The sequence below is a fragment of the Scleropages formosus genome, chromosome 9 (assembly GCF_900964775.1).
Source record: "Scleropages formosus chromosome 9, fSclFor1.1, whole genome shotgun sequence".
NCBI lineage: Eukaryota > Metazoa > Chordata > Actinopteri > Osteoglossiformes > Osteoglossidae > Scleropages > Scleropages formosus.
Window position 1 is genome coordinate 3917010 of NC_041814.1, and position 120752 is coordinate 4037761.

Here is a 120752-nt window from a genome sequence, read left to right on the forward strand (position 1 = left end):
AAATAAATTTAGATATTGTTCTGTTATATTTTAAACAACACAAAACAAAAACAGAAGTTAGAGTTTTTAGCTTGTGTGCAAAATTACACCGAAAGCAAAATAAAATGATAGGAACTTATGTTTTTATGATATTTGGATGAAGGCTTTCTCATCATCAGCTAAGAAACTCACTCTCCTTCCTCGAAATGCACAAAACATCAACTTGCTGTTGAATTCCTTAGACAAGTCAGTGGAGCAGGTTGGCGACCTGTTTTGGGAGGATCTGAGGGTGTCAAGTGAATGATTACAGGTATGAGTACAGTGGTTATGCTTGAAAGATGGAGTGATTTGGTTTTTTCTCTACAAGCTTTTTGAAAAGAAACACATGGCCTACATCTTTTCTAAAGAGAACAATTTATTTTTTCCAATTTCAGGAACACTCTGCTGTAATCACCTGACCCTCCACCTCCATCCCCATGGCGATGTCTGATTTCCACAACAACCCACCCAGTCGAACAAAGACACATAGCACTGGTAATTGTCATCTGTCACAAAGCAGACAGCAAACCTTTGTTTGTGTGTTTTTAATGGTATTCTTTCTAAAACTGGAAAAACAAGGCAACTCAAGCTTAGTACTTGAGCAGCTAGAAATGAAAAATAAAAGAAACCTCTTTTGGATGCATACACTAGCCTACCTCAACTTTGTAACCTGGTCCATCCAGAAAGACTCAGTCTGGACCTAAAAACTTGTAGCTGTGAATGAAAAGTTAAATAAATGACTGATGAGTAATTTTAATATACGAGTATCACTAACACAACAGTAGACAGAAGGTCCAGAGTACATAAAGTTAAGGTGAGAGGCTTATTTCTCATACTCATTTTACATCGAGATGGCGATTTCGTGAGACCACAGTATTCTAAGGGTAATACAGCAACTCAAGATAGATGTACTGCTCAATGACAATGTCCTCAATTAACCAGGCAGACATGTACTGATGGCTGCATAGCAAAATGCACAAAAGTGTAGGGAAGGATGTGTCTGAACGAGAAGGAATATTCTTTTCGTTATAACTTCAGCATTTCAGTATGATGAAATACATTGCTCCCATTTCACGAATGCGATGTCTGAATGTAGTCTTTTCTCAGACACAGGACAAAATAAACTCATCAAGTATAAACTGGCACAAGTGTTTCCTGGAAAAAATATGTGTCCAAGTCTAAATGGATGTAAACCACACCGCACGCAGCAGGGCCATGAAGGACTGTTTTGAAACTTTCACAAAAAGAGGGTGACCTAAGAATAACCTTTAAAAATGATGCAACGCTTTCTTCGAGTTTATCTCGTGATGTAGCTGAGCTCATATTCATAGCATTGTCGTAAATGAAACCTTGTGGGATGCATGGTTTCGGTGTATGGCTTTAATAAGTGCAGCGGAACATGGCCAGCGTTGTTCGGCGCAGTAAATTAAAGCTGTTATAGCAACGCTGACTCCTCCAGCTGAGCAAGAACACGTACACTGTCATTTCTGCTTCAGTTCTACATAAACAAGTAACATCCCATAATGCTCGGTTCAAAGACGAAATCAATAAACTTGTAAAGGGTATTGTTTAATCCATCAAACTGTTGTGACACTAAGAGGAGCCCCGTTTCTGGAAACAGATTTACTTCAAAGCCATCTTAGATAAAACCTGGTCTTTTGGTGCAACCTGGGTTGTTTTCTGCCTTTATTTAGACAAGGTTTAAGTAAGAAAATATTTTATTATAGCTGAGATCACTGCTCCTTTTTGTACCAGTTTTACAATTTTTTTCTTATTTTGAATTGCAGATCTAGGTATTAGATGTACTTTTCTTTAGTGCTCTAGGATGAGCACTGCTGATTAAAAAGATGCGTGATATTTGACATTTTAAAGTAAGGGATACCTTCATGCGACGACAGTGCTCTGCTTTCTGTCTATTTTGTATCTATCAGCATGGGGTGGCACAGTGAGTAGTGCTGCTGTCTCATAGCACCTCGGTGGTGTGAGAGGCCACGGGTTTGATTCCTGCTCAGTCTGTGTGGAGTTTCCATGTTCTCCCTGTGTCTGTGTGGGTTTCCTCCCACAGTCCAAAGACATGCTGTTCACATTCAGCTGTAGTGTGCGAGTGACACAGAGAGAGTGTTTTTCACTGATGTAGGGATGAGTGACCCATTGTAAGTAGTGTATCTAGCAGTGAATAAGGTGTGTGTGTGCTCGTAACACTACATAGAGTTCATTGTAAGTTGCTATGGAGCAAAGTGTCTGCTAAGTGAATAAATGCAAAGCATAAGAGCAGTGTTGAGTGAGCAGCTGTTCTACCCCTTCCATTCAAGATTTAGACTAACTTCACAGAGTAATGTCTGTATGATCCTGATACTAGTCTTCGTATTCCCATACACACACAATCTGTGACTGACAGTTTTAGTTAGTGCTGTGCTCTGTGTTGTCGTGATCAGTTATGATGGTCTACTGATATGAAACAGTGTTTGTGAAACAAGCTCATTGACATTGACTACAAATAATAATGAATTATTATTATTTCTATATTGGCAATTAACATTTCTCTCTCAGAACAAATGCATCACTGAACAAGTTGTTTTAATAGAAGAAAACAAATTGACTGAAACATTTACAGAATAAAAAAAGCTGTTCAGTCACAATAGTCTTCCATTGCTCTGTGATCTCTTCCTTGGCATCATTGGTCATCTGGGGGACATTTTATTCTTTTCTCCCCTGGATAAATAATACCAAAGTTTTGTAGAGAAGATGTGTGCATGAATATGCAGCTTTGATAACTTGATAATTTGTCTGCTCTGCGTCGAATGTCCAAACTGTGTTTCTTGATGCAAATACAAACTTCTCTTGGAAGAAAGCAAAACATCTGCTGCTGACTGAAATTTACACACACATTTTTGCCTGTGTGAATCTGCTCTTATTTCATCCTGGGATGTACTATACGTACAGTGGTGCTTGAAAGCATGTGAACTCCACAGGGATAGCCATCATTCTTGTAAATTAAAATAAACCTTTAAAATCTAAATCTGAACATTTAAAATAAACACAAATTCTGTGATTGCAGGATTATGATTGAGGCATGATTTTACTTACCTACTTGGTTTAACCAATGCAACTTGGAGTTCACTTATTTTTCCACCTGCAATGCTTCCGTTTTCCTACTACATGCATTATTTCCTCTAAACCAACATATGGAACTGCTAATAACACACTTATTATGTCAGATGAAAAAGACTGGTTGTCATTAAATAACCACTTTATAGTTAAACTAAGGGACATACATATTTTTTTTTTTTCAAAAGCGACTTGCAACGTTAAGCTACCTACAGTTATTCATCATGTAAACAACTGGGTAATTTTAGAGAAGCAATTTAGGGTAAGTACTTTGCTCAAGGGTACTACAGCAGTAGGTAAGATTTCAACCAGCAACCTGGACACAATACTGAAATATAAGGAAAATCAATATAAATGTAAATGCTTCTTCAGGTTAAGATCTCACATTCCTTTTGGCATTTGCTTGATATGTAGACAAAAGAGTTTCTGCTTTTTTACAGTCTTCTATTCTACTTGGTGTTGATGTCATTAAAGGTGAAATTTCTTCTTTTTTTTTATTTACCTGACACCTTTATCTAAGGAAAATTAGAATTTTAAACCCATTTATACAGCAGAGTATTCTTACTGGAGCAATTTAGGTATCTTGCTGAGGGTTACTGCAGCAAGAGAGGGACTTAACCTGAGGAGCTTCAGTTTTTTTGCTTTCTTTGTTTCCTTTGGCATAGGGGGTGCAGTGGCACAGCGGGCTTGGTCGGGTCCTGCGTTCTGGTGGGTGTGGGGTTCGAGTCCTGCTTGGGGTGCCTTGTGATAAATTGGCATCTTGCCCTGGATGTGTTCCCTCCTCCTCCAGCTTTGCGCACTGTGTTGCTGTGTTAGGCTCCGGTTTGCTGTGACCCTGCTCAGGACAAACAGTTTCAGACTCTCTGTGTGTGTTTGTTTCTCCACAAAATCCTAGAGAGCATAGAAGTGCAATCCCTTTAAATGGTCTGCTGATCTTGAGGAACCTCTCGAAAATATGACTTCTTGAACTTTAAAAGATTTGTTGATGGTATGTGACTAAACAGGAAACCTGAGAATGGGATGGGGATCAATGTGTCTGAGTATTCATGTTGGAAGCAGTAAAGAAAATTCCATATTCACACAAGAGCAGCTCAGTAAATTGCATGCAGGGTGTAGTAATATAGTGCTGTGTCAATTATATCATTTAGCTATACTGCTTAAACAATGATCAATAATTTCTTCAATTTTCTGAATAACTCACACACACACACACACTGACCGAAGTTGCTTGTCCCAAGTGAGGTCGCGGCGAACCGGAGCCTAACCCGGCAACACAGGGCACAGGGCCGGAGGGGGAGGGGACATACCCAGGAGAGGATGCCAGTCCGCCACAAGGCACCCCAAGCAGGATTCAAACCCCATACCCACCAGAGAGTAGGGCCTGGCCAAGCCCGCCGCACCACCGTGCCCCCCTTCTAAATAACTGTATATTGTATATTCGGTTTTTGTGAAAAGTCCTGATACTGAACATTTCCATGCATTCTGTTTGTATTAGGACCTGCTCCAATGTATCTGGGAAGTGAAGAAGATGAAAACATTTGTTTTTTGCCTTTTCCTTATGCAAATTAATCCCAGTGTTGTAATCTACTGCCTGGCAAAAGAATTCATTTGGCAGTGTTGAAAAAAATGTTCAGTTCATCTTTAACTGAAGACATTAACAGGCTGTTTTGTTTGTTCTCATCTGTTAGTGTCTGTATTTTCTGCATGGATTCGTTCTTTTTTAATCATCAGCCCAGGACCATGTGTAATATTATACAAACATTATCATAGACTGGGTGCCTAGGTTTCGACAATGTTTCCCAAGTCAAGTGCCTTTCAGATCAGAACATAGTGACACAAATTGCCTAGACAGGGCTTTTTCCTGGTCATTATTTTCACTCGGTTGCTGTGATAGTTTCTGTAACCTTCCAAAGTGAATCATTAAATGTATACACCAATTAGCTATAACATTAAAACCACTGACAGGTGAAGTGAATAACATTGATTATCTCGTTACGGCACCTGTCAATGAGTGGGATAAATTAGGCAGCAAGTGAACAGTCAGTTCTTGAATTTGATATGTTGGAAACAGGGAAAATGGGTAAGCGCAAGAATTTGAGCAACACTGACAAGGGCCAAATTATGATGGCTAGAAGACCGGGTTAAGACATTTCCAAAACGAGAGGTCTTGTGGGGTGTTTCCAGTATGCAGCAGTTAGTACCTACCAAAACTGGTCCAAGGAAGGACAACTGGTAAACTGGCGTTAGGGTCATGGGCGCCCAAAGCTCATTGATGCACATGGGGAGCGAAGGATAGCCCCTCTGCTCCAATCCCACTGAAGAGCTACTGTAGCACAAAATGCTGAAAACCTTAATGCTGGCCATGATAGAAAGGTGTCGAAATACACAGTGCATCGGAGCTTGTTGTGTAGCTGCAGACTGGTCAGAATGCCCATGCTGACCCCTGTCCACCCCCAAAAGCACTTACAATGGGCACGTGACCATCATAACTGGACCATGTAGCAGTGGAAGAAGGTGGCCTGGTCTGATGAATCAAGTTTTGTTTTAGATCATGTTGACGGCAGGATGGGTGTGCGTCATTTACCTGGGGAAGAGATGGCAGCAGGATACACTATGGGAAGAAGGCAAGGCAACAGAGGCAGTGTAATTCTCTGGGCAAAATTCTGCTGGGAAACCTTGGGGCCTGGCATTCATGTGGATGTTACTTTCACATGTACTATCTACCTAAAGATTGTTGCAGACCATGTACACGCCTTCATGGCAACCGTATTCCCTGATAGCAGTGGCCCTACCACACTGCAAAAGTGTTTGGGAATAGTTTGAAGAAGATGACAAAGAGTTCAAGATGTTGACTTGGCCTCCAAATTCCTGATCCAGCATTTGTAGGACATATTCTCTTTCTGCTCAATGGTAGGAATAAGATCCAAGCCATCAACATGTATGCCCTACCAGTCACCAGATACTCAGCTGGAATAATAAGTTGGCCACAGGAGTAGATCAATGCCACAAATGCCAAGACATGAAAACTCCTCACAATGCATGGAGGGTTCCACCTGAAGTCCAGCACCCTGAGACTGTATGATAAGCAAAAAGAGGGAGGTCGAGGGTTAGTGAGTGTCAGAGCCACTATCCAGGATGAAACAAGGAGCATCCAAGAGTACATCAGGAAGACGGCCCCCCAGAACAAACCACTAAGTGAGTACCTCAGGCAGCAGAAGTCGAAGGGTTATAAAGAAGAAGAGGAGACATCGTGAAAGACCAAGCCCCTCCGCAGGCTCTACCATTGACAGATAGAGGGAGTGGCTGACATCAAGAAATCCTACCAGTGGGTGGATGGGAGCATAAGAACAAGCTCTTTGCACCAGGTCCATAGAGGCGGGGATATACCACTGCTGAACAGGACCCAAGGGGCAGGGTGTGCAAAGATGCAAGGAGTCCAGCACATAGTAGCAGAGTGTAAGATGCAAGCTGGGACAGTGCACAATGAGAGGCATAAACAAGTGGCTGGGATAGTGTACAGGAACATCTATGTAGAATACGGACAAGAAGTCCCCAAGCTGACTAGACAAAGCGTTCCCATGTATCTCCTCTACTCATTTCTCTGCACTGGCTTCTCATAGCTGCCCGGATCAAATTCAAGACCCTGGTTATTGCCTATAAATGCATCAATAGAACCACTCCCAGCTATTTACAAGACTTGATCAACTGCTACACCCCAACCAGACTGCTTCGCTCATCTACTTCTTCTCGTTTGGTGGTCCGGCTCACGAAAATTAAAGCACAGTGGTTCTCGGTTCTGGTTTCGTTGTGGTGGAAGGACCTCCCCAACTCACTCAGAACTACAGGAACTCTGTCTACATTCAAGAAGGGTCTGAAAACTCACCTTTTCCAGACTCACTTTGCCCAAGATCTCTCAAGCTCATGCATGGTGTAAATGTTCATGCACTGTAACTTTATGATCATCCACAAATAAGCCTTTACACAGCCGCTACTCCTGTATTGTACTTAAATGTTTGTTTGTATACCTTAAAAAAAATTGTAGGAAGGTAATCAAGATTAGTCTGTCCTGAGTTTTGTGCACCTGCTCAGGTGATGAACATCGGTGCATAAATTGGAAAGAAACAAACTAGGTTTACTTAATCACATGTCTGTAAATATGTCTCTTTCTCCTAATGTAATGCACAAATTGTATTTTCTCTGAGATGTACGTCACTTTAGAGAAAGCGTCTGCAAAATGCATAAATGTAAATGTAAGTCCAAATGGGAGACACCACCAAAGGTCGCTGAAAACAGCAGAGCTAAGGTCCTGTGGGACTTCAAGTTCCAGACTGACAAGCAGTTGCTGGCCAACCAACCAGACATGGTGGTGGTTGACAAGGAGGAGAAGAGGACAATTTTGAGAGATGTGTCAATCCCAACTGACAGCAATATCAGAAAGAACGAGCATTAGAAGATGGAGAAGTACCAAGGGCTGAAGGAAGAATTGGAACGGATGTGGAAGGTGAAGTCCAGAGTGGTCCCATTGGTAATAGGAGCACTCGGGGCTGTGACCCCCAAACTGGGAAAGAGGCTCCAGCAGATTCCAGGAACAACATCTGAAGTCTTTGTTCAGATGAGTGCAGTCTTAGGAACAACTAAGATACTGCACAGAACCCTCAAACTCCAAGGACCCAAGCTTGAGGAAGACACACACACCACCCCATCTGGGGGAGAGAGGGAGATTTTTTAGATAGATAGATAGATAGATAGAGTGGGGGGTGTGGCGGTGCAGTGGGTTGGACTGGGTCCTACTCTCCGGTGGTTCTGGGGTTTGAATCCCGCTTGGGGTGCCTTGTGACGGACTGGTGTCCCGTTCTGGGTGTGTCCCCTCCCCCTCCAGCCTTACGCCCTGTGTTGCTGGTTAGGCTCCGGTTCCCCGCGACCCTGTATGGGACAAGCGGTTCAGACAGTGTGTGTAGGTAGGTAGGTAGGTAGGTAGGTAGATAGATGTTATACTTCAAGTCAGAGGTGAATGTAAAGGAGAAAATTGTTCAAGTGGAATACATGACATAATAATACTTAACGTCTGTGCTATTAGTTTGTGCTTATGCACACACATCATAAGAGGTTTATAGAGACTGAGAAGGTTGGCCACGAAGACATATGTTCGGCAGTAAGGGCAGCTGTGCTTGCTGATAGGATCCGCTGCTCTTTCTTGCAGCCAAAACATTTGAAGGCCGATCAGTTTTTAATGAAACAGTTACTTAATGTTCTACAGTACCTTCTTGGTCTGAAAAACAGAGCTTTATGCAATATGATCTGAATGAAGATAGGGGACAGGGGACAAAGAGGTGGAAAAGGGACAGTGTACGGTACAAATCAAGAGAAGCTAACAAAAAAGCGTGGTTCTGTGGTAAAAGTACAACCTGTTAGCGACGCAGTGTAACCCCACTGACCATGTTCAGAAGGCAGACTTCATTACACTCCACAAAAGGCACAATGAGGAGCGAACGGCCGTATCATGCATATAATAGCGGCACATAATGGCTTTGTAATAAGCCCCAAAATCAGTAGAGTATATAATAGTGAGTCATGTCACTAAGTCGTATTAGATATGAGCCTCTGATGAGAACATTTATAGGAAACAACATGCTGCAACGTAAGCTTAATTAAAGTGAGACAAAGGTCGCATTTGTCACATGGTAGAATCGAGCTGAAGGGTTCACACCTTCATAAAGGTGCACTAGAAGTACCTTAACTCCTGTAGCATGAATTTTTCAATTGCAATACATATCCAATGCTTTTATTCAAAGTGACATTAATATACATCAGTTGTGTGTTGCTGGGCAAATTTAGGAGAGGCCTCATTCTGATGAGTACAACCACAGGACCACCCCGATCTTAAACGGGCAAATTTCAGGTTACAAGTCTGTTTCTTTATTCACCATGCTACATATTAGCCTGAGATTAGTTCTGGAAATACAGTAAATTCGTCACCGTGTCCTTTTCTACCAGGAAATTGTGTTTCTATTTTTTGCACAGAATTCGAGAGAGCAAAAGAAAATGGTGCAAAATTTCTCATGAAGCATGTGTCAGCAGGGATGCTGTTACAGAAAGCCCTGAAAAGGCTGTGTTGCCCCCACATGGTCATTGTTCACAAGTGAGTTGCTGTTTGGTCTCAAAGATAATTTAGTCTCTCAAAACGAGGCAAGAATCATACAGTGTAATTGTACCGTTCCTCCAAACAGTTCCTGATTTTATGTCTCCTTAATTGCCCAGAGTGTCCTCATTCAGAAATTTTAACTTCTACCAACAGAAACAAGAAGCGCAATATTGAAACTGCTCATTTTTAGTCTCCTCTCAGTTCTAATGCAATTGTGGAGTAAGCTATGGAGAAAAGCATCTTCCAAATGCATAGATTTAATTTTAGAAAATAAAATGAAATTGCAGGAGTTACAGTACATTAGAATGAGAGAAAATTCTACTTATGCTGCAAAATTCTGCTGATAACTTCACCTTCATCCCGAGTGACCCCAACCTCAAGTACCCAGCACCACTCCTTTGTAGGGGTCTTCATCTCATTCACACAGCATTTGAAACCTTTGTCTCAAAAGAGAATTAAAGGAAATAAAAAAAATTATTGCTGCATTGTTATAAATTAGGATCTACTGTACTTCACTCTGTTTCCAGTGGTATTCCACTTGAATGCATTCAGAGTGAAAACATATGACTCATTCTTACAGCCTGACAGCTTAGTGAATTAGTTCAGCTGAAGGTCCACCCTCACTGGTAAAATCGGAAGGATTTTGTCACCCCCACACCCTCGTGCCAATCGACCACACCTTCCCTGTGTCACTCCTCAAACCATTCAGGACCTTCCTGTTCCAGGCTCCTTGTGACGCTGCACTTACCCGTGGTGCAGGTGGATGGGACCCAGGCGTACTCGGTCCAGGCGCCTGGACTCTTGGCGGCGGCGTGGGGGCATGCAGTACCTGGTGGATGGGGAGAGGTATGGCCCGGAGGAGAGATGCAGGGTGCCCTCGCAGGATGTTCTGGACCCGACCCTGATTTTGGACTTCCACAAGGACCATCCAGACCGGCTGGCACCCAGGAGCACTCTTTCAGAGTCTGTAGAATGGCGGGGACCGCCCATACCGGGGGGGGGGGTACTGTCACACCCACACCCTCGTGCCAATCGACCTGCCCCGCACCTGCCCTGAATTAGAGCCGCAGGGTATAAAAGAAGCTGTGCCAGCTCACCTGGTTGCAGAACCTTGTTGATTAAACCCTGAGAATAACATCTGCACCTTGAACGAGCCACGCCTGTCCCTGACTACGATCCTTGCTTACTCCTTGTTTTGTTCCAACAAGAAACAAACTTGCAATTGGGTCCATGCCAATTCCTCAGTCTCCCGCCCTCATCCATGACAGATTTGAGGATTTGAACCAACAACCATTTGGTCACAAAGCTTTCCCCTCACTTAGGTTACCACTAGAGCAATGCAGTGCAATGTTTTTAACTCATTTGTTCTATAGGTTTGGGGGGGTGAGATCAGCCACCAGCAAGCTTGCAGCAGACGTGGGCAGCCCCTTTCGTAAATCTTCGTTCACAAAGCCAAGCCATGTTCTACAGGTTAAGTATGTTATTCTAAGGCAAGTTGCTATACTGGGTGATATAGGCTCCTAACGTCACAAGGATGCAGTGCAATGGTAACTTTTTTCTTTGATGATATAATACCTACATTCAACGATATCTGTTGCATTCTACTCGCGAGTATAGGTGCTCATAAAGAATTTAGTCTCTTAAAATGAAAATTATACATAGTATGTGCTATACAGTATATGTACATATATGGTGTGTATGTATATATTGCACTTAGACACACTGATCAGCCAAACCATTAAAACCACCTGCCTAATACTGAGTAGATTCCTGTGTAGGTGGTACATGTCAAAGTAATATCCACATGAATGCCAGGACCCAAGGTTTCCCAGCAGAACATTGCCCGGTGCATCACACTACCTCCGCTGCCTTAGCTTCTTCCTATAGTGCATCCTGCCATCATCTCTTCCTCACGTAAACGACACACACACACACCAGGCTGTCCAAATGATCTTAAAAAAGAAAACGTGATTCATTAGACCAGGCCACTTTCTTCCATTGCTCCATGGTCCAGTTCTGATGCTCACGTGCCCATTGTAGGTGCTTTCGGCGGTGGGCAGGGGTCAGCATGGGCACTCTGACCGGTCAGTGGCTACGCAGCCCTATACACAGCAAGCTGCAATGCACCGTGTGTTCTGACACCTTCCTATCATGGCCAGTATGAAGATTTTCAGCAATTTGTGTTAGAGTAGTTCTTCTGTGCGATCAAACCAGAGGGGCTAGCCTTCGCTCCCCATGTGCATCAGTGAGCCTTTGGTGCCCATGACTCTGTCGCCAGTTCACCTTCCTTGGACCACTTTTGGTAGATACTAACTATTGCATACACCCCACAAGATCTGCCGCTTTCGAGATGCTCTGACCCAGTCGTCTAACCAATCAACGTCAACAACTGCTTGTCCCAAGCGGGGTGGCGGCGAGCCGGAGCCTAACCCGGCAACACAGGTAACAAAGGCAAAGTGGGAGGGGACACACCCAGCACGGGATACCAGTCCATCACACAGCAGGCACCGACCAAACCCGCTGTACCACCACACCCTCATTTAACCATCACAATTTGGCCTTTGTCAGAGTCACTCACATTTTTCCTGCTTCAAATACATCAAATTCAAGAACTGACGGTTCACTTGCTGCCTAATATATCCCAGCTCTTGATAGGTAACATTGTAATGGGTGGCATGGTGGCACAGCAAGTAGCGAAGCTATCTTACCGTGCCTGGGTGATGTGAGAGGATGTGGGTTTGATCCTTGCTCAGTCTGTGTGGAGTTTGCATGTTCTCCTTGTGTCTGGATTTCCTCTGGGTGCTCTGGTTTCCTCCCACAGTCCAAAGACAAGCTATTCAGGTTCCCCATAGTGTGTGAGTGACAGAGAGAGAGAGAGAGAGAGAGAGAGAGTGTGTGTGTGTGTGTGTGTGTGTGTGTGTGTGTGTGTGTGTGTGTGTGTGTGTGTGTGTGTGTTTCACTGATGTATGGATGAGTGACCCATTGTAAGTAGTGCATCTAGCAGTGTAAGTCACCACAGTGAATAAGGTGTGTGGGCTGATAACACTACATAGTATCCATTGTAAGTTGCTTTGGAGAAAAGTGTCTACTAAATAAATAAATGAAAATGTAATGAAATAAACACACACATTAACTGAAACTGCTTGTCCCAAGTGGGGTTGCAGTGAGCTGGAGCCTAACCTGGCAACACAGGGCACAAGGCCAGAGGGGGAGGGGATGCACCCAGGATAGGATGCCAGTCCATTGCAAGGCACCCCAAGCAAAACTTGAACTGCAGTGTAATGAGATAATCAGTGTTATTAATGTCACCTCTCAGTGGTTTTAATGTTATGGCTGATCAGTGTATATACTGTAGCACATACAATTATTGAGCTTTTCCTCCATACAGTACATGTTGATATACAGACCTTAGTTTTTGGCTGCATTTTTTGCTTTGATTGCCTGGGGAGCAGATCCTGCGGCCCCTTCTCCTAATTGTTCGGCTGAAGTCTAATTACACCAGGCCTCAGAATTACATTAAGGCTGAAAACATGGAGGACGACACAAAACCCTGAGGATAGCAGGGGTTCCATGTGCTGCCCCAGCAATGTGTGATCCCACAGTGCCCCCTATTGGCCATATGTTGTAATTGAGAAGACCTTTACGCTGTACTGCACTACTCTACTGCACTTAATCTGTCACATACAGTAAGTGCTCAGCTGGTCAGTGATTAAAGTGAATAAGACAGCAGAGCAGAACAAGCACGCAGACACGTGAGCAGTAAAGTCAATGTCTGATGATTTATTAGAATAAGAAAGGTGACAGAGAGCGAGGTCTCCATGCTGAGTGACAGACTGGCACGGGGCACAGGACGAGAAAAAACCACATCCACTGCATCACTGCGCTCCCTTCCCCTTCTGCTTGTGCGGCGGCGCAGCGTGTTGAACTTTTGTGTTGAACTTGTGTGTTGGAGTGTTTTGTGTGTTGACGGGCTTACAGCAGGCACACGAGCACACACTAGGCATGTACAATGTACAATGTCACACACTGTTTCTGTACACAGGCGAGCTGGGCCATGCTGCCTCGCCGCTCCGCTCCGCTCACACACACCGAAGCGCTGGGGTTATGTACACCGGCTGGGCCTGGGCCTGGGCCTGGGAGGGCGGAGGGAAGGCACGGCACTATCGCTCAATGTCGGTGGTCTTCGCCGGCCCACAGAGCCGCTCCTGGGCGACGTGGAAGCGGGTGTCTGTCACGGCAGCAGGAGACGAGCTCTTTGGAAAATATTTTCTCTTATCAAGAGGCAAGTCCACAGTTGTGTGCCTCCTCCCGTTTAAACAAAGAAAAGGTTCCACTCCCGGCAGTCATCCAAAAGGGCAGGAAATACTGGGATCCTGTTCACAGTCTCATTAACAAAACACACACACGCGCGCACACACACGCAGAGAGACGCACGCACTCCGAAGAGTAAATGAAAACCAATACGATAAACCCAAACCCAAACAAATATATTACCATTGAAACAAACAAACAAATAAAAACCAACAGGAATAAACAATGCTGGCTAGTAAATTTTCTCTACAACTTTACAAAATGCAAAAAACTCTTGTGCTTATTTTACGTTTTATACAGTGGTGAACAAAATGTATCTCTATGTATGCGGTACTTTAATCTGTATATAGCTACTTTTTTTGGTTTGTTTATGTTTTGTTTCTCCGATGTTTTACGTTGGCAGTTTCTGGCTGTGGGAGGTTGGCATGGGGGGGGGGTGGCGTAAAAATCTCTATGCTACAGGAAAAGAAATTGAACCGAAGGGCTTCCTCTCGGGCGCACTGTACACGGCTCATGTTGGGGTGGGGGTGGGGGGGGGGGTGCTGCGGCGCACAGCAAGCGTGCCATTTCCTTAACAGTGGAACAAACAAAAAATAAGATTAAAAGCTCCAAAACAATTCCCTGCATCAGAGGATTACGGCGTGTGATATGCAGCGAAACACAATTTCACAGAAAGGATGCTGATTTTATAGCACTTCACACCAATTTAGCTGAGGGATTCCCACTGGCCGCCCCTCCCTGATTTTTGGGACAGCCGGGTCAGTTTGGCACAGACGTGTGATGCAGAGAAGGTGCTGTGTGAGAAAGTGACTGTGAACCTGAACTGCAGTGAGTGAAGCTCCAGGGAGCACAGAAAATCATACCCGCCCCCCCGCCACCCTCCTTCGAACCCACCGGTCCAGGTGTAACGGGCTGCGGTTGGGAGGGTTCTCTCTTCTTTCTGGCGTGACCTTCCAGTGATCCTCCACTGGGCCCCCGCGTGCCACCATACATGCACCGCTGTCGCCCAGAAGGGAGCACGGTTCACCAAGTAGTCAAAGGAGTACCAGCTAACCCTACGCTTGCGGGATCAGTGGCAAGAACTGCTGGGGGCTGCAAAACCCGTGGACTCCAATGCTGCTCCAGGGGCATTAACTGCAATGGGGGGGGGCTGGGGTATCTGCCTGCAGTGCGGAATGTACAAATCATGCACCGTGTTAATGGTGCGGGTCGGAATACGCCTGACATCCCCACAGTCAACACAAACACACGCGCACACAAGCATGCACACATGTAGATGGACGGATGGACACACTAAGATGAGCACGAAGACGCGCGCCGACACACACACTTTCGGTTACTTGCATGTCGTGCTGGAGCCAGCCGTGAGTTCATACTTACTTTCTTAAGACTCTCTCTTTTACACTTCATTACTCTCTTTTACCTCTCAGCCACGGTGGTTCAGCCCATCCCGTGAAGACAAACAAAAGCCTGACCAAACACTCCTCCTGCGGTGCTCTGCTGGTGATACTTAACCACCCCCCCGACCCCCATCAATTAAAGCACAGCTTTCCCCAAAGGCCATAACCTTAATGGCTGCGTTACTGCTGCTGGACACACTGCTTCTGAGACGCTCTGCTGTGAGAAAATCCCGCCAGTTCCTGTCCACCCCATCCCAGCAGCTACATGGCGACATTTCCATCTATAGACCGCTGTCCCAGCAAAGCAGGAACCATTGGCCTTACACCACGGTACCTTAGAACAGAAGGTACTTGACACTGATCTGCTCGGGGGGGGGAGAGTAATTGAGGAGGGGTGAACCATGCAGCTCATATGACAGTGTCTTCAAACCAAACTGAGCAGTGTCTGGCAACCCCACAAGTAGTAATACAAAAAAAAAAAAAGAGCAACTGGCCGGACTACAGAAAGCAAAAATACAGATATCAGAAGGAAAAAGAAAACAGCAGACAAAACATAAACAAGCCCAGTCAACGAGTTCTGGATTTCTGAACGCTGCCGGGGCTCCCGACTCACGGCACCTCCTCTGTCCCCTCGGTGCTGGCCCAGAACTCCTTGTTTCGAAGAGCAGTCTGGCGGAGGGCAGTCGGTGCCCCGGTGCAGAACCCTAGAGGCAAGATGGCCACACATCCTGCTATCAACGATCAGCACGAGCGGGCAGAGTGAGCAGTGTGGTGAGGAGGTGGCCGACCTCCTGCGAGCGAGCAGCTCCCCGGTCGATGTCCTTCTCGTTCAGTGTGACCTCAGCCCTGCCCTGGCTGGAAATAGTCTGCTGTATTCACCAGTGTTCGGAGTCCAGCTTCAGACACACACACACACACACACACACAAAGCACAGACCTGTTTTCTGTCTCAGCGTGACAAGACTGTAGCCGACCCCCCACCCCCATCCCACTGTCCCCCACATTCCACCTTCCACTGTGATCCACCTGCCACATCCTCGGTCGCTGGTGGAGCCCTCCGGCAGCTGGCGGCAAAGGCCCTCTGGAGCCCCCGCCGACCTGCTGGAAGTCACTAATAACTTCAAAAAGGTACACAGAGCTTATAAGACACAGAACCAAACATCAAGAGTCTGTTTTTTAGATTGCCTTCAATCAGCATATTGTGCCGACACAATATTGCCACTTTTCTATAAGAAATTCCAGTGTTTTGTGAATTGTACTCTCAAGTTCACATTAAGACAGGGCGTTAGATTTATTACACCCTCTCTCGTCCTGACGTCCGTGGGAAGAAGACACATCGTTTGATGTCCACAAAAAACAAGTGATGGCATCTGCTTGTAGACCAGGCGGTTGAGTGCTGACCGCGAGCTGACCGTGGGTACAGAAGCACAGCGAGAACAAGCGCCACGTCCAGAGAGATGGATGGCTGAGCGCGAAACAGCGGTGGAGGCTTTGCGACTTGAGCTGGACACTGAAATGTTTGCTGAAGACTTCTCACATTTCTTGCAGACTGAGCCTCCCTTCCTTCTTTTCGTGACCTTGTCCCGCCGGGAGTTGCTCAGACTTCGGCCCTGCAGCCAGGAGGTAGCGGGAGGATCGGCGCGCTACGACAGAGGGAACGGCACGGTCTGCTCCCCCATGTAGGGTGGCAGGTGTCAGAAGTCACAGTCACGGGTATGAGCCGCCGGGATGTGAGCACATTGGATGACAGTGAGAGAGAATGGAGTAGGGCGGTGCCAGGTGCAAGAATGTCTCTGAGCAGTTTTTCCAGTTGATAGTGAGATGGGACTTAGAGGGGCTTTCGTTGCGATCTGGGAAAGGGCCGCTTCTTCACTGGCCGGTGGACGTCCGCTCCCTCACGCTCTTGCCAAGCAGGTGGCTGAAGTCGGCCAAGTCACTGAGGCCACGGGGCGCGGGGAGGCCGCCGCGCATCAGGCCCGAGGATGGGGCACGTGAGCTGGGGTAGTGGCGCCCAGACGGGGCTGCGTTGTTGCTGTTGAAATTAAGGCCCTCTGGGGACCAGCGCAGGGACTCCCCGAAGTCCAGCTGGGTGTTGGGGGCCGATACCACCCTCCTGCGGTCGGGCGAGTCCTGTGGCGTGGCTGGGTAGTTGTACTCTCCTGCCGAGTTGCGCAGAACCACGCCGGGGCGGCCTCCTTGCTCCCGGTGAGCAGCTAGGGACAGGTAGTGCTGGCGCTCAACAGACTGGGGGGGGTCACCCGGGTCCTCGTGCCGGCCCCCGCCACCCTGCAGCAGCTTGGAGCTCAGGTAGATGACGGAGCTGTTGGTGGGGCACGGGGTACCAGCCGTGTTCAGGAAGGCTTGGCTCTGGTCCCAGCCCGAGTCGGATAGGCGCAGACCCGGCGCCGGACGCTTCTGCTGCAGAGGCGTCTGCTCCGGAGTAGGCAGCAAGCCCGGATCCATGTCCCCTGCTTTGTTCCAACCATTGGGCATCACAAACAGAGTCTCGCCCTGCGACCGGGGCCTTTCACTCCCGCTCGGCCGAGTCACACTCATCACGGAGCCACTGCCCCCTTGTCCCAGCATGCTCTGCTCCTTATCTCCTTTGCGGCGGCTGCCGGCGTTGGCAGCGCTACCGCGAGCACGGTGCCTGTGCTTTCGACCCATTACCCAGCACACTATGAGGCCCGAGAGCACCGCCCCGGTGGCGAACGCAGAAACTGCAGAGGCAACCAGCAGATTGACGGAAACCAGGCCTTCCGGCTCTTCCACAAAACTCTCCTGCAGCAGACCTGGAGGGGGAGGGGCGAGACAGCAGGGCATCAGCTCATCGAGCACAATTTACACGCCATCCCGCTAAGTCACTTTTGGGAAGTGAGGGAATGAGGGTCAGGGGAGATAGGTTCCTCCAGTGATGCAATATCCAATTACATTCATTAATTAAAGTGGATGGTGATTTCCTGTTAAATCCTAACGACTCTAATAAATGTCTCCCTCACTGAGAATATACCTCCTAAACACAGGGCACAGCGCTCTTCGGAAAATGAACTTTTCAGCCCAAAATAGCTGGAATCTGTGTTAATGTATAAATAAATGTATTTGAATTCTTAACAGTGAAACGGAGACTACATGAATTATTAAATACGAGCAAACAAGAGGGCCCAACACTGGCACAACGGATCAATTAAGAAAATGTCAGGAGAAAAGTGTCTCTTTGTAGAGCACACGTTAGAGACGGGTATGAAGAGAAAGGAGGACTGTACAGCCAGCCAGGAGCACACATCTACAAGGGTATAAAGGAGGGTCGCTGGAGAATTCCTGCAATGGGGGTTAAGGCAAACACAGTCAGCGTTTGGTAAACCAACGACGAACTAAAAGTGCAAATCCGAGGGGCGATGAAATAATAAATCTGACTTCGTGGGAAACGGATGCGTGGCGTTAATGGACATTTTTTGCATTCACGAAGGCGTACAGCCATAATATGCCTTGATGTGCAGAACGCAAGTTTCAAAACACAAGCGTTTATTGTTTGACAGAGTCATTTTAATGGAGACAAATGGAAACAATTAAGTGCAGGTATGGGGTGCAGGGAAAAAAAAAAATGCACTTAAGTGTTTCTGGCCTTGAAGCTTCAAACTACAACTTTCTTCATAATAATAAAAGGATTGTGGGACATGCAGAGCGCTGCGAAATAAAACGGTGCTTTTGAAAAGTAGAAGGTGTGTGAAAAAGAAGGTGTCTGAGAGTGTGTTACATTGTGCTGTGTGTGTGTGTGTGTGTGTGTGTGTGTGTGTGTGTGTGTACCTGCAATGAGTTCAATGTGGTGTCAGATCATCTATGGTGTTAACTGTTCACGCATCGTAACTCTAGAAGCATCCCCAGATACAACCTTTATTCAGCCATTACTCTGGTACTGTACTGCTCATTTGTGTATCTTTTAATATTTAATTAAAAAAAAAATTTTTTTAAAAATTGGTGTGGGTGTCGGGATTTGCCTGCGTCTTATGCATCTACTTGAATGATGAACCTCGGTGTAGCAAGTGGTAGGTAACGAACTAGGTTTGCTTGAGACTTTCATGTCTGCAGTTGTGTCTCCTTCTCTCAATATAATGCATAAATTGTACTTTTGCTGACATGTATGTCGCTTTGGACAAAAGCGTCTGCTAAATGAATAAATGTAAATGTCTGGAAGTCACCTTGGATAAAGGTGTCAGATAAAAGCTAGTTTATTCGAGAAGAGCTCCATCTGACTGAATAAATGTAAATGTACAGAGACGATGCAGATTATGAACATGATATTGAATATAAATGAAGGGCGTAGGATATGAGCATTTCAGACCCTTGTACCTGGAACATAATTACTGACATCAAGTCAACAAAATCCTGTAACAAGGAATGTTTCTGAGACAGTGTGGAACACCTGCAGAGTCATGCTGGACTGAGATGTGAAATAATTTTGCCGAAAATACGTTTCCATGCACACCGCACCACCACCCACCTTCAGAAACAGAATTTGCCTCAGTTTGTATCCTTGGTTTCAGTCGAGCTCAAAGATATTTGTTGTAGTGTATAAGAGAGGCCAATCTGAACCAATCTTTCTCTCTCTCGCTCTCTGCGTCTCTGTCTCCCTCGCCCCCCCAAGCCACTAGAGACACTATGACTCAAAAGAGACTGCCTTACCCAGATTTCATCAGAGCCACATTATGGCTCTATCAGGTTAGCAGCAGGATTTGTTGCCAAGAATATCTCATACAGATTCCTGTCACTTCCGTCAGAGTCCCAAGACTCCTAAAGGTCAGACGTCTGCACCCTTTTCATCATGCCCAGGGAGAGACTGTGTCATGCTGTGTCACCATAGAAACGGGAACCAGAATCCTTATGGTTTTAATAAAAGGATGCTCACATGTATGCATGGGACAGAAGACTCTGCCTGCCATGATCAAGAGTAACTCAGGTCAAAATCCAAAAAAAAAAAAAAAAAACTAAGTGATGAAACCTTGAAGCAAAAATTAGCAGAGCGTGCACATCAGTTCTGTGTTTTTCAAATGTGTTCACAGCTTTTTAATGAAATTAAATAGCATTCCATTTACATTTGTTTAGCTTTAATCAATTGCTTGCAGCAGTGACTTCCATGCTGTGGAGGTAAAAGAAAAACACAGTTGCCATTATCACACCGCATGGGTACATAAATAATGCTTCTAAATGCACTATTTCCCAACTCAGTGTTTACTGAAATATCCATTTGTTGGCATCTTTTGCTGAAATGAGCTCATTATTTTTGCCATGTTCTTGTCCTTGTTACTAATCAGGGACAAGAATCTACTACGTTTTTCATTTGTCGCTCTCAATATTTCATTTCTTCTACGAAAGTTTAAAGGCAAAATGAATTATATCGTGAACTATTTAATGGTATGATGTTTCTGTACTGATAATTTAGCTGCCTAAAAATGTGTGTGCTTTAATTTCCATTTGTACTGTTCGAGCGCTGCCATGTCATTTTTTAAAGGTTTTTGCTGAAACACTTCATCCGGTTTTTAAATTTAGAGCTTTCGAACAAATCCAATTAAAGGCATTAACTTCCCGTCTTTCTCTGGCAAATGAAATGGATTTTGATGAGCAGTTGTAATATCATAGTGCCACAGCTGGCAGTGTCCAAGCTGGCGAGGCAGCCCACTTAATGAGAGCGAACACTGCGCTCGTCGGCCGACTCTACCCCCATGCTGCCGGGGGGGTGCGGTGTAGGTCTGGGGTGGCTCGAAGGGACAAAACAGAGGGTGAGCTGATCTCCGCCTTGTGCTCCTAATGGAACGGCTGAGCCGCCACTCGGTGAAAGCCTAATGGGAGACGCTCTCCCCAGCTGTCTGGTCGCCGGCCGGACCTCGCAGCTCCAATTACAGCAGAACAATACGAGAGCGCGCTGTAGTCAGCGTAGGCCCTGGCAGAGAAGGCGCAGCGCGATGCGTAACCGTGAACCTCGTACTGAGATGGGGCAGTGTAAAGGTCATCTAACAGTGTAGTCAGTGTTGCGGGTGGAGAAGAATGTGAGGAGTAACAGTCATCTAATGGGGTAGTTAGTACAGCTAGAGGAAGGGACCGTACAAAGGACGAGGTTCTCTAACAGTGCTGGACACGGTTCGGTAGGGGCTATGCAAGGATACGGTCAGGAGGGAAGGACCACGGTGGGATGTGATTAGGACTCTTTCTCTCCCCAGGCCACAGATGTCCCAGACTTCCTCTTTCTCTTTGCAAAGTTAATCCCCATCTTCTACCCTCCTACCCCTTCTCCCTCAGTCCTTTTATTTGCCCTATTCTCCCCCTGCTAATCTCCTCCTCTCCATCACTTGCTGCACATCTCTCGGGATGTCCTTCTGCCTCCTTGGCTAGCTTATCACTGTCTGTCTTGCCTGTGTCCAGCCCACCCTTCAGGCCCAGACAGGGTCCCAGCGGGCTCGCTAATGAAAAGTTATTGTGCTGCGGCTCTTACTTAAGATTCTCTTCATTATAGTGCAGACGCTGTATGGATTTCCTCTTCCCAGGTGCACAAATCTGACAGACTGGTCAGCACCGATAGATTTTTAAACTAGGTATAATATGAGCAGAATGGTATGTGTTCAAGATACATCTTTGCTCGTTGCTGACATTTAGCTGACAGCAAAATATTAAATATGCACATATGGTATAAAGAACACAATAGTGGTGTAGCGCACGTTTGTATTCCTTTGTTCTTCTCTTACTTCTCACTCTTTCAAAGTGCTTTCACGTGAAGGTTAGGATTTGTGTGCAGCAGTACATGCATATAGAGTCATACATTGGTATCCCTACACGCATGTGTGTTAGAGTGCATTCAAAGATGTGTACGATCAAAGCTTCTGCGGTGTGTGTAAGTGAAGGTACTGTGTGCGTGCGTGTGTGTGTGTGTGTGTGTGTTTGAGGGAGTTCATGGCTCAGCGCTTGCGCTCATTATAGCACCACCCCCGATGTAGGAGTAACTGCAGGCTCTCTGCCTGTGATCAGAGCCCCTGCCGGTGCAGGTCGGGCCCCTGGAGATGGCGTATGTGCAGTGAGCTGCATGGAGGGGTGTGGGTCTAGGTCTGCATGGACCAGTTGTAGTCAAATTCATACTCCAAAGCACCAGTGGGCTGTGCAATGCTGGGCAATGTACTGGCTGGGGCTTTTCCACTTCATTTCATAGCACTGCCACATGACCAGGGCTTGAGAAACTGCATGAATGAACTACAAGCAATATTAAGCACAAACTCACCAATCGTTCCTTAGATTCCAAACACTAGAAACTGATATAAAAAAAAATGTAGACACGGAAAAGCTTTACATAATACAAGTCTCTAGCGAACGCTGCATTGCAAGTTGTTCTAGTTATTTTTGAGAAATTGAAAGGTCAGTTATTTCCAGAGCTAAATGTATACCAGGGATTTTTTTATTCTTGTTTGCCTGAGATAAATTTGAACGTGCGTAAAGTGCAGGTTTCACAGACGCAAACATGTATGTACAGCATGCTGTGGTTTGCGTTGTGGGAAGGAAACAATATGCGGCGTTATTTAGTTTATAGCTCCCAGAATGTTACACAGCAAATACAGTTAGGTTGCTTGAAAGGGCAGCTTTTCCGAACTCGGGAACTTCTGCCAGATGCCTCAACATGGTTCCAACACATCCAGTTAATGGCACAGCTGGGCTGTCGACACTTGGAAACTGCATGTGGAATAAATTGCTTTCACAATGTGCATTTCAAAGGAAACAAACAGTTTCTCACTGCACCCTCTGGTCATTATGGTAGCTCGAACTGAGCCGTAATTGATACCCTCAATATAGGCAAGAAAATGAAACATTTCACAAAAAAAGATTATAAATATTCAAGAGATATGTCACAGGGGCCATTCGTTACAAAAATTCACCTATGCTATTAAACAACCCACTTGGGGTTATGTCTGTTCTTCTCACAATCATGCACCCTACAATTTAAATGTAATAATTCTCACATGCTAGGGACATAAATTCCACATGTCAGTGGTGCACATGCAATGTTATTTTTCCACCAGCTAAAGCACGATTGTTTTTTGTGCTCTGTTAACCACTACATTAACGCTCCAGAGTTTCGTCCCCCTTCTACAGCTTTCTAGAGGCTTACGGAAATGATCAAGCCACAGAGGCCTGGTTAGGAAAACACAGTCCATCTGGTTAGACGTGCAGACAGGTGACTGAATATGTTCCCTGTCTGCGCTCTGATTTACAAGATGGATTAAATATAAGTTCCTGCTACACGTGACTATTAAGTAACTGCAGCCAAAATGGTCCACAGTGAATATCCCATACAGCGGACGTGTTTCTCACAGCTCGGTGGATGTCTGGTGGTGTGGATGCAGACCTCACAGGCAGGCTAAGGCTCTAAACCTTGATTTGCTGTTCTTGCAAGCGGACATCAGTTGGCTCAGTGTACATGTTCACATGGCAACAACCCGCCTGCCACTGCAATGTCCAACACTTGGCAAATCAGCACATACAATTTGATTTCCAGCCCGTGCCCTTGAGTTGATTTTCTGTCAACGAGTGCCAAAGGGACAGTTCGTTGCATACTTACAAATTACGAGGTACTCCTTGACCCCTGGGGCCCTTTCATAAATCTCCTGACTTTTCGTGACCGACGAAAGTGGCCACATCATCGGTTTTCACCCTCATCTCCATGAGATGTTTGACGCGCACCCAGCACCCCCCAATCGCCCACCGAGCCATCCGGGAGGCCGGCCCACGTGGATCTATGTGAAAGGCAAGAAGTACATTAGGAATGCCTCTGGTGTCTCCAGCAATCCTCAGAATGTTAGAATGTGCTGCCCAGACACTTTCCTTGTGAGCACAATACGTCACCCTCCTTGTAGAGGGCCTCATACACAAGAGGCATGTCTCAAGGACAGACCAAGAGTTCAAGGCCTTCCCACATGCCTCCTGAATTCCTCTGCTGCCTCTGTGGGTTGAATGTGCCAACAGGAAACTTCTTGTGGGGTTTCAGGGTGCAGAGTGGGGAAGGTGCCAGCGGTGATCCACCCCTTTTCTGGGGAGTCTGTGTGGTACCACTAAGAATGGCTTTGACCTCAAGGCTTGTGATTGTCCTGTAATGCCTAGAAAGACAGACGGGCCTCCTGCGATGAGGCCACTGTCTGTATTTAATGTCACAAAGCACACGTTATTTCCAGACAGGTGCAGCAGTGCTTTTCTCAAAATACATCTCATAGTGTTAATAACGGACTTCTTCATTGAGTGTCATTTCTGTCTTTCAGTGGAAGTGCTTGGAATCTTATAATATTGAAACTGTCCACTGTAGCCAATTTTCCAACTGTCTTCTCTCCATTTCTTTGTATTGGGGTACTTGTACTGCAGCTGTCACACACAAACTTGTCAAGTGGAGTGAAACCTCACGCATCACAATTTCCTTGATGTGATGTGGACCTCAATTATACTGAGATTGCAACCTGCTGTTCTCCCAGTCAAAACAGTGCATTACTTCTGGAAATATTTTCACAGGCCCATAATTGCTTCCATCTGCAGCAAATCTGTAGTAAGGTTTGTCATTATACTGGAGTGCTTTCACAGCAGTGCTCACAGAATGGGCTTAAAACCCAAAGTTACCCAAGGCTTCTGTCTTGGTTCAGGCAGTCACAAAGTTCTTTGGATTCCAGGCACATCCATCTCAGCGATTCCGATCTGTGGTCTATTCACTTAGAACAACGGCCATTCATGAAGCTACGTGATGCCAGCAGTTGAAGCCCCAGTTTACTCTAGCATAATACCTTTCATGCTAAGCTGATGCGGTCTTTGTACAAACAAACTCCTGGTGTTTTCACAATCCTCTTGGCCTTTTGTTTTAAGGGTTTCACCACAGTTTTTCAAGATACACTACATGAGAGCAGGTGCTCTCAGTAGTTTCCAATGTCTGGGAAAAAAATGTTCATCTCCATAAATATTTTTTGAGAAATTAAATGGATATTATAATTTCCACAACCCTGCAAGTTGCAGAGGGCTTGACAAAAAAGGCAAGTGCTTCTCATTACAGCGAGTCGAAAACTTAGAATGCCTTGAGTTAAGACAAGAAGTGCCTTAGCATGTAAAAATAGACCTCTCCATTTCATCTAAAGAAGACTCGCTCGGGTGTCAAGCCAGTGTGACTGGCTGTAACAAAAGCAGTTGTTAAGGCATTTGAGGTGCACAGGAAACCCACATCACCATTTTGTGCTGTTCTCTTAATAACTTCTGTTCATCACCAAAATGGTTTTGTTCTTAGTTTTTTCCATGTAAATGTAACATTAGATTTTGGCTAACAAGATGTTGCGTAAAGGGTGACGACAATGTTCTTGCTACATTCAGAGCTGTTTAGCAAGATGGTCCAATAGAGAGGAGAGGAGTTAGCTATTTGAAGGCAAATATATATGTGCAGCTGTTCAATAATACACAGGAAGACGTCTAGCTGCTACGCTCTCTTTTCCACACCTCCAAATCACACATCAATAAATGACAAAAGTTATCCTGAGCAGAAATTAAGAAAAATTCAAGTTCATTGAGCTTTGTGTTTCTGTAATGACTCCTGTAATGATTTGTGAAGTTCATAAAAGCCTTTCTCCCTGGGGCCTTTCAAAGTTATCGCTCAATTGTAATTATGCCCATGAAAAAGGTTATTTTTGTGTCACGATAATTGCAATTTAAAATATAAATACAAATAGTCTTTAACAGTAACCTTTAACTGATCTAGAGGGGATGTATTGGTGTTCACTTTTTAATGTTCATTTTCCGACTTGCAGAGCGGCTATAAATCCTGTACGTCAAGAATGTGGATGTACTAAAATTTTTTATTGAGTGTACTGCTCTTTCGGAATAATTTCTTAAAAAGACCTTACCAGTTTCAGACATCCATCTGTTCCTTATCAGTAGCTGCCTGTACCAACAGTTTACAGAAAGGACTTGTCCCAGAATGCAATGGGTAACAGTAATGAGAAGAGAACACGGCACCCCGACGATTTCAAACTTTTAATCCTGAAAACAGTACAAAGCTGAAACATGCCCTGCATTCCCCGTTTCTGCACGAGCCAGTCATGGAACATTTAAACATCTTTGTCACATTATTGGGATTTTGCAGATGCCGCCGGTCTTACTGCAACCACAACACAGGTGGTAAAGACAGAGGAAGGTGACGCTTTAGAACATAGGCCGGCTCTGGTCACACATCACCAGAGGTCACACCGCTCAGCTTTCATGTCTACTTTGGACTGGATTCAAAAGGGACACATTTTCAGAAAGCCTTACTTTGTAACAATGGCCCTCATCCGTAACTGAGACATGTCTGCTCATCCATAAAAAAGGCAGAAAGCACATAGGAGGAAACCTGCCCATAAGACATCGGGTGTGTGTGTATGTGTGTCTGTGAGTGATCTCTGTACCGGGGTAGAAACAGAGTGGACAGCCATGGTGCAGTAGGTCATGGACACGGTGGCTCCACAGGCAGCAATGTAGCACGCTCCGAGGGACACCCGCGGGACACGTCCGCAATCGGTCACACCCTCGTGTGAGACCCTGGGGCCCAGCTCCTTGCCATGCTACCACTGCAAAGGATTTATTCCCAATATTTATTTGACTGGGAGTGAGCCGGGATGAGATGAAAATCGATTTTCCCCTGGCGTCCGCCAGCAACTTTTCTCCTGTTAAAGAGAGGCAGTTATTTTGGCTGCCCATCCATCTTCCTCTCAGATGACAAAAGTTTGTCTCCAAGGAAAAGCGGGTCTCGACTAGCTGAGTCCCAGCACTGATGCGCCCTGCTTGCAGGGTAAAGAGGGCAGAGGAGAGGCCAGCTGCCTCCCACTCCCTGTGCGTGGGACAAACGCTGCTGTCCCCATAGAGAAGAGAAAGGACAGAACAGGTGTCCCTCCCACTGCGTGGAGCACGACAGACTCCGATTCTCCTAAAGGTGAGAGCAACGCAACGGATGTGCGAGGACATTTCTCTGCTGATTCTCAAATGCAAAAACGATAATTTCATTTAACACTTCATTAATTATCCCCAAGCCACGCATTGGTCTTGTGCCGTACGGAGGACAACGTTAACGGTGCAGTACTGCTAACCGAAAGGTTCAACTTATAGTTTTATACATAATGCATACATGTCACAAGCAGGTGATGTATTCATCTAATATCTAACTCAAAAACAGCATTTTGAGCTTGTATAATATGTATGCCTAATTAATGGATGGAAGAAGACCAAAACAAACAACCGAACGAAACGGACAGTTGGATTATTGACGTAATACAATGTATTCACAACTGGAGCAATAATAGCGATTTGATTCCGCCATGCAATGGATAAAGTTATTGTGCATGTTAAAATCTGACACAATATCAATACAGAAATGCCAAAAACAAGATGCTATTCTCTCCGAAGTGTCTGTAATTCAGTCTTCAGTGATTATACAATTAGGCACAGAAACAGTGTCTTTGCAAACAAAGCAAGTAAAGCAGTACACAAAATTCATCAGTGTAACTTAATATAACTGTCCTGCCCTAGATAGAATATAACTCACAAAAAGCCGAAAAGCAAATTTTTTTCACCCTCAGTGGAAGATACACATACTCGTTCCTAGGGGTTCATTCGTTCAGACTAGTTGATCCCTTACCGTGAGAGATTCTGTCTGAATCCTGTTAGAATAATGCAAGGAACCCATTATAAAAATGGAACGAAGGCCAAATATACCTAACAACATGCAGCTGGTGGGATCAGAACAAAACAAACCCGGAATCTAAAAATGACAGAAGCTGAGCTAATTCCTTGCTTAGAATTTTTACAGTGCTTTACATAGTGTACACAGTGCAAGCTTTGTTATAACTTTCTAAGGCATTTAGTCAGACTGTTGAGCTGAACGTGAATGTATCAACAATTGGGCTGGATTGCCTCATTTGCAACTGGTAAGGAGACTCAAGGACACAGAAAAGATATAGCCAGACATGTGCGTTCAGTTTGAACATGACTCCTTCTGAGAGGTGAATGTTAATGGCCAGAGGAAGGTGTATGAATTCCATCTGAACGTCACTGAAGACAAAAATTAATATAAGATACAGCACAAGGGTAAAACACCGACATAAAAAAAAAACATTACTGGCACATTTCTGTGCTATGTTACTGCTATGGCAGTAGTGTACACTGTCAACGTTGAATAAATGCGTATGATAAATGTTTGTATGGGGGAATGGGGGACAATAAAGACAGAGTTAAATTTCTGGAGTATTTGATTATTTTGCCGGTCAGAAATGGCTCTTACCATCACAGTCCCCGAGGTGGGAGGTGTTCCCATGTTCCACGTCCTGCTCGAACGGCAGTCTGCAACACAAGAATAATGAGAGATTAATAAGTAAAAAGCAGAATTTAGGAGACGCTGCTCTGCCATGAGGGAAACCGAGCATTCGCCGTTGCTGTGTCACAGAGGGAGGGGAAGATGGGGCTCTTTGAATAGTGGGACTTAGGGGAATGTGTGCCTCCTGCTTGCGAGGGTGGAACCAATTTAAGCTACCGTGGTAACGACAAGCTTAGCACTGGGGGATTCATTCAGTTCCCAGGAACACTAAGCAGCGAACAGTTATAAATAACAGCTTACATAAAATCGACATGTTTAGGGTGGTTACGCTTTTTAAAAGATCGCTGATTAGAAGGCACAGACGCATTTTTAAAATCTGTCTTTTCGCCCAGTTAGATATCTGAGACACGTCAGGGACTGCAGGCTGCGCAGGGGAGCACATTAAGCTTGCTCTGGCCTACTAAGCAGCAGGGACGCTACGGGTGGCAAAGAGCAAGTTTGCTTACGCACACTGTACAACCTGCTGTGTTAAAAGTTGCATAAAAGTCTCCCAAAGGTCCTTAAGGGCATTGTTTAGCATTAGCAGCAAAAGAACCACAGCGAAGCCCTTGTCCTGGCTTGCAAAAAGCCTAGCAGGGATATATTTGTCTCTCTGGAGGGCAAATTTCCATGTGAAAGACTGTTATAGTGATTCCGCTTGTAGACTGGCCACGTGTGAAGATATCTGAGCAAAAAACACACCACCTACAAATTAGAGAATATTTGCTGACAAATATTGTATTGCTCTCCGAGATGTACGCCGCTTTGGAGAAAAGCGCCTGCAAAACGAGTAACTGTAAATGTAAATGTAAAGAGAGCAGTGATTGTTTGTCCGATACTGTCTGTTCAGCTTAACACATTTATGCCATATTACTCTGACTTGAGAGCTTTTTTAGAGTCACAAATAGAATCAGTTCTCAAACGGTTATCTCGGTATCACTCGATACTAAATCAATCCAGAGGTTGACCACGTTTAAATGGAATTATAAGCAACACTGCAGCTGTAATTACATAAGTGGGAAGACGCCAGGCGGTTTTCTAGGGCGGCTGTGTTGTCTAGTCAGCTGGCACAGTTTCTGTGCTTACATGTATAATTAAATCTAGGGCTCCTCCACAGAGATGGCAGCTTTCATTAGCGGGAGCAGGGTCCGAGCAGGGCTGCAGACTGCCAGAGAATGCTGGCACACACATGCGCATTCACACACATGCACATACACAAATAAGCACGTGCCAACTGCATGCATTCACACACAACACTCTAGTCAGCAATGTATTCAGCAGCCTGTCACACTTCAGTTGTCCTGGTACGGTCCCAGTCCCAGTCCATTTATTCTGACTAAGGGAATATTCATAGTTCCCGGTATTGGATTAGAAGCATTTTTGAAAAGTAATATGACATGAAACATTTCCAGGTATGATGAAGAAACTGCCCAGTTCTGTAATTAATACCACACACATGCACACAGGCTGAAACTGCTTGTCCCACGCGGGGTCGCAGCAAACTGCAGCCTAACCTGGCAACACAGGGCACAAGGCTGTTGGGGGAGGGGACACACTCAGGATGGGATGCCAGTCCACCACAAGGCACCCCAAGCAGGATTTGAACCCTAGACACGCCGGAGAGCGGGACCCAGACAAACCCGCTGCGCCGCTGCGCCACCCAATTAATACACCTATTACAAAAATAATTTTATGTAGCTACTTTGCAGAGACTTCTATTTCACACAACAGCATTCATCTCTGGAGAAAATCTACACTGCTCTCTGATACATTTACTTAGCTGATGCTTTTCTTCAAAGCAACTTACAATTGTTTACCTATTTACAGAACTGGGTAATTTTTACTGGAGCAGTTTTTTTTTTTAATTTTTTTTTTAAATTATAAGTACCCTGCCCAAGGGCACTACAGCCAGAGGTGGGGATCAAACCCATGACCTTGGGATACAAAGGCAGTGTCTCTAACCACTACCCTACCAGCTGCCCCAACACACTTCATTTTAGTTAAATAACTGTGGTCAAGTATCTTTCTGAAGGATACATAGACCTTTCTTAGGGTTACTATAGCAGGGCATCCCTAATTTCCTCCTTAGTCTAGTTCTTTCAGCACTGCTGCCCTCCACGTATAAAGGGCCACATGTACATCCCGCCGGAATAAAGTCTTTCATCTGTGCAGCAGCAGGTGTTCCTAGCAGCCTCACCTGGTGCCAGGCCGGAGGAAAGAGCAGGTGCTGCCGCGAGTCCAGCCGCAGTATGGGTCTCGAGAGGCGATGCAGTTCCTGAAAGCACACACAACACCACAGGTAAAAAGACAGCTTTATTCACGAATATACATTCCCATATATACTCCGTGAGTCCAGTGCACCCGGAGGTGACATGAGGTAATGTTTACTGCTCTCACATAGTGTTGCAGTGGTTTATTGATGACTGGTGGGTAAAAGCATGGAGCAGGAGAGGAGGGGTCCAGGGCAAATACTGGGGGATGGTGGTGGGGGCGCTTACTTCATGCAGCGGGAGTAGAGCTGGCAGCGGGCCACGGGCACTCGCACCACACAGGATGGGAAGGCCAGCAGCAGGGAGTGACTGGGCCGATCCAACTCCAGAGAGAGTAGTTGCCGCGCCTGAGAGGAGCCCTCGCCACACCTGTAACCAGCAGAGAGTATGACTGGAGCCATTACTCCACACCTTGTACCACAGCTGCACTGGTAAAGTACCGAATCCAAGCTGGCACCTAAAACTTCACCTGCCCAACATCCACTTCATAGCTCACACATTTCTGAACCGCTTGTCCCATACAGAGTTGCGGGGAACCGGAGCCTAACCTGGCAACTCAGGGCGTAAGGCTGGAGTAGGAGGGGACACACCCAGGACAGGACGCCAGTCCATTGCAAAGCACCCCAAGTGGGACTCGAAACCCAGACCCACTGGAGAGCAGGACCCAGTCCAACCCACTGCACCCCCCTACTTCATAGCTCACTCAAGCCCTTATCAATGTTTTTAATTTTCAGTGACCAGACACTAACATTAATGGTGCGTGAGTCTTCAATGCAAAACCTGAAAGCCTACATGAGAAAGGAAGAAAAGTACCATAATAACCTGAATGACATAATGAATTCATTCAGGTGCACAATGTTATGTTTCCTGAGGACGTCCAATCAGCGCCAATGAACACAGCAATCCCACAGTACATTACCTTTAATTACTACTTAGGGAAAACTTCTCATTCACAAGCTGACCCTTGTGCATTGAGTTAATGTAAAAGGCAAGTACTGCATGCAGAAATGCAGAGCACTTATAATAAAAAAACAGCTGAGAGTTAGAGGTCCGTTCATGGGAAAACACTAGTCCCTCTACGGCTGAACAGTGAGTCACTGTGAAGAACAACCCGGAGCTGCAGTGTGTGTTTCAGCTGGAGGAGTGGAGGAGAGGACAGACATTGTAAAGCTGCATCAGTGCAGCTCAGGCTCTACACCATCTCTCTGTTGTACACCCACCTTTCTGATTGGAATCTGTGCAGCCCTGAATGTTATACATATTATATACATATGTATGTGTGCCACATTGCTCTGCTCCGCTCTATGGATGGGTGAATTATTTCAAGGAGTTCAGTGCAGTGCATCCAGCATTGTCATATCAGCTAAATACAACTTAATAATCATTGTATGTGAGAGGAAAGTGCCCCTTAGAGGCAAAAGGCTGCATGTATTTACCAGACACTTTTCTCCAAAGTGACTTCCAATGAACTCTATGTAGTGTTATCAGCCCACACACCTTATTCACCAAGGTGACTTACACTGCTAGGTACACTACTTACCTATACATAAGTGGAACACACACTCTCTCTCTCATTCACACACAATGGGTGAACCTGAACAGCCCATATTTTGACTGTGGGAAGAAACCAGAGCACCCTGACAAAACCCATAGAGGCTCCACACATACTGAACAGGAATTGAACCCCTGTCCTTTTGCACCAGCAAAGCACCATGAAACAGAAGCACTACTCACTGTGCCACAGTGCCACCCAGGGCAAACCTGTGCAGGAAACACAGACTGAGTGGCCCCGGCAAGGTGGGTGGCAGCCACTCTCAGAGAACCCCTTGCTGGGAAGAGTGCACACTAAATTGCCCTCGACTTCTGTATCGCTCCCTTCTGACCTGACCACTTTGATCTCTGTCAGTGCAGTCATTTCTGTGCCTGCTTGAGAACATGTGTGGTTTGAACATGAACCCCCTTCACATAGCCACTTAGAGACAAAAAGCGGAAGTCGTCACATCTCCACCTTTAAAAGTACTGGATACATCAGAAAATGATATCACAAAAAATGGCAGCGGTTAGCAGACTCTTAGAAACGTAATGGATTAAAATAACTGCCTTCTCTGAAAGTTAACGAGCTAAACCAGTTTCAGGGTGCAGCGAATGTACCGCACGGGTAACGGTGCACATCTTCGTGAACGGCAGGATGAGGAGCGTGAAACTCACTTCTCGGGGTTGTACCCTTCCAGTTCTTCCAGAAAGATGTTGCTGGTGAGCGCAGAGTTTTCCCGGCCAGGGACGATGAGGAATTTGAGGATGGTTCCTTTGCTGGAGCCCAGAAACAGAACGGTGCGGTTCCTGTATGGTCCTGCCTCGGTATCTACCACAATCTTGTTGAGCTGATACCTGACAAAGAGCAACAGCTTACAGATGTCTGCCATTAATATAGACCCTCTGTACCACTCACAATTAGCCTCTAAGGGGTAAAACATTATCTCAGTTACAAAAAAAATAATAATTTGTGTTTATGCAAATTACTCCTCCTAGATTCTTTCACCTTTTACAAAAGGCTAGGTATTTTCCACTATGAATTACAAGTACAGAATTCAATGAACAGTCAACAGTTTGTACTGTGAAATAAGTTTAAACTGATCTTACTACTGAATTAACATTTAACTGACACTTTCCTCCAAAATGACTTACAATGCAAAGTTACTTAGACTGTTTCACCCGTCTAAAAAGCAGGGTAATTTTAAGGTCACTACATTGCTCAACAGTACTACAGCTGGAGGTGGGATTTGAACCCAGATCTGTTGAGTCCAAATGCAGCAGCTCCAACCACTTTACTGCCTGCTGCCCTATATTTAGAAGCACTTAAATCACCAAGTACATTGATTTATTTATCTGATACTTTGCTCCAAAGTCACTTACAATGTTAAATTACAGCTATTTATGCAGCTGGACAATTTTACTGGAGCAATTCAGGGTAAGTACCTTGGTCAAGGGTACTACACCAGGAGAGGATTTGAACCCAAGTCCTTCATGTAAAAGGTAGAGGCTCTAACCACTAGGTTACCCGCCCCCTACGCACAAGAGGTGGATCTCTGGTAGCAAACAGCACTCAGTTTAGTGAATCTGTGAACTCAGCTGAGGTCTGCTGAGATGTAGGCCTCACCTGACCATTGTCCTCACAATCCAGGGTTTATGTCCCAGTGAGGGCACAGCTTCATCCATTAGGGGGTGTGTTTTCACAAAATTCAGCATCTCATCAGGGAATGCGTTGGAGGAGTTGAATCTCGAACCCTGCACCGCACAGCCCCCTGGCCTGAAGACAAGATGAATGAGGTGCTGCCCAAGTAACATGACTTACCCTCTCAATAGTTACAGTGAGCATTTGCTTTCCAGCAACCCTTCCCTGAGGGACTATTAGGGTAGATGTGAGTACCTGGGTTTTGGGATGAGCTCGTCTGGAACAGGGGTCCAGATGGATTCGGGGGATTTCTGTTCCTTGAACCTACCCTCGAAGACTCTGGCCACCTGCTGCATGTCAAAGGCGCAGACTGCCGAACCAGGAATACTGCAAAGGACAGTGTGACTCAGGCAGCAGCAACTCGTCCGCTGACAGCTATTTAATGTAATGCATAAATATCACTGCAGCCTCTGTTCTGAGACAGTTTGCAAAATTATGCCATAAATATGTAGAAAATGCTATGTTTTACAACTCCATGGAACAATAAAGAGGACTTTTTAGCAGGTATTACAGTAATCTATTATCTGAAATGCCTGTTCAGTTGAAGTTTGGGGTATTAAGGTCATTAACGTTAAATTCACAACAAGGATTAAGGAATAAACTATAGAATACAGAGAACTTTATGTAAAACATCAGAAGACCTATGACCGAACCATTGAAATAAATGAAATGGAACAATAAAAACTAAGCCAAACAAATTGTTATATTAGGATCCATAGATAATCAGCTGAAAGACCATAATCACATGTTTTTCCCTTGAAGGCATCTATAAAGCTTGGACATTTTAATCCTCTGCTGCTCACCCACATCCTGCACTGAGTCATTGCTTGATGCTAATTTCTTTGAGGAAGAGATATAGCACTTAGAGAGACATCAAAAGTCAAGCAAGAGTCTGGCTTTACCTTTCTATCCCTGACAACTCCCCATTCTCTGCTGCTTTTTAGCGTCGTCTTCGTGACACAGGTTTCCCCTCAACAGCATCGCAGAGAAAACAACAACGGATCTCAGAGGAATGAATCACAGCTCCCGGACTCCCACGACTCCCACGCTGAGTGCCACGTGACACTCCGCAGCACATTCAGAAACTGAGGCCATATCACAGAGCGGAAATTGGACGGCAAATGGCAAGTGTTGGCCAATGCTCCCTATGGACAGCAGACAGCCACTAGGAACGTAGTTCAGGCTGCCAGGTTGGACAAAGGGGTTCATGGGGTTTGTCCACATGCCCATTTTCCCTGGGTGCTGCACGTTTTCACCACACAAGAAGATTTCCTCCCAGGCTAAGGCTTTTGGATCGAAGTAACCAACCTATGTGATGTGTTCTACCTTGAAGAAGTCAGGCTCTGCATCTAGACATGCTGACTCATCTAAGGACACTAGCACTGAGATCAGGTTCCACCTTCAGCTAGGAGGTTACAATACATCCTCGGTTACAGCACGCACAGACGTATCCAGTATATTCTGGCCAGAAGGTATGATGAGCTATGGCTATTCGTGGCTCAAACTCCTCGGTGACAAAAAGGAAGTGACACTGTTCCTTGTGGTCCTCTTCTGTTTCTTCCCTTCTCTTATTTTCTGCTCCCCCTCCATCCATCAGCAGGCATATTACATTACATCTGCTCTCACCTCGCCCACCTGGAGGGTCTGGCCTGCTGAGGCAACTGCTGATCCTGGCTGATGCTGGAAGTCACAAATAACCTGAAGAGACCTCACTCCTCCTACTCCAGCCACTGCTCTTCCATGTGGTTTGTCTGCTCCTTTTCTGTGCATCGCTGGCCTCTTTCACCTGCAGCCACTCATACTTGCACCAATTAGGTGATTCCAAGTATCTTTGAGATCCTTCGGCTTCCTAAGCGCTGGTCCTTACACCGTTAAAAGAAACCACAGAGGCTAAATCAAAGGTGCTTTTGTTTCTTCGAATGAAAAGCACCTGAGGCAACGGTCGTCGGAACAGTGAAAAATATGGACAAAACAGAGTCTTGGCAGGCCCAGCTTACAATGGCTGGAACACAAGGCACCTCTTCCTCTGAAGTAGGGCTTTATAGCGCTGTCAAGTGGTCGGGTGGCCATGTTTGACAGGGCCAAGGGGAGCACAAAACTACAATGGCAAAGCAAAAACTGCACAGGGTGGCCGACCCCAGGGACCCGGTCAATTCACCACCGAGTGAGATCAAGCATGAAATGTCAAAATGGCCCCTCTGCTCGCAACGCCAACAGTGTTGTGCCTTCCACAAGCTCCACCAAGGGCAATTTGCTTGTTGAGTACTTGCAGCCAAAAGTGGCAGGCCCACACCGCAATCTTGTGTTTAGGGCCAGCGTCAGTCTCAAACCGCCTATTAAAGCCCGGTGGTGTGCAGATGGCTTTGGTTGTTCAGCTGGGTCACATTTTGATACTCTGGTCACACTACTATCAGGGAGCCATTTCATGCCTTTGTAAAACATCCATCTCAGTGCAGAGTCACCGGCTGAGAGCCCTTGAGCCCCAGTTGCACTGATAAGGATGCGGATGATGAAATTCCCTTTTAACTCTTGCAGCAACTGGATGGATGCAACGGTAGTGGCGGGGTAACCAGCCGCCCTCCCCGCACAAGACATGCCACGCACCAGAGACACCATTACAGAGGCATTTACAAAGATCTGCCCTGGCCAGGCATAAATCCCAGTGTCTCACCCATTAGGCTTTGTTCTACATTCAGTACACATCCTCCTGTACCGCTGTCTCATTCCTCCACAGGCCTGCTGCTGAACAGACAACTGCTTCTGGCTTCTCTCTTCCTCTTCCCTTTCTCTCTCACCCTTAGCTGTCAAACGTGCTATTTGGCTCCCTTTCTCTTGTCTCGCTGTTTCCACATCCCCCTCTTTAACTATGATCTACTTCATGGTATCATCAGCTCTTACCTATTCCTCTCTATCCTCTCTCCGCCCCTTCCCTATAACCCTTCTGGACCGTCCTTAGACAATTTCTTGCCCTACTGATTTCATCCTGGCCATATTTTACCTCTGAGTGTATCTTTCTCACCCCTGGGCCCTTCATCGAGCATTTGGTCCTTTCTCATGCGTTCCTCCCTATGTATCTCTCCCACTGATACCTGTTTGCTGGAGTGGAGAACACCCCCAGGATGATGTCCCTTCCCTGCAGCCGAAGCACAGGGCTGGTGGAATGCAGGAGGTTAAAATAGAAGTGGGCATCGCCTGGGACTGAGCAGTTGAGCCGCGCCTTCAGGAAGGATGTCCACTGCTTCTCCAGGACTCGTTGGGACCCGCCCAAGTCCCCTTTACATACCCGGGCCACCCGCGACACCACCACCTGAGAAACAACAGATACGTGCAGGCACACACACGGAACACTATAAGCCATGTGTGTGCATTGGTTGTATTTTGGAGCAACTGGAACTTGAGCGAAAGGGTTGCAAGGAGCCCACACCACTGTAATAATTAAAGCATCCACTCACATCTACTTAAGCCAAAAAAGGGTAAACTCTTCTTCATAGATTACGAAAAGCCATACAACTTTCCCTGAGGATGTCAAGGACACAAGTGCTACTAGAGAGTCCCGTTTTATAACAAGCCATTATTTGGAACAGTAAACTATTGTTATTATTAATTAGTGAAAATGTCAGCTCATTTCAAATTGGTTCTGTGAACAATCTAACCTTCGCCATCATGGTGCCAGAGAAACTTTACTTTTTTTGTATCACACAAACACACATTTCCTCCATTCACAAGAGCATATTCCAAAAATATTAACTGCAAACTGAGTAGATGAAAAGGGATTCTGTTGTTCTGTCATGTACTTGTTTTCCCTGATGCTTTCTGTTCTCACATGACTGGTCTCACTTGAGCAGCTTTAAGAACCTTTCCGATGTCTAATTCAACGAGTTCTTTTTCTTGGTAATTAAATACAAACCCACATGCACTCACATGCCGCGCAACTACAAGCATAAGTGTGACAAGAACGACCATGAATGTGGCATGAGATGAAATTTACATAGGTGTTCCTTAGTGTTACCACCTCATATCTGAAGAGACAATAGATGTCTCCTAACCGCTCTCCTTCCAAAAAAATCAAGGTCTCAGGAAAGAATATATGTATATTTTACCATAAATGAGGAAATAGAACATGCTAGTGGAGTAATTACCAGAGATTCCATAAAATGAGAATTTTTTTATTGTACTTTTTAAACTTCTATCCTGTCTCACTAAAACTGGATTTCAGCACCTTAACAGCTAGATTTAAGTGTGAGTTTAAGCAACTCACTGAAATAATCACTTTGTGAAACAAGCTATCATCAGGTTTTAATTATTTATTATATATAATGATTGTATTAAATATAATTAGTTAATTGTTTATTATATAAATATAATCTTTAATTATTGCATTGACATGCTGTCCATTATTTAAGCAAAAACATTTCACTGGTATTATTACGTTGTCTGATTTTGCACAGTGCTAACAGTCTCCCTCACCTTCTCCAGGTAGTTAAACTCCATGGCCATCTCTCTGAAGAAGAAGTAGACGTGAGGGCCCCACTCCACCGCACTGACAAAGTAGGGCTCTGGAAAATGAGGAAAGCCCATCACATGACGCTATAGACCAGGACATACAGTACACACAGACCATACACACACAACAAGCACTGATGGCACACAGAGCTACGGTAGCGACAAATCCGACAGATGCTACACAAGCATCCTCGGTGAGGTACATGGATGGTGAGGTAAGGTACACTCATGTGTAACTTTTGCTTGAAATCTCCTCAGTCTGTGCACGTACCTCGGAACCACTTTGAGTCGTGTTTGACCGTGCGCAGCGCTGGGCTGTCCCCAAGGCTACGATAAATGACAGCGTCGATGGCCAGGAAGTCAGTTACCGTGGCTGTGAAGAGGTTCCCATCTAGAAGAGAGACACAGAAGCACACCTTGTTGAGTACGGGCACTACAGGGAACTGTACGCCAGGACAGGCAGTTGACAGCATTTCTTATTTGAATTACTAAAATTATTATGGCACTTATATATGTGGGAATGCAAGGCACTTAATATCATAACAATAGCTTGTTTATTTCCAACAAAGCTGCAGACGTCATATTGTGAGTATGAGAATCTGTGCTACGTTTTACAGTAAATATGACAAGTTGGGTGAGTTTAAAAAGTGTTACCTGCAAAGAGGGCCACATTAGCATGTCTAGGGTCATAGGGACATCGAGCCATTCCACTGATGGTCTCTCCCACCATCTCTAGTGTGTCCCCCTGTGACACACACGCGCACACATTACTGAGAGATCGCATTCCTCACCGAGCCGGGAACGACACACACTCAACACCGCGACACTGCGCTCCCTACCGAGGGCTCGGTTACTCAGTCACACTCACACATACAGTGTAAATGCACATGCGTACTCACAGGATCACGCACACGGTGAAAACACTTACATCAGTGTGACCAGCTTCCTGTTAAAGTGGAGCACATCACATTCAAAGTAACACCCACACACACATACACACACACACACAGACACATATATACATGTGCAACAGATAAAATTCTAATGATGGCTACCTTTTTAAAGCAACTCTGTAGATGAAATGGGGAAGAGATACCATTAAAAAAGAGCTGTCAGAGAATCTATACTCTGTGTGTTTCTCCGGGGAATCGCAGAGCACATCAAACTCCCGTCGGCACTGCCTTTCATCAACAGCAGGCAATAACAACTCGAGTATTCAGATGTGCTGTTGGATGTTTGAGAAAATGATTGCATCCTGCTGATTTAACCAAAATATTTTCAGATACGTACTTTCAAGCAGGAGTTCTAATGGTGTGCTATGAAATTATCTAGGCCCGGAATTTACATTTGTATGTTGATTTTTCTATTCTCGGAGGCTTCGGGTTACCTGCCTGATTTATGGTGACAGTCATTTACAATTTGGAAGTGGGAGAAGATAAACCAAGTTAAGTCTCTCATGACAGAGATCAAGCTGGAATCCAGGACATCAAAGCTACTCCTGAAGCAGCGATGGCTGCGTCTTCTTTCTGTGTTTTTTATTAACTTAACGCCATTGCCTGGAGGCTATAAACTAACCAGCGACACAAATCAATGAACACAGACTTAGTCATTAAGGTGCCAGAGCCGAAGTCTGATTGCAGTGGTGTTTCGAACTCTTCTGATTCTTGTACAGTACTTGGTAGCATCAAGCTCCATATGTAAATCCCCACCTTGCGTAACAGGAGCAGTGCACTCATCAGGACACCCTAACACACCCACTTACATTTATCTAACACTTCTTTTAAAGCAACTCAGAATTTTAAGCTACTTAAAATGATTAACCCATTTACAAAGCCGTTTAATTTTTACTGCATCACAAGAGGGTAAGTACTTGATTGAGATACTTACCCTGAACAATACAGTACTACAGTATTAAGTGGAATTCAAACATGGGTCTTTAAAGTCCAAAGGCAGCAGTTCTAACAATTACGCTATCTGCTGCTTTGTTTGTGTGTGTGTGTGTGTCTGTGTTTGTGAAGGGAAAGGTACAGAAAGGTACTCACGGTATAATTGGCACACAGAGGGTTGAAGGCATTTGTCCCGCACACAAACAGGCCCCCCCGTCGACTCAGTAAGACCTTCACAAAGTTCCGACACTCGTCCTGAAATCACAGGACAAGACGGAGGCATTTGGAACATGCAAAGCCAAGAAGATAAGAACAGAAGGAATAACAAACATTTCCCCAATACGTAGGACATACCACTTCTATTAGAGTTATCATTACTTTTATGGTCATAATCAGCATAATTTACCAGGTGTTTAATAACCAAGGTGAATCATTGAAATTCAAGTTCATATGACAGCGTACAGTGCGTTATAATTTTGTTCCCAAGGTAACTGATGCAACGGGGGTGCGGTGGCGCAGTGGGTTGGACTGCAGTCCTGCTCTCCGGTGGGTCTGGGGTTCGATTCCCACTTGGGGTGCCTTGCGATGGACTGGTGTCCCGTCCTGGGTGTGTCCCCTCCCCCTCCGGCCTTACGCCGTGTGTTACCGGGTAGGCTCCGGTTCCCCGCGACCCTGTATGGGATGAATGGTTCTGAAAATGTGTGTGTGTGTGTGTGTGTGTGTAACTGATGCACACTGACTCGTGGGCCTTGTTAAGGTTGCTTGGTTTGATTGCCCCAACCCTGGGCTGAACTGAACATAGCTCCATTTCATCACCCCCTCCCCCACTGCTGGAGTTGTGGAACTACTGATCAGAGGATGTAGACACTTTTGGTCTAACTCTGATGTCACTGGGAGGAGTACCAGGAATGGGGAGTGAGTGTTATTCCAGATGCTGCCATCTCCCCCTCCATGCATCCCATGAGAGGTCTAATTTTTCTCAGGATGAGCAAAGGCTGGGGGGACAGCTTGTGTGAGGAGAAGCAGGGCGGCAATTCCTCATGGTGTGCGAAAGCAGGATAAGTGAGAGAGAAAGCGTTTGATCACTGCTGCGTGTCTCGTGTGTGGGAGAGTGGATGGTGCAGCAGTACTGATGAATTTTTCTGCATGGAAGCATAATGTGTGTTTTTGTAAGAGTCAAAATTACAAATTAATACCAGCACAAGGACCCCTTTGAAGACTGTAAATAAATTCAAGGCCACAAAACCTTAATGTTACAGATCTACATTTATGGGGCCACAGCAACACTAAAGTAAAGGGTGTGTTTGGCGTATGAAATTTATCCTCTTACAGGTTCTAAAGCTCTTAACCATTGCCATGTATGAATTTATGGTTTAATTTCAAGCAATGGTCGTAATTCTTGATAACCCAAACCCCACAATCAATCACAGATTTTATAGACTATTTTGACTACAGGTAGTCCTCGATTTACGATGGGGTTACGTTCCGCGAAACCCATCATAAGTCGAAAATATCGTAAGTTGAAAATACATTTAATACACCTAATACACACCAGACTGGGAGATGCGGATCGCTGCCGCTGCCCAGCATCACAAGAGAGTATCACACCGCATATCGCTTGTCTGGGAAAAAAAATCAAAATTCCAAGTACGGTTTCTACTGAATGTGTATCGCTAGCTTGCCATCGTAAAGTCAAAAAATCATAAGTCGAACCATCATAAGTTGGGGACCACCTGTATTTTCTTTATTTTACCTCTGCATTCTCTCTTTGTATATCAACATCCCCACAATCCATACAACCTCTCTTTTCTGAGGTCCCACCCTAGTTTATAAGAACCTCCTCTGTGATGCCGCCCAGCTCTTATTCGAACTTCATCCCCACCTCTTCCCAGCGTGTCCGCCCCAGTCCCTCTGCGCCTCCTAACAAAACACCACCTGTGCCAGCAAGTGGTCCCCGTGTTCCAAAGCGATCAGTGCCACAGCTCGCTGTAAGTGTTATGCTGCTGAATTATTAATCTAAAGATCTGGGATGAATTACAGTGCAGAGTCCATGCAAGGAAAAACATGTTTGTTTGTAAAGGACCCAAAATAAGTAGTGCAAGGAAGTGAGGGGGTGAGGGGGTGAGGGCTGGATGGTGGGGCCTCGGAGGACATGCAGGCGGTGGCGCTGCGGTGGAGCCATCTCGCCAGATGTTCTTTTGACTAAGTGCAGCCGCAGATGGCCCCAACAAGTGCGTGGCCACATCACTTGTCTCCCGTCTCATCTTTCTGCATGACTTCTCACTTACGGTTACCCCGTCTGCCCCTCCCGAACAATAGCTTCTACAGGTTTTCTTCCACATCTCTTCCTGCTTCACTTTATTTCAACAACTCTCAGTGTTTCCCCTGACAATCCACCTCCCACCGCTGTTGTGTGTGTGTGCTTTTTTCTGGAGTATATCAAAGGGAAAAACACAAAGTAAACAGCAGCACATGGCACAAAGCTCAAGTTTTGACTTTAAAAAAAAACATCTCCTTTGTGGGCATATTACAAGTTCCATTACATATTTCATTCATTAATTTGTTTTCTTTAAGCTTTCCCTTCACATGGCTATTTCCCATAATTCTCACTCTACTGGCAACAGCACACCCAGTTTTGAAGCCTTTCCCAGGATAACAGCAATGGAATTTAGCACGCAGCTAACCCTTGCTTAAACGTTTCCTGCTCATACTTGGTGTCCCCAGGACTTGAGCTTTGCCAAGACCACAGAGGTAGCCCTGAGTCTTCACACAATCCAGCACACTCCCACACTTGGCTCTAAGCAAAGGCACCGAGTCTCCGATTCTGGCTCTCGAAGTGTGCTCTCGCATATCAAGTCTGCTTTGATTTCACTTTTTAACAGAGATGTAGAGCGCACTCAAAAGAAAGAATAAGTAGAAACAGCAGTACTAAGAAAAAAGGCTCTCAGACAACCTAAAAAACTCTTTTTTTCTTTAATTCTTCTGTTAATTACCGCATGAAAGCAAATATCAGCACTCTCCAAAACAGGAGGAGTAGGAAAAGTATCTTATCAATCATTATGTTTTCAAAATTTGGGACCAAACTTGAGGAGGACATACAACTTACAACCTTTTAGGTACAGCTTATTTCTGCTGTGGGTAAATTAAAAAGAAAAATCTAGATTGATTTGGCTGGAACAATGAAACAGCACTTTCAAGTCACGGAATTCAGTGAAATGCTTTAATTGGATTTCTTTGTTTGGACCCTTGTTCTTTCCTTATGTTCCAGGCAAAGACATGCAGAGTTAGTGCTTATCTGTCAGTATCTGATGGGACTGAAAGTCTCCGGGGTAAGCTAGCAGGGCCATTTGCAATTATTCGAACAACAAGCTGGCAAAATCCAGGCTCATGACAAAAAAAAAAAAAAAAAACAGAGGATGGGATCTGCTTTAGGATATTACAATTCCCACCTGATCATATGTCCAAGTGATCAACCAGCTGGAAACATTTCATTACAAAACCAATTACCCTGGTGGCTAATATATCTGACACAAAATATATATTGAAACGGTCTTTCAGGGGCAAAGAAAGAGTCTGAGAGAAGAAACACATCAGATAGCCACATAGGACACATCATGAAACTCCATTTGACATTCTTTCTCTTTATCTCTCAACTCGACACATTCTACCCCATCATGTTCAACACCCCCCACATGACACATGCCATGGCTTTCTAGCCAGGACTCCAACTGATCAAACTTCCTCCTGCCTATTTGTCACCTTTCTGAAGCCATTTTGTAATTTTGCTGTAAAAGCCCTACACTGAACTTTTTTTAGACTTTTAGCCCATTCTCCTTTTGTAGAGACTCAACAAGTGAACTAGGTTTTAACAAGCCATGGGTATTTCAGGTTTTTACTGAAGGTTTTGTCGAAAGTGACCTACAATATATGTCGAGCCTCACTGCTGTGCGGTTCAAATGGAGGAGTTCAGTTTAAATACCGTACTTAGGCCTACATTAACAGGCCCCCTTCAGTCCTTCTTGTAGACAAGTTGCCAGGCTGTGTCTTTAACCACTGCGCTCCCTCCTGGTACTGCACGATATAGCCAGGCTGCTGGGCTGGTGTACTGCCCCGTTTCCCTCGTGTGTCAGTGCCTTGGCCTCACCTCATGCTTGCCCTTCATCCTGCAGATCCTGATGTCATTCTTATTGGATTCCCAGGTTCTCTTCTGTGAAGGAAAGGTGAAAGCAATAAAACCACATCCTGCTGTTATACACTGCACACATGGCTTTAACAAGCAGACCTTCCTCACCTTGCTGTAGAACATCTCATCTCCAGCCACATTGTCCAGCTCCACGCGGAAAAGGTCATCTCTGACAGGGGAACAGGAGGCGAGAGAGGATCAGGACAGCCTGCTAATGGCATACCACCTAAAAAGTTATTTTTACATCAAATTCCAGTATGATCACTTTTCCAGAAAAACTGCCTGCACACAATGATCTACTCAAGCTTGATGCGAAGAATGGCGTCATAACTCAGAACAAAGGACCGCTCTGTGACAGAGGAAATTTTAGTGGTACGATTACGGTATGACTGACTTCCACAACTCTGTGAGGATGTTTCAAGTGTATGATTTATTTAGGTGCAAGTGCCCGAAGGTGAGAGGTTTTCTGTTCTACCACCTCTCTGAAGAGCATAAATGAGTAGGAACTAACCTAAACTGGCATCTGAGGAGTAAAATAACATTTTTAAAAGGCAACCCAAACCTGCGAGCCCTGAGTTCCACACCCTTCAGCAAAATACCAGCAAACAATATGACTTCATTAAAATGAGTGACCTTAAAAGAAGAAGGTCAACAGCATAACAGTGAATATTATACACACACATTTTCAGAACCGCTTGTCCCTTACGGGGTCACGGAGCCTACCCGGTAACACAGGGCGTAAGGGGACACACCCAGGACGGGACGGGACAGGACGCCAGTCTGCCGCAAGGCACCCCAAGCGGGACTTGAACCCCAGACCCACCGGAGAGCAGGACTGCGGTCCAACCCACTGCGCCACCACACCCCCTAGTGAATATTATACCTTTGCGAATACTATAACTTCGGTGCTCCGCCCTCATTACGGATGAGTAAAAGCAGGAATTGCATAGACTTTTCTCGTACCGCAAAGCTGTTCTTGAAGTTGTATTGCAGCTGCACAAAGAGCGGATGCTAATGTATTGATTAAGGACGCCAAGCTCTGTAAACAAGGCTTGCTGGTTTCAAGCTGTATGGGAGCCTTTTTTACACAAAGAACTTTGAATGTTCTAATCTGTAAATCTGTGGCGGCCAGGCCATTGCAGCAGTATCGATCTTATCTCTGAAACCCGGCTCCGCTCCCCATCTGTGGTGCTTCTTTATAGGCCTGGGGCTCATCGGCAGAAGGGAGACTGTGTCTCAGGCAAGGGGAGGCCTGACCGCTGCTCCAATAAATTATTCACTCCTGCCCCTCTCAGTTTGTTAAAAGAACACCCCTGAAGTTATTGCTTTACAACACAGGACTTTGCTTAAGTGGCATGGCTAAGATTACCCTGTACTCCTGTGTCCTTGGTCCCTTTTGCTCTCTGCTATTGTTTTTTTTTTTTTTTGTTTAATGACGATGCAGTTTAAATAACATACCATACAAACAATCAAGCTGATAGTTAAGTGGACGGGCATTTTCATCAAAACCACTTCTCACTGACCTTCTCTCTGATTCATGTAGACGGAAAACATGTAAAAAAAGGCTTCCAAGATTGTGTGGGTGACAGCTGACCCTGGGATTTCCGGAAAAGGGATACTTGGTTCTAGAGCCTCGAGTGTCAGTACGTATATGTTTGGTATACAGTAATGCTGCTGTGCTTCTAACAGCCTTGCACTCACGTACTCATACGTTACTTGGTAAAATGTACTTCGAGGTTTGGCTGGTAAAGTGTACTTCAAGGTCACTCATGACAACTTGAATGTGTTTCCTTAACCTGTTTCCTCTTTCCTGAAGTCTGTGTCCTTAACCACACTGCCTGTGAACTGTATATTTTAGTGACTACTTGCACCTAGAAAACCAGGCAAACTTAGTTCCCATCCATTTTTTTTTTTTTTTCTTTTTCAGAACCGCTTGTCCCATATGGGGTCGCGGGGAACCGGAGCCTACCCGGCAACATAGGGCGTAAGGCCGGAGGGGGAGGGGACACACCCAGGATGGGACGCCAGTCCGCCACAAGGCACCCCAAGCGGGACTCGAACCCCAGACCCACCGGAGAGCAGGACTGTGGTCCAACCCACTGCGCCACCGCGCCCCCTTTAGTTCCCATCCAAATTCAGTAATTATGTAATTTAAACATTTAGATGATGCTTTTCTCCAAAGGAGCATGCAACAATCTACCCATTTACACAGCAGGGTAACTATTACTGGCACAATTTAGGATAAACACCTTGCTGAAGTGTATTACAGCTAGAGGCAGGGCTTGAATCTGCATCAGTTCAAGTCCAAACACACCAACTCTAACCTCTACAGAACCTGCTATTTTCAGCGTTACTCTAAAAAACAAGGGGCCATTCAGCCCTAAAGGACTGACACACTGATTTTGGTTGTCACTCTCTTACCTGCCTCTGGGCTGATTTTTCAAGACCACAGAGAGTGACAGACACACAATAATGATGCATCTGGGTAGTGGTAGGTGTATAGAGCAGAACAGAGAACAGTACTTATCTGCCTGGGGTCTGTGCTTCCTGTGTTTCTCTAGATCAGTGATCAAAGATATCGTGCCTTCCAGGACACGCCGCATTGCCTGGCTTGTGACCTTTCTTCATGTTCCCGGCTGTGTTGGTTCCCGCAGAGTTGCATTCCCGCTGCAGCTGGGCCCGCAGCTGTGTGCTCGGCACTATCTCTGTGCGACTGAAACCTACATCCGGCTGACTGTGATTACACGTGGCCCTGTTTCGCCCTCCGCTCTCTTTTGGCTAGTAAGAGGTCTGTTTTTCCCTAGTTCATCTACGGTTGAACAGCAGAAGGTCATAAAGAATATAACAGCACAATTTAAATGCAAGCGAGAGAGATTAGGCCTAGCAGGTTAAAGTCAGTTTCTGTTACAGAACGGCTTGTTAGACACAACCAAAGGGAACGACAGCCTGCAATCTTTCCCCAACTTGCCAACTCAGAGCAAACTCTTCTGGGAACAGTCCCTTTGTGAGAGCTAGTCCTACATTCGCCTCTAATGAGGAGCTACCCTTACAGTGCCGAGCGCATGCCTACGCTCCTTCGCTCAACATCCGCTCCAAACAAGTTGCAGAACTTGTTCAATACTGCAGGATGTGGACTCTGTCTGTCACACGCCACTTACTGTAATGCACCTACATGAGTATTTGGGGCATGGCTTTAATAGGTATTGCTTCATGAGCATGGATGCTAATACCGGAAGGATTTAGACTTTCTGGTGTTCTTATCAACCAGAACACTTGGATACGGCTTTTAGCAATCAACATGTCGTCCCTGGAGGTACTTGGCAGTTTTCACTTTTACGTTTTTCACCATTGGATTTCCACGGCACAGCAAGACCCCATTCCTGGTAAATGAATCCCTGCTCTCAGCAAGATCAATTTCTAGAAAGGGGACAAAAACTTCTATTACAATGTACTTTCACTGCGAAAGTAGAGTATTGCAATTTGTAAAAGCTGGACTGTGATGTTCCGTCCAGGGTGCGTCCCTTCCCCCTCCAGCCTTGCGCCCTGTGTTGCCGGGTTAGGCTCCGGCTCACCACGACCCCACCTGGGACAAGTGGTTGTAGACATTGTGTAGGGGGCATGGTGGTGCAGTCTTGGCCAGGTCCCGCTCTCTGGTGGGTCTGGGGTTCAAGTCCTGCTTGGGGTGCCTTCCGACGGACTGGCGTCCCATACTGGGTGTGTCTCCTCCCCCTCCAGCCTTGCGCGCCCTGTGTTGCTAGGTTAGGCTCCGGCTCACCGCAATGCCGCTTGGGATAAGTGGTTTCAGTCAGTGTGTGTGTGTGTGTGTGTGTGTGTGTGTGTGTGTGTGTGTGTGTGTGTGTGTGTGATGTAACACACTTTGTTCAGATACTACTGAATCATCTTGACACAGGACTTCATGAAATCAGCAATAAACTGGAAAAGATAAGAAGAATCCAAATACTGTATCTACAGACAACTTCATCACGGACCTCTTGACCACAGGGTCTAATCCTGTATTCATGTATGGGCAGAATATGCATTCCCACTAATACTGATTTCAGAATAGACTGAGAAATTACTGACAACATCAGTTGTACTGGGTATTGCTTCATTGAAAGTGGCAAAAAGTGGAGCATTGCTATATTTCTTCTGTCTCTGGGAATGGCAAGCTAACTAAAATCGGTACTGCAGCGAGAGATTTGTGGGCGTGCTGTACACCACTCGATAGAGCAAGGTGAGTTAGCAGAGCCTGCTTGAATGCTCGATAAAGCAAGGCGAGCCACATGGTCTTCCTGCATTGCTTTTTGCTAAGCATCCTCCAAACTCAATACAACATGAGACAGCTCATATCTATTAATAAATTCTCAAATTCCCTCCATCTTTTTCTAAACACTGCTACAACCTCTGGGGAAATGTCACTGGATCTTTTTTCTCAAAGAGAAATGGATATACGCACATGGTAACAGGCAAAATTTTTGGAAGGCAGGACAGTATTATCTGGTACAGAGTTGCCCTAAATGGCCGGTGGAAGTGAATAAATGCTGAGATCTAAATGTACAGATGCCACTAGCTGATTCTCCTGTTTGAGAGATCTTACAAAACCTATGGTTGAAGGCAAGTTGTTTCTTTACCTCAATTGTTAGTATTCTGTTAGGTATTTATATTTGTTCACCACTGCTTCTTTGAAGTAGAACAGCAGCTTGTATTCTTTGTGATGTTTCTTATTTCTCTCTTAACTTAGAGGGTGTTTCTACATTTCTGTTTGGAGCAACCTAAATCAATTATATGTTATCCAAGTAAATATGATGGACTGATAATAGTGTGAGGAGACTGAAGATCATAAAACGTATCATATGCAATCATTACAGTGGCTGGGTATTACCTAGCTCCAATGTAAAGGGTCCGGTTGACCTTCAGAATTCTGTGGATATGCAAAGCCTCCTGTCTCAGTGATGAACGATGAGCTCTGCCCAGAAACACAGGGTATCGCTGGACCACTGTAAAGGGGAGAGAACAAGACTTTTATCACATTACTGTTATGTTCCTCAGAAGATGGAGAAGGGATTCTGAGACACAACAGATTTCTGGTATAATGTGCTATCTAAAAGGCCTGTAGAGACTAAAGAGTACGTTTCTGAGACCATGTATTCATTTGGAAGACAATCAATACCTCCCACTGCTACAGCATATCAGTCAGTCTGCTCTATATGACTGACCAACGTCAGATGAGGGGTTGGCCTTGAGCAGAGGTGTTCTTGGCCTGACCACTACCCTGACTCTGACCCCAAACGATCTGTGTGAAAAAAAACCTACCCTCTATAGGAATGGTATGCAGCGGACCAGGTTCCTCAGGAAAGGCAGTGTCAGCCAGTCGAAGAAGCACTAAGAGCAATATGAATAGAGGGGCCATGGTTGTCATGGCAGCAGGACTCGGACTCTGTAGAGACATATAGAGGAGGGAAGTCACATTTAAGTGGTGTTTTAACCCTGCAAGGGAATTATTAAGCACACATTGTAATGTGAACATACAACAAAGAGACTAAAACATTGTGCACTTAATATGAAATAGCGAACCAGTGTGCAGACTGATTTCATAATGCAAACATAGCTAACTAACTGTAGTGTCCCATGTGGGCAGTCAAACATACAGGAGCCAATTAAATCCACCATCCAGCAAAGAGCGCAACTGATTTTGAAAGCAGATCCTGTTCGGTGATGTCTGGGACACAAGTAATTCATCAGGATGCCCAGGCAAGATTAGCAGAGAGAGAGTAAGGGCGATGGAAAGTGAGCGAGAACCCAGACTCAGAAGCACGTGCCTCAAATTAAAATCCTGCAGCCTGTCCAGATCTTACATTTGGCAGCTCAGTAAACAGCAGGTAATCCTCTGCAAGGCAGGACTGCTGCAAAATAGGCAGAAAAAGGACAGAACAAGCATACGTAAGGAGAGTGGAAATAAAACCATCATCTAAATAAAGTTAAAAACGCTTGGTCCTCTGGGAAAATGACTCAGATTTGAAACAAACAGAGGTCTTGAGAATTATTACTGTTATTATGAAGTGTTACTGCCAACTGTAAATGTACAGTCCAGTAGTTGTTCCAAGGGAACACCAAGGCCAAACACGCAGTCGATATGATTGTATGGCATCAATGGATAGCATAACATTTATCAAAGTTACATTGTACTTGCAGCGCATTTTAAGTTCTAATTAGGTTTCTGTACATTAAACTAATAGCTTTCTTCATCAATTTAATACAGCTATTCAATCTAGCAATTAATTTCTTTCTGTTACCTACATGTGTTTAATAATGCTATTGTTAAACCCTTGTTAAACTCGAGAAGTTGTAAGAGTCCTCCACACTAGCTGCAAAAACACTTTGTTAGAAACAGTCACAATAACTTGCTACAATAACAAACAAGCAGGCTCATATTTGAATGTGACCTTCACACACAGTGTATGCAAATGCACACTGAGACACCTCAGGTTTCTATGACTTTATTCAGATGTGACCAAGCATTTCAGATTCCACTATGGTTACAAACCCACAAGTGACACCATGCAAATAAGGCCACACACACACACATTCATGCTGTAGAGATATTTTAAAATAAAGCAGCTCGCAATATCAAGAGTTATTATCTTGGCAGGCATTTTTGAAATTCCACGCATGGATGTCAGAACAAAAGGACCTAACACGCACCAATCGCCGAACACCCACACCACAAAATTAGCGGAAAACATGAGAGGGCCACAACTCAGGGAAGAGGAAGAGAGAGGAGTGTGTGCAACAAAGCAGGGAGGAAGAGAGGTTGCCACAAGTCAGCTCCACCAGAGACTCCATTGTGTCTGGTATCAATAATTTATAAATTAATGTCAGGCTTCACGCATTTGATTAGCATAATTAGGAACTGTAGAGTATAGAATTTCATGGCACGATGAGTTAGAGAGAACACAGAGTGCTAGGAACACGTGTGCAGTGGTGACAGTTCTAGAGCATGGCGCCTTTCTTATCTCTCCGAATCCATCACTCCGTTTTCCAATAAGATCAATTCGATCTGTGGGCTAATGAGTGCACACTCTCTATCCTATGAGATGAACCCAGAGCAATCTGTCTAACGTCTCCCATCAATGCCACGCATTAATCAACACAGCTGAGTCTCCACTCGTCACCATTTACAGTCGCCTCCTCGAGGATTTACTGCGTGTTACCATACTTGTCCATTTCAGCAGACCAGGATCAGCCAGGGTCAGTGTAATTATAAGCATTTAAGCAGTTAACTTGTAAAATAAAGTAATTAAGAGATCATTGAAGACTGAGGGATGGCTGCCTTAAGTGACTGGACAGGCTATTACTATTGACTGTAGGAGCAAATGAATCAAATGCATCTTGAGTCTCTGACACAGAAAGACGTTAAAAATGCAGAGGTGCACGATACAAGCTTAGACTTACAAACCTCATGAAATAATAATTTATCAGCAATGTGAAAAGAATGCAGAATGTGTAACACATTTCTGTTCCAAAGATGTTACTGGTGCTGTTTAATCCAGAGACGCTGCATATTTCCAAATCTCTGTGTGGAACAAGCTGGACTCACCATTTGCAGCTCCGCACCTCTGTAGATATGCACTATTTGTGTTTCCTACACAAGCAAGTCCATCAGGTAAAACACACACACACACACACACATTTTCAGAACCGCTTGTCCCATACGGGGTCACGGGGAACCGGAGCCTACCCGGTAACACAGGGCGCAAGGCCAGAGGGGGAGGGGACACACCCAGGACGGGCAGGTAAAACAGAAATATGATATTTAATGTTTAACATCTAAAACACATTGGACTGATGCTGGTATTTTTATTGGCCACAAATCACCATGGTTTGTGTGGCCACCAGTCATAAGATAGAAAATGTACATAATTTGTGTTACGTGCTATAGAGCATAATAGTTTATTTTTTTTACGAGATCATGCTAGTTAAAATATAAATAAAACTTTAGTGTTATACATGTCTTCTGTTTCTTTTTTGCCTAATTTTTACAGGAGACTTTAACAGCCTCCTGAAAAAAAAAAGATGATACAGGCATTGTTGAGCCAGAAATTTAATCACATAGCCTGGAGACACTTGCACTGTAAACTCAAGCTACAAATACACAAGGTAAAAGAATGTTAATAAAATCATTCTCTCTTGGCCAGTAGTAATAAAGAAATTTGTAAATAAAGAGGCTGTATTATGCTGTATTTTGCAAGTTTATATGCTCCACTCTGCATGTGGTAAGAACTGCAGTTCTCCACCCATTAGATCAGAACAAATTACAGGTTCATTTTAAAATAGTACAATGGAGAAAAAGAAGGGCATTATAACATCAGCAGAACAGAAATTGTATTGATTATTTCATAGTCTGTACATGTACTATGTATAGATTATTTCCGAATCCAACACAAGCACAGTGAGAAGTGGAGTCATACTGTAAAATAACCCGATTTCACACAAGTAAAGCTGGAGAATGTAGATAACAGGAAAAGACAGAGCCTGGAAGGAAACGACTGCTGACCCTGAAAGAGAAGAATGCACACTCCGGACAAAGATCTGGATTTTACACCCAGTGTATGCAGAAAGAGAAGCCAAAACGTGTAAAAAGGTAGTCTCGGCAGGAAAGTAAAGCCAAAGCAGAAGGAAACGGAACCACAAGTAGAAGGAAATCAGAAGGAAACAGGAACATAACCAACCAGTTTCTTTTTTAAGAGTGACCTTAAACTTCTCTAGAGGCCATGGTCATGACATCCTTAATTTTCAAGTGCAACACTTAGCAACAGCAGAGTGGCAAAAACATATTTGGTGTGTAGACAATTTTGGGCAATCTTCAACAGGTCACTGTTCACTAAAGCAGATACTTGCTCTCTTTAATTGTATGCTGAATTCAGGTGAAGAACAAAAAACAGCATATACCTATTTATTTGTGTGTATGTGTGTGAGAAAGGAGAAAATGTTGGTAGATAATATTTAGAATCAAGACTGGTAAAAACAGGTCCAATTGGATCAAACTGATACATTTGGACCAACCCATGTTCAAGAGCAGCAGGAGGCAGCTACTGTAAGCTGCCCTTTCATTCTGAGTGACTCATTTCCTACCAACGGTTACAACACCCAGGTGGCAGGATATAATATTTTTCCCATAATCCTGAGGACACGGATGTTATGGTCCTACTGAGAGGCATCGTTTGAATGTGTTATTTCCTTACGAATGCTTGGTTTTCATGAAACAGGCGTGACGAGGCCCAAAACAGAGAAAAAGGAGCCCTGCAAATCGTGTCTTAGGACCTCCCACCATCACAAGTAAGAGGATCCCAGAATAATACATGCTTTCTCCTTTACTCTCAGTTTATTGCCATGTTTATCAGCACCATAATCAAGACAGCAATATATGCTTTAAATTATACATATTTCAGCAATGGGAAACTGATTTCCATTTTAAAAAACTAACCCAAAGTTGGCCACAAGATCCAAGGACCTCGTTCACCAAATACGTCCATAAAGCAACCACAGGAAAATGGAGGGCGATAACCCCTAGAGAGTTATACATAATAGAAAACCCTCCTAATGGTCCTGAAGGTTTACAACATCACAGAACCCCTTGATGTAATTATTTTCCTAAAATTCCCTCAAGGCCGTGTATTATCTTACATAAATACTCGCGGTAACTTAATATCTAAACTTGTTCTCATGAACCAGACATTTGGCCTTTTACCCATGAATCATAGGGGCAAGGTAGATTTATCATAATGGAAACAACAGCGTGTGTCTTTGGCTGTGACTGGAAAGAAGAGCTGGAGGCTCCTGGAAGGGAGGGGAGGTCTCAAGGTTGTCGAAGTAAGCAATTCATTTTTTAACGGGGGGAAGAGGAATGAGATATGAGAAGAAAGGATGCGCGAGAAAAGGGGGACTATGTGCTTAACAGGAACCCGCGAGGACAATTTCCAATTCTCATTGCGCTATATCAGTAATATCAAAGCGGTTTCCCCTCCCCCCTCTATCCACCCCTCTCTCACCCTCCCCCCAGGCTGGATTTGCTGACTGAAGTGTGGTCTTCCCTGACAAATTAGCATCAGCAGAACAAGTCTCACAAACGAAGGGACCCATGCCAAACAAAAATACACCGAAACAGAATTTATTCCATATGACACTACTACTGATGTATATTAATGCGAACCGCTAATGCTCCCAAGTCACACTGACAATGAAATGACTGCTCGAGAATCAGCACACTAGCACTGGCTATTATAAACAATATAGAGCAAAAAAACTGGGCAAAAAATACTTTACCTCAGCTGACACTTGCATTGAGAAACACAGAGCAGACGGCACATTCACAAATGAACACAACAGATTATCGGTAGTTAGGCATTTATTAGAGGCCCCCTCTACCTGTTAAACCCGAGAGGCAGGATATCGCTGTGGTTGTCGCTTTCCATCAGAAAGCTTGGCGTGAAAGTTCTGCCACTGACAACTGAAGCAGGTATTGTACTGGCAGTACATATTTATTCAGCCGATCATTTGGCCGCCACCTCTTTTCATCCTCTTCCCCTCTCACTTCATTTTCTCTTTTATTTCCTTCCTCTCTAACATGTGGCTCTGCCTCTCTCTCCCTCCCTCTCTGACTAGGAGAAGCGGTTTGTTGGTGCAAAAGCCTAAAATCAGCCAGCTGCTCATGCAGATGAGGAAGGTAAATTACCTTTTATCATGCCCTACACATGTGTATAGTGCACTCCACAGCCCATACTGCGCCCTTTGGTCCGTGCTCTCACAGCCACGCACATGCTGCATGCAGTCAACACATGTTTAACATACTGGTGAACACACACATGGAAGCGCCACAAGATGATGGTACCCAATCGGGGGATAAGGACTGTGATATGAGCACTGATGCAGGCGCAGGGATGCACACATGTCCGCACATATCTGCAAGCTGCAGGCATGACTCCAGCTCCGGCTGTGCGGCTGGTTTGAATCCCTGCACCAGGACTGAGAGGCATGTTAATCAGGCTAGAGGGGTTGCCAGCTTGGGCGCACAGATCCCTCTCTCTGTTTCTCCCACTCTGTGGTATCTCTCCATCCTGGGTGGTGAAGTTGGTCATGAGAGCAGGCTGCACTGAGCAGTTGGTTTTTGCAGATTTTGCCCATCTCCCTGCTCCCCTCCCCCACTCTTCCAGAACAAAGTCTCTACATCCCCGCTGTGGTGTTTGCAACAGTATTAATATACATTGGTCTGCGGTGGGTGGAAGTGGGTAGCTATGGCACTCGTGGAGAAAGGGTGGGGTGGTCTTGGTGGATGGGGAGAGGGGGTCAGAAAGAGCCATTTCAGTAAGTCTTTGGTGTGTGTATGGGGACGTGGGTTGCGGGTGAGGGCCGTGGTGCAGAAGAGAGCAGGAGTTGCTCAAAAAACTGAAAAGGTGGGTGAAATCAGGTTCGCTGTTTACTGAACCCGTTGCTAAGGAGATGAGAACCAAGGGACAGATTTAGTCATAACAGAGGCACGGACTGATAAACCAGCAGCCATTCAATGGAGAGTGATAATCAAGCACATGTTCGGAGAGGGGGAGATGGAGGAGCAACGGTAACAGTGGAGAGATTCAGGGAAGGGAGATAAACGTGGAGGAGGATTTGGAATGGCTATGGTGAGGAGGACATGAAAAAGGAAAGAGTGGAAACACACAGTCAAGGAAGAGGATGCAAGATGGCCTTCTAAACCGAATGATCAAAGAGGCACACATGAGGGAAAAGAGGGGTCGTGTACATTGAAATCGGGGGTTGAAAGATTTCTGATGGAGTGACCAAAAGTGATGCAAGTCACCCAGACCTGGTGGCGGAGGCACATGGCCTACACACGTAGAGATGGGCGGCCATGCGAGGAACTGCATGCAGCCAGAAGGAATGCGGACTCATTTGTCCCCTAATGACAGTTACACACGGCTTCATTGTCTGCTTCTTTCCCAAGAAATGGAAGTACTCTTGTCAGACAGACACCTATTGTGCTCGTCCAGGTCCCAAACATTTAAGTTTACAAAAACTCCATTTGTTCTTTAAATTAGGGAGTAAGTGGTAAACAATTGATCAGTGTTTCCCCCCGAGCCTTAAGTCAGGGGAATTACAGAACTCAAATAGTCATCATGTTAAGAGGACCACAGCTTTGGTTTCCTCTTAGAAGAAAGACACCTTGGTTTTCCGTTGGAGAAGGGATCACACTAAGCAACTGGCTGCATATGGTCTATAAGACCGCAACCTTCTACATCTTCCACTTCCAGTGCTGAACCTGTGGCATCTCCTTTTTTCCGTCAATCCAGTTTTGTTCAAAGTGTTAACGTGGTGTCGATGTGCCATCAGGTAACAAGATGGAAACTGAAATCAGTCACTGAAGCAACACACTGCAGAAACCCAAAATTTGAACAGTAACTCCTAAGTGAGACTGATTAAACATCAGCAACTCATATTTGACATCTATATATCATGCCTACGGCAATTTTGACACAAACAGTAACTTCAGTCAATAAGGGTCCATGAAGTTAAATTATATATTTTATTTCTAGCTGTCCACTGTGCCAATCTCAAGCCCTTCAGGCTGGCAAGAAGTAGTAGGAGTGCATACATTTGTAAATTTGACTACACATTGAACCAAGGCAGCCCTGTTACATCACGCCTAGTGTCCACAGAGTAAATTAGGTCTTAATACACAATTTCAGTTTTGCCAAAACTCACCTACTGCACTCATTATGAAGGGGCTGTTCACGTAATGACTTTGTTCAGATTTATTGGAAAACTGACAATGGCGAATAGAAACACAATGTAAAAGAAAGTGATGGAAAGCATACAAATATAAGGAGTGAAAGGATACACAGCACCGTCATAAGGCTTGTCACATGAAGGAGCCGATGCTAAATTAACCACGGCCAGGGCAAAAATCAGCGGAATAACCTCTCTCCGCTTTGATGGGTAAATATCAGGGTTTGTTTAGTTTTTTAAATCTGAAAGAAGACGACCTCATTAGGAGCAGCACTTGGATTAAATGGAATTTAATGAGCTTTGCTGTAGAGCTGATCCACAACATCGGTTTACCAGACAGTTTTTATAAAGAGGGACTTTATAAAGGCCGAGGTCCTTAATGATATAGGTTAGTCTCTCTCGCTGCAGCTACCCTCAGGAGCAGAACAGAGAGGATGGAAGCTTTGAAATGGCAGCCCACGGAGTCCAAAGAAACATGATAAGAATGATTTCAACTCAGAAAGATGTCTAAAAACATGGGGGGTTGGTAGGGGCATTTTTCTCCACCCCACTATTAATGGCCACAGTTTACAAATTAAACAAGGTGTCACGGCATGCAGCGTAGATCACATTCTGAACCTTGTTCAGTTGCTCTGATTCACTCAGGCTAGTGGCATCCACACTACCACTGGGCGCTATGGCAACAAGTCATCTCTGCTATATGTTGCTCACTGTCTGTAGCTGGGCGTGTACGACTGTGCCATTATCTCTTTTATTTCGTCGTAGAAACTGTTAAGAAATAAGACAAATCACTGCTGCAGAAAAGAACGTGTGTGTTTGTGTGTGTTTGTGTGATAGTCTCCCTGTTGAAGACCCTGACCTTTAAAAAAGGAATACTAGCACTAATAACTGTAGTTAGAGGACGATACAAACAAACTTTTCTTTCAAGGCCATTGAGCACTCCAGGGGGAGTTGATGATGCACAGAACTACTCGCTTCCAGAAGATTCCTTGTTACTGCATAGGGGAGGCCACAGCTTGAGACGGAAACAGCTTGAAGCTCTGGTTGAAAAAGTGGAGCTGAACTGGTTGGAACTATTTCAATGTCATTTTAATGGAGCTATACTTAAAGACCATGATATTCTGAAGTTTGTGTCTTCATAGCAATCGTTTTTGATCTTTCGTATTTAGATTTAGGGGGTGCGGTGGCACAGTGGGTTGAACCACAATCCTGCTCTCCAGTGGGTCTGGGGTTCGAGTCCCGCTTGGGGTGCCTTGTGGTGGACTGGCGTCCCGTCCTGGGTGTGTCCCCTCCCCCTCCGGCCTTACGCCCTGTGTTACCGGGTAGGCTCCGGTTCCCCGTGACCCTGTATGGGACAAGCGGTTCTGAAAATGTGTGTGTGTGTGTGTGTGTATTTAGATTTATTCATGCAGGAGACACTTTTCTCCAAAGCAACAATCATTACTTTGCAGTATTTACCTGTCGCCTTTCACATCCAAGGTGGCTTAAAGGCTAGATACGTAAGACTAGATACACTTCTTATCCATATAGATACCAGATCAATGCATACACACATACACACTTTGAGCAATTTAGAGTGACAAATCTACGTGAAAGACATCTTCAGACTGTTGGAGGAAACCAAAGCGCTCGTAGGAGACCCACGCAAACATGGTGAGAACATGCAAAGTCCACACAGACTGAGCCTGATTCGAATCCACCTCCAGAAACATACTTCAGCACACACACACCTGTTGCGCCACTATACCTGCCCTACTGTCAGCTGGCAAATTTTACTGGAGCTCAAGGATACTTCAGCAGGGATTCGAACCCAGGACTTTCAATGCCAAGATGACAGCTGTAACTACCTTGTTCCTCTGTAAATCATTCATTATGTTGATAAACTGTTATATTGTCTTTTTTAACACTGAAGACAATGACAATATGGGAGAAAAAAAAACTTAAAAGACATGCATATAACTGCCAAAGACAAATGAGAATTTATAAATTTTTAAAGAAAACTAAAACCTGAAAATGGCCAAATTTTACTCCCTCTATACACTGCCAGTCTCTCAAAGATAAATACAGGTTAAGAAAAATAGTGGGCACAATTATGCAAGTAGGCATTTCCAGTAAAGAACACATGCAGTTTACAGATTATATTTTTTCCTAATTAAATCACTTGCATATTTATTAGAATTTTATTTAATTATGTAAGACACTCACAGTGCCACATCAGTTTTCAAGAACCGCTTACCCAGTTAAAGTCGCGATGATCTGCAGCCAGTCTCCTCAAGAGCAGGGAGTAATTCGGAGTCTACCCCAGATTTTGTTCAGCTCTTCCATAACATCTTGACTAGACTGGAGTAACTGGTTACAGCAGCTGGACTGGAGTGTCTCTGCTGCGTCGCCCTGCAGTGAACAAACTGAAGTGACCAGGAGTTCCAGGATGGAGAGACCCTTTTTTTTTGCTGAAGTATCGTCAATGAACATGGTAATTGGTCGTAACTACACAGAGCCACACTGACTGTTTAACATGGACTAACCTTTAACATGGCTCAGTGAAACCACTCGGGGACATGAAGTCAGCTTGTAAAATGGTGGGGGGTGCTTGCTATTTCATACGGTGGCATTTTGGGCACTGCTGTAATAGTGACATCAGTCCTGCTGAGAACAACAGGGAGTCAATGGTCGGCTTGAAGGAACCCCTGATACAGAAGGGCTGTCACAGACACGTGGCACGCATAGGGGGTGTGTGGGGACTCTGTCAAACTGACAGCCAAATCTCAAGACCTGCACTCAGAGGGGGCAAGGCTCCATGTGCAGCACGAGCACGCTTCCCATCCACCTCTCCGACACACAGCCGCACGCCGTCCGCTCTCATTTTCGTGGATCCCTATTGATCGTCTGATTTCCTCTTCATCTTTAATCAAAAGCTCCAGAAAACTCTGATGTTTAATTAATGAGACACTCAGAGGGGCCCACTCACTGGCTCTGAGAGGCGGCTGTAATTAATTATTAATGAACTGGCTGGTAATTATCCAAGCAGCGTATCGCGCCTGAGGAGCGAGCAGGGAGGAGGCAGGGCTGAGTCCCTGTCACCTGTTCCAACCTATCAGTTGCAGGAGGGAGCCACCGCTCAATTAACTTCCCATCCTCTCACTACGGTGGGCAAACCTTTCACGTTTGAGGGCCTGCCGAAGAATGGTGAGGTGGGAGGGGAGAGCGATAACACGCAAATAAGAACAAGCCGTCTGACAGTCCTTCCATGCCCAACCCTAAGTCCCCAGAATTCAATACGTGCGGGAAGAAGCGGTTGCCGCGGGTGCAGATGGATGGGTTGTGCGTCTATAGAGTGGGTCCATCTGTACGTACACTGACCCGTCTGCCAAAGCCTAATGCCTATTGATTAATGTACGGCAAGCACGGGCAAGGGCCGTGTAGAAAGTAGGCCACCGCGTCCGATGGTACAGCAGCTGACAGCCTATTAGCCGGTGCTGAGGCGATCTCTATAACAAGGTGTACAGCATCTCCGGCACTGGAGGCTCCCAGCAGCCTTGGATCCACGTGCTCACGCCAGCCTGAAGCCAGGCATGAAATCCCATTAGGGAGCTTCTCGTATCTGCTCACTCGTATGTATCGTAAACATGTCAAGGCGTATTTTTTTTAAGTAATAAGATACTGAAAATATACTTGCAAATGCTCTGCCAAGTTTATTTTTGAGATAGGATAATTTAAAAATACATACACTTTCTGTCCTGTCAACATGAATCCTTTTTAATTAGCTCAATAAAAATGAGGGAAATAATATGGTTCACACCGGTGTGTAGTTTTATGCATGCAGCACATAGCCTTACTCTGAACCTACCATGCACCTTTTGACAGTTTTCCTGCCCTCAACACCTTTGTTTTTTACCTGTCCAAGTAAAAAAACATTTACCACCTGCCCATATGCATGACCTGCAATCCACTCTGAAAAATTAGAAACAAACCTTTTGGATTCTACATCCGAGTATACCGGGTTCAATCCATCATCCAGTTTCCAACTAACAATTCCATGAAATACTCTCTTCTGTTGCATCTGACTACTGCTCCCTCCACCTTGTCATCATCGTCCCAACATCTTTCTTCTGCCATTACCATGGATCTCTCCCATATCTTTTGAGTGTCTCCCCACCTTCTCTGCATCTCCTGGCCTTGCACCTTATCTGGCTCCTTGATTCACCGCCCTCCGCCAGCTTATCCCAAGTTTCTGACCTTTGGCTTCCCGGTGGAATTCAGTTCATATTCAATAAAAACTTGCTCCCCCATAATTTCAAATTCACAGGCTAATGGAGGATTATCTCCAGGACTGGAGCCAGATTTCTCTGGCAGTAAAACAGCTGACACTGGAAGCAGGACTGAAATTTACAAATTAATAAAAGGTCAAGATATTTACTCAATTTCAGTTTATACCTTATATATCCCAGCAATGAACAAAAAAAAATTGAAAAGTACATCTAATTCTATGCAATGCAGCTTCTCTGCTGCAGTTTAGACGTAAAGCTTCCAGTAGACGCTCACGGAAACATTGACCATAACACAAAGAGCTCTAAGAAACACATTCTTTGAAAGCACATTAAACAGTTTTATGAAGAGTAACACAATGATGAAGTTTTGTGATTAACCCCAGACACCTCCTTGCCGGAGCACAGGTTTCAAATTAGCATTATACATCTGCAAAGCGAACGTGTGAGCACAATCGTTTCCAAAAAAGGACCTGTGTGAACAGCGCCCTGTGTAATCAAAGCAGGCATTTTTATGGCGCCTGAAATCGTATGCTGCCATTTCATTTCATTTCATTTAGTGCACGGGCAATGTGTTAGAGTAATCAGGAGCTATCCGCTTTCCCTGCCTCGACTGGTCAGCGCCTGACGGCGGAGGCTGCTGAGGAGTGGGGCGGGGTTTCGGGGCCACAGTGGGGTTCTCGCGGTTGGGGCTGTGACAGGGTGTCTGTTCTACTCCATCATCGCCATTACTGCAGGGAAGCTCCCCCCGTAGAGCCTGCCAATCAGTCAGCTGCACTTCTAATCACATCGGCCGCATGCAACCAGTGACCCTGGGGGTCTAAGGACACTGGGAAAAAATGGGTGTACAGAGAGGGAGGGCTGTATCAGGGACATGGAGGGGAAACGCTTCTCTCCAGCCAGGTCGCTCATCGGCACCACATGCCCCACAGCTGTTCCCTGGACATATAAAGTGCCAAGTGCGACGAAGGTAAACATATCACTGCAAAAGAAACAATCGACATGTAGACGTTACATATACCACTCTGTGATATTCTAGGTTGCACTCACTAACACTGTCTGGCTTGCACAGGGATACCTCACACACGTACAAACACACACCCACACGCACGCGCAAACACTCATTTGTTTCACATTGCCTCGCACACAAACAAGGGTACGCGCTGTCATTTGCAGAGAACAGTTAGGATTGCATCAACAAAAGCCCGGCTCAGGAGAAGCAATGGAAAGAGCGCTTCATCTCGTCCTTACGAGAGCCATAACACTTCTCCGTGGCTGCGCTCTAAATATAGCAGCAGGCCTGGGCTGTCCAATAGGTCGCCATTATCTGCCTGAGGGACTCCAGTATTCTTCTGTGATGACTGGTCTGCACCTGTCTCCCCCAAACCCCCCATCCCTCCTCGCCCATTGGCACATGGGCAGGTCACACTAAATATAGCTCCTTACCCCTCCGCCCCCCACCACTCACACATGGAAGTAAGTTGTGAGCTGGTCCAGTTGGGTAAAGGTTACAATATCTCTTTACTCCTTACCTTTTATAGAGCCACTATGACATTATGTTCTCTAGAAATAACAAATGCTCTGCCTTTGGTACCGATACATCACCAGGAAAGACTATTCCTATTATTTAGATTATTCCCGTTATTTAAACACCTTGTTTTACCTCATTACAATCTTACAGGGAGAAATTGCTGTGCAAATGGTGTTCAGCTGGCGAGCCTGTCAGAAGGACATAGCCATAATTGAAAAGCACAGCATCTATACAGCTGACTTGAATAATAAAGGAAAACCAGAAAGTCAGGCAGAAAGCCAAAAGCACGCAGAGGACAAGGGTAGTAGCTAGTGCTCCACTACACTACTATTTCACTGTTTTAAATGCGCTTAACACTTCGAAGCACCACTATGTTACATGTTGTGTCACTTGTAATACTGTGTTGAAAATCAGAAATCTGCAGAACCCTGTGGGGAAATTCCAACAAGCATCTCAAGTAATAAAATATAGGATTAAGTGGTTAATGAAAAATGTCTCTGCGAGGCATTTGTTATCCCATTGGCTACAAAAGCTTAATAACATTGCTTTTCATAATATAATATTACAATTACCTGTTATTCAAAAATAATTACAGATGTAACTGCTAAGCCTTAATACCGGCATGACAATTTGTTGCTGGAAGAAAGGTAAACGCAAATATGTTTTTCTGAAAACCATCAGAACATGATATCTTGTCATTTATTTTGTGGCTTGCACTTTTCCAGAAACCTCAAGACGTTAATGAGAGTTAGAAGCAGAAGCGGCACAAAAACACAGTGATGAAAATGCTAGCACCGCTGCCTTCACAGCCTATCCTCCCCTGTCTCTGTTACCGTGGAAACTGTTAGTAATGTTGGACAGAGCAATTCTATTCTATTATAGCAGAGGGAAGATAGGCGGCGAGTTCTCCGAGTCAGCAAATAGGAGTGTAAGACCTGACTAAACAGAGGAAGCAGGGAGAGATCGGAAGGGGAGAGGGAGGACGTGAGCGTCTTCATAAGAGCAGGGCATGCCTTGAGTGATGGGGAGTGATGGAGAACGGGACCCAGGTGGTTCAACATGGCAGGGCAGGAAGGGGAAATAAAGATTGAGGGTTGTCCGGACAGCAAGAGAGACCAAAACATCTAAAATGTTTGCTAATGAATAAAAAGGCAGCAAATGGGAAAAATAATGTGAGGAAAATGCTAGACCTGCCCTGGTGTTCAAAGCTGATGGTTCAAATACAGGCACTAAGAGACTTATAGAGAGGCAGCGTAGAGACAATGAGCACTGTCAAGGTGAGAAGAGGCTTGATTGAGTCAGCATAACTGCTTTCACACTCCATGAACAATGGGACTTTGCTGGAAACGGTCCTACGGGGTAAAACACCTTAGTGAGAAGTAACTCTTCTGCCCGGAATTCCTACAGGTATTCGTGTTTTTCACAGTGAGGCTCATTCTCACTGAACGGGCCTCTCCCTTCTCCTTGGCCCTCTTCCGCGCTGGAGTGTGCGTGAGCAAATCACTGCGGCTCGCCTTGTCCTCATGTCCCCTGCTGTGCACACCAGAAGTGAGCAGGAAAAGTGCCAGCAAAAGGTCAGGGCCCCAGTGACTTTTGGAAATGAAAGAGGGACGAGGACGGCGCGCTACAGGATACCATGCATGTGCTCCTTGCAGGTCCCCACATTTCCACCGTCTTGAAGTCGTGCCACTGGAGCTGAGCTGCACAGCTCGTGGATGCGTGTGCAAGAGGCTGGAACACGTAACTCGTCTAAGAAAATGTAAGTCATATGAAGACATTCTGACACCAGTCCAGAGAAATTCTGGAGCTCTCTCTGCAACTCAGCATGGAATATGATTACAAGTACATGTGAATGTGTGTAACTGAAGGTAGGTGTGCATCTGTAAGTGTGAGCGTATGTGTGCTAAGGCTGATTTATTGAACACTAAGGTATCAAAGTCCATTTGTGTGATCGCCTGCTTCAGCCTTCAGTTTGATCATGTGTATTGCTTACATGTGCATGTTTTCGCACACGTGACTACATTCACATGTTTCAGTCTGTGTGTATGGTTGTGAATTTCCCTACAGTGATTCATAAAGTATTATCCCATCCAGTCCTACCCTAACCTGTGTTATGTGTCTGAGCCTGAGCATTATATGTGCACATGTGGATCTGTGTGTGCGCTGCTCCGTGGACAGGTTCTGCTCTTTCATTCCTCCACTGCGAGACATGCCTCATTGATCCCTGCACTTGAGAGGAGGTGCGTGCTGTGAAAAAGACCCATCGCCAGTGGTCCTGGAGAGCTGGAGCACAGCGCTGAGCTCCACTCCAGTGCATTCCTGCATCTTGAAGAAAATCTGCCTGAACGAGAGGTCACTAAGCTTCCCACCAAGCCTCACCGACCGCTGCTTGCCGATCCTCCCATCCACATCGCTCCATCTGAGCAGCAGGGAGCATCTGATCTCCCTCTGGGGACTAAGCAACAGGAAGCAATCTGATGGCCTAGGTGTGCTCTGTAATCACGGGTCTCATATGAGATTTAGACGAAAGCACAGCCCGCACGAAGATCCGAAAGCAAAAAAGTGCAGTGCAGCTTTTCTCTCCTCCATGCTGAGAATATAAAAGCACTGAGCTCTTCACAGAATATGCTATAACACAAAGGCTCATTTATTAGGCCAGCTCTAATCACTTAACCTCCCTGGTTATCCAACATTACTCTGCTTCCTTTCTGATTCTAAATTCCGCCAGCGTGGAATGGCTGATTTTGGGTGCAAATGCGCTTTCCAGGTGAGGAGTTTTGTATTAAATCTTTAATTTGACAGTTTTTCACTTCGTTTGTTTTTGTCTCTATCACCATGCAGGTCATTTCCTGAGGTTCAGAATTTTCTTTCCCTATTTTCAACCTTCACGCACTTCACTCTTTTCTGAGATTTACTATATTCCATGCAATAATTGCTGGAAGCTCACACAAGATGAGCTTTCTTGAACACACTCTTTCAAATGTCTATTTGTACTCAGATTCAGCCAATTTATCTAGTGACATGGCCCCGGAGGCAGAATAAGATGAGACAACTCATAAAACTGAATTATTTTGGTAATTAAAAAGTATACCGAAAGTGCACTAAAATTTTCAGTGGAAGATCAAATGTTACGTTTGTGTTTTCCCTAATCCAAAAAACATGCTAATTCAAAACTACATTTTAAAAGAAAAGTTTTGTAGAATGCATTTTTCAGTTGATTCAGTTCATTATGGAACTGAATTTACCTTGCATTTTTTTCTGTGTCACCAAAATACATTTCAAAGCACAGTACCATTTAAAATCCCTTCCCTTCAGTTTGTGTCACAGTGACAGAATCACAATTAGATAGCACACAGGAGTCACTGGGAGCTATCCTTGGAGGGGTACGCACTGGATGGGACACCGGTCCATTATAGGGTTTCAACATACACACGATGGGCAAATAGAGTTGTCAATTCACCTGAAACAGAACGTCTTTGGACTGTGGGAGAAAACTGAAGCACCTGCAAGAAACCCATGCAAACACATGAAAAAGATGAAACATCCACTCAGACCATGTTGGATTTGAATCAACGCCTGAACCTCCCAGACACTGTGAAGCTCCAGAGTTACCACCATGCCTCCCATGTTGAAAATCAGGTTTATTAAACTTGTCTTGTTACGATTTGAGTTCAGCGAAGCTACATGAAACTGATTTGATAAAACGTATAATGCACAAAATGTAAAAAAATTAAAAAATCACAGCGTGTCAGTATTTGATCCAGAACTATCTCAGCAAATGTAAAAAAGACATAATATTGGAAGAATAACAAAAGGGGAGAATTGCAGCTATTCACCTGAGCACTTCATCTGTTGAGTAGTTACAGAAATCAGAAGAAGAGGTGGAGAAAGGACAGTCCTGCAGCAGCCTGTCCAGCAATCACAATGTGGATGGATGCCTCCTCTTGCTGTTCCCAGATACTATATTGTTCCACATATCTCAGTAGCAGCAGTCCAACCTACGCTTTCCATGAATCCATCAGCACAGCTAAGGCAATCCAGGGTGACATTGTTTTCAGCATGGTGTGCTCCTGCATTATTTAGCTGGCATAAACAGCACACAGTCTGGACAAGCAGTTCGTGCCAGCACCATTTTTCCTGCTGCCAGAACTGCGTCTGGTGTCACGGTGCCCAGTTTTTTCGACAGGGCACGGCGAGCGGGCAGATCAGAACACTGTCAGAGCGAGGTGAGAGCAGGGCCATTGGGGAGAGTGTTAGGGCTCCTTTCAGTGTAGATTGGAACAACCAGTCACCTCACCTCTCCAGAAGGTTCTGTGTCAGTGGCACTACCTCTGCCACCTGTGATTAGTCTATGGTAGGAAGCGCTCACAGCTTAAGCACCTCCTACAAACCTGTCAGCTCAGTAAAAATTTAACAACGACGTGTTTGAGGTGCAGTCGGGTTACTGAAGAAAGTGACCAGACCTGGTGTGCAGCCAACGAACATACCTGGACTATATAAGTACTGCAGATGCTTGCTAACCTGTAATGCATGTGTATATGGAGGACCCCAACTTGACCGTGTGAGGATGTTCAGTCGGATAACCTGACAATGTCTACAGTCTGAAAAATCTAACAGGATCTTGTGAATGCTGTAGGTGTTCAGGAACTTAATCCAAAGATGTAAGTGGATATTGAGGAACCTGTTGTGTGCAGATGTTCGGGATTCTAACCTAACCACGAATGGGAACCTAACTGGACCATTTATATATGTATTTCTCTCCGGTCTGAGTCATCCTGGAGCCGTTACACTGCACTCCTCTTTGAAATTCAGCCAAACAGATAGGATAACAGAGAGAGGTATATATAGGGTGGAACTGGTATTCATCACGGTGAAGATCAAAGTACAGTGTACCCTGAGCCTGGGGCAGGGATACCTAAGACCCCTGCATTAAAACCAGGTAGACAGATTGCATTGCTCACTACTCCTTGCCACTTTGACACACACACGCACATGCACACGCATACTTACACACTTTTACAAAGCAGCTGGGTTAAGGCAATGAATAAAACAAGCGCTGTACCCATCCGATGCCCCAGAGCAAAAGGATCAAAAGGGTCACCTTCCTCCCCATCGCAGCTACACTGGGTATAACTGCCAATCGCTAAATCTGGAGATGTTTTTCTGTTTACAACTCAAATCTAAAAATGCTTGAATAAGCCATGTTGAAAAAGGATATGGTGCACTGTGCTGATAACATTTCCGCTTGAATTGTACTGCAGTCTGCATTCAAAAACAAAAAACAGTGCAGACCATCCAGACATTAGTGTACCAAATACATTTAGAGTGAAGCAACACAGCAACATAGTCATTTTCATAACTGATTGTCTTAAGAGAAGAATGACGATTGCAGAGAAGTAAAACAAAGATATTCTGAAATCACCCCCTAGTGAAAAAAGCTCAGCATCCTCGCAATTGTTGGACCTCTGACACTGGACACGGCGGCATCAGGTAATTTCAGAGGAAGCCCTGGGAGCTTGACGTATTGGTAAATTGGGCGGGTGAGGAGGCGGGAGAATCCCAGCAGACTCTGCAGGGACGCCAGCGCATTGAGCAGCAGGGAAATCAATCAGTGCATCTTCATCTGGTCAAGGGCACGTATTATTGGATAATGGTCTCTCTTCTCAAGGGCCGTTTTCTTAAGAAGGGGTCCACAATAAGGATAAAAGGAGATGTGATGTTTTTTCTTATTAAATATCATTATGCACATTTCAATTTTCAAGCAATTTATATGCTAATGAGCATGTTAGCGCACCTCCATTAGGTTTCTGAGCAGACTCCGGGGTTATCAAATGAGAGGCTGAGGAAACTTCGCCCTGTTTTTGCAGTCTGTGCATCTTGGGTGACTACAACAGCTATCCTCGGGTTGTGTCTGTACTGACACTGGCCACTGTTGTCCACACTCCATCTGCATCTACTTAGGTTTAAGCTTCACTCATTATTCACCTGGGGATGTGACAGCATTGATAATTCACAATTTGGCAGGCCCTTAACCACACTTACACCCACATTAAATGGGACCATCAGAGAGACACTGTGTAACACTCGGCAGGGCCCTTGTCAGAAAAACAATGAACAGTAGGTTTTCTGTTAGACATGGTCCCACTACACACTCCAGCTCCAATGAGCCACAATTTGCAAAGTCTATACTGGGGGATCTGACTTCTTGTTAAATGATAACAGCCGAGACAGAAAATCTATCTGCCATCTGGAAAGAAAAGAATGTGGAGTCAAATTCCGTAAGGCAAAGTGCCACGGACAATGAACCCACACATCGCGGTTTACTGCCATGTTTCAATGAACTCGATTTAAAGTGCTGTATAGGCAACTTTACAACTATGCAGTTCCACACTTCATACTTGCCTGAAGAGGTGGGGGGGGTCACTTTGTTCGCCCACAACAACATCCTCCACTCATTCATTTCTCCAGGTCAACATCGGGTCAGCCATGTGATAAGGATTGTAGGGCAGTCAGGCACTTAGCTGTGCAATTTCCCCAGAAGACACACATACATCAGACCCTCCCAGCCAATGGTGGGAGCCGTTGCTCTGCCAAGAATAACACTCACCAGAGTTGTTTTACAGCAGCTCCGTGGTTCACTTAGAGGCCTTTTGCCGTATCTCCCCACCACCCCCATCCTCATTTGCCCCAAATGCACTGCCACAGGCACTATACACATACATTATACACATTTGCCCTACATACCCTTCAACAGCAGCATGTCGTCCCAGCCATAACCATCTGGAGCCAAAGTCTATCTAGCATATTTATATTCCTAACTTGAAACTCGGTGGCAAGCAAGAGTGTAGAGCCAAAATGGGCTGAAGCAAAGTAAACATGCTCTCCAAACAGAGATGGGGGGGGTGAAACAGGGGAGAGAGACCCTCAGTAATGCACCTCTGCAGAGCTCAAGACTTGAGTCAACATTCCCCTTCCTCTGTTTAGTCTTTGCGCTGTGTGCCTATTGAATTTGCATGCCGCTCAAACCATGTTGTAATTGTCATGGAACAGATGTATCAGGTTGCAGAAAGAGAATGCAACATAAGTTTTTGGTAAATGGGGGCCAGGCTAAAAGTGTCCGGTGAAAAGATTATGATGAGTAAAAAGGTCTGCGAAATTCATATCCGGAAAACATTTCACCTCCTAATGGATCCACTATCAGATCCCGTTCTTCTCTTTAAAGGCACTGTGCGATATCTGTCCAAACAATGATGTCTGGTCTTGCATGTGCCGCCAAGCCACGACAGCACAGTCCGGTGATCTTCAAGGAACAGGCAAGAACTGTTTCCTTGAATAGCGCCGTTAAAGACCTGTAATCACCTGCTCCGGGCGCTTCATCCCTGTGTTTTTCGTGTCTTTCCATTTCCACGGTAATTTTCAACAGCTTGTCTAATAGCAGAGAACGCTCTTGGCGGGCCACGCTGAAGAGTCCTCCACTGCCTTTTCATTTCAGCATGAGATCGCTGTGCCATCACCAAACGCCTCTCTATTTACCAACACAGTGCACGGAGCGGAAAGCTTGAAGAGGCTGGGCTGAACCATGTTTCTCCACTGCAAAAAACAGCTTTAGGTGGAGTTTTAGGTTGGCTATGAGCTAACCTTTCACTCCACCCAGATCAGTGGTTCTCCAAAGAGCCACGCAAGACCTTGAAGACAAAGGAAGACATACTGGCAATGGTTGCAAATGTCAGCCCCTGGCACTTTTGTAAGCTGGTGCTAAGTGCAAAACAGAAATCGTTATGGTTGGCAGAGCATCTGGCATATGGCAAAACAGTAAATCAAAGTGCTGAAGAGCTTATTGAAAGCAGGCAGCTGACCTGGGCTCTTTGTTACCCTCAAGAAATGCTATTCATGTGCACTATTGGTCAAACAATGCATTAGCGTGTCTACCGCAGTAGGGGCTTTGGGCAAAATGCTGGATGAAATGTTCAGGAATCCTAGAACATATTGAAAGTTTGTTTATAGAAGGATCGATGAGACGCACAAACGCACTCACAGAAAACAATTTCAGCTGAACGATTCCATCAGTCAAGGCGCATTGTACTGAGCAAGCCAGGAAGCAACGGATCTAAACTGAAGACATTGCTTCTAGTTTGCAGTTCTGATGCATTTTTCCCTCTTCTTTGGTATTCAGCAGAGAGGTTCTGTGTTGCCTTGTAATGAAAAGTGTTTGCAGGACAACAATGCCACCCAGTTGGGAAAGGGTAGCCTGTTGCAACTGCTAGCTGGTAATGTAGTGGTTAGCGCTACTACCTTTGAAACCAAAGGTCACAGGTTTGATCCCCACCTGTGGCTACAGTACCCTTGAGTAAGGTACTTATCCTAAATTGCACCAGTAAAATTATGCAGGGATATAAATGGGTAAATAATTGTACCTGAAAGGTGTCAGCTAAATGAAAAAATGTAAATGCTAGCTGAACAAGCATCATGTAGAAAAACAGGAGTAGCAGAGGAGTTGGGGACAACAGCCAAGGGGAAGAGGCTATTTCAAACTAAAAAATTGTCTCAGTCAATGTCTTTCACTGGGCCTGCACAGGGAGTTTTAGAAAAAGGCATGGGTACTTTCATGTCTGTATTGCCTGTTAACACTTTTTATCTTCTTGATTGTTCTTCTGTTAATTTTATCTAAATGGAGAAGCTAATCTGTAATTATGCATTATGCATTCCATCTTAATGGAAGTGCTGCACTCAGTTTGTCTCTGGCAATTTGGAGCAAACACTTCAAAACGTGACCCGATGAGGAAGGTGTTTGTTTTCTGCTAAAGTTGCAGCTAGTCGCATCCAGGACAAGAACAAAGCTTTCATGAGTAAAGGTGAATGGCAGACCTATGTCACATGTGGCGAGTCAGCAAACACACACACACACACACACACACACACACACACACATAGATGCTTTCACTGGACTGCACACTTGTCACCTAGTGTCAGGATCCCAGCGGATTGCTGCATCTAACTGGGTGCGACATGCTTTGTGTCCAACTTTCCCAGGTCTGCGATGTGGGTGCAGAGGAGGGGTGAAGAGTTGCTCTTTCACATTTCCTGAAACTATGTCATCAAATGGAGAGTGTTCAGGCAATCCAGGCATACTACAAATGCCTACTTTCAGACAAGAAGAACCCTTCATTACATTTACATTTATTTATTTAGCAGACACTTTACTCCAAAGCAACTTCCAATGAACTCTACGTAGTGTTATCAGCCCACACACCTTATTCACCGTGCTGACTTACACTGCTAGATACACTACATACAATGGGTCACTCATAAATACATGAGTGGAACACACTCTCTCTCTGTCACTCACACACTATGGGTGAACCTGAACAGCATGTCTTTGGAATGCGGGAGGAAACCAGAGCACCCAGAGGAAACCCAACGGAGAAGGGGAGAACATGCAAACTCCATATGTATTTTATTTTATTCATTATTTAAATCATTGGTTCACTGTGAACTTCATAATATACATAGAACGTCGCAGCCTCTCTTTGTTTACTCCTCTTTGTCAACATCCAGATTTCAATTTGACATAATGGTTCTGTCCTTACAGATAGTTTATTTAGAATTTATGGTTTTAGCTTATTAGACACTTTCAGTGCTGTTGAGTCCATTCAGAACGGTATATTTCACACTTACTAGTTGAGTAAAAGCAAGTAGCACAGCGCGGAAGGTTGTGGCCTTAATGAATCCAGGTTTGAATCCCACCTCCTGATGCACTATCCTGAAGTGCTCTAGTAAACTTCTGAAAAATGGGTAAATCAGTGTAAATAACCTCAGAGAAAAGTGTCAGGTACAGCTGGTAATGCAATGGTAAGAGCTGCTACCTTTGGACCCAGAAGTTCAAATCTCAGCTTTGACTGTAGTACCCTTGAGCACTGAACTTACCCCAAAATTGCTTCAGTAAAAATTACCCAACTGTACAAATGGGTAAATAATCGTAGGTAGGTTAACACTGTAAGTTACTTGGAGAAAAGCATCAGCTACATAAAAACATAGAGATTTAATCATAAAAAGCAGTCATATCATGGAGATAATATGGTGTGTTTTGATATTGTGCTGTTATAAACCCTCTTGGTTGGTGGTACAAGACTTGAATGTCTTTGTCTGAATGCGATAGAAATTTAGTCATTATAAACAGACTTCTGTATCAATGAGATAATATGGCCTGTTTTGATATAGTACAGTTCTAAACCTTCAAGAGCTGGTGGTGGAAGGCCTGATTCAGTGTGTGAATCATTTTTCATGCTGTAAAATTAGTTTTTTTCAGTCCTGCGAGAGATTTCTTCAGTCCTGTTTATCACCCTGGTGAATCAGTGCAATTTTTTGGTTAATTAACAAACTGGTGTCTCTAGGGCTAGTCTGCTCTGCAGCAACTGCCAAACTCCATCAAGCCACCCAAGCGGCTCTGGGCACTGCTGCCAGTCTGCAAATGTGTCCCTCTGAGTGACAGAGCTGCCCGTCGCACTTGCTACTGCGGAGTGTGCAAAACAACCAGACCGCACCACGTTTACACAAACACCAGTGCCACCGCCTTTAGATGTCCTAAACTTTCCTGCTGATTCGCACAGACCTACTGCACTCAGAGTTTTCTGTGGTAACAACTGGGATGAACAAGCCAACTGCATCACTTCCTGTTGTCTGTGGCTCATGGTGACTCACACACACACACACACACACACACACACACACACACACACACACAGACACACACACACAGACAACCCCAGGGATGTCTGCTTCCTGTTGTCTAAGAAATGGGCTTCTTCAGGCCTAACCTCATGTTCAACATCAGAATGTCTTGCAAAAGGGTTCTCTTTACGTTTTCTTCTACTACTAAGGAAGAATCGATGATGTGCTTTCACTGATGCTTCGGTTGAAAAAGAAATTACATGGTAAATGATCAAAGAGCCTCCCTCTGCTAATTGAGATGGTGCACTGAACCCACGTGTGAACCTAAGAAGAACACAGGGCCTCCTAAGGAAAGGCCACTGGTTAAACACAAGTTCTGTGGGAGTGGTCCAAGGAAAAAAGGCGCCAAGTTACAGCATAACTTTTTTAACAAGCTCCCGAGTAACATCAGGAAGTCCTCTAGGGTCAAAGATGTTTGTTCTTCCCTGCTTGTTGTCTTCTAGACCCAATGAAATGTCAAAGACAGGCCCTACATCATTATTTTTCATTCAGTAAGACTGACCTTGGTACTTCTGAATATTACTCACCGTGCTGTGTGGCTGACATTGTTGACGGAAAGTATATAATTGGCTCTAATCATTACCCTGCTCTGGTGGGATTCTAGTGGATGTCTATTCTGGACTATCTAGGTCTTGCCATTGGCATTCTCCTCGCAGATGAGTGGGTCACAGAAACTATTAAAAGACAGTAAAGTTGGTCTATGGTATTTCAGAGTCACACATATTAGGAATAAGACCATCATCGACTATGGAAATTGGGACCTGGGAACTTTATATTAAGAAGGCCTCTCAAAGGCTGATGGGTCAAGTTAAACTCTATATTAAGGCTATTTTTTATATCTTCAGTATGCACTTCAGCAAATAAACCCAGGTCCATTTACACGCGCTATTTGGAGGTGAACAGACAAAATAATTTCTGTAAATAGCTCTGCAATTCAGTTACAGACATGCATCCCTTAACGACGGAGATATGTTCTGAGAAATGCATCATTAGGCAATTTCGTTGTTGTGCGAACATCATAGAGTGTACTTATACAAACCTAGATGGTATAGCCTCGATCATAGTATACTTATACAGACCTAGATGGTATAGCTTTGATCATAGAGTGTACTTATACATGCCTAGATGGTATAGCCTCAATCATAGGAGTATACTTATATACTGTATACCTAGATGGTATAGCATCAATGCAGTCAAGAGATGCGGTAAACATGAGATTTATGACACTGCTGCCGGCATAACACAGCATACTGTTTTACAGCAAACTTTTTTATGAGTAGAAATAGTACACTGTAAAGTAATGATAAAAAGTACAGTAAATACATAAACCAGTAACACAGGTGTTTATTATCATCAAGTATTATGTACTGTACATAACTGTCAGATGGGAAGGCCATCTGTGAAGGAGAAAAGCAAGGAGAAGGGATGAATGGAGAGCGTGTTGTGATCGGCGCTGTCTAAACAGCTGATGGACCGATCGATCCAGGTATCCAGGTACATGATTGCATGTGCTATACTTTTATACAACTGGCAGCGTGGTAGGTTTGTTTACACCAGCACCACCACAAATACGTGAGTAACATGTTGTGCTACAATGTCACAACATCACTAGTCGATAAGAATTTATCAGCTCCATTATAATATTATGGGACCATTGTTGTATATGCGGTCAGTCATTAAGCGAAGCATCGTTAAGCGACGCATGACTGTATAAGGAAACTGGCGGCTCGGAAAGCAGTAAGTATAATAGTTTCATTCCCATCTTCACCATTTAGATGCCTGTTTCCATTATAAATGAAAATGTTCCGGTATGCATCAATTACATTAAATTGGCAATGCTCAAGTATTGCATTTATGATTTTACCTATTTTGTCCTGTGGCTTCATTTAAAAACATTCTATGCAAAACAGGCATTAACTGCATCTTGTTGATATTGTTCTAGATTCTAGCAGTAGTGTTGACTTTTAATTTTGTTATGTGGTCATAGCTCTCAAATGGTCCATTTAGTTATATGCATATTAGCCCTAGAATGCAACTCCACTCAACGTCAAGCAATGAAACACTGCACTGAATGTTCTTGAATGCCACCTGGCAGAACACACCGAGTATGCCTAAATGTGCCGTTGCATTACCAGCATTCAGATTAGTCACATGAACTAACATGTAGCTGTTTGTGCAGTTAAATTTGCATTACATTTATTTATTTACTTGATGCTTTTCTGAAAAGTGATGTTCAGACACAATTTTTTTTAAATATTTATGCAGCTGGGTATTTTTTACTGGAGAAATTCAGGGCAAGTACTTTACTCAGTTATACTACAATGGAAGCTGGGATTTGAACCTAGGTCCTTAGAGTACAACACAGCAAGTCTAAATATCACACCGCCTGCTGACCCAGAAACAGTCGTCAAAGAAACATGCAGAAGAAACAACAAAAGACACATCCAGAAACACAAACTAGATACTGATTTATTGAGGCAGCAAATTAATCCCATTGTCATCATTACAATTACAATTACATTGCATCTTCAGGCCAGTCGAAAGGATACTATGTAATTTCCTCCTTATAACCATTTGAACAGCAAACTGCAATCTTATAAAGGAGGTCACAAGACAGGAACAACCCTTCTTTACCACTTTTCTTCACCATCTTTTCAGCTTGGAAATACAGTCCTCGTTCAAAGAGGTGAGAAGAGTACTCCATGTCTGCCAGGCTGAATTTCTGGGAAAGGGTTCGCTGTCAGGTCAGCCAGGCTTACTGAAACCGAGGCACAGTTTTAACCCACGTGGTCTGACTACAACAACTATGTCCACGAAAACAGAGGTCACCAAATGCTTTCAGCATGTCCAATACCACATCGATTTTAATCACAGCTTTCCAGAGAGGTGGAGACTTGGGAGGTCTGCATTTAAACCACAGCATTTACCAAGAGGTCATCCACGAGTGTGTAATTTTTGTATCACTCCTGTGGGATCTCACTACAGAGGGTTTTTCCGAGGCCCGTCTGAGAATACAGGGTGAGGAGATCCTTTTAGCTTCAGGAGTTTGTGCTTACTGAGATGTTTTCCCACCAAACCATCCAGAAAGACACGACAAAGCAACTCGGACACACACACACACACACACACACACACACACACATTTTCAGAACCGCTTGTCCCTTACGGGGTCACGGGGAACCGGAGCCTACCCGGCAACACAGGGCGTAAGGCCGGAGGGGGAAGGGGACACACCCAGGACGGGACGCCAGTCCGCCACAAGGCACCCCAAGCGGGACTTGAACCCCAGACCCACCGGAGAGCAGGACTGCAGTCCAACCCACTGCGCCACAGCACCCCCATGCAACTCGGACAGTTAATTCCAATTTTTCCCTTTGGCCCTGTTGACAGGGAGCATTGCTGCGAACAAGCGCACGGTTGGCAGCAAGCGTTCCTTCAGACTGTGGACCACGCCTTCCTGTTGCCAAAGCAAGTAGGTCATGGAGTCCCAGGGGAGAAGTAATAAGCAGCAGAGACTTAACAGCACTGTGAGTGGAGAGCTACGCCGCTTCAACAGGGCCCTGGCTTCTCATTAAAGCGCCACAGAACCACCAGAGGTGGCACTGGAAAATGAAAGACACTGCACCCAGAAAGCAGAAGATGTAGTGTCCAGTCAAGCCCAGTGGCTTGAAGACCAGCCTTTGCAATACACACACAACGCGCGCACACACACACACACACACACACACACACACACACACACACACACACACACACACACACACACACGACTCATCAACACACAAGCACTAATTAAACAATAAACGCGGCACTCGGACAGGTCTGATCAGGATTCCAGAGATACCTGGCTGCCCAAAGAGCCTTTTCTTTGCACTGTGATGTGTGAGTCTGCTGTACCATCTTCTCAGAGAAGAATCTAGGGGAGATTAGTCTGAGTAACGGTACCACCGACACCAGTCAAGGAGAAGGGTCTGATGTCGGGTCTTCCGACAAATACTGGAAAAAAGTCTCAAAAGGTTCCCTAGGCTCCACTGCGGAGGGAAACTCTCAAGGAAGAACATAGCCACAACAGCAATTATTCCTTATCAGCGGCAGGGAACGCGCATAACAATGCGTAGCATGCTCCGCTGGTGGGGAGGAAAATACGAGCAGAATAGATTCCTGTCACAATAATCAGCTTTTCCACTTTCCCTATTGCCTGTGTAACAAAAGCTAAATGGCACATATATAAATAAATAAAAGGCAGAGCCAAGCAGGGCCCGCACAGGGCTCGGCACAGCGTATAGCTCAGCTCTCTGGAATAATGGAGCAGTGTTATTATATTAATGAAGGGCCCTACACAGCTGCCGAAGCTCGGATTTGCATGCCCTTTCCTTTTCAGCAAAGATTCAAATCTATCAGGCAAATCTCCTGAGTTGCCGCTTGCTAAAGCAGACGCCGAGGGCCGGACATGGATGGAAGTAACGTCTCGGATCCTCCAAGCCAAATATGCCAGAAGGCATACACTTTCATGACATATTCATAATATTTCAAACACAGTTAGTCTGCTTGCAGCTGTGACAGAGGAATAAATCTGTCTCAGTAATTTTTTTAAAATACTGTGTCTTTGCCAAACAACACATTCCCTCCATATGCCGATACCTATAAGAAGTATTCACCTCTTTTGTCTCATTTCCTTTCCCTGAATGGTACTTTTCAAGAAACTTGTCATAAATTTGCTTAGAGCTGAGAAAGATTGAATAACCAACTGTGGGACTTCAGAGAAATACACGTATTTGTCCAAAAAAATCACATGAATCAACTTAAATGCAAACGGGTGACATCAGTTTTACTTAAGTGACTTCTAAAAACAATTAGTTGTACCCCAGCTGATTTAAGCTGATTTCATATGAAAGGGGTTGAATACTTATTCACTTTTACACTCATTTCTGTTTTATATTTGTTATTGATTCAAAACTGATTTGGGGAAATATTTTCACATGGACATTAAAGAATATTTTTGATTTTGATAAAAAGCTTTAAAAATTGTCATACAATGTTGTAAATTAATGAACAATGAAAAAGGCCAAAAGGGATGAATACTTTTTATAGGTACCAAACATCATTTCTAAAGGACATTCACACTAGCCATATGGGATATATTCTTTACTATACAACTCTGAACCACACACACACACATTTTCAGAACCGCTTGTCCCATACAGGGTCACGGGAACCGGAGCCTACCCGGCAACACAGGGCGTAAGGCCGGAGGGGGAGGGGACACACCCAGGACGGGACGCCAGTCCGTCGCAAGGCACCCCAAGCGGGACCCGAACCCCAGACCCACTGGAGAGCAAGACCTGGTCCAACCCACTGCGCCACTGTGCCCCAACTCTGAACCAACAGCATTTTAATATTTTCTTATTTATTAGGCCTAATCAACATACAAGTTAAAGCAGCATTTAAATTCACACTACTAAAATGCTAGATGTGTATTTGATGAATGCTGTTACTTTAAGACATAATCTTGAAGTAACATTTAACTTTACTTTTGAAGTCATAGACTATTCTGCTTATGGCAAAGTATAATATGTATTTGTATTCCCATTGCACACACTTCATAAAAGAAATGGGCCAAGTCCTAAGCCATGACAGCTACTGGGAATTGTGCTTAGCACTATCCTTGAGGGATGTGTAAAGAGTAAGAGCAAGATAAAGGGGACATCCTTTGCGCAACACAACAGTTGTAAGTTAAGTTAAATAAAGAAATATTGATTCAAATAATTTAACCTTTATTTGTCTCATACCTTTGTCCAAGGCTACTTATAATTAGTTACTAATTTATACAGCTGGGTAATTGTTTTAATTATAAGAATGGGTGAAATTAATCATGTGTGTGTGTGTGTGTGTGAGAATCAAGGAGTGAAGTCTGAACTAGAGATCAAACATTAAAGCCCCCCCCAGCCGTGGTAGCCACTGTGAATCTGCCCAGGCCACATAGGCTCTGTGCTGCACCCATTAGCAAAGCCCACGACAGCAGCAAGAAAGCCACAGAAAATCTCCGGGTCCAATGAGCCAAAGAGGGAACGCCCCTCTCCAAAGGGGAGGAAATAAAAACGTACTCTAGAATAACTGTCATCTTTCAAATTTGGCAGGGGCACAGTGTCCCTTAGCCGCTCAGACCGAGTGCTTGACCCCAAAGCAAGCACAATTAAATGTTCTCACACTGAGGCACATCAGGACAGAAAGCTGAATAGCTGTGCTCTTTGTTAAATGAAAAGCAAAGTATTTTAAGCTAAAAAATTGGATCTGTTTTTTGACTACCCATTCTTCAAGGAATTTTTATATATATCCACGATATTCACTAGCTATACAACACTTACAGCAGCATGATAAATCTGCAGTATTGTATTAGTTGTTGAGGAGGGCACCATTATGAAAAGCAATATAGATTCTCAGTTACTTCTGCTTTGCTACATTATTATAATAAATTGGATTAATATGTAAAACATATTTTCATGATGATTTTCATCTTTTTTACCCCAATAAGCTAAGAATTGACTCATGGGTATAACAAGTTCGTTGGCTGATGTGCACTTAGTTAACAGTAACAAAAGAGATCTATAACACAATGCTGAAACAGATATTTTGGCTTTGCTACATAATTTCAGTGGTTTCAATTTTAGGATCAAGTTACTTCAGCTAAAGCAATGGAGCTGGAGAGAATGAGTCAGAATTGAAATAAAACAGACAGGACAAGCTCTGCTATTTAAATGGATTGAGCAGCTAATTGTTTAAAGGTTAAATGACATGCAAGAAATAAACAGCAGCGCATAAACTGGGCTGTGATTTGTTACTGCATTCCAAGAGGGGCAGTCACAGAGGGGCTCACGATCCAAGAGCCCTCGGGCTCCAAAGTTGAGATGGCAGGGTGAGAGGATGGGGAACAAGAAACCAAACACATCCACTCAACTACACTAAGCTGCTGGAAAAGTAACCAAGGAGACAATTAGTGACAAGAAAAGCAAATCCATGTTTAGGATTTTATGAATAGGATGAGGCTGCAGGAGGACTAAAACATGAAAGGTGCCATCCCAACTCCCGTTCAAGAAGAGAGGCCAGCAACACGTCTCTTGCACTAAAGGCCCAAGGCCTGCAGTTCTGTCACTGGTGCCAGTGGACTCTCCAGCAAACCAGCAGAGCAGGGGGTGTGTGCTAATGTTTCTCCTCACCAGCTCATTAATACGAGAGGACAGACATGAATATTCACCGGAATGGGCGCTGACAGAAACCCGTGCCGAAAGGAGCAATCCTCACCAACAAAGCGCAAGCAATGAATGTCACAGCCAGTCCCACACTCCACTCTCTAAACGACACTGACAGAAACCCATTTTGACTTCCCTCTGACAGAGCAGAGGTGAAGAGAATTTACATGCAAATACAAACGACCTGCCTCTCTGGGGAGGGCTTCCGGTCAGGAATCCAGATGCAGGTGGACCAGGAACACCGTGATGGGCAGCTCCACCCTGTTGACGCAAAACACAAACAAAATCCAGTAGCGTTCTACATTAGTGAAAGACAGCACAATCCAACCTGTCAACCATCTCTGCAGAGCTGCCCATCCCACTCTTCCATGTATCATACACAGCAGCAGATCATCCTAATAATCCATATAAGGTAATATCTGACACTGTACAGAGGCTCAAAAAATCTGCATTCACTCTTCTAATAAGCACTATTCAGATTTTCTGGCATTCTTCTAAGGCACAGACTTGTAAGTTTTTAATTATGTCGTCCACTAATTATTTCCACCAACATCCAATTTGTAATAATTATTTCAATGTGAAAACAGTGCATTTTTGCCTGTTTAGTAATCCCATACATGCACCTGGAGTCTTTAAATGAGGTCTAACAAAATATTTTTCCAGTGATGCTGGACCAGAGCCTCAGGCATGGCACAGTTCAAGCCCACCTTTAAGAAATGTAGTTGTGGCTCAGTGAGGTGAGGATGCACCGTCATCTTGTCACACTACCGCTTAGTCTTAGTGGCAGCTGGATCCTACACATCTTGCTGTGCAAACATCCAGGAGAAGCTCGTCTCAAGAAAATGGCTGTGTCTACATGCTGAGACGTGAGTCTACACATTTACTCTGCTGGTGTATGGTGGAGAAACCACTCCATCTATGTAAACAGTTTTAACAGTGCTCCCTGATCTTCCTCCGCCCCTCGCCCTCCCACGCCTTCGCTTCTGCCAAATGTAATGCCATGGCGCCCAGTTCGGCGGTGCCCTCACCCCACCTCCACCACTCTTTGTAGAGACCCTGTGCAACTGCTCCGTCACGCACGGCCGGCTCCCTCGGGCCAGAGAATGAAGTAAGCCACTAATTGCCCGAGAGTCAAAACAAGTGGCACTGGGCACAAGGAAAATAAACACACACATAGAGAGAGGGAGAAAACACAGCGACCTGGGGAAAAAGGACAGAAGTAGGCACTTCTAAACTCGGCCAACAGAAGGGGGAGCGGTATGGCCTTGCCTCCCGGAGGGTTAAGGAGGTGGCCAAGTCAGCACTATTAAATGAGACTGTAACCCTGTCGAGCATGAGGGAATTTTGTACCTCAACATCTTGCTTTTGCTGCCGCAGCTTTGCAGCTTGACAGCTCGAAGAAGAGCCCCAGAAAGAGAGGTGACCTCTGTAGCTGCGAGGGTGCAATAATAACCAAAAAGCAGGTAGCTCTGTCTGCCCAGTGTCATCATTAGGTCATGGGGTTGCACTGTAATAAAGTGAAGTAGTCCTGGATTCAGTAAACTTTACCAAAAGTTTTAGGCAGGTAAGCCTAAGAATGGCCTCTTTCATGGGAAATGAGAAGTTAATGGTTTACATCTTTAGCAGTATTTACTCACTGTTGCTTAGTTTCACACACACACACACACACACACATTTTCAGAACCGCTTGTCCCATACGGGGTCGCGGGGAACCGGAGCCTACCCGGCAACACAGGGCGTAAGGCCGGAGGGGGAGGGGACACACCCAGGACGGGACGCCAGTCCGTCGCAAGGCACCCCAAGCGGGACTCGAACCCCAGACCTACTGGAGAGCAGGACTGTGGTCCAACCCACTGCACTACCGCACCCCCTGCTTACTTTCATTGACTACTTATTCTGATCAAGGGGGAGAGTCCTGAGCTTATCCCAGAATTACCGGGTGCTTGGTTAGGAAGGGTACAACCCAGATGGGACACCGGTCCATTGTAGGGCAGCCACACACGCCCACACAGTCATCCATTCACACAACATATGCAATTATGATGTCAAATTCACTTGAACTGCATGTCTTTGGACTGTGAGAGAAACCTTGGAGGGAAACCACCCAGACACAAGAAAAACATGCAAAATCCACTCGGCCTGAGCCGGATTGGAACCAGCAACCCAAACAGGTGCTATGAGGTGGCCATCCTTAATGAGATTTAGTTCTCATTATCACACACACTGTCTGAAACCGCTTGTCCCAAGCAGGGTCATGGCAAGCCAGGGGCTTGGGGCTGGAAGGGGAGGGGACACACCCCAGCTGGGACGCCAGTCCGACACAAGGCACCCCAAGTGGGACTCGAACCCAAGAAGCACCACAGAGCAGGCCCCGCCCAAGCCCGTTGCTCCACAGCCCCCCAGTTCCCACTGTTTATTTTAATAATGTATGTCAGCATTTTATGCTAAAATGAAGAGAAATTAACTGTTTTCTTGTTTAAATTGTTTGATTAATTATACCGTGCTATTTTAATTTCTCTGCTGAGACATTTCCACCCATTCTTGCCCATGTTATTCCCAAAAAAGAGCAATTCTCCAGCAGTCCATAATCAGGTGGTTGAGAGAGGCCAGCATGAAATTAAGACTGGTTTGTATAAGATCATTTCTTTTTATTGGTCCCAGTTCTAGTAAACTGCAAAAGGAAAAGATTGGTGGTTCTTTCTAGGGATTCTGGGGCACAATCTGAAATGTGGTACAGAAAGATAGGGGGAATCAGCATGGCTGCTGCAGCCCCTGGGTCGACTGGCGGGGCTCACCGAGCTCCTCGCAGCAGCCCCTCATTAGTCTCTCCTCTCGTTAGCGCAACGGCAACAGCAGTCACAACGAGACACTTCTCCACCGAGGAGAAAGTGTTGCGAGCGGGCCTCGAAAGACAAACAAACAGGCCGTGAAAAACATTCTGCTCACATTCTGTCTGTTTATTCACGTTGAGGAAGTAGGTGTCCTACTGAGTTTCGTCGTGTCTGGCGCCTTTTTGACCGTTTTCCCACAGTATAACAGTTTCCAGCTAAAAGCAATACATTTGTTTTTAAAGGGTACTGTTGTCACAGAGCAAATTCTCTCATTTACACAACAAAGAAACATATATTTCATTTAAGAACTGTCGGTCAATAGCTATTCTGTAGCAGTAATAATTCCTTTCAATTTCTTGGCTGATTTTTCTTTTTTTTTTTTTTTGCTTTCTGAAATAAGAATCTGGAAAAGCTGGCCCTTTTGCTTTTGAACAAAAGGCACGTAAAACACTTAGCCTCAGCACTGGAGAAGAATTAAAGAAAGCAAAGACATCCCTCACACATCATTATTGACTCTTCCAGGCTAGACTTTGAAGTTTCTCATTTAACCACCTTGATTTAGTTCTGCAGGAGACATTACTGCTGAGAAATACGCCATGTGAAAGAACAGTGAAGATGAAAGAAGGCACAGAGGCAGAGTAACACTGGAAATATGATGAAATGGAGCAGCGGGCTGCTCTGCGGAAAAAAATAGTTTATTCCGTGATGAAGGAAGCCCCGGTAAATGCCGATAAGGTCTGACACAGCACTTGCCATCTCCAACCAGCCCTCCTAATCACAGGTCAGGAGGGGACATATCCCAAGCACAGTGCAGAAATGCTGGAAAAAAGCTAACAAGGGTTTCTAGTTGACCTTTACCCTTGAAGGACATAGACAGGTAGGGGGCTGTGGTAAGACTGAGGGGCACAGCACATGATGCTCCTTCCCAATGCACTCCAGAATAAAGCCCGCCCCCTACAGGCCTTCCGCATTGCTCTGTACTTTTGCAAACTTTGCTCACCAAGTAAGAGCATTGTTACGGTCGATTTGTCCTATTCAAATACCCAGTAGGTAGTGTCCTTTCCCAATGCCTTGCAAAGAGCCCACACTGGCTTTGAGCATTAGGTATCGGGACATGAGAGAAGGCTGAAGGGCTGCGGTGGTGCAGAAGTGATGGCATGCAGGACAACGAAGCGTAAGAGACACTGAGCTTAAAGCTGCGGCACATCCTGTGAAGAGGTCTTCCTTGGATGTATGAAGGCCACTTGTGGCAACAGAAAGCCATGAAGTCAGTGAGAAGGATTAAGTTCCCCACCCCCAAACCCCTAACCCCCACTGAGGCACCTGTTCTCGAAGTGCAGTGGATTCAACATTTGCTATGAAGGGTGCCACACGGCTGTCGCTGTAGAGTGCTGCAATAACAAAGCTGCTGTCCAGGTCAGGGCTCTCACTAACTCTTCAATGCTCTCTCTTCATGCTCTGTCTTTTTATTCTCTGTAACAGAGAAATTCTCAGTTGCTTTATGAAAATCCAGATGTCCACAATAAAACCTGTAGGGACTCATTGGCCAAAAGTGCTAAGGGAAGTTGGATATCTCTCCAAATTAAGTAACTTTATAATAAATCACCGTGCTTGGCTTTCTGAGGATTAGCTGAGCTCCACTGAGCAGTTTGTTAAGCTGTGAAGCACGGGGGAGAATAAGAAACCCTTGCAAAGCTCAGAAATCGCTGAACAAATACAGCAGGACCTCATAAAAGCAACAGCGTGAAAGAAGAGGTTGGCCAATGATGGGTTCCCTTCGGGGTCCTTATGAAACGCTGCCTCCTCAGCTCTTGAGAAATTAACAAGATAGAACACAGAACTCGCCGTTCGCACCATCACACTGGCGATAGGCATTTCCTCACGTTTCTCCACTAATTTGTTCCTTATGATATTTCTTGCATAATCAGTGGAGGAGTGCAGCAGAGGAAGTCCGGTGCATTAGCAATAAGAATACCGTAGTGCAGGAACTCCCATCACCCCGCAAATGGAACGTGGACCATGAATCACCAATTGCACATGTTGTTTCTTTCTATCGGCGGACTGGGACTTGCACTGAAACAGAAACGAAATTCATTTGACGCCAATACAAAAGCATACGCTGAACGAAATCTGCGGCAGAGTGCAGAGCAGTGGGAGGTGCGTTTCTGTTATTAAAGAGCTTGTATTCTGAGCTGGATGGACCCAAACGGCAAGGGGAGGGGCTGCTGTATTCCCTTGGCTGTGTCTTAGCTTTCGCCGTCTGCACAGGACTGTCCCCACTCCCAAGCCCCCTTTTCAGCACGGCGTCTCTGTCCTCTCTCACACTTTAGCTCTCTATTGGAATGCTCTGACCCTTGGGGACTTCACTCACTTTTCTGCCTTTCCAGTCCACAAACCTCACAGGCCAACAAAAGGCAGCTCGATGGCTATTTGAATTTGAAACAGGGCCACGACAAAAGCTGCTGTTCCTGAAAAAAGGGGGACGGGAGAGAAAATTTTGGACCTGGGCACCAGCAATTCAACACATACCCCTCACATAAAGGTAAATTTAATTCTGACACAACCCACCCAGCCAGCTCAATGTACTGTAAAGGCAGCAGCTGGGGCAGGAGGGGGGGTTGGGTAGGGGGCCTGAGCACACTGTGAGGGCAGGGGGCTTTGGGGCTGCCTGGAGAGGAGGGAGAGACACCACTCGCCATACTCAGCCACCAGCAGTGGCCGAGGAGGTCCAGTTGAGAACAGTGGGCAAGGCTGTCCTGAAACAGTCAACAAATTGAACCCCAGAATGACAGATCAATAAAACCACTTCTGAAATAAAACAATCCCTGAAAAGAGGTTTGAAATGATTTCTTGGTTTGCCGAATACCTTGCAGAGTAATTTCAAGTCTCCGTAAAATATCTCCCTTTTTTCCCAGACACTGTAAGATTACGCAATGCTGAAGACCCAGCCAAATGGTCTATGGTGTCTGGTATTCCTGTGTTGTCAAAAATTGCTTATAAAGCAAAAGAAAAAGCTTATAATTTTGCATTTTAAATTTCTCTTATGCAGATGATTCGTTACAACAGCAGTTTAGGTTAAGTGTATAATATAAAGGTGCCACAGAAATAAATACTGTGGGAGGTTAACCAGCAACCTTCTGCTCTAGACTCTAATTGAATAACCACTGTACATCCCCTCTTGTCAATAAGAGCCTAATGCTTACGATGTAAAGCAATGTAAAACATACCCTACAATAAAAAACAGCGCAATGAATGAATGAGCATTGTTTTCTAAATAATACCGCCCAGATTCCAAACGATATTGTCCTAATACTATCATTGCTTATTCTCTTAGATGCCGTTCCAAACTTTAAATCTGATTTCCTTAATTATCTCTGAAACATAAAACGGATTCTACTGAGACGTATTGTGAACCAATGTGATATCAATAGCACTTGCCATGTAATGTGACAGGCCTTTCTACTAGCCACGGGAGACCTCACCATTACGTGAAGAATAATAATTATATGAGCCTAATCGTTCAAATGCGAAAATGCACGCATGCACTTCAGTCCCCATCTAATATCTGTCAGCATCAAACAGAGCTGCCAAAACTAATTTGTATTAAACATATTACACCTTATGGGAACAAAAGATTTGCAGAAGCAATACGTCGCCAAAATGATCAGACGAAAACACGGAATCGATTGCGATTAATAGACGATAATAGAAAAGAGGATTAATCGCAGAAAAAGATAATTAGGCGAAAACATATCGCTGAGGTTATTTTTCTTTTTTTTAACCCAGGTTTTGGAAATTTCACCATATCGGTGCACTGCGATGCCAGTGGAGGAAGGAGCCCCCAGAGCACACGGTGCGCTCCAGACTGGACCCCGCGGGCGGACAGCTCCTCACTCACCGCGGACCTCGGAAAGGTGCGTTTGCCGCGGGGCTCCGCGCTCTGCCTCCTCTCCTCCCTCCGCCACAATCCACAGCGGCCGGTGCAGCACCGGGTGTCTCTCGCTGCCTTTCCCGTCGACCCCCCCCCAATTCAATTCCAACGGCACTTCACGCACGCCCGCCTTTTGTAAACGGCTCCTTCTTCTCTCGGTCGCACCTGTCTTGTTCCACAACGGACCCCCTATGCCGGCGTGACATCCTCAAGACAACTGTCTGTGGGCTTGTGTGTGCTCAGCCCCCCCCCCGGCAGTAGCGCGCGGAACACCACCTGTCCCCGGTGCCAAGCGCCCCACAAAGCGCCTCTATGCCGCTGCCCGACACATGGCATTCCCGTGCAGCGCTACTGCTGCTACTGCTGCTGCGGCGGCGGCGGCGACGACACGGAGCTGCGGACTGTCGGTGCGGAGCCGCGCACTCGCTGCCAAGGGTGTGAAGTGATCAGCGCTGATGAGCCGCGCCGCAACCGGACCAGCTGCAGTGCTTGAAAAAAAAAAATTGCATCTGTTTCTTCTGAATGTCGTCCCCGCGACAACAGTTGTGTTATTGATCCTATATCACGAGCAGCAGTTATTCTGCACCGCGTACTCTCCCCAGCTGGGTGTCACTGCCGCCTTTGGGCACTTTGGGCTCATTCATTGAGAGGAAGCGCCGCTCGTCGGAGGAGCGGCAGGCACGATGTGCGTCTCCTCGCCGCCTTTAAGATCACACTACAGCAACAGCTCCCCGGCGTCCAATAAATAAAATTCCTTCCCCCTCTTATGGGATCTCCTGCTTTCTCGCTCGGCGCCTTTTCGGCGGCGGTGAGATTCAGCATCTCCCGCAAGACGCGGCTCCCCGTGTCTCCGTCGGCGGAGCAAAAACGAGTCAATGGCAAAACCTGAGGCAGAACTGCACCCCGACTGGAACGGCTTTAACGCGCCCTCGATCACCTGTTCCGCACTGCGAACAAACTTTCCACTTCTTCTACTCATTTCAGAGTATCAGCCCTTGTGTCGTTCCTTGTTAACTGCAGCAACTGCAGTGAAATTGCAGCAGAAATTGCCAGAAAAGCGAAAACGCGAACGTGGAAAATAATCGCGTGTGCCCATTTTAATTATAAATTATTGCTATCAAATTGCGCAGCCATGGCGGCGTGGAGGTCATGATAAATAGATTTGCGTGCAAAAAGGTGATTAATTTAAGGCGCGGCAGTATGTGACATGCTGCATTTCGATGCAAACAGCTTATGTCTCAATTATCTTCGCAGAATGCAAAGGGTTATTTAGGTTCTAACTCCCCAGTACAGGACTGTAGTAGCTCTAGTGCAGGGGATGTCAGCCAAGTTCAGCTAGCCAGGACGGTGACAACTTGTCAGGTACAATTTTTTTAATTAATTAATTTATTTATTTACAAGGGGGATGTGGTGGTGCAGTGGGTTGGACCAGGTCCTGCTCTCCAGTGGGTCCAGGGTTCAAGTCCCGCTTGGGGTGCCCTGCCTGCGACTGGTGTCCCATCCTGGGTGTGTCCCCTCCCCCTCCAGCCCTTTGCCCTGTGTTGCTGGGTTAGGCTCCAGCTCCCCACCACCCCGTATGGGACAAGCGGTTCAGAAAGCGTGTGTGTTTTCTCCAAAGCGACTTCCAATGAACTCTATGTCGTGTTATCATATTATTATTAGTATTACTGGGACCCAAAATGTTTGGAAAAATTATTTCATGGAGCTATACATAAATATGGGGGAAGGGGGCAAATCATGCTTGCTTGAAAACTGGAGGGACTTGTACCCATTTAGGTTTACATGGTTTTCAGAAGCCCATTACCTACCAGTGCGGATTTAGGGTCTGTGCTCACCTAGGGAGAGGGGTCACTAAAGTGTGCTGTGCAGTAATTACTCCTACCACTGCTATTTTTCATTAATGTCCCATATGTTGACTTGCTCTCTACGATTATACATTGCACACTACGTTTCCTCATTGAATATTTATTTCACACCTACTGTTTCAAGTAATTCAATTATATAGTTATTTTTTCTGTTAAATAAGCTAAACAAGAGGGCTTACTTGTGGAAGTGGAGCTAACAAAGGAGTGTTAAGAGCTCTGTCAGTAACCAACTGGCAAGTCTAAGCTGTGTCTACAAAATTCAAGTGGAGCTAATCCCATTGGATATGCCTTACAGGATCCCATCATTCTCCTCTTCAGGAGACTATGTTTAAACAATATATAGGATATCTATTTAGAGAGCAATGGATTGAACCTTTATGGTGACGCTTGTAGACCTTGGAGCTCAGCAGGGCACTGTGGCAATCCCTTCATATTCACACACTTTGCACGACGGGGGGCAACATCTAGGGCAAGCCGGAATGGAATTTCTAACTTTCCGGGGAAAGGATCACACTGTTTGTTCATGAACTACAGCGCTCTGTGCAGTCAACTGCCAAACAACAACATCATCATTCCACCTGTTCCAGGCTCTGCTCCACGAAGCAGGGGAAGGTGACTTGAATAGTGATGATCCTGCTCTCATGGGGAGTCATCAGTAGCCAGGAGGTTCAATGGACAAGAGCCACATCTTCAGCATGCACCCACAGCAAAAGCTCCAAGAAGGTTGCCTCCCGCATCAATACCTCCCGAAGATTCCCACCTAGGGAGGTAATTCTGCCACCATGAAGACATCTGGCCTCACACAACAAAGCAGATTGCATGAATGGCTATCAACAAGAGGGCGAAAGGTGGAGGGGGAGTCTACGAGCAATCTTCCACCAGAATACAGAGAGGCACAGTGGAGACTAAAAATCCACAAGCTAAATTATACTTTCTTTTAAGCAAGACATTACAGGTTTTTTTATTGCAAAAATATCCTCATAAAAAGAGCATTTATTTTCTGTTTCTTTATGTGTTGTAATGGATGCTACTACAAAACTTTCTTTTAGTCATTTATATAACTGCTTTACTTTATAAAGCAATTCAATCATTACCTAGGGGGACTCTGGCAGAGCACATCTTGTGCCTCAAATTATTGGCCTTCAGATGATGAGTCCTTTGTCACTGTATTACCATTGCCTGCTGCACACCACACGTCATTTTAAGTAAAAGTTTTTTGTAGTGGAGATAAAATTCATTGCCTGTACTCAACAATGGTCATGTGAGAAGAATCTCAGGCTTAAAGAATTAAGTCAGGTCACCATACAAGAGGGTAATCCCAAAAAGTTTGTCATTGCTGACCAGGGGCTTCTTTATGCCTTTTGCCTGCATTGTTAGATTAACTAATTAATAGTTAAACTGAACTGTTAGATATTTCGATAAATCTGTTCAGTTAAATTGTTCATATCATTGTTTTCTTTGCAAAATAAATCTATTACATTTGTTTTAGTGCTAATGTGCAAATAATTACAAATGTTATCTGCATCAGGAAATACTGCAGACTTGCAAAACATTATTTGAAATGAATTAAAAATGATAATATAACTAAAAATGTGAAATTATAAATATTCATCCAGAAGACCTTGGGTGATTTAGACAATTAAAATTTTTAAATGTGCTTGAATTCTGTCCAAGTTCCAGTTAATAATGAAAAATAAAATTTGAAATTTCACATTCAAGACAGCCATTCACCCTAACATTTGTATAATTTTTCTGAAGAAGAGAAAAATGTTTATGACATTTATAATTCCATGGCTTTTGCAATGGTAACTGCAAAAAAGGGAAGATACTAGTATTGCCTTTCATCTACAGAACTGTTGACACCTGTAACTATGTCTTAAAATTAAAACCTGCATGAAAATAACATTAATTTATTCTACTTTGTTCTGCTGGAATTTTATGCTAATACATATGATTTCTTGCTACAGAGCTATTGACGTAAATTGTTTTTTTAATCATTTTATGTAATGTGATAGGATATATACAGCCCAGTAAGAGAGTGAACAAATCAATTAAGTTGCTAGTTAACACTTCTGTTAGATTGCAGGGAACCAGGAGACCTTGTCTCCATGGAGGGAGAACTTCCCAGTACTTATATTTTCACATATTATCTAATTTCCTATCTCCTTGCAATCTGCTGTCTTAAATGTTCCTAACTAAATTCAATATTTTGCTGTAAACTCTGATTATAAGTAGTGTGACGTCTCAGTTTTGGCTCAAAATACTGCTAGCAATCATGGTATAGTTTTAAAAAGGTGTTTTGAGATCCACTTGAACTGAAACAATGTATTTTCACTACCAAAAGCATGCTAATGTTTTAACTTTCTGTCTGTTGTTTCAGTTTCTCTGCCCAGCAGCTAAACAAAAGTGACATACAACTAAAATCTTACTTGAATAAACACTATTATTCAGCATTATAGGCAATGTAGAGTACAAGAGAGTCTTGCATATTAGCTGTTATTCTGTAAAAATGGGCATTTTATTAATGATACTACTTTACCACTGGACTCACTTTGCCCATGATCTCTTAAGTTCATGTAACATATAAATGTTCATGCACTATAACTTTGAGATCATGCCTGTTAAACAATGGATAAACCTTTTACGCAGCTACTCCTGTAATTTAAGGTAAATGTTTATATATATATAATTTCACACGCACATTTTCAGAACCGCTTGTCCCATACGGGGTTGCAGGGAAGCAGAGCCTACCCGGTAACACAGGGCGTAAGGCCAGAGGGGGAGGGGACACACCCAGGACGGGACACCAGTCCGTCGCAAGGCACCCCAAGCGGGACTCGAACCCCAGACCTACTGGAGAGCAGGACTGTGGTCCAACCCAGCGCACCCCCCATATATATATAATATATATTTTAAATATTACTAGGATGGTGAGTAGGAATCGTCAATATTTGGGTAAAATTATATGCAGCTACTTGTGTGATGTACATTGGTTCAAATGGTGTAAAGAAACAACTAACTGCACTTAAGAATCATACGTGTCTCTTTCTGCTAATGTAATAAATACATTGTGATTTCTATGAGATGTATGTCGCTTTGGAGAAAAGCATCTGCTAAATGAATAAATGTAAACGTAATGTAAGTACTGACAGCAACAGGTATACTGATCAGTGATGATAGTTTGAAGCCTGAAGGTTGTTGGTTTGAATCCGGCTCTCCAGCTGCTATGGTTGACTTCAACAAAGTACTTACTATGAACAGCTCAAGAACACCCTGCTGCATACATAGATAAACAATGTTAAGATGCTTTGGATAAAGGCTTCAGATAAATAACAAATTAGTCATAATAATTAAACAGTACTTGAAACTTACGCTTGCATTAATCTTGTTATTATCCTCCCTGTCGCACTTTTTCAAACTATTGTGGCAGATGCTGTAAATGAGAGCACAATTTTAAAAGAAATTCAGCAGAAAATTCCTCCTCGGTTGTCAAGTCTGCTGTTTGATCTCCAGTCAAGCATTTGCAAGAGCTGGACGAGAAACTGACAATAAATAAATAAACAAAAATGTGTTTTTGTTACCCCCCCCCCACTTTCATCCCACTCAAAGCCTAGGAGCTTCCAGATCACTATAGACTTGGGCTAGATATCAGGGAGCTGGATGAGGAACATAAGGGAGGGAGCTTCACAGAAAAATGAGGCCTTTGATGGGGGAGGACTGCATATTTTAATTTCTGAACAGCAGTGTGAAGGGGGTGGGGCACCAAATGATGCACTGAGTGAAAAATGGTCATGTTAGTGTTATCATTACTCTAACCCTAACTGTCTCCCTGACCCCACCCCCACCCCGATCGTTACTTTGCAGTTGTTCTTTGTGTGTGCGCGTATGTTTGTGTGTGTGTGTGTGTGTGTGTGTGTGTGGGAGGAACACAGAGGCGCAGTCACAGCACAACTTTTGACGACAGCTGGGCTAGAGGCTTCTCAACAAGAGAACACATGTTCCTAGGGCAAATGGAACAGCTTACCTCTGGGCAAGACACATCGAAATATCCATGTGATTGGGTTCAATTGAATTACATGCTGTCACAAGCTACCCAGCAGGTCTCCATTTCCCTGCAATTAGATGCACTCTTCGATAACCGTTATCTGACAGCAATAGGCCTTCTTAGTGTTACTCCTCTCCATGTTCCTTTTTAGGAGTAGCAGTGGGTAGCATGTCCCCTGTTATAGCTTGTATTTACTTTCTTGAGGGTAATATTTAAGCAAAATGTGAGTAATAGCTGTGATAGCAGAGGGACTGAAACAGGCCATTTTCATCCTTGTTTTGTATTTGGAAACCATTTCTACTGTAAATATAGAAGGGTGTTTCCTAATCTACATCACATTACAATATGCAATAGGACATTCAAACACTGCAAGGCATCCTGGGTAAATCTGCAGATAAATGGACTGGGACGCTGATATGCTAGAGGCTCCTGACATGTTAACCTTGCATAAATCTCTGCAGATCATGTGACACCATGATGAGTACATGCCAGATTAAATTAACAAGTAGCCAGCCGTATTTTGGTGCGAAAGCACTGCATATAGCGACCTTAGTGTCACAATGTTAAAGTGTAATTCCTCATTATTTTCACTTGGGAGACATGTGAACTTGGTTAAATTGGTCTGGTTTTGACCAGCCTAGAGGTGGCCATGTCATTACCTTGAAAGGACTTCCGTGGAGGCCATCAATCAGGTTGTGTCTGTGCACACCAGCATGTGAGAAGGAGAGAAGGTGGCTGTTAGGGGACGAGACATAAGCTACTCCCTGTCCCCCGGTGACACCCATCCCAGACAGTGAAATCTGACTTTGAATGAATGTGAGCTGTGTTTCCCAGTACTGTAATGGCAAATACTGTTTCATTAAAAACAACCCAATGAATATTTGAAATGCAGCCCACATCCCAGCTCCCAGTACCTCAGCTGATGCAGTGACCCAATGGCATTCGCCTCCAGCGAACTCATCACACAAAGTTTCTGAGAACAGGAAAAAAATGTTAGCTTCCTGTAGGCTCTAGGGGACATGAAAAGGTCCCCTGAAGTAATGAAATGTGATGCCTTAAGTCCATAATACATTTTAAAAACCATAGCATTGTATAGTATTATATTTTATAAATCAATAAAGCCGTTTTTAAGGTTTCCTTTCGGTAGTTACAAAGACTTATTCATTGCTGGGTATGTGTTTTATCAGGCCATTGTCCACATCATGAAGTGAAATGTATAGGATGCTGAGTTTCCTGCTGTCCATCTGTCTGAAAGTCACACATTCAGAAACAGAAGCATGCTACTGATGCTTTATACTTTATTCCAAACAGCCTACACAATGTGTCACACCTGTGCAGAACTTGTTTTATTGGTTTCTCAATCTACACCATTTGAGTGAACATTAATGTATTCTATCAGTGGAAATCAAAGAGGATTTATTAAATGTTTCACCCCTGTAGTCACTGAATAAAATAACTTGCGTAGTCTAGAAAAATGAAAAATGCTTTAATAGCTTCAGTAATACACGGGGTGTATAAAATAACGGGGACACCTAACAATGTGCCCTTTGCCTTCAAAAGAGCTTTAGACCTTCTTGGAATGCTGTCATACAAGTCCTGACGTGTGTAATGGGATGTTTCCCCATTCTTCAAGAGGAAAAGCCTCCAGATCTTTGACAGATAGAGGTGGAAATGTCCAATTTGAGAGTACATGGAAGGTGTTTGACTTTATCCTGGTGTTCATCAAACCACTCTTGAATTTGCTTAGCAATTTGTATGGGGGCTTTATCATCCCGCAATATGGGAACATCATGAGAAAACAGTGTTTGCACCACAGGGTGGACCTGGTCCTGTAAAGCAGCCTCATATTTATTGGCCATTATTTCACCAAGCAGTGCAATCATGAGACTTAATGACTCTCACGAGATAGTTGCTCATACTATTGTGGATCCCTCGCCATGTTTACATGTTATAAATTTCTTCATTTAGCTGACACTTTTCTCCAAAGCAACTTAAAATATATACAGCCAGGCAGTTTTACTGCCTCAATTTAGGGTAAGTACTTTGGTCAAGGGTAGTACAGCTGGAATCCAAACCTGTGACTTTTGGGTTCAAAAGCGGCAGCTCTAATCAATGCATCACTAGTTGTCCACCACCCACCTTGAACAGTTGGCCACAGAATTTTTGGATTGAAGGCATGCTTTTGTCACATCCATGCCCACAACTCAGTTGACAGCACCTAGCCTTTAAAAGACATTCTGCAACTCCCAGTCCTTTGCGGAATCTCGTCAGGGACAACTGCCCTTTCTTGTGACTCTTCGTTCACAAGCATCGCTAGCTCTTCGTTCACGTCCTCCGGTTTCTGACTCTTCGCTTCGTTTCCCAACCACGTCCACGGATCCTAGTTCCTGTCCTTTTCGCCATTCAACCAATCCTTCGCTAAGTCCCCTGACCTCACCCATGGATCTTCACTCTGACCCTGACCGCCTATCGATCGGCCCTTCGCCTGTCCCCGACACCGAGAACTTGCCTCATCCCTCGTCTCTGGACGAATGACACTGCACTTAGGTCCAGCTGTCCCAGACCCCTATGTTTTGCATGACAGCTTTGGCTTTCTCCAAACGTTCACCTGTCCACATTTACAAAACACAGTGAAAGGTGACTAATCAGATCATATTACTTTTTTCCATTGCTCAGAGGTCCAGGTGTTGTGCTCTTTACACCAGATTATGTGTCTTTGTGCATTGGCCTTGGATACAAGTGGCTTCCAAATGGCAGCCTTGCCATAAACTCCAGCTTTGAACCTCACAAGATACAGATTTTGATGAGACTGGGTCACAGAGGTGCTGATTCAATCATGTGTTAACTTTTGAGACTGTACTTCTGTGGCATTTAGCAACTATCCTGAGAATTATCCTTCTATCACTACCGGTGAGATTCGACTTGCAATAAGTGTTCCGGTTTGTCGATGCAGTTTATCCATGTTTGGCATATGCTGTGTTTATTTTTGTGATGTAGACTTGATGCAGTAAAGAACTTGACAGTTTTTATGACCAGGACACCTGTAACTGGTCACTGACTACTTAGCCTCTTTGGAACTCTGTTAGTGTCTCATGTTGCTTTGAAAACCAACATATTAAAATGTTAATTGTCCAACACATTCTCCAAATTGGGAATCGGTCTAGAAGGACTCTTCTTTGACAATGCATTTATAATTGTAATTTAGTTACTACAATGTTCTTGTAGTAACTGTACTACAAGTACAATTACTACAACTGTACTACTAACTGTACTCTGACTTTTTCATGTGGTGTTTCCTTTATTTTGTCCACCACTTGTATATAGCAAGTGATACAAAATTTTTTTTTGGACAGCTTCAAAAAGAGAATATTTTCTTAGTGGATGACACATTCTGTGTGTTTTTTACCATTTTAGATATTAAGTTCAGTAAAACTACTGGACCCAGTTTACAGATATTTGCCATAATCAGCAATGAAGCTTTTCTTCTGTCCTTTTTGACCTTCTCTTTTCATCCATTTTCTGTTACCATGTGTCCAATCAGGAAAGCAGAGATTTTTTTTTATTGATTTTGTGCACAGCACGTGGCCAAAATATTGTACACTGACTAAATGCAAATAAGTCCAAATACATAAAGCAAAGTGTCAAAAAGTGACAATTGATCAGACAAGATCAGGCAGTACTTTCCAATAATTTCCAAAAGGGTGCCCAGGTATTTCAGAATTTAACAGAGTTGTCATGCAAAATAACTGTCAATTTTTCAAATTATGTAAGAGCGGATAGTGCATGTACCATAAAATCATCAAAAAAGGAGTTTGGGTTGTGATTTAGCAAGAGGAGAGTTGAGGAGAAATCAGTATTTTCTGTGAAAGGTTTCTTGGATCGTTGTGTGTACCCCAGTTCAGTAAACTAGTGTCTTATCACATTCCCAGAATAATGTATCAAAGTGCCTGGAGAGGCTTTGTATTGAAAATACAGCTGAGATGTCCCTGGAAACATTTTGTGAAGGTGCACTGGAGTGACATAGATTTTTTTTAATGAACTTGAAGCTTTGTTGCTGGATGCTGAGTGAGATGCGGGTAAGGAAGAATTTAGAATATAGAGATGTCTAGAGATGACCATTCATGGTTGGTAAGAAAATGTCAAAGAGGAAAGAAAAGATCTAAAGCCTGTCCCAGGATGCATAGTGCATGAAGCAGGAATGAAGGAATAATATTACGTTACACTCACCTATACATACACTAAAGGCCACCAGTTCTCATGAATGAGAAGTCTTAAGCATGGAGGAGTAAAAGAGGTAAGCGGATTATCCAAAGGAAACCTACGCAAAGGAGGTTATAGGGAGAACAGGGAGAGCTACATTACAATCTCCACCTGAACTGAATCTGAACTCTCGAACAGTAAGATGACAGTGCTACCCATTGAGTGTTTGAGGAAAATTCCAAATGGGTCATGGAGACTGTGGTTGTCAAAGAGAAACCCATCCTCTATGGGCAAGGCAATGAGGTGACAGATGAAAGGAACGGCAGCAATCCCTTTAACCCAGGGTGACTGACCTAATTGTGATTCATTCAGTCTAACTCGCATCTCCTTAAGTCATTAATACATAACATTGCACCTTGAGCATACAAAGACTTCATGCTACATCCTGATTATGCGGTAACCTACATTCTGAACAAAAGTAAAGAAGAGTTCATGTTGAATCAAAACCAGATGGCTTTTTACCTCCCCAGAGCCTGGGGCTTTGAGGTTAGCCTGACAGATGGAAGTCAGAGCAGGTGTAGACAGAGAGAACATGAACTCTCTGCACGGTCAAAGAATACCAAAGACCATATCTGACCTCTGTAGATGTAAGGCAGCAACAGCATGCAGCAGCAAATGCTCTCTCACAGATGTGTGGTCACTCATACCCTCGCATAACAAGTAACTGCTTTTGTCCAGTTAAGAAAACACATTTAGCTTCAAGGATGGACACCTGTTTTATTACATTTCAAACTGGTTGGTAGCTGTTAATGGGAGCATATATGTGTTCAATGATATATTAAACAGATGTCCACAATTAAGTATTCAGAGGTTTCCATTAAAGGGGGGGGGGGGGGGGGGGGGCGCGGTGGGCTGTGGGTTGGACCGGGTTCTGTTCTCCGGTGGGGTCTGGGGTTTGAATCCTGCTTGGGGTGCCTTGCAATGGACTGGCGTCCCGTCCTGGGTGTGTCCCCTCCCCCTCCAGCCTTACACTCCGTGTTGCCGGGTTAGGCTCCGGCTCCCCGCAACCCCGAATAGGACAAGCGGTTCGGAGAGTGTGTGTGTGAGAGAGGTTTCCGTTATATATTTTATTCCAATTTATTGCCCTCTAGGAATATCCTGATGACTATAACATGTTGGAAGCTATGTCCTCAATGTTTGAATGAGTCATGCTTTATTAAATAAAAATGTCCTGCAGAAGTTGGGGGTGTGGTGGCGCAGTGGGTTGGACCACAGTCCTTCTCTCCAGTGGGTCTGGGGTTCGAGTCCCACTTGGGGTGCCTTGTGATGGACTGGTGTCCCGTCCTGGGTGTGTCCCCTACGCCCTGTGTTGCCAGGTAGGCTCCGGTTCCCCGTGACCCCGTATGGGACAAGCGGTTCTGAAAATGTGTGTGTCCCTGTGTCCTGCAGAATGAGGTAGCATGGTGAAAATTAAATGTTGAAGTTTTAAAACAGCCTTCTGCTGAGAGCATTGGTGCTTTACATTTATTCTAACCATAGAGCTTCAGCCTTTCTTTGCCATACCTGAACTCAGCAGAAAGGAATGTAATTAGTTAATTTCAGTTTGCTTACCAGACAATGTTACTTGCATACCTAATAATTTTACACTTCAGTTATTTATGCAGTTGAATATTTTACAGAGTCATTCAAGCTGTGAAAGTTGCTGCAGGGCAATGGAAAGGCCTTTGAAAAACCAGCAGTTTTCTGGTGAAGTCTCGTTCCTGTGCTAATGGGATCAATATTGATCAATGACCTTTGCATGAAAGGTTCATCATTAGAGATGTTTCAGTACTGGATCGTATGGAAAATGACTAAATAAATTATGCAAAAATCAACAACAGCTGTGACAGAACAAATTTAAGTATGCCTCTTAAACTGCCCAGTTTAGGTACACAGAATGCAATGAGGAGAGTCCTTGCAACTTTAACATGTTATTAGTGTTCCTGAGTTGATGTTTCTTCTTGGCACCACTGGGTTGGTTTTGACCCCTAGTCTAGTGAAAGAGCTCCTCTATGTGGTTCAACTACGCATTACAAGAATCACAGTAGTTGGAATCGTTACTTGCAGCCTTGTGGCTGGGCTATACAAAAATTTTCATATATAGGGCACGCGTCCCCTTTTGCTAAATATTTTTTCATCCACATAGTGATAGATTATAAAATAAACCCATGTCTAGATCGCTGCGATCTTCCTCTTTGGGCCTCTTTAGACCCTCCTATCTATGAAGGATCACAGGTCAGTTACATTTCAGCACCGGTTTAGCCCGTCTCCCCATTTCAGCTGTAACCACTGAATCCCATACACTTCTCTAAAAAAGACTTTCAACTGACATTTTCAGACAGGATTTCATTGCTATAAGCTTTCCGTTTCCTCATGGCTGCCTCGGAATCCCGCCTGTGGATTCGGATGTGGGCTCGAATCAGGCTCAGGCTGTGTGGAGTCTGCATGCTTTTTCAGTGCTTGCTTGCATTTCCTCCCCCAGTCCAAAGACATGTGGTGGCACAGTGAGTAGTGCTGCTGTCTCACAGCACCTAGATGGTGTGAGAGAATGTGGGTTCAATCCCTGCTCAATCTGTGTGGAGCTTACATGTTTTCCCTGTGTCTGTGTGGGTTTCCTCCCACAGTCCAAAGACATGCTGTTCAGGTTCCCCCATAGTGTATGAGTGTGTTTCACTGATGCATGGATGAGTAACCCCTTGTATATCTAGCAGTGTAGTCACCTTGGTGAATAAAGTGTGTGGGTTAGTAACACTACATAGTATCTGTTGTAAGTTGCTTTAGACAAAGGTGTTGGCTAAGTGAATAAATGTAAATGTGCTTCAGGTGAACTAGTGACTAAACTGTTGTAGTGTGTGAGTGAATGAATGTGTGTGATTGCTCTGCCCCAGACTGATGTCTAGTCCAGGTGTACACTGCCTTATACACTATGACTCCAGGATAGGCTCTGGACTTCCATGACCCTCAACTGGGTATGTGTTTATTGACACACACACACACAGTTTCAGAACCGCTTGTCCCTTACAGGGTCACGGGGAACCGGAGCCTACCCGGCAACACAGGGCATAAGGCCGGAGGGGACACACCCAGGACGGGACGCCAGTCCGCCGCAAGGCACCCCAAGCGGGACTTGAACCCCAGACCCACCAGAGAGCAGGACTGCGGTCCAACCCACTGCGCCACCGCACCCCCTGCATTTATTGACAGTGAACTTAAACTATGTCTTTTGGATGTACAGTTAAAATACAAAATTCTGCACCTCTTTATGAGCCTAGTGTGGTTCTGTGGAGTGAAAGTGTCTGATAGCAAAACATGATCACAAAAAGGGATGATGCCCAGTGGTTCCATGTGCAGCTATTATTCATCACTTTTCCTTGACCAGTTAAAATGAGCTAAAACCTAAAAATCCTGCAGTGTTAGAAACTGATAAGAGGAATCCTAAACATTACAGTGAATTACTGATATTGTAGCTAATTATGTCTATCAGATGATTTCATCCAGATGTTGGCAAATCTGTGTATTCATGTTATCAGTTTCACATCAAACATTACAGCCTGTCCAACACACTAAGAGTTGCATCATTCCGCAAAAAACCTGCTCTCACATTCCATATACTGATCTGACGGGTCATATTATAGACAAATGATGCAGCACTGGTTATTTGGATTTAACAGTCTGCCACGTTGGCCCAGAGGACTCCAAAGCGCGGCCCGTCCAACACATAATGCAAAGGCATTTGCAAAATTATTAACATATACTACACTTACCATTAATACTGACATCAATTCTGTTGAATCACATGACTATACAGTTAGACATGCAATCCTGCACACCGTACCAAAAAGAAGATACAATAAAATAAATAGACAAAAATAGTCAAAAGACATGCTGGTCAGGTTCACCCATAGTGGGTGAGTGGCAGAGAGAGTGTGTTTCACTGATGTATGGATGACTGACCCAGTGTAAGTAGTGTATCTAGCAGTGTAAGTCACCATGGTGAATAAGGTGCGTGGGCTGATTACACTGAGTTCGTTGGAAGTCGCTTTGGAGAAAAGCATCTGCTAAATAAATGTTTCATTCTTCAATCTTTCAATCATTCAATCTTTCAATCTTTCATTCTTTTCAGGGTGAACCCCTCCTTGTCCAGTAATAGGCTCCGGACCACCACCACCCTGACAAGGACAAGGAATTACGTAAGGTGAGTGAGGGTGAGATTCAATGTGTCACTGAATATGATTTTCACACGTGCTGTCAGTTCACAATGATGACAGCGGGCCTTGGACAAAAAAGGGGTGGACAGCAGCGATCTGTGTGAACATCATTGGTCGCGGCCGTTACACCCACAGGGACGGTCCCACCCCACCCCACCCCCTCGAACCCGGTTAAACTCTTGCGAAAGTTTAAGAGCGTGTTAACTGGCCAAGTGTGGCAGAGTGTGTGCTGAGTATCGGAACAGGCCAGTTCGTCAGCGATTGCAAAGTTCCCACCGGTAAGTTACCACGTCGACGCTTTCTTTCGATTTCGGTTCTGCCTTAACTTTCTGACGCTTGTCTGTCGTGTCGTGTAGCGCGTCTTCCTGTCTCGTACTACTCCGCACATTTCGGCCCTACTTTTGCTGACTAAACGCAAAACTGGAAGCAGCTGAGTTTTTATGAATTTCACGGTAACTTCTGAGTGTGCCAGAGACTGGGTCCGGAGGGGTTCGGCACGCGTAGCCCACGAGAGGAGCGCGGGTTGTGTTCGGTTCGGTCCGGTCCGGTTCGGTCCGGTCCCTCTGTTTGGCACTGTGCTTCGAAAATGACCAGCTTCTTCGAAAAACTTTTTTTTTTTTTTTTTTTTTTTTTTTTTTTTTTTTTTTTTTTTTCAAAAAGGTTGACTTTTCACCGATGCGGTGTCGTTTCTCAAAAAAAAAAAAAAAAAACCTTCGGTGTTTTGACTATTCAATTGGAATAATGACCAGGTTGAGCCCCTTCAGTCGTTTGCAACCTCTATTTCATTAATCTGACTGTCTCTTTTCTACGCACTAATTTATAATCGCGCCAACGGGCCTCTAACATTACCTGTTGTGCCTATTCAGAGCGGGCGTGTTGCTGTACTTTGACATGCCCCCCCCCCCCCCTTTCTTTAGTTGAGTCCCAGAACAGGTAAACTCAATTAAATTTGAGTGCTCTGCTCATGCACTGACACTGAGTGCTTGAACACAGGAATAATAAGGCAAAGAAACAAGGAAACACTAGCTACAGAGCTAGTAGTGTAGATGATTACTGATGCTTTTATAAGCTGTAAGTATGTCTACTGGTCATGGCATGGAGGGAAGGGAACAACTCCCAACTGAAGTTGGGGGGACTATGGGGGTTCAAGTGCTAGTGGTTGCCCACCCCTCCAGGGCATTTGAGATTTAAATCTGACTTTGAAGTTGGATTAGTGGCATTGTTACTGTATGATGGCTTGGGGTGGTGTGTGGGTGTGTGGTTTTTCCTTCCCTCCCCCAGTTCAGCAAGGTACGTCTCATCTCGATTGAGTCAGCTTTCAACATCATCCACCAGTGCGACTGTCGTAAAATGAATTGGCTCTGTTATCTCCCCTGTGTGATAATTTCTTTAGCTATGGTGCAAAGGCAGATATAGCACAGGTCATTTTTCAGCAGAGTCATTTAGGGCTGTCATGTTCATGCTGTTACTCTGACCCCCCCCATGGCTGTTGTATTTCCATTTATCTATGACCTTTAGCCTATGTTATGTACAGCTGTCAAGAGCCTGGGTGATGTTGATGTGGAAAGCAGAATTACTACCATGATTTTCTTTTTCCATATATAGGAAACTTTCTGCTGTGAGATCATCTTATTGAGGTGGTATCCTGGCAATAGCTTTTTTTTTTTTTTTTTTTTTGGTCCTTCTCATACCCCAACAGTGGCCATAGGCATATCATTGTTTGTTTCACTCAGCAAATATATTCTGGGATACTATATAAATTTGTTTCAATTTGCCTGGCAACTTCTATATTTATCATTTGTTGATGCCTTTAGTATTAAGTATATTTCCTTTAGGACTTGACTGTAAAGAAGAAATGTTCTTTAACACTGCTGCACTACAAAACACAAGATTGCTGTTGCAAGCTAAAGTATAGGTTGATTTAATCAAAACTACCTTTTAAGTTGAAAGTTTCTCTTCACTTATAGCACAGCAAGAGGAAAATTCTGGGGTCTTTTTAACAAGATTGTTTCCATTCTTGTGGACAGACTATTGATGAGCAGGGCCCTGTTTGCCTCCAGCTGAAGGCCTGCTGCAAAATTTCCAGGGCTGTAATGTGCATGATAAGGTCTGTAACCTAAAGAAGCTCCATTTTTATCATGGATATTTTTTTCTGCTGGTTGCAGAGGCTGTTTGGCATTCTGTCCCATTGCTTACACACAGAGAGCCTGTTCACTGGTCTCCAAGCAATGGATACTGCAGCTCTCCCTTAGCTCATTCTGCATTCCACAACCAGCTAAGTAGAGCACGGTTGTCACATTCAAATTGTCCAAGCATCCCGTGCAAAGGCAACGTGAGGTGGTGCGCTGCATTGCTGGTCCGTTGCCATGCCATCAGCATTCCCACCGCACCGAGGTTCAGGAAACTCTCTCGGAATAATTTCAGTCACCATCATCTGTGCCAAGACACCCCCTCACATGATTCAGTGCATGCATCTTGATGGTGAAATGGGCCCCATGTACCCTAGTGTGTGAGGACACGGAGCTTTAGCTGGTAGATTTTTAGACCTCCTAAAAGGGGTCCTGTTCCATTATCCCTGAGCAAGGTACTTAACCTGAATTGTTCTGATAAAATACACACACCCAGTTTTATGAATTTGTAAAATTGAAAGCTGCTTTGGAATAAAACATGTTAAACAACAACCCTAAGTAAGGGTACTAAGGTTTTTCATGTAGCTAATGGAGACAAATCGGTAAACTAAGAAAACGGACCAGTGTCGTCATGGTTGTTAATGGAGGCAGTGACTGGTCTGGGCAAGATTGCCATGTAAGCATCAAAAATTTGGTATTGTCAAGCATGTCCATATGATTAGTGCCTTTGGATTAGCCTTCTGATACAGAGGTTCAGGGTGTGGCTTCTGCATTGTCCTTTCATTTGCTCCTGTTTTGTCTATGGGTGTATCATTGCCCAATGTGCCACTTTCAAGTCTGACAATGGAGGAGAGCTGCAACTGGTGAATCTATGGGGCTTTAACTTCATGCTATAAATAAATCTTTGTCATCAGCTGTTGTATTTTCTCCTATGGTGGATCAGTCCAGAGCTGCTGCTCAACAGTCAAGAGCCACTGGTACCTTGCAAACATTTGTTGGCATTTGTGGGGGGGGGAATACACTGAAAAGATCACTTTATAATAATTATAGATTTGTGACTGTCTACTAGCTGGGTATTGAACAGGCCAGCTCCTTCCCAGAATTTCAAATCACATGTCCCCTGACAGATTTTTTTTTTTTCCCTTCCCCTGTGGTTGGTCACTTGACTGTCTTCTACAAAACCCTTTCCCCTTTTAATTTTGTGTTGACAGAAAGGCTCTTTATGCTGCTGTCTACCAAATTGTCACACTTGTTCTTGTACAATTGAACAAGAGTAAAGGAAATGGATGGAAAAAGACAGGCCTCTGCAGTGAGGCCTGTCAGTGGCTCTCTAAATTTCCCCTTATTTCTCAACTACTTCTGTACAGTCATTCCATGGAGAAACAGTTCATTATTGTTGTGAAATGGCTTTTTTTTCCCCTCCCCCAATCCCCATTGTGAAGGGGATCAGAAGGACATGGTTTTTTTTTTAATTTGGGGGGGGGGGGGGGATTTTCCTATACATCATGTAACAATTAAAATACCAGAATGAAAGGTATGTTCATCAATTACAGCAACAAGACATTTTATAATATTTAACAATTTAAAATGTCTGGCTTGTCTTTTAATGATATATTTTCACACACACATTTTCTAAACTGAGTGGTGGTGGTGTATTTTCATTTGTCATCAATAGCCACTTTTCCAGTACAGGGCTATGGAAATCAGGAGTCCTTTCTGTCTAGGAGAAAGATTACATTCTAGATATAGATGGTGGTGATTTTGTCTCAAAGGTCTTTATGGTACAAAGAAAAACTCTTTGCCTGTCACTCTGCAAAGCACATGGACACTACCATCAAATATTTAATCCCTGTTACTGCTGCAGTGCCCTTTAGCAAGGTACTTACCCTGAATTGATGCAGTAAAAATTACCTAGCTGTATTAATATGTAAATTGAGTAGCTTAATATTTTCATCTCTTGGAGAAGTGTAAGCTAAATTATTAGTCCAGAAACAATTTCATTTGATATTAGATATAGCTTAGTCAGTGGCTGTAATCGGTTGAGCCGAGTGTAACGGGCAGTAGGAAGTGTATACAGCAGTCTTATGGAAGAAGTGTGACCGTGGTAACAAAATATTCAAAGAAATTTGTCATCCAGTACCTATCCTGAAGAGAAGTCCAGTTAACACAACTGAAAACCCTACTTGGATGCTAGCAGTCACTGTTTCCTTGGTAATTTTGAGGCTAATATGGGCGATTTAGACAATAGCCTGTCCAGTCACTTAAAGCAGCTATCTTTGTCTTCAATGATCTCTTATTTTACAAGTTGAATGTTAATTACACTGATCATAGTCTGCTGAAATGTGCAAGTATGGTAATGCACAGTAAATCCTTCAGGAGGCAACTAAATGGTGCTGAGCAGTGACTCAGCTGTTGATTAATACGTGGCATCAATGGGAGATGTTGCGTTACTTCAGGTTTAGCCAGAAAACAGCCAAATCAATGCCACTGAGGGGCAAAAACCATTTGGATTTGAGATATCCAGTGTGCATCGCTGTCCTAAAACTTGTAATATAAAATGGGCAAAATTGCTATTGTGCTGAGTCATAAGCCCTTTATATGAAAAATAGTATGAAAATACTGTATAAGCAATTAGTGTTTCTTTTTGTCCAGGACCCTGTTAAATGACAGTTGAATATGTGGTTTAGTGTATTGGTGATTTTACAATGTTGCTCAAATGATTTGGACAGAACTGATGTGATTACATTACATTACATGCTCTGTATCAACAAGCTCTTCTGTCATGACTTGGGTGAATGTCACAATCTTCATGCAAATTCTTAGAATGTAACTTCTGGAAAAGTTGTTGGATTCCATTTCACCCTGACCAGAGTTAGAAAGGCTTCACATTTAAAATATTTCTGGTTTTACTACTGAAATGGTGTTTAAAGCAAGTTTCTGTTTTCAGTGTAATTGAGAGCTGTGACTATTTAAAAAAAAAAAAAAAAAAAAACTCATGAGTTTGGCACCCATGTTCTGAAAAAGGAAGAGAAATATGCAAAACTTTTTTTTTCTTATTTCTCTGCACAGCAGCAGAGCACATTTTTTGTTTAGATAAGGCTTTTAACCTGGCAGGAATTTCTGTGTCTGTCACTAGAGGCCTTTAACAAGCAATGGCAGACAGCAAAAGGACCAGTGATGTTGGGGCTGCTGCAGTGCCACCAGATGCTGAGGAGCAGCAGGTAAGAGCCACATCCAACCCAGCTCTATTTCCACAGGATATTCATGCTTAACATTCCTCTATTACACTAAGTCCTGTTCTCCAAAATACAATAAAGAACAATTTCTTCAAACTTACAACTACATGAAGCTGATTTTATAACATTGCACTACATCAGTTCAGTGATATTTATTACAGTTGTCATTACATTTACTTGACTAGGATGTCATTTCTCTAGCTTCTTTTCTTGAAGCTCTTCAGGATAAGAACATTGTGCAACTCCAGTGTGGTATTTGGATAATTTAGTTCCTTAAGGATTTAGTTTAATATGAATCGGCTTGTTTTAGTGCTATTTTTATGGCGTTTCTGAATGTGTACAAAACGTGTGCCTCTGCCCCCAGCAGAGCGTGGTGTCCCGTGTTGGCAACCTTCCTTTTGTGAGCTCCGCATGTGGTGTGGTGTCCAGTGCCTACAGCACCACCAAGGACAGCATGCCCCTCCTGCGCGGGGTCATGGATGCAGCAGAAAGCGGTGTCCGCACCCTGGGAGCTGCAGCCAGCACTGGCTCCAAACCCTTGTTGGATATGCTAGAGCCACAGAGTGAGTGGGAGACATGGCTGTATCCTGCTGTCATGTGCCTTGTTGGATCCTCTAAAACTGCACTGACACTCATCTGGAGCTGTGTGTGTGTGTGGTTCTCTTCCCCCCCCCCCCGTCTTTGACCTGGCTTAATGACCCTGGTATTCTCAGCTCCCTCTGGTGTGGTCTTTTCCAGTTGCTGTGGTGAATGAATATGCAATGAAGGGGCTAGATAAGATGGAGCAGAACTTTCCCATCCTGCAGCAGCCTGCTGACAAGGTCAGGAGTGCTGCCTGGGACATGGCTGTGTCTCAACTGATCTTTCTGATGAAAGATCATGACTAACAGTGGTTCCCTCTATGATGACAGCAGGTTTTCTCTTGTGTAATGAATCTACCTCATGACTCATCCATCTCTCATTAGCAACAGAGACAAACTCATTTGTTTTACCTGGTGAGCATGCTGTAGCATGTGGTGCTGAGTGTGCGTATACTGATTTACCTGTGATCTCTCAAATCTTCATAGCTGGTATCAGACACCGTAGGAGTAGTGTGCCAAACAGTGTCAGGGGCCAAGGATGTGATGAAGGGAGCAGTGATAGGGGGTGTGGAGCTGACCCGTGCTGCAGTGAGTGGTGGTCTAAACACAGTCCTGGGGACCCGAGTTGGCCAGATGGTGAGCAGCGGGATGGACATGGCCCTCAGGCGCTCAGAAGACTGGGTGGACCACAACCTGCCCCTCAGTGAACGGGAACTGGGTGAGCAGGCCTTGCTGCTACTGGGTTTTGTGTTTGGGGGGGGGGAATGGACCTTAGTTTTAGAGCAGATGTACATATTTTTCATTTTAAGGGCATGGTAGGTGTTCATTTTCTTAATTGCTTTACAAAAGTAATTACCTGGATAGTATGTAACCTAACATGGTATTTCAGGCATCAACCAGACATTAAAGTGTATAATTTAAAGCCTACAGGAGTCTAATTGTCAAGGCCCAGAGTTGTGCACCTGTTTTACTGGGTCTTGGGTAACAAGTTTCATGCTAAGAAAGATTACAGCTAATAGTTTCTTAACATGGTACACCCACCAATATTTCATTCTAAAATACTCCTAGAAATTTAGGAGTAATGACCCTTTTAGTTTTGTAACTAAATATGTGGTTTACCCATTCAAGGATTTTTGCTCAATTAAACCCCCCTCCCATTTAACCTGAGCAGAATAAAAAAAAAACATTTGAATATTTTTAGATAATTTGGCAGGGGGGGCAGGTGGAAAAGCTCTCAGTATTTACCATATTCAGTTAAATTCACTCAAATTATACACAGCACCTTCCTGCATGATTGAAATTCTTTAAAGCAGTGCCAGAAGAGTTAAAAAAAAAAAAAAAATCATTGCTGCTGTGCTTAGTGCAGTATTTGCCCTTTTCCTAAAAAAAAAAAGGGCTTTAACTGGTGCTGGAGAAATGACAGCTGCTAAGGATTCTTAGTGTGGCCATAGGACAGACTGTCTTCCTGACCTGTGTCACTTTATCAGAACAGCTATCGGTGTCCATCTTCCCCTTGCAGCAGAGCTTGCCGAACCTCTCCCAGAGGAGGAGGCTGTGGCCATGGAGAGCTCCAGCCCCAACTACTTTGTGCGTCTGGGCAAGCTGTCTGCCAAGGTGCGAGAGCGTGCCCTGGAGCAGTCGCTAGGGAGAGCCCGACATGCCCGCGATGCAACTCATGCTGCTCTGAGCCAGATCGCCAACACCCTGGACCTGCTGGAGAGTGCCAGGGCTGCCTTGGCCTCTGCCAGCCAACAGCTGGGTGGGGCCCCTGAGCAGCTGCTTCAGCGCTGGACTGAGTGGCAGAGTGGCCAGTCAAAGAGTAAGGAAGGGCAGGAGGAGGCGGATGCTGGGAAAGCAAAGGAGGAGGTAGGAGAAACCAAAGATTCAGTTCTATAGCCTCAACTCCCTGCCTTATCAGTTCATTACTTCTGCTAGATTGGAATCAGCCATGTTGTAATTCTGCTTATGTCTTATGGTTTTGTTTTATTGCAAAGTTTACCAGAGTGAAGATCAAGATGGGGTTTACAGACTTGCATTTCCCTTTTTAGCTGAGTTTTCTTTAAAATTATGTACAGTGAGTTAGTGTTTTGATGACACCTTTGTCCAAGGTGACTTACTGTGCTAGATATAAACTCCCTTCAGTCACTCATTCATACAGCAGAACAATGTGGTGTACTCATTCGCTCGCACATTTGCAGTTCTCACACACTCTATGAGCAATTTAGTTACCAGTCCACCTTCAACATATGTCTTTGGATTGTGGGAGGAAATGGAGAGGAACCACCCTGAGTCAATGCACACAAATACAAGGAGAACATGTAAATTCCACAGTCAGGATTGAACCCTCATCCAAATGCATGTTCCAGGGACTGACGCATCAGTGCTGCACCACCATGCCGGCCATATGTTGTACATACATTAGTACTTATCCCTCACATAATGGGGTCCTGCCTGACAAATTACTGAAGCAGTTTTTCATGAACAAAGTATGGTTTGGCTTGCCTTTTACTATAATTTTGTTACAAACCTGATTAAAAATGTTAACAGTAATGCATAAAATATATATTGTTTTGCTTGTCAAATTAACTTTACATGATGCATTTTTCATCGGAGTTTTTTTCTCCCCCTCCCTGCAACAAATCATGGTAGTTGAATCCTCCTCATTACACCGAAACTCCTACCTGATTTACATGGGACAAATTCATCCTTCTAAGCAAGGGGTGGGTGTACTGATGTGATGTAGGTTAACCCTGGTGTGGGAGTTTTTAATCCTTGAGTGCCAGATTTATTTCAGATTACACTAGCCTCTGTTTATATCCTCTTTGCTTCCTTTTCACTGTCACATGTCAGCTGTATATGTTCTTAATCTCACTGAGAAGAGCACTATATAGAGAGGGGGGGGGGGGGGGGGGGGGGGGGGAAGTCAACCGAAATGAACCCAGTCCCACAATTGCTTGGAGAAGCACAGATTTCAGCAGCTCTCCAGTTTAAAGCACCTTTTTTGTGCACTTGTGTGTATGCAGCAGCTGGAGTGGCGCACGCTCTCCATGGTGCGCAGCCTGAGCGAACAGCTGCGCTCTGCCTGTTTGGGGGTTGTGTCCAGCGCACAGGGGCTCCCTGCTGCCGTGCAGGATCAGCTGGGCAGTGCTCGCCGGGCAGCGGAAGAGCTGCACTCATCCCTGAGCAGCAGCAGCACCCTCTCCCCCAGCCTGCTGGAGCAGAGCCGCCAGCATCTTGCACAGGTAGGTCCTCCTCAACCACTGTGCTCTTCACCTCCCTTTTATAAAGGAACCTGAAAGAGCATTCTTCAGAATAACTGCTTTAGAGTGGTTATACTGCCCTTCCTGCCAATCTCAGTAGTCACCTCCCACTGTCAACTGCTATAGCAATTCAGCAATTCCCACACTACCATCTCCACCATGGGAGATGGACACGTTGTCTGAAGCTGCTTGTCCTAAGCAAGGCTGCAGCAAACTGTTGTCTAACCTGGCAACACAGGGCTAGAGGGGTAGGGGACACCCAGGGTGGGACACCAGTCTGCTGCAGGGCACCCCAAGCACAACTTGAAACCCAGACCCGCCAGGGAGCAGAACCTGATCAAGCCCACTGCACCACTGCCCCCTGTGCTTTCGATGGGAGATACTTGCCCTGAATTGCTACAGTGAAAAATTCACCTCAAAGTGGATGAAATGCAATACTGACTTTTTGTAACATCTTGCACAACAATCATGATCTTTTGTTTGTTCATTTTGAACAGTCTTGATTTAGTCTGTGGAAACTAAAGTTTATTGTGCTGTTTGTATTCAAGGATATTTTGGGAGTGAGAAAATCTTAGTCAGTTTGGGGTAAATCCATTTCATTTCAGGAAATGTTCCCGAATGACCATCTGATTTGCTTCATACTTTTATACAGTGTTGTTCCTAGCAAACAGTGTACAAAATTTCAGCCTTCATTCATTTGTGGTGATGGGGTGCGATGCTCATTTTTACAGCAAAATGAGTACAAATTGGAGCAGAATTGGTAAATTCTGCATGTAACTACCCATAGAACATATGCTGGTGTAAACAGTGATATCAGAGAAGCCAAGTGCACTTTTAGAATCATGCCTGTATCTACATTTTTCTGGTGAAATACTTCTAGTTTTTGCTGAGCTGTGTTGCTTTGGATAAAAGCATCTGCTAAATTAATAAATGGAATAAACATCTGATCACTGGCAATCAGAGCTGACCCCGTTACTTGTGTTTACAGGTCCGGCAGTCTATGGATGGTGTGATGGAGTACCTCCTCCACAATACCCCCCTCAACTGGCTAGTTGGGCCATTTGCACCCCAGATCACAGAGAAGGGTGAGGGGGTACAGCAAGAGAGCCATGGAAGCCCTCCAAGTCAAGGCCACTGAGTTCAAATGAACTGTAATTGAACAAGTGTCCCCAGGAGGGTAAAATGGATCTGGGTCATTTCAACAGTATGTCACCTTGCTGTGTGGGTGGAATTACCAATCAAAATTATTTGTACAAAAGGAAGTTCTAAAAAGGAAAAAAGCCTATAAACACTTTTACAACCACAAAGTTTTTGATATTGTTACTTTACCAGGTCTGTCACTGCAGAGGATATTTTGATTGTATCAAACTACTACAATCATTCTTATTTTTGCTGGGAGTATGGCCTACATGTTGTAGTCTATTTCCATAGAAAAGTATAAACAAGCCTAAATAAGAATGCACTTTAATCCATTCCACAACTTTTCCCCTCTGTTGGAACTTTGTTATAAATGTGTTTTGGACATAGAGCAAGGTAAAATATAAAGTTGAAATAAGAGCAGAAAAAACATCAGTTATCTGTGTGTGCAATTGTAGAGGGGGGGGGGGAGAAATCAATTGGGGGTCACAGAGCAATGACAAATCAATGCTCATAGCATACCTGTAATGAACTATACAGCTGCATGCATTCTTTAAGCAGCTATGAATTTGTGGGTGCAAACATTGGAGTACACTGTCAAATACATTGCCATAATTGAATGTTGCTGTAATATTTGCTGTCAATGTACAATGACTTGTGGCTCTATCAAAAAGCACCTTGCTGGGGAAGAAAAAATGCAATGATAATAAAAGACTGAACCATCTGTGGATTTATACTGGTCATTTTATAGTTCTATGTACTTGTTCAAAGGCTCAGACCCAATTATTGCTGAAAACAATTTTCTGTACCAGCAGTTTTTTTTTTTTTTTTTTTTTTTTTTTTTTTTTCTCTCTCTCCCCCTCATCACTCCCAGGGTCTGCAACATATGTGGCATATTGGCTTTAAGTTTTACTGCAGCAATTCAGAGTAAGTACCTTAAGGGTAATACTGTATGCAGAAGTGGCAAGAGTGAGATTCAAAGAAATACCTTTACAAGTGTCTTTATCAGAATACCATAATCAGTGTTATGCAGTCATGCAATAAAAATAATTCACAGGCCCTCATACTGGATTTTCAATTTTTACTGTTTTTTCCAGCATCTCACTTCTTAATTGATCCAAGCTAAAATAGATCTCCATGCTGAAGAAAGTGGCAGAGCTTCTGATTCAGATTTGAACTGAATTTTTTTTTTTCCTCCACCTGATCAAAAATGAAAAGGATCAGTTATCAAATGATTCTTCTGCATTATTCAAACATAGCAGATGCAGGGTCAGAGCAGCACAATTTTTTTTTTTAGATTTTGTTTTTCCTTTTAATCAAAGTATTCATGAGTGGGGTTTTTTTTCTCCTTCCTTCTCTCTCTTTTCCCCCCCCCCCACCAAGAATTTAAAATTTGCCTTGACTTAAAATCTTGACAGTGTGGGTCTTGCGCTAAAATATCAATGTTAAAACCACTTGAAGCATCTGCCAAAACTGTTAAAGTTAATTTCAAATGTTTTTACCTGCCAAATGGTCAAAAGCAAGGAATAACTCTTTTGCTAAGGGTGTAGTTATTTGTAGAACTTGAATAACAGTCAGGCCACCTATTTGCAGTTTCCTCACACCCCTTAACCAGTTTCCAAAGATGAATTATCTAAACTACATTTATATATGCTACCTACCCTGGAGATGTGACAAAATTAAGCCAATACAGTTTTTACTGATTGTCAAATTATGTTAACTTTAACATCTTGAATAAAAAAAAATGGAAAAATACACCTTAGAGAAATTATGGCTGTTCTAAGGTGAAATGAGAATACAAACTGAAGTTTGATCCATGCTGCATGCCTGCTTTACTGCATTCATCTCAGGCAATGCCAGTGACTACAAGAAGGCCAGGTATGATCTTTGAAGAGCCACTAGGGCTGCCAAAAGGGAATACAGACTGAGACTGGAGTGTCATTACACTACTGCTGACACACGGCGCGTGTGGCAGGGATTACAGAACATCACAGACTACTGGAGTAGAAGTAGGTGTGAGATCACTGACAGCTGCATCATACCTGACAAACGCAATGAATTCTTTGCCCATTTCAAGGTCTTGAACAATGAACCACTGGGTGGGAACCACTGACTGGTGGGAACACACAGAACCCACCATTCACGGTCACATCCGCAGGAGTGACAAAGACTTCTGGGAAGACAAACCCACGAAAATCAGCCGGACCAGACAACATCCCTGGACACGTACTTAAAGCCTGCTCATCGGTGCTAGCTGATGTCTTTACGGATATATTCAATTTGTCCCTTGCATAAGCCTCAATTCCCACCTGCTTAAAGAGGACCACTATCCTGCCGCTGCCAAAAAACAGCAAAGCATCCTGCCTCAATGACTACCGACCCGTTGCACTGACTCCAATAGTGATGAAGTGCTTCGAGAGAATCGTCATGAGGTACATCCAGGTCATCACTCCGGACACTCTGAACCCTCTCCGGTTCGCATACAGACCAAACAGAGCCACAGAGGACGCCATCAGCACAACAATACACACTGCCCTCACCCACATGGAAAACAAGCACGGCTATGTTCGAATGCTGTTTATTGATTACAGCTCAGCATTCAACACAGTAATACCTTTGAAGCTCATCAACAAGTTTCACAATCTTCGTGTGCCACCCACCCTCTGCAACTGGGTTCTGGACTTTCTGACGGGCAGACCCCAGTCCGTTAGAATTGGGAACCAAACATCCAGGTCAATAACCATAAACACAGGAACTCTGCAGGGCTGCATGCTTTGTCCCATGCTCTACGCACTCTTCACCCATGATTGTGTGGCCTCCCAGAACAACACCAGCATCATCAAATTTGCTGATGACACAACAGTCGTTGGACTGATAACGGAAGGCGATGAGTCAGTATACAGGAGGGAAGTAGCTGACCTAGTGAAGTGGTGCCACGACAACAATCTCTCGCTCAATGTCAACAAAACAAAGGAGTTGATAATAGATCCACAGAGAAGGAGGGAGCAACACTCATCACTGCATATTGGTGAGACAGTGGTGGAGAGGGTGAGCAGCTTCAGATTCCTGGGTGTTCACATTACTGAAGATCTCACCTGGTCTCACAACACAACACATCTGGTCAAGAAACGACGTCAGCCTCTGCATTTCTTGAGAAGGCTGAAGAAATTTGGCATGCCAAGCCAAATCCTCAGAAGCTTCTATAGGTGTGCAATCGAGAGCGTCCTCACCAGCTTTATCACGGTGTGGTTTGGAAGCTGCACAGTACAGGATCGTAAGGCGCTATAGCGAGTGGTGAAAGCTGCTCGAACCATCACTGGAACGTCCTTACCATCACTAGAGAGTCTATACCAGGCCAGAACCATCAGGAGAGCCACTAACATCATCAAGGACAACAGTCATCCCCAGCACAGCCTTTTCACACCCTTACCATCAGGCAGACGCTACAGGAGTGTTAGAGTCAGAACCTCAAGGTTAAAAAACAGTTTTTACCCACAGGCCATCAGGCTTGTGAACAACACCCATCCACTGCCTCTCCACCCATCACAGCAGACACAGTTCACCCTCCTAGCCTGAGAGATGTCAACTACCCCCCATACACATCCACAACGCCAATATCATCAGAGACCACAGACTACCTCCGCATACCTTGCGTACACAAATACACACCCCCTCCTCAACTGCGAATAGACCCAATCTACCTCTGCAGGACTTTGCACATGTACGACTTCCATGTTTACGTTGCGCACTGCACACTTTATATACATATATAACCTCGTTTCTTGGATTTTTTCACTAATAGTAATTTTAATAATTTTGTAATTTGTGACCTTGCACACACACACGCGCGCGCGCACACATCATCTGAAACCACTTGTCCCATACGGGGTCGCGGGGAGCCAGAGCCTAACCTGGTAACACAGGGCGTAAGGCTGGAGGGGGAGGGGACACACCCAGGATGGGACACCAGTCCGTCTGTGACCTTGCACTAATAGTAATTTTTGGAAATTTGTGATTTACGCCCTCTGTTCTCATTGTGTTTTTCTTGTGTTTTTCTTCCCTTATGTCCTTATAATTTATGTCATACGCTGCTGAGAGGATTCACAGAGTAAGAATCTCATTGTACGGTGTAACAAACTGTTCACTGTACACATGACAATAAGCTCTTGAATAATAAAGTGATATACATTTATTTGCTTTGCATGAGGCCATCCTACAAATACTGTATAACCTAAGATAAAATATCTTGACAGTAGATCAAGTGAGCCTCTTTTGGAGATTCCTCAATCTCCTTGTTGATAACCAAATTAGTTGAATAGGGTAGTGAAACTGGGCAATTTATTTCTAATTTTTTTGGTTTTATGGAGTTGCATCTGATTTCTTAGGGCCAGCTCTGTATCTTTGTTGTATTAAAAATATGTATTACATTTCTTCAAAGATTATTTTTATGAGATTTGTGCTGGCAGAATTGGGTTGATTCAGTGCAATAATGAAAATTATAATATTTTGAACATATCTATTAGGAATGAGGGGGGGCGCAGTGGCACAGTGGGTTGGACCGGGTCCTGCTCTCCAGTGGGTCTGGGGTCCGAGTCCTGCTTGGGGTGCCTTGCGACGGACTGGCGTCCTGTCCTGGGTGTGACCCCTCCCCCTCCAGCCTTACGCCCTGAGTTGCCGGGTTAGGCTCCGGCTCCCTGCGACCCCGTATGGGACAAGCGGTTCAGAAAGTGTGTGTGTGTGTGTGTGTGTGTGTGTGTGTGTGTGTGTGTGTGTGTGTGTGTGTATTAGGAATGCAAATAGTGTAGCATGCCGAGGCGGTGAGGAAGGGGGGGCGGAGTCTGAGGTAAGACAGCCGCAGCTGGGACTAATTGCTGGCTCTATTTCTTCCCCCGGCCCACCAGTGAAGAGAGAGAGAGAAAGAGGAGAGAGAGAGAGACAGACGGCGAACGACAAGGACAATCACAGACCCCGGTCCCGAGGCCCCGGACAATGCAGCCGTCCCCGAAGCACTACCCTGAAATATCTATTCCCGGTTCCCCTGTCCCCCCCCCCCCCCCCCCCCCCCCCCTTTTCTGTCATCTCCCCTGAGCTGCCGTGAACAAAGCGTGACAAGTTTTCCGAGCACCTACCTGGTTCTGCCTCCATCTGTTGCATAGTCTGACCTAAGAGACTAACTCTGTCAACAACATCACATTAAATGTGATGTTGCCTCTCTCAACCGGTGTCCTGCAGGGCTTGGTCTTCTTCTCTTCTTAGTCTACACCTCCTCCCTCAGCCCGGTCATATCCTCCCATGAATTCAAATACCACTGCTATGCTGATGATACCCAGCTCTTCCTCTCCTTTCCACCTGGAGCATCAGACATTTCCGCATGCATTGCTGCCTGCCTGTCGGACATCTCTGCTTGGATGTCTCATCATCACCTCCAACTCAGCCTCTCCAAAACAGAGATTCTTCACCTCCCAGCTGGCCTGTCGTCCTGTCACGATCTATTGATCAAACTGGACAACTCACTCATTTTACTACTTCCTCGGCTAAGAGTCTGGGAGTGACAATTGACTCAAGTCTATCTTTCTCTCAGCACATCAAAGCCACAACCCAGTCCTGTAGATACATCCTGTATAATATTCGCAGGATCGGTCCTTACCTCACAATTGACTCTGCCCAACTACTTGTCCAGGCCATGGTGACATCCCATCTGGATACTGCAACTCTCTCCTGTGTGGCCTTCCCGCTAATGCCATCAAACCTCTACAGCTGGTACAGAATGATGCTGCACGAGTTGTGTTTGACTTGCCAAAGCGTTCCCATGTATCTCCCCTACTCATTTCTCCGCACTGGCTTCCTATAGCTGCCCAGATCAAATTCAAGACCCTGGTTATTGCCTACAGATGCATCAATAGAACTGCTCCCAGCTATTTACAAGACTTGATCAACCGCTACACCCCAACCAGACCCCTTCACTCGTCTACTTCTGCTCGCTTGGTGGTCTCGCGCACGAAAAGTCAAGTGCGGAGGTTCTCAGTTCTGGCTTCATTGTGGTGGAATGACCTCCCCCTCTCACTCAGAACTGCAGAAACTCTGTCTACATTCAAGAAGGTTCTGAAAACTCACCTTTTCCAGACTCACTTCACCCAAGATCTCTCCAGCTCATGTATGGTGTAAATGTTCATGCACCATAACTTTATGATCGTCCCCAGATAACCCTTTACATAGCTGCTACACCTGTATTGTATGTAAATGTTTGTGTACCTTCTAAAAAAATTATAGGAAGGTTATCAGGATTCATCTATCCTGTGTTTTATGCACCTGCTCGAGCAATGAACATTGGTGCATCGAGTGGAAAGTAACAAACTAAGTTTCCTTAAGAATCACGTCTGCAGCTATGTCTCTTTCTCCTAATGTAATGCACAAAATTGTACTTTCGCTGAGATTTACGTCGCTTTGAAGAAAAGCATCTGCTAAATGAATAAATGTAAATGTCCCAGCTGCATTCACACGGAGCATGAACATATTAGAGCTGTTGAATCACCATTCCATCCTCATGTGCACACATAATGATGTCTATTCTTGATAATAATAAAAAGAAGCAACGTTTCAAGCCAGGAACCATACGACTGCAAGATGACATCCTTACTCACGACACTACCGGCTGCCTCAAATTTTTGTTAGGTAGGATGACATGGCCATAACCACATAGTATGCTTTTGGAAACTGTGAAATACACACACACACATTTTCTGAACTGCTTGTCCCATACGGGGTCACGGGGAACCCACGCCTAACCCAGCAACTCAGGGCATAAGGCTGGAGGGGGAGGGGACACACCCAGGATGGGACGCCAGTCTGTCACAAGGCACCCCAAGCAGGACTCGAACCCCAGACCCACCGGAGAGCAGGACCTGGTCCAACCCACTGCGCCCCCCATAACTGTGAAATAGAATTCCTAAAACAAAGAAACAAAGTTGCTATATTTACAATTAATAATATCATCATCATCATCTGAACCGCTTGTCCCATACGGGGTCGCGGGGAGCCAGAGAGCAGGACCCAGTCCAACCCACTGCGCCACCATGCCCCCCAATTAATAATATTAAATATGTAAATACTGGCCACACCTACCATTCAGTATACAGTGGAGTATACGTAACCTGTGACTGAACAGGACTGTAGAGCTTATTAACAGGTCATAATATCATCCTGTTAAAAGATTTGCACAGGCTCCACTTTTTAAATCCTGAATTATATTTAGCCAGGGTACAGTGGCACAGTGGGTTGGACCACAGTCCTGCTCTCTGGTGGGTCTGGGGTTTGAGTCCCACTTGGGGTGCCTTGCGAAGGACTGGTGTCCCGTCCTGGGTGTGTCCCCTCCCCCTCCGGCCTTATGCCCTGTGTTGCCAGGTAGGCTCTGTGACCCCGTATGGGACAAGTGGTTCTGAAAGTGTGTGTGTGTATTTAGCTGACACCTTTTCTCTAAAGCAACTTACAACATTGAGATACCTACCATTATTTACCTATTTATACAGCTGGGTAATCTTAGGGTAAGTACCTTGCTCAAGGGTACTACAACTACACTGTGGGATTCAAACTGCAACATTTGGGTCTAAAGGCAGCAGCTCCAACCACTATGCTACCAGCTGCCTCTGCAAGATCACATAAGATTTATCTAGAAATATCAGCAATGTGTAGAAAGTGCAAAATAAGAGAACATACTCATTTTCTTGCCATACTCACTTTTCATGCCTTCCGGTCATGCCAGAAGACAAAGACAGTTTTGTTTGCATATATATGAATTTCTCTCAAAGGTGTATTTGGGGAAATGGGAGTCAAATTCTCTCAAAGAGCCCTAGGCATTTCACTCTAAATATGAAAAAAAATCACACAGCTATAAGACCATATGATGGCACAGGGGAAGTGCTGATGCCTCACAGTGCCTGGGCTGTTTGGGTTTAGGTTTGAATCTATTAAGGGGCAGCATGCTGGCACAATGACTAGTGCTACTGTCTCACAGCACCTGGGTGGTACCAGAGGACATGGGTTTGATCCCTGCTCAGTCTGCATGGGTTTCCTCCAACAGTCCAAAGACATGCTGTTCAGGTTCCTCCATAGTGTGTGAGAGACAGAGAGAGTGCTCCACTCATGTATGGATGAGTGACCCATTGTAAGTAGTGTATCTAGCAGTGCAAGTCACCTTGGTGAATAAGGTGTGTGGCCTGATAACACTACAAGAGTTTGCTGGAAGTTGCTTTGTAGAAAAATGTCTGCTAAATAAATAAATGTAATTAGGGGTTCTTCTTCTTGTCTGAAAGAA

The 120752-nt window shown here is 44.5% G+C and overlaps 2 protein-coding genes across 4 annotated transcripts; one reads left to right on the forward strand and one right to left on the reverse strand.

Moving 5' to 3' along the window:
- Positions 1 to 13044: 13044 nt before the first annotated feature.
- On the reverse strand, positions 13045 to 88623 carry sema6bb (sema domain, transmembrane domain (TM), and cytoplasmic domain, (semaphorin) 6Bb). Of its 2 annotated transcripts, XM_018728257.2 has the most exons (18): positions 87709 to 88623; positions 59445 to 59599; positions 49745 to 49868; positions 49314 to 49428; positions 44540 to 44600; positions 44393 to 44455; positions 40405 to 40503; positions 39017 to 39107; positions 38634 to 38753; positions 38327 to 38415; positions 36949 to 37166; positions 34055 to 34186; positions 33785 to 33934; positions 32836 to 33015; positions 30856 to 30996; positions 30555 to 30632; positions 28286 to 28344; positions 13045 to 17771 (listed from the first exon to the last, which is right to left on the reverse strand). In XM_018728257.2, exons 3-18 carry the CDS (start codon positions 49848 to 49850, stop codon positions 16849 to 16851), a joined length of 2625 nt encoding a protein of 874 aa, XP_018583773.2. In that variant the 5' UTR covers positions 49851 to 49868; positions 59445 to 59599; positions 87709 to 88623; the 3' UTR covers positions 13045 to 16848. The 2 variants fall into 2 exon arrangements, with proteins under 2 accessions (XP_018583773.2, XP_018583774.2); XM_018728258.2 differs by lacking the exon at positions 59445 to 59599 and having other exon boundaries at positions 87709 to 87822.
- Positions 88624 to 102272: 13649 nt separating this feature from the next.
- On the forward strand, positions 102273 to 113165 carry plin3 (perilipin 3). Of its 2 annotated transcripts, none has more exons than XM_018728026.2 (8): positions 102273 to 102376; positions 107364 to 107448; positions 107828 to 108026; positions 108202 to 108284; positions 108531 to 108762; positions 109564 to 109910; positions 111068 to 111286; positions 112293 to 113165. In XM_018728026.2, the coding sequence occupies exons 2-8, from the start codon at positions 107380 to 107382 to the stop codon at positions 112440 to 112442; spliced, it is 1299 nt and encodes a 432-aa protein (XP_018583542.1). In that variant the 5' UTR covers positions 102273 to 102376; positions 107364 to 107379; the 3' UTR covers positions 112443 to 113165. The 2 variants fall into 2 exon arrangements, with proteins under 2 accessions (XP_018583542.1, XP_018583543.1); XM_018728027.2 differs by having other exon boundaries at positions 107831 to 108026.
- Positions 113166 to 120752: the final 7587 nt, after the last annotated feature.

Excerpts from the sequence above, each read along its gene's own strand:
- sema6bb (XM_018728257.2), bottom strand. The coding sequence starts at position 49,850 with ATGACAACCATGGCCCCTCTATTCATATTGCTCTTAGTGCTTCTTCGA. Across the intron at positions 38,754-39,016 it reads TAATGTGGCCCTCTTTGCAG|ATGGGAACCTCTTCACAGCC; the intron begins GTAACACTTTTT and ends TCTCTCTTCTAG. Across the intron at positions 34,187-36,948 it reads TTCTCCACTCCAGCAAACAG|TATTCCTGGTTCGGCAGTCT; the intron begins GTATCAGTGGGA and ends TGTCCTTTGCAG.
- plin3 (XM_018728026.2), top strand. The coding sequence starts at position 107,380 with ATGGCAGACAGCAAAAGGACCAGTGATGTTGGGGCTGCTGCAGTGCCA. Across the intron at positions 108,763-109,563 it reads CCTCAGTGAACGGGAACTGG|CAGAGCTTGCCGAACCTCTC; the intron begins GTGAGCAGGCCT and ends TTCCCCTTGCAG. Across the intron at positions 109,911-111,067 it reads CTGGGAAAGCAAAGGAGGAG|CAGCTGGAGTGGCGCACGCT; the intron begins GTAGGAGAAACC and ends GTGTGTATGCAG.